Consider the following 144179-nt stretch of genomic DNA (forward strand, 5'->3'; position numbering starts at 1 on the left):
AGGGAGAGGGACGGAGAGACTTGATTTCACATCTGTATTCAAAGAGGGGACACTACTTGATAGGTTGAAAACCCATGCTTGAAACTTTCATTGATAAAACTACCAGTGAAACTTTACCCATAGGTCCATAGGACTCTGCCTTCGGTCAGAAGCGTTCCGAGCTTAAACTTTTGAAAGGGTGAAAATGCTCATTTTGCCGATTGTAACTTCAAACTTTACCGAATGATGATACTTTTGCCGAATGGGACTCCAAATTTCGCCGAGTGATGATAATTTTGACGAATCGTCAGAAAAAATGTACCAAACAAGGAGATTTTTTGAAAGTTCACAGTGACCTACCCTAATCTCCCATCGAGGTCCTTGTCTAGGGCCCCTCTAAAACTGTAGCCACGCAGAAAATTATTCCAAAATATTGCTTCAACTTGTTTTTTATAATGCTCGAAACCAAGAACGATTTTTAATGTTTATAGCAATTGGCATTTAACATCAAAACAGTCATTTTTGATATCAAGTAATTCTCTCTTAGTTTACGCCCTCAGAGTAAACTTGTTTACAGAATATGAAATAATAAAACAGGTGTGCAATTCCAAGTCTACAACTCATTATTCAATTGTTCTACTAAAGCACTAAAGGGGGATTTTACGCGTGAGTTTAGTCAACTGTCCAAAAATTCTTAAGCACGGAGCCCTGGGTATAATCACAATTATTATAGTGGGGCGTAAAATATTTATGTGTTGTAAAATTTCCAACGACGTGGCAATTTTTAAACATACCCTCTGCAGCGGAAGGCATTTAATTTCACAAAAGGAAAGCCCGGGGAAACATTTCAACTGCTATTACGGCTAGCTCCGCCTCCTGAAAAGTGAACGTGACACAAAGAAAATGCATCCAAGAAAAAGGACGCGCTTTAAACTGGGGTTTTACGCGAAAGGCATGTGAATCACCTGATTCAAAAAAGTTGCTTTTCCTAAAAGTTGCGGAGTGGGAAAATGTCGCCAAGTGTGTCTAGTGGTATAATTTGGCAATGGCACTCTCACGTCCTATAAAAGCAAGTACACTTCAGTTGTCAAAACATTATCCACATTTCTAAAATTCCATCTACCATGCTTATAAAGGAGTTGTCTTTGGACAGCTACAAGGGCCAAGCAAAATGCCCCTGCAGCCAAAGCAGTGAAGTCAAACTTACGAATTTTATTTCGGGAAGACAAACTTCAGATACTCTTCACAAACAATCGGTTGTGAGTATTATTATTATTTATATCGAAAATATTACTATCTTGCTATGTCCCAACCACTAAAAAATATTTTGTTAAAAATACTTTGGATTCTGAAACGAAATTTCATTAATACGAATGAAGTAAAACGTGTACCCTTGTGCAGTAAGGATAAACGATAAAATCAATGATAAAAAAGTTAAATTAACATCAAAAACTGCTGGTATAATCAAATTTATCATATTCTGGACATGAAAGAATCTGGCAAGAAACTTTGCATTATTCTCTTACTTCTATTTAGCAATAAGTTTCTAGTATAATATTTTTTAAATTTGATTTCGATATTTTGAAAACTGGTAATACTTACTCTATTTGGAATTTAATAATATAATTTTATTAAAAATAATTTTAAAATAAATCATCTTTAATCGAGCTTACCTTAATAACTAAGCAAATAAAACATGATTTTCAGCTGTTTGACAATTTCGTGTGCGTGTGTGTGTAATTAACAATATAATTTTACTTAACTTTACTCAACTTAAATCAGTGTGGAAATACGTAAGTGTGTTCTGTATTTATAATTTTACTGTACGGATTTAGGAAATATAATATAATTTTTTTCTTCTTCTTTCTTATTCTAAACACTATTATCTAAAAGTTTGGATCACATTACAAAGCATGAAATAAAACAAGTATATGACTTCCTGCTAAAACACTCAAAAATTGCAGTTAATTTTAATATTTAAAAATTTTTGAAATTAACAAAAGAAAGAACAGCATATTTACCGCTAATTTGCTCGAAATATTGCAAGTTTGTATGCTCGAGTTGAAAAAAAAAAAAAGAATAAGTGTAAAGAGAGGAGAAAAAAAAAAAAAAAAAACTTTTGAAAACGCTTTGAAACTGATGACTTGGCTTGAATCAAACAAAGCCTACATTATTTGAAAATTTATATAGTTTGAAAAGTTTTAAATGTCTAAACACAACTCTGTGCTTTCTTAAGTTCAGTCCTGAAATAAGATTGTTAACTTCATTAACAAAATTAATATTATAATTAGGGAAATGTGGGGCAAAGTGAAATGGTGAAATATATACTCCGCTTTTAGCGTCAGCTATCTGGTAATATTTTAACTACGTAGTAACACATGTAGTCTATTCCAGTCAAGAAAAAGTTTCCTTTGAAAATCAAAGAATATGGTAACAAAGGCAATTTTCAAAAATTGATACTCATATTGTAATGTTTTGTTGTAAGTCAAAAGCTAATTTTCTTCTTATTAAATGATAAAGTTCTTGTTATTAACGTTTTAATTATTAATTGATATCTACTAATATTCGGTGCAGTATTTATTTGTTTTATATTAAACTTATTTGTGTTTGAAATAATTTGGGCAGATATTCAAGAGCATGCGGGACAAAGTGAAATAGCTCATTTCAATTACTTATTCTATACTTTATTAAATTACTTGCGTATTTATTTATTAATTACTTTATTTACATTCCTTCATTTAATAATTCCCTTATTTATTCAGTCATTCGCTTATTTACTTATTCATTCACTATTTTTTTACTCATTATTATTTTCTCGCATATTAATTAATTAATTTTTTTATTTGCTTATTTTTTCCTTGTTTTTAAAATTTATTCATTCATTCTTTTATTTACTCATTCATTTGATCAAAAATGTCTCTAATAATCAAATAAAAAAGTATTTCATTCGAAACAATTTCATTTTTCACTTTGTCCCATGAAATAAAAAAAAAAGTAAAAAATGTCCACCTTTTTTCGGAAGTACAAAGTTACTGCCAAAAATAAAAATAAAAGGTTTCAGTGCAAGTTTTACTATAAAATATACTGTTCTTTCTTTATGAACCGCAAGTTTTAGAACAAAATTCCAACTTTTTCATATTGAAAAAAGAAAGTTCATTTTGCCCCACATTCCCCTACTATTATTTTCCATTGTTTTTGGCAACAGTTGAAAAGCGAAATCAACAGGTATTAGGACAGAGAAAGTAACTTAAGATATTGTTCTAAAATTCATAAATTTATTCTGTATTCATTTCATCATCATAACCAGATGTTAGTTGATATGACATTCAAAGAATAATTTTAATGATAGAATTTTGAAATTATAGTATAATTTTGTCAATTTTTGGTTTTTTATGCTGTTAAACGACACTTCATTCCACATTGGTGTTTGGAACTTTCTTTTTTCGAACTTAAAATAGCAAATATGGTTTTTAACGGTATAGCAACTTTATGTTCAGAATTGTTGTCTAGAAAGTTAATTTCTCCAATACAATCGAAAAAAAAAAAAACAAAGACTGAAATTTATATTCATTAGAAAGTCTGTTTTCATTTATTAAAAATTAATTTTACTCGACAAAATTTAGCATGTGGAGTTTCATTTTAAAGAAAAATGGTGGCCGAAGTTTACTTGGAGTAATTTAGAGACAAACTAATAATTCTACTCGGCTTTCGTGTTTAACAACGTGACGACATCTTGTTCGACATTGTTATTTATCGTTATAATTTATTTTATGTAATTAAAAAAGAAAAATAAAGTTAGTTGTCACTGATATTTAGCAATGTAACATGTTATTCAACATTGATATTACTCAATATAAACTTACTTCAACAAAGTTTAATAATTGTAAATACCTCAAATTTATAGCACTAAAAGTATTTTCTGTTGCGGCTTTAATTGAAACGACTTCAAGCGCAAAAAGAAAAAAAAAAGATATTAAGTGGAAACAGGTTTTTCAGTTGAGTATTCTGTTGCTTTTTAAAGACTGTAATTTGTGCAATAAAGACACTCAAACTGAACCATTTTCGTTCTGCAAGGCTATCATTTGAAGATAAAAGATTGTAAAACTCTTTTGTTCGTTTTAAAGCTCTGCTATTGCTTTTTAAAGTACATTAACTTGAAATACTACAAATGCTGTCGTGTCCATTCTTTGAATCATGTTAATTCACCGTTTATTTGTATCAAGGTGTAAAAATTATAGCTGGTAATGTTTTTTAAAAATGCAACCTTAAAAAAATAAATTTAAAATAGCTTTCCTATCGAAAAGAAATTGTGTTAAAAAGGAACTACTGGTACTTCCAATGATAATTTGTAAGTTTCTGAAAATTATCTATTGTTTTTCTTTATTTCAAGAATTGCTTTTATAGAAATGTCATTGCCTTTGTTCGGAAAAAAATTAAATTCTGGGTGTTTTGAATAGATGGAAATCGTTACAAAAAGTTTTGAGAGCACAAACTTGCATTAAAAAAAAAAAAAAAGAAAGAAAGAAAGAAAGAAAGGAAAAAAAAAACATTGTTTCTGTTATTACTTTGCTCGACAAAGGTGTTTATTTTGCTCAGATTCAGTTCTTTTGATAGATTTCCATCTGTCATAAAATACTATGTCCTAAAAGCAAGTCAAACATTTATTAGTGTGACATGACTATTATTTACTCATAAAAAATCAAAATTGCTCGTGTCGAAAAAAAAAAATAATGATACAAAACGAAAACAATAGCTATTGAAACTATTTATCTAACAAAATCAACTCTGTAATAGGAAACAACTAGCATAGCTGAAGAAACTCTTACTTTTTCTTGATCAATTATAGTAAAAACTAAGAAATAAATATTAATAAGATCCCTAAGCGTCAACGTATGTATTTAGCGACAAGCAAAATCGGTGTTTTAAGTCATAAACTATAAAAATATTTCAAAATTACACCAAAAATCAGCTGAAATTAGTGGTTTGAATAAAAATAGAAACAGTTATAAAAATGTTAATTTCAGGAATGATTTTGAAAAATTAAAGTATCTGGTAAACTTAACAGTAGATTTAATAACTGGTGTAGGTATTTTCTTTACTAATAATAAAGCTGAAAGTCTGGATCTCTGTCTAGATGTCAGGATGTCTGTGACGCGCGTAACGCCTAGACCGTTCGGCCGATTTTTATTAAATTTGACACACAATGAGTTTGTAGCAAGAGGGGTGTGCACCTCGAAGCGTTTTTTCGAAAATTCGATTTTGTTCTTTTTCTATTCTAATTTTAAGAACGTTTATCGAGCAAATTATGAATGTGTATATTACCATTCCATGGACGAGCAAATTACCATAACGTGGGAAAGCAAATTACCATTACATTGGCGAGCAAATTAACTTAGCATATTGGCGAGAAATTCATCATCCATTATTTGTAAATATACAGGCGATCCAAATGACCTTTTAATTTTCTACTAGGGGCAAAACCGTGTGGGTACCGCTAGTCTTCTTCACTTATCATAAAGCTGAAAGTCTGGATCTCTGTCTGGATGTCTAGACGTCTGTGATGTGCATAGCGCCTAGACCGTTCGGCCGATTTTCATGAAATTTGACACAGAATTAGTTTGTAGCATGGGAGTGTGCATTAGATGGGCCGATATAAGCCGATTTTTTTTTTTTTTCGAAATCCATTTTTGGATAGCGCGCCAAAGCTAGTTAGCAGTCACAAAAAATTTCTTGGATATTAAAAAATATCTAGTTGGCCCTATTTGACACTGAAAAGCCGAAAATAGAAGAGAAAAATAAATTTTTGTCAAAATTTTTTTTCAAAATAAATTCCAAATATTTTTCTGAAACGCAACGAAAATGTTATATAACGAGCCAGTTCGAGCCCATAAAATGTTTTATTGATTTTAATGAGCATTTAACCACACCTTTCTGACATCAAAAATTGGAGAAAAATTAAAAAATATTGGATTTCTTTAAGAATCAACGTGAAAATTATTTTTCAAAATTAATTCATAGACTCATTAATTAAATAGACTATTAATCATAGTAATTATTATCACGCAATAGTATCATACATTTTCTAGAATTACGTATAGAGAGAAAAAAAATTTTGAAAAAAAATCTACAAATTTGATTTATAATACCTCATGCACAATGGATATTATTTTTTCGAATAATATTGTCTCTTGCTATCAAATGATGAAAATTTTTTCGTAGCTGGAAGTTTGGTACGAATATATCCATCTCGTGAAGTTTCCCCACAAACGTTTATTGCAGTTTCGGTTATTAGTTTCACACAACGTTCCACAGCCTACCTGTGACAGGGAAATTTCTCGAAAGTTTACTCTGTAGACTGTTCTTTGCACATTTCATTCACGTCTTGGTCTTTCAGATGCATTGTAAGCGGGGGCTCTGTTACAACACAGTTTGCCCAATCAACTAAATCAGCATAATCAACCGCTTCAAATTTGTTTTTAAGACGCTTAAAAAATCGTACACCATCCGAGCACTTCGTCTTCTCATTTCTAGAGTTGAGAATACGCCTAACTGCTAATTCCCGAATATATTTTCTAGAGTCAAACAACATTGTCAACAGTAGCTGTTAGGAATGAGCGAAATATGCAGTATTTGAGAAAACTTTGAAAATTATCTGCTTAACGTTGTCTGGAAACTGCCTTGAATTTTCCAAAAATGTTGGGCACCACACTGGCAGTTTGGTTTCATTTTTATTTCAAACCACATTGGAGCATAAACTAGCATAACATACTTTACAAGCAGTGTAAGATTTTCTGACGGACTTGGAGTGCCTATATACAAGCGTAACAAACGGTTTGCAGTTGTCTGCCATCGTGCATGTCTGAGTTTGCCTGGTCTACTGTCATCCACGCTAGAAGGGCAACTACCATCTTTTACGGCAAGACAGATTCGATACAAATACTGTTGTTCAGTACTTAAATTTTGTATATCTTCCATATCCAAAGCCAGAAGATTGCAGTCAATTTTATCAAATTTGACCACTGGATTTTTTTTCAAAATCTCTGAGGAGCTGTCCGATAGCTCCAGAATATGAATGTGGCCCTTTGTGCAACCGTCCATTTCCAGAATAAGATGCCTCATTGGCAACTCATAAGTATGCAGCAGCACATATGTTCCTCTGTAAAAGTCTTTTGAAATATGTCTCAAGTAAACGAATTACTTCACCTTTCCATCCCGTATTTACATTTTTTCCGTCGCATCCAATAACAGATAAGTGGAGCAAGCTCATATTACACTTTTTTGCAAAGCCTATAATACCTTGCGAAATTTCTTTTGCACTTTCACCAGCTGTTAGCGATATATGACCGATGGACTTGCTACCTGGTTCTAGCAGTGCTACATGTGCTTTAGATGCTAGTTTTTGATCGCCAGATGTCTTTTGAAGGGTGTCATCTTAGCGGCCGTCAATTTGGTGAGTTTAAAGAACTTCAGAGGATAATCATTTTTTAATACTTAAGTGTTCTATTTGTCAAACATATCTAAAATAGTAGTAAAATAATCTCAGAACTAATAAAAGCAGATGAGCACCATTTATTAACCAGGAGAGAGAATTGGAACCGCAGATTAAAAAAAATTAGCATCTTGCATAACTATTTTTATTTGAGTTTGTGCATTTTTTAAAATTGGCGAACAAATATCGCATAAAACTGCGATTGAATTTTCCGTGTACATCCTAATTAGCAAATTACGTAACATTTCAGTATTAGTTCTTATTTTGAAACTACTTTTTAACGATTGTTGTTAGAAATATATTTTATTTTTCATTTTCTTCATGTTTCAGTCTTAAAGGGGCGCAGCTAAATATTCTACGAAATGTATAAAAGTCTTTGAGGGTAACAACTGATTCATTGTCTGATACTTCTACTGTTTTCTGAAAGTAGTTTCAAATTTATTCCTTTTTTGAAACCCCTCTCCCCCCCTTTTTTTTTGAAAAAAAAAAAAAAAAAAACTACATTTTTGCCCTTTTTTTTCAGATTTTCAAGGCCAAATAGGGCCGGCTAAATATTAAACAAATTTAACGAAATTTTTTGAGAGCGATAACAGACCAATATAGCAACTTTTCCACACTGTCCAAAAACAGATTTCCAAACAAAGTTTTTTTGGCCCACCCTAGTGTGTACCTCGAAGCGAATTTTCAAAAATTCGATTTTGTCCTTTTTTTAATTCCAGTTCTAAGAACATTTCACTGAGCAAATTATCATGGCCAAATTTTCATAACATGGTCGAGCAAATAATCATAACGTGGACGAGCAAGCTACCAGAACAGGGGCGAGCAAATTGGCGAGAAATTCATCATCCATTATATGTAAATATACAGGCGAACCAAATAACCTTTTAATTTTCTACTACTGGGAAAGCAGTGCGGTCTTCTTAAAGCTGCAGACTATATTCTGGAGGACAACAGCATTTCTGTTAAACAATGAATAGAAAATATGTCATGTACTTATGTGTATAGTCATATTAAAGGACACTTGATCTGGATCAATTCTCTTTGATTCATAAGGATCAAGTATCCCAAAGTATACTTTTCAAACATGTGTTAAAATTACAGCAAAAAGAAGCCACAAATTTTTACTTCTCACTATTGTAGGTACTCCATAAGTATTAAAATTGACTTCAAACTATACCATTTGATCTATTTCAGCCTTTGATTGAAATGTTGAATGTTGACTACTAAATTTAATCTTGAAAATTTTGGAGAAGAAGTTTTATTTGAAGTATAATATCTCAGCTGTAAAAATATGCATGAATGTTTGCATTTTACTCAATATAGTTTTGTAACACTATGAACTTCGTCATGTACGCAAAATCAATTAATGTGTAGTGTGTTTACTTCCAAGAGCTCCGAGGAGGGGGAGGCTGCTGAGTCCTCCATGTACTTAAGCAAGAACTTTTTTATTCCTCATAAATGTGCTTTCTTTTTGAATCAAAATATCGTTACTCCAGGGTTCGTACGGGTCATGGAAATCCTGGAAAGTCATATAAAGAAAATAAGCAAATTTCAGACCTGGAAAAGTCATGGAAAATTGAAATTTTCAGTCTAAGTCATGGAAATTTATTTTCAGTCATGGAAAAATGTTCTGGGAAAAAGTAACAATAGCTAAAAAGAGCATTAGAAATCTTGAGTGATTTAGTATTGCACCACGAAAGCTTATTTAAACTGGAAAATTGCACGATCTCAAAAAACACATTGCATCCAAGTTCGTTTCCATCACTCCTAAATCTTTATTTTAAAATTTATCAGAGTTTATCTCAATTTGTTGAAGGTTTTGGACAATCTTTAGTCTTGCGATAAAACACAGAAGAAGGGGAATTCTAATACTCAAAAACAGTAGTTTCCAATATACGGCCCGCAAAACTAATCCATGAGACCCACTGGTACGTTCATTGTCATTATTCAAACATGTTCTGGAATTTCTGAACCTATTAATTTATATGCATTTGAAAATGTACAAATAAGTAAACAAGTACATTTAAATCAAAAGATTTATTTACTATGAAATGTTTTTTTTATTTTTTTAAAAATAAATATCTGGTTTAGAAACATGAATTTACTAAAGAATGTGGATTTATTTTAAAGAACCTAAAAATTGTCAAGTTGACACTAAAAGGCAACTTTTGAAGCAAATTTATTGAAACTTAGTAATGATTCATTCAACCTTTTCCCCAATCATTATCATTCTGCCTGTTTATAAACAAATAGTCGACATTTAAACATCATTCACTGTAGTTTTACTTAACTTAAACTTATATGATGAAAACAGGTAAGAATTATTCAGTTTTTTAGGTTTACACCGATATTTTTTCAATCAGGTAGTGTGATTCACATAGAAGTTTTGCTAATGCTCATTTCCAAAAAAAAAAAAAAAAAAAGGCAAGTTTAATATTAAATAGTACTATTCTCTTCATGTAACAAGGTCATGAAAATTTTCATGAAGTCATGAAAAAGTCCTGGAAAAGTCATGGAATTTTTTCATCCAAATAGAGTATGAACCCTGTTACTCGTCCTTCAATCTCAATGATATTTAACCTTTTAGCTGGATAGCACCACGGACCTCGCAGGCCCCCGGGAGTCCGTGGACCACAGTTTAGGAAACTCTGGGTTGGAGAACCAAGCCTTCGGTCGAAGCCTTCTTTGATTAATAGGAAGGGTTCAATCTGAGGGTCAGGTGTCTGACCAAGAACCGAATAGTCTAGTGAATACGAGAGAGGAGTCTTGATTGAATAAAGAGCTATTTTCGCTATACATGATGCCTTAAATTCATCCTTTACCTCCAGTATGTCTTCACCAATAATTACTAAGGTCAAAAAATGAAAGGGCCTTGCACTTTTGAAGCACACAATTAGCTTTTGCCTAGCCTTTCAAAAGACTATTTGAATGCTAGCAGCCCTTTTCAATAGAATTAAATGCCTTTGCATCGGAAACAATCGTGCTGTCAAAGAACTGTTTAGCGTATTTTATCACTGTAGACGTAATGTTTCTCCTGTTTGCTGTTTTCGGGGACATTGAACATTTCTCTACAGCTCTATCTGCTTTCAAGGCTATACTTTATTTCAAAACATTGAAATATGTATATAATTTATGTGTTTTATGACGACTGCTTCAATTTTTTTTAAGTTGTACGTTAGAGCGGCAAACCCTTGGTTGCTTTTTATTTCATTGACACTAAGAGATATTTCCATGGGAAGAGTCTAGCAAAACTGTTTCACAGTCGACATTTTTTTCAAGATTTTTTAAAAACGAAAATAGCATATGTTACGTTATGAAAAGACGACTTAAAAAAAACATGTTTCATTATTTTTCTCAACTAATTTCGATTAGTTTTATTTTCAAACGATCAGTTATGACTTAAAAAACAGCTCAAATGTGGGGAACCTTACAGCAGAATATCTTCCCATAACAAAATATTGCCGACGTTTTATGAGATGTCACGACTCCCATGACCCCTTTCCTGTATCCTCTTCCGACCATAATATTTCAAAATCATGAGTTAATGCCTGCTAAGTGTTCTTAGATCATTTGCATTTGAAAGTTATACTCAGGTGATAATTTGCTTAGTTGTCAATATTGTCCTTATTCTAAAAATGAAAGCCTATCTTATGTCTCTTTTAAAAGCCAATAAAATGCTCGGAATCATCGTGTTGTGGGGCTCTTATGAGTGGTCAGTCAACAGTTCCAGGTGAAAGGTCGACTGAAGAAATATTAGAGGAAGCGTCTAAATTTCTGGAACAGTACATTGCATCTTCAAAGAGGTAAATATTTTTATCAACGTCTATTTTCTGTAATAACTAATTAAATGTTTTAGGTAATTTCTAACAAATAGCAAATTTATAGTTCTGCATCAGGTTTGTTTTGGGGGTAGGAAATGAAAAAGAAAAGTACACCCCCCCCACACACATACAAGTAAATGAATACCCAAACTAGTGGACAAAACAGCATTTTACAGTCGTTTCCCTTCTGGAACTGTGTAGAAAGAAGTTACTATTGTCAATTGAACTTAAAAAATGCTTAAAATCTTATTTTTTTTTTTCAAAACAAATATAAGTTGTTCTTTTACTGGTCGGTCTACTCTATATGAAGTAACTAGCAGCATAGGAGTATAAGGGCCAAAATTAAAAATTCGGAGATAATCAGTGTAAATGGTAGGAGAACCACTCCTCTGCTTTGGGGCAGGAGAATGTACTAGTAGTCCTGGTAGGTGCTGCTATACAGCATGATTTAGAATATTTTTTTAATAAAAGCCTACTGGGTTCTAAACTTTAAACGCGATTTTCTCAGAACATTAAAACATCCACTTTCATCCCTTTTTTTCTCACTGCCTCGTATGATATGTGAGAATTGCTTTCATAAAATCTTTGTAAAATGCCAGTTCTATCTTTTACAAGCTATGAAGTGCATGTACAGAATAGGGGTTAATTTGCGCTTGTCCACTTGTTTACCTTTCACTTTGGCGAAAACAAACGCACGAACTAGGAAAAAAAAGGAGATTGTTTTCGTTACCGCCACTTTGCTCCGTATTTTACTTTCTAATGGAGCTTTTAATGTTCTTTAATTAAGAAATACCAGCTGTATTGACCGGCGTTGTACGGGTACATCAAAAATGAAAGTTGTGTCAAGCGACGCATGTTAAACAATCAGAATAAAATATAAAAAAAAGAAAGAAAATTAATTTGAATTCTGAAATTTTGAATTCAAATTATGCTTTTCGCAATCACGAGTTGCGACAGGACCCTACTCATTGGTTACAACCCCTTTCGCTTGTTTCTAGAAACGGTTCCTGTCCCTGCTCTTGGGCGGTTACGTGTGTATAGTTGTGTATGTGTAGGCTTGTGTGTGTGCGTAGACCTGTGTGTATGAACGTTGGCGTATGTGTATGTGTATGGGCGTACGTGTGTGTAGGACATGGACGCCACCGACCAGGAGCAGCGGCTACCGGAAGGAGCCGCGCCTGCAAAGGACGGTGGGGCTGAAAAAGGAACCGGACATCAAGGACGGTCAAATGAAAACAATTAGCAATCCTGATTGCTCAATATATATATATATTAAGGAGGTCCTTATTTTTGAAGTTGCAGATATTTTACGCGACGCCCCCTCAATTTGTTCCATTATACAAATAAATGATCCCTGCAAAATTTTAAGTCAATCCATGAATATTAACACGTGCCCCTAGGGTCCCCTTTTTTGAGTTTCGAAGAAAAAATTGCGGATTTTCTCATTTTTATGTAAAAATAATTCTATCGTTCTGTATTTAAAGTAATTTTGAACCTCAATAGGTGCTGCTACTTCCAGACCGACCATTCTCTCACCTTCATTCTGTAAAATTTAACATGTTACAGAGGGTACATGTACACCAATGGCCTTGGGTCAAGCGTACCGCTCTTCTGCGCTTGTTCGAACCAAGTAGCAGGGGAACGTTTCTTTCCACCAAGATGGACACAAGGAACTCTATAGGCTATTAATGAATGGCCTAGGCCATTAATGAATGATCTTTGACAGCAACAAATTGCCTCCTCCAGGCTTTGGGGGTGTTGATTTACAAAATTCCCTGTGTATGTAATAGGTGTGGCAAATAGAGTTGCAAGGTTTCAATGCTATAAATATAAGTAATTGCAATTAAATTTTAATTCGCTGTTCTTTAGTTATAAGCATACCTAAATGCTGATACAATTTTTAATTTTTAAAATATAAATTTCGAAAAATCCTTGATTACTCCTAACATAAAAATATACTGTATTTTCCATAACTAAAATATAAATTAAAAAAAAATATCCAGATCAGAACAATGTAGAAATCTATCCTTTAAATTAATTTTCTTCTACTTCAGTACATAGTCCTTTATTATCATCAAATTCTTACGATTCACAAGATTTAGAAACCGAAATGGATATCTATCCTAAACTGTTGATCTCTTGTTTTCTACAGCTGGTTTACCTCAATGCAAAAAAGCTTGACAACTATTGATATCTGCTCGCCTTTTATCACTGTTAGACAAATGCCATATTAGGGATAAAGATGTTGTTCATTTATTTACACCCTAAATAGATGCAGTAAATTTGAATCCAAATGACCTAGTGATCAATGGTACATTCCTTAAGAGAGCAAGAGAAAATCTTCGAGAGGTAAAATTAAATTTCATGAATTTAAATTTGGATTTTGTAGTTATTCACTGGGATACAAAGCTACATCCAGATGTAACTGGAAAAAGAACGCCGACAGTATTACCGTGATAGCTTCAGGTCCTAATATTGAACAGCTACTCGGAATGCCATGGATATTTCTTCAGTTGCTAATGATATCTTATATGATAGCTCTTTATTACTAACTGTTCTAGCTGTAGTGTTTGATACAACGTTTTGCAATACCAATGAATTGTGCATGCACTTTTTTAGAGCAAAAACTGAGCGGTGATATATTACATTAGGATTGCCATCATCATGCACTTGAAATCGTACTGCAGAGTGTGTCCTTAAAGAAATTCTTGCCTTTCTTAGTTCTAGATCAGATATTCAATTAAGCGCTTAAAAATTTTGTGGAAAGATCTCCATCATTCAGAACGTATGACATTTCAATCAAGTACACATACCACTTAAATTCTAAAAGACGTAGTTGATGACATATTATTTATTGTTCGTAAAAAGCGGAATTGAGTAAGATTACAGATAATTCTCATAACTTGTAATAATATTTCCTGGTTAATTTCCTTCTACAAGGATATGTTTTCGGCAACTTGGAGCTTATCCCTGAGCCACATAGGTGGCAAAAGGAATTTCTGTTTGAAAATTTTTATATTAGGAAACAATTTAAATTGACCTTACATGAAAAGAAAGCCCTTCAATGCTGTTTTACAAAGCTGCTTTATAATTAAATGCTGTATGAAGATATGGTCTTTCGCAGCAACCCACTCGAGGCTCCTTTGAATTATATAATATGTCTGAAAAACTAGCAGCGTACAAAATGACGACAAACATGCAGCAGAAGCTGTGATTGGAAAATTCACAAATCACTTATGGTATTTAGGGGATAAACTAGTAGCTTTGTCCGTATTGGATAAAGGAATTAACTTTGACGATAGGAAAACACTAGTCCAAAAAATGCTTGGAAGACGTGTCTGATGACTGTTTAACAAATTTCAGATAACTGTAGATGATTTGGAATACTTTCTTGGTAAAGATCTTCCTCTTCATAGAATCAGTTACGAGTCAATAAAACTGTTCGATAAGTTAAATACTAAAAGATTTTTTTCTATTTGATCCTGATTCACGGCAAAATGAAGGAAACTCTTTAAAAGGAATAAAGATCGTTAAAATACTGAAAATTGTGAATGATACAGCTGAAAGAGGAGCACAATTAATCGAAGAATTTCGCAACTAATTTACTGAATATGAGTCACAAAAACAATTTATTTTACAGACCGTCCAAGACTGTCGGAAAAAATACACTGTAGAGATACATTGAGAAAAGCGGCGAACGATTAAGGAAAGTTTCTAAAGCATTATTTCATTCTTATTCAACGTAAAATCTTTAGATGATATAAAGTAATTATAAAGAGTAATTTTAGTGCTACCTCACTGTAAAAATATTTTTCAAACCTAGGAGAAACGATGTACTGAGTCTGAAGTAAAATTTCGAAGATTTGTGGGAAAATTATCAAAAGTGTTAAAGTTCAACGGCCTAGGGGCACGTGTTATTATTGACCGATCGAGTTCAAATTTTGCACACGTTACTTTTTATTATAGTGTCACAAAACTAGGGGGCGTCACTTGTTGAATTCCGAATTTTTTTCCCCACATAAATAAGGACCACCCTAATATATATATATATATATATCACATCTCGGAAACGTATCTAACGATTTGGATGAAATTTTGGCTTTAATTGTAATTTTGCAGTAGGGTCATTCCATGCCAAGTGATCCAAAATTTGGGAAATTTTTTCCCTCACCCTTTTGTATTTCTTTGAAATTTGGCTCATCGATTGTACCCTTCGAGGTAATCAAAAGTCCAAATTTTTATATTTTTATCTCTATTATTTTTTTATTTATGACACTTAGATTTTTCGAAAAACCCTCTTTTTTTCATGGATGTTTGAACATAAAATGGACGAAAACTCAGCACCAAATATAGATAGATAGATTTGGTAAAAAGCATTTTAAAGTACATTAGTTGCTGTTTAATTGGATATGCAACATGACTAATTTCAGAAAATTTTTAATTTTTAAAAAATGAAATTAAAATTCCAAATTTAAATTTCTCAGAAAAGGTATAATGAATTTTTTTTAAAAAATTCTCAAAAATTTGTGTTTATTTTTTCTTCATTTGTGCAAAGTTTCATGTTGGGATCTCAATGGGATCATATTTTTATGAATTTTTAAATAAAATTTGACTTATGAAATAATGACATTTTTCGGATTCTAACTAGTTAAATATGGGGTTTTCTTACTGGGGATGGTCTAGTAAGTAGTAATTGATCATGATTATGCTTGAAATGAGCTGACATGAATTTGCAGATTGGTAAGTCCCCCCCCCCCCACCACCACTTTTAATTTTTTTTTTCAAAACATTTCAAAAATTAAAATTAAATAAATAAATAAATAAAACAAAATAAATAGTAAACTTATTAAAAGTTGGTAAATAATCTTCTTTAAAGCAAAAAAAAGCCCCCCCCCCAGCACCACCACTTTTATTTTTTTTCAAAACTATTTTCAAAACGCAAAAAATAAATAAATTAATAAAATAAAACAAAATGAATAGAAAGCATATAAAAAGCTGGTAAATGTTCTTCTTTAAAGCAAGACCGAAGTACGTTCCCCCCCCCCCACCCACACATACGATTAACACTATAATAGTATCACGCCTCACCTGACGCTTTTTTTTTCGGACCAAGTGTTTCTTTTTCAATCCGAACTTCACAAAATTTACTTGATTAATTCACTATCTGATAAGGAAAGTTATGATTCATTTCATCCCCTACCCCTGAACCAACTGTCAATTTTTGAGGGAGGAAAGAAATAGTTTGCCCCAAGATCATAGCAAAATAGGAGTGTTTCCCCCCATTTTGTTTCATTCTTTTCACACTAAACTAAAAATCAATCTAAGTATCAGATCATATGTATCTCCGCATAAAACTGTCTTTCTACAACATTTGGAGTGCGGCGGCCTTCTTTTCTTTAATGCTAGTTTTCTTTTTAGTTTCAGTTCTAAAGGAGAGCAATGCAGCGAGATCTATTTTTGTATATATTTAAAGCAGTTATAGATCAAACAAATTTTGCTAGTTTGAGCATAACCTTCCATGTTGTTAAGCTTCATTCCTGATTGCTCTTCCCCCTCCCTTTCCCCCTCCCCCTATCGTCCCACTTTTCGAAAGAAAAAAAAAGCTGCAAATGAGTGGTTCTATTTGTCTGTTAAAGTTTTTCTGACTTTTAGTTTTTATGACCCCCCCCCCCCCATTTATAAGCCTTAGTCACTGCTGATGTTTAGCAGCGTGCATCCCAGTTTATTATGATTATAACTCTTACGTGCAGCTTTTTTTTTTTTTTTAATACAGTTTTGAAAAAAAAAAAGATAAAAGTGGTTGTGTGGCAGGGGGGGGGGGGGTACCAATCTACAAATTCATGTCAGCTCATTCCAAGCATAGTCATGATCAATTACTACTTACTAGACCATCCTTAGTAAGATAACCCTATATTTAACTAGTTAGAATCTGAAAAATGTCATTATTTCATAAGTCAAATTTTATTTAAAAACTCGTAAAAATATGATCCCATTGAGATCCCAACTTGAAACTTTGCACAAATAAAGATAAAATACACACAAATTTTTGAGATTTTTTTAAAAAAAATTCATTGAACTTTTTCTGAGAAATTTAAATTTAAAATTTAAATTTCATTTTTTAAAAATTAAAATTTTTTTGAAATTAGTCATGTTGCATATCTAATTAAACAGCAACTAATGTACTTTAAAATGCTTTTTACCAAATCTTTCTATCTATATTTGGTGCTGAGTTATCGTTCATTTTATGTTCAAACATCCATGAAAAAAAGAGGGTTTTTCGAAAAATCAAAGTGTCATAAATAAAAAAATAATAGAGATAAAAATCTAAAAATTTGGACTTTTGATTACCTCAAAGGGTACAACTGATGAGCCAAATTTCAAAGAAATACAAAAAGGTGAGGGAAAAAACTTTGGATCACTTGACATGGAATGACCCAGTAGTGTTTTTTCTGTAAAAAAAAAAAAAAAAAAAAAAAAAAAAAACCGCGATTGTTTACAAAAAAAAAAAAAAAACAGTTTTTTTAATCGAAAGTCTAATTAAGTTAAGCCTTGAAACAAACTGAATTGACACATAAGGCAGACGATTTGCAACCATAACAATGAAAATTTGTCCCTTCTCGCTTCAAAATTTTAAACTTGGTTAGGGTTGCCAGGCTTGGCTGATATTAGCCACTTTAGCTAATTTCAGTCACACTTGGTTAAAAAAAAAATTCAAAAGCATTATGTAAGTCGATGTAAGGCTTTTTAAATTTTTTTTATTTTTTTAAGCAAAACTATCGCTTGATCGTCTTATTTTATTTTATTTTTTTATTTTCTTTTTTACAGTTAAAATAATTTTATATGTTTTTTAAATCATGCATCTAAATTTTATTTCGAAACGAGCTGATGTGTGCATCACATGACTTCTTTTTACTCCAATTTAATGTCATTTCCCCATCATTGGCAATTTCAATGTGATTCAATTGTTTACTCTCTAAATATCACCAACAGTGGCCAAATTAGAATCAAAGTTAAAATTTAAAAAATCGCCAAATTTTTCACCAAGTTGGCGAAAAAACTTGGCGACCTAAAGACTGGCGATATATCGCCAAGTGTCCGACAAATTATAACACCACTTGAGTTTACATCGAAATTAACAATGATTTCCCCTCAAAAAGGGGCAAAAGACCCCCTTAGAAACATCCGAATGCAACCAAAATTGAAGGTGCACAACTAGGTCCCACTACGAGTCTACGTACCAAATTTCAACTTCCTAGGACATCCCGTTTTTGAGTTATGCGAGATACATACACACATACACACATACACACATACGCACATACATACGTGCATACAGACGTCACGAGAAAATTCGTTGTAATTAACTCGGGGGTCGTCAAAATGGATATTTCGGGTGTCTATAGGTTCCTAGGCATATATCCACGTGTGGTCGGTTCGAAAAAAGAACTCAATATTCATTCGGGGGTGAGAAAAATGGAAATTAAGGCAGATTTTTGAGTGAAAATTTTTTCGCGAATACAATACTTCCTTTTTTTTGTAAAAGGAAGTAAAAAACATATGTCCTGAGATTGTTTATATATTTTTAAGACTGCTGTTGTTATAATTTGTTGGAGTGGTTTGTGGATCATCAGTTTTTATGGATAGCATGCTGTATGTAACATGTTCTGGCGTAAAGTGACCAAGTACACTAAAAGTACTTATTCCAAGTGAAAATCTCCATTGGGATAAAATCGTGAATCGCAACATAGTATGGAAGGAAGTTATATGGGTTAAAAACCGATTTCACCATAATAAAATTGGCTCCAAGTTCAAAATCTTTTAATTAATGACAGGAAAATTGTATAGTAGTGGAAACAAAAATGTAACAGATAGTTTAAAGCAAAATGTTGATTTAATTGCGTTTAGAATCTTCTTTGTTTGTACTTTAGTGTTATAAGAAGGTCGCGGCGCATTTTCAATCCTAGCAATTTTTTTCATATTTACTGTCGCCATGTTTGGTCTTAGAAACTACTTTTTTTGGCAATACCGTGCATTAAATATGTATACGCAACCAGCTCAGAGCTTCTCTAGGTGCATGTGTCGTTTTTCGGAAGCATATCCAATTACTGGCGAGAACCTTAATATTTCGTTAACGTGATGCTTTTTAAGTACATTTGAAAAGGTATCGAACCTTAGAAAAACACGAGTTGACAAAAAATAATTATTTTAAAGCCGAGCGAGTCTCGGTTTCCAGGTACTATATATATTGTTACGATTTCGATTCAACTTCAAACTTTCTTTGAATGACGACACAGTTCTTGAGAAAACACAGGAGATTTGTTTACAACTATGTACAAGAAATATCGTTAGCAACTACTAAATTAACCATAGCAATTAGGCAAATATCAATTAACACCGTAAGCTCAACGGTCACACACGTATTTATATCGAAATACGCAAAAGCACAGCGCGAAGGCAAATACACACTTTCCAGCCCACGACTCAGACCAGTCTTACTTTGAACACGCGGCATGGCTATTTATAAACCTCGAAAGAGAGCTCTCAAATATTCCAGGTGGTTCCCGAAGTTTCCTTTTCTTTTTATTCATTCACAAATCTTATCATTCAGAAATAGAGGGACCATATACATACTTCATTCGAATGTAAGGGGCTTGTATAGTCATTACAAGAAACTATTTACAGGTTACGACGTTACTAAGACAATTAAATATATATATATATATATATATAAAACAAAAAATACAAATTAAGACAAATTTAAAACAGAAATTCAAAGAAATTGAAAAATCAACGACATTAAAAACTGAAAGAATAAATACAAAAGTGTACCATAATGCCAGCGGAAAGCTGCTAGAAACAAAAACAGTACAAACATATTCACACAAACAGTCAAAATACAAATGAAAAAAGCAAATGAAAAAAGCGAGAACATCAAAATGGAAAATGAAAAAAGTGAACCCAGGACCAACACTTTATCAAGGGGGGGATTGGTCCTAAAGTTCACAAGGCCCTTTCTGTCTAGCAAGAGGGAAGGTCCCACTTACTAACCTCCCCGAGAGCCTTAGAAGAGAAAGGAATCAGAGAACATACCTTAAGATAAATGTATATTCTCTGATTCCTTTCTCTTCTGAGGCTCTCGGGGAGGTTAGCAAGCTATTGGGACCTTCCCTCTTGCTAGACAGAAAGGGCCTTGTGAACTTTAGGACTAATTCCCCACCCACCCCTGATAAAGTGTTGGTCCTGGGTTCACCTTTTTCATTTTCCATTTTGATGTTCTCGCTTTTTTCATTTGTATTTTGACTGTTTGTGTGAATATATATATATATATATATATATATATATATATATATATATATATATATATATATAAAGAAAAAGCAATTTTATAACTAAAACTTTAAATTTTGACCTCGTGGAATTTTTTTTCAATTCCAAAAATTTAGTCATTGTTATCACTAAGCGTAAACTTCCCATTCCATTTAATGGATTTTCACCTCTTCCCTTAGGGGTGGGGCGAAAATCCCCCTACGTGAAGTCTTTAGCATCACAGGACCTCTGTGCCAAACATCCGATGACAACTGAACTTGTATAAGAAACACTCACACACACACACATACAGCCATTTATATATATATATATATATATATATATATATATATATATATATATATATATATATATATATATATTATATATATATATATATATATATATTGTTATTTAATGGAGCATCTTACGCTGTTTATTTTAGTTGACTGAATATTTTACATTTTAAAAGAAATTTTAATGCTATTTGATTGCTTTAAAAAAAAAATATAGAGACTGAGAAAAATGTTTTAATTGCGGATTGACAAAAAAAAGTCTTTTAGAAGGTCTGAGAAAACGGCAGAAACTTATGACAATCTGAATAGAGAATGGCGTCTGTCTTTAGATTTTATCCGGAAGTTATAACTTGTATCTACTGCAAGGCGGTGAAAAAAGAAAACTTAACACTTCATTACTTCTTTTTTACAGCTCAACTGCAGACGATTTCCATAACCGTATGAATCAAATTCAGCTGGAAGTGCGTACAACCGGTACCTATCAGTTGACATTCGAAGAACTTACGTTTGGTGCAAAACTCGCTTGGAGAAATGCTTCTCGTTGCATTGGAAGAATTCAGTGGAATAAACTGGAGGTTCAAGATTGCAGAAATGTTCAGTCTACCCGAGAAATGTACGAGGCTCTTTGTAAACACCTTCAGTATGCTACTAACAATGGCAATATCAGGTAATGAATTGGCACTGCTTAGTTTACAGCAATTATTGAGCATAAAATATTAAAAAATAATAAATAAGGAGGATACGCCATAGTCAAAAATCCTCTGCTTGGAAACGAAAACATTTATCTTCTTATTTCTTCCAACAGTTTTGACTTAGAAATGCTTAAATGTCAAATTTAAATTCAAGTAAGCAGACCATCTCAAAACTAACGCATGCGCAGAAAGGAAAGCGGGAATTGAATTTCTCAGTGTTTCTTTGTTGGGAAAAATATTTTTAGCTCCCAGTTTAAAGATTAACTGAGCGTATTTATAAAGTGCATTGGCTTCAGTTTGATTACAGTCCGTCCAGACTGTTTAAGCTCCCAAAGGTGCGAATAAGTTCGGGGATTACTCAGTTTTGCAAGAATTACAGCAGAGCAAAATAACGTACCATACTCACGAATGGTACAATATGTGCTTATTTTTGAGACATTCGTATTCTCAAATTAATTCGACATACTTAAATACACCGCCAGCTTAGTTATTCCATCAGAGGACTGCAGTTTCGTGGATGGAATAACTGAGCTGCCGGTGTATTGAAGTATTTCTGCTTAAACCCGGCGGTGACTTACTACTACAATTCGACATGTTCTCATTTTTGAAACAGTCCTATTCTCAGAAATGATATCGTCTGTGCTTATTTCTGAATAGAGAGGTATTTCAAAAATGAGAACATTGTAAATCGTTTTGAGAAGAGGGTAGGTATATTTCAAAAGTAAGAACCCTTGTTTTTCAATTCTAAGCCAAATTGTCTCGGAGCCATTTTGAGTAAGTAATGTTCCCCAAAATAAGCGATTTTGTCTCAATTTTAAGAAATCTGTTTTAACAGGGCAAATAAGAATAAGTAGACCAATAAGATCAACTTCAATTTGTCGATGTAGGACAGCAAAAACTCGCTAGATTCTGATTTTATCGTTATTAGGACTCCTAATTGATGATACTGCGTTATCAACGAGCCGTTTGTTATCAACCGGCAAATGTGTAGCAACAGTTGTTTCAAAACAGTCGTGTCGTAACTGCCTGATCTTATTTTACTGTAAATTTTGTTTCTTCATAGTTCACTATAGTTTTCAAGTGTAAAAAAGTTGTTAATTATCCTAAAAAGCCTTATTTGTGTAGTTGAGTACTGCAAAAAGAATAATTTCTCTGTGTACCGCCAATTTTTCTTGCGATTTGATAACATTAGAAAAGTAGAAGATTGAAGCCCAATAAGGTCATGATTGGCTTTATTAGGACTTTGGTGTCCTTACTTGGCACAGAAATGTCGAGTAGAGGATATGTGCACAAAATGCGCGCAGGAGTGACCAAAAAAACTTAAAATAACGACTTATCAGTGATCCGAAATAGACAATTCATCTTTCCCCTTTACATTGAAATAAATATATAATTTTTGATAATGCTTTTGAGTTTATCAAATGTGGTTTAACATGTTTTTGTATCTACAATAAGGAATTTTTCTTTTTTTTTTTAGTTTGGTATAATTGTTGGAATTTTTTCAGAGCTTGCCTTATTGGTAGGAACCGGTGTTCCTCATAAGATCAAATCGCCTTTCTTCGGCAAAATGGCTGAAAATCATACCTGAAACTTTGGTTTTCATATGTAATTATTTATTTCCTATTTTTTATGACTCATGTGAGATGTGTGAATGGGCAAAATTTAGAGTCAATAGAATTATAAATGAACATGATATTTGGCCCTGAGCCTTAGGTTGGCTTTATTTGGTGCACTTACCTTGAAGGAATAAAAATACTTTGTTGTTTTTTACCTTTTTTTTAGAAAATGATACTTAAAATCAGGAAAATACCCAAACATCTTGTTGTTCTGGCTGTATAGACTATAGAACATTGGAATGATTTTTACTAATAAAATGGAATGTATCTATCTGTTGTGTAATATCACTCTATGGATTTCACGATATTTGGCACAACATTGGCTCCACGGTAGGGTGGTTAAAAAAAAAAAAATCAGCTAGAGCCCAGGACACCCCCTATTTTTTTACACTTACTAATAGTATTATGCTGTAAAAGTTTTAGCTTCTTACTCAAATTGTAAGAGGGTGCTCAATGACTTCTTAATTTAACATTAGCCGTAGCATAGAAAATGCCAAAAATTTAGACAAATTTAATTTCCCCAGCTGTTTTTTTTTTTTTTTTTTTGTAAATGATTATTTTATTGCAATGTATATGCATATTATTAGTGTATATTATAATATGTAGCATTGTTTTTTCAGTAAATGTATTTTTTTAACCTCCCTCCCTATACGTTGGAAGTTTGGGGGAGGAGGGTTGAGCATCCTCTTTCAGTTGAAAGAGGAAGGTGTAAAAATACTGAGGGGTGTCCTGGTGTCCAGGAGAAACTTTTTTTACGTGTAATTTTGAACCACCCCTAGTGCACAGTGCACTTTGAAGTGTTTTCCTAACTCTGATTTGTTTCTTCTTTTATTCCAATTTTTAGCTAACTGTCCGAGTAAATTCTTAATGTGGAGAAGAATTTTTTTGTTCATTTTAAATTTCTACAGCATTTAAAAGCCAGGTATTTTCTACGTAAGATTGCATTTACCTGTGAATTCTAAGTTTATTAAAACAAGCTGATGCGCGCGTCACATGACTTCCTTTTACTCCAATTTAATGTCGTTTCCACATTACTGGCAATTTCAATGTAATTCAATAGTTTACTTTCTAAATATCGTCAACAGTGGCCAAATTGAAATCAAATTTAAAATTAAAAAAAAATCGCCAAATTTGTCACCAAGTTGGCGAAAAAACATGGCGACCAAAAGACTGCCGATATATCGCCAAGTGTCCGCCGAATGATAATACCACTTGAGTTTACATCGAAACTAAGAATGATTTCCCCCCCAAAAAGGGTCAAAGACCCCTTTAGAAACACCCGAATGCAACCAAAAGAGGAGTGCACAACTAGACCCCACTAGGAGTCCACGTACCAAATTTCAACTTTCTAGGACATGCCGTTCTTGAATTATGCGACATACATCCGCACATACGTACATACAAACGTCACGAGAAAACTCGTTGTAATTAACTCGGGAATCGTCAAAATGGATATTTCGCGTGTCCATACGTTCTGAGGCACTTGTCCACGTTTGGTCGAGTCGAAAAAAAAATCTCAATATTCATTCGGGGGTGAGTAAAATGGAAATTAAGGTCGATTTTTGAGTGAAAATTTTTTTCGCGAATACAATACTTTCTTTTTTGTAAAAGGAAGTAAAAAATAACAATGATAGTTATTAGCAAAAGTAAAACCCAAGGCTTAAATTACTCAATTCAAGGCTCACGTTACGAAATACTTCAAAAGATTTCATGCATAAAAAACAACTCTAAGCGTTTAAGGAACTCATCAAGGAGTTATTATTTTCTTTTTACTTCCTTTTACAAAAAGGAAGTATTGTATTCGCGAAGAAATTTTCACTCAAAATTCGGCCTTAATTTCCATTTTCCCCGAGTTAATGTTTAGTTTTTTTTTCAACCCGACCACACGCGGATAAGTGCCTTAGAACGTATAGAACCCGAAATATCCATTTTGATATTCCTCGAGTTAATTACAACGACTTTTCTCGTGACGTCCGTATGTGCGTATGTATGTCACATAACTCAAGAACGGTATGTCCTAGAAAGTTGAAATTCGGTACGTAGACTCCTAGTGGGATCTAGTTGTGCACAAAGGGGGTATTTTACACCTTTTTTTGGGGGAAATCAATGTTACTTTCAATACAAACCCAAGTGGTGTTATAATTTATGCGAACACTTGGCAATATATCGCCAAGCTTTTGGTCGCCAAGTTTTGTCACCAACGTGGCGACAAATTTGGAGATTTTTTTTAAAAATCTAGTTTTAATTTGGCCATAGTTGGTGATATTTAGAGAGTTAACTATTGAATCACATTAAAAGTGCCAATAATGTGGAAATAACTTTTAATTGGTGTAAAAAAAAGTCATGTGATGCACACATCAGCTCGTTTAGTTTTGAAAATATTATTACACTTTTCAACTTATCTTTTTTTTCCACTTTAGTGATATTTCTAACCTTGTTAAAGACATTTACTTTTTTACGATTCGAAAATATTTGATATTGTTCTTTTCCAGATCTATGATAACTGTTTTCCCTCAAAGTGTTCCAGGGAGGGAAGACTTTCGACTTTGGAATCCACAGTTGATTAATTTCGCTGGATATGTTCAACCAGATGGATCCGTTGTTGGAGATCCCGGAAGAGTACAGTTTACAAGAGTAAGTAACAAACTCATAAAGTACCGTAGAATGAGTGAAAATACTATTTTATCCAGGGCGTTCCGTTTTGAACTGCAAAACCTCTATTTTCGCAATCGTTAGTCTTAGATGCATACTTCCAATTGCAAAAATATGGAAAATCAGATGCAGAGTTAAGGTGTTGAAAGTTAGAAGCAAAAATAGAATGAGACAAAAAATAGAAAATTTAACTTTTCATACGGACCCTAGGTCCCCTTACATATTTAGGGAAATAATCTCCATTGAAAAATATTACTAATACAAAAATTTTGACATTAGTACGACCAATATTCATCGAGATATGAAACGCAGCGTTTTGTGACACACACCTCTTAACACTCGCCCTCAATAAAATTCTGGAAGAAAACTATTGCAGTTTGTTAACTGCTATATTTTTTCCATTTAATTTTAAAATTAAATGGGGTTTAAAATTATATGTGTGCATAGAGTGTAGTTTTTCAAATTGATTGCGGCTTTGTAGTGTGTTTTCGCGTAACATGGCATAACATTTGCATGTATCTTTGAATAGCGATGAAAAATATAAATATTTTACTTCGACAACCTGTCATTCTTCAGAAAGGGCGATAAGTTCTAATCTCATCTTCTTTTTGGTCCTACAAAAAACAAAAATGATGTTTCCAACCTTGTGTGAAGTGAACTCAAATATCTCCTTTAATTTCGGTCGCACAAATGTCAAATTTTTTGTGTTAGTAATATCTTTCAATGGAAATAATTTCCCTAAATATAAGTTAAGGGACCTAGGGCTTGCATAAAAAGTTAACTTTTGTATTTTTTGATTCATTTTTATTTAGCTTCGAACTTTCAATACCTTAACTCTGCATCTGATTTTGAACATTATTGCAATTGGAAGTATGCATCTAGGACTAACGGTTGTGAAAATAGAGGTTTTTGCAGGTTGAAACTGAACTCCCTGTATAGTTTATGCGGTTATATTCCTAAATATTCTATTTCACATAACTTCGCGAGAGTTTTTTCTGTTTGAAAAAGGTATTTTGAAGGAAACCCGATTTATGTTGCAAAAATGATGAAAATTAACATGATTAAGAAGTTGCAATGGCAATTGGAATTTCTATCGCAAATTTTCGCCAATAACGACTGATTTTCTTTTGTTCTTTCTTGGTGCTGAATATTTATAAATTATGAGATTATCCCGAAAATACACTCCTGTGTGTGAAAATTGCATCATCACGAAGGACTTACGCGAGTGAGCTGAAAATTGCAGGAAATGTAAGGTAGGGCATGTTAAGCAGATGATTAGAATTGCAGACCGGTAGAGCATGCGTATGCTGAGCAGCGCCCTCTGAACGGCGGATCGAACCGAGTATAAATAGACGGCTGTAGCGAGGCGTGTATGATTCTCGGTAGTTATATGCTAGAGTAAACGTTAACTGAATCTTTACTATGCCTTTTCGACGAAAGAAAGCGAAATTTAAGCAAGTTTCGAAGTTTGAACGGGGCAGAATCGTCGGCCTTCGTGAAGCTGGATTGTCTTATCGTGCAGTAGCCGCTCGTGTGCAGCGTAACAGCAGCACAATCATGCGTGTTTGGAAGCAGTGGATGGACGACGGTCGGACAGCTTGGAAATCCGGGAGTGGATCCCGAAATGTGACGTCAGTTCGCGATGACAGAAACCTGGTGCGTATGGCGCTGACGAACCGCACAGATTCTTCTAGAAAACTAGCAGCACAGTGGTTAACAGCTACAGGTGTTTCATTGTGTGCTTCATCAATTCGGAGACGTCTACTGCAGCGTGAGCTGCGCGCAAGGATTACTTTAATCAGGATTCCGCTCACGCAAAACCATCGCCGCCTGCGGCTACAATGGGCCAATGTGCATAGGAGCTGGCGTGCTGATTGGCAGCAGGTCGTCTTTTCTGACGAATCCCGTTCAATTTGTGGCACCATGATGGCCGAATTCGTGTCAGGCGCTATGCCGGCGAACGGCACATTCCGGAGTGCAATATTGAACGCCACAGTGAACCCGGAGTTATTGTCTGGGGTACCATAGCATATCATGGACGATCACAATTGTTACGAATTGTGGGCAATTTGAACAGTACTCGATACATAAACGAAGTTTTACAGCCCCAAGCTATTCCTTTCCTGCAAGGATTGCCAGGGGCTGTATTCCAGCAGAATAATGCCCGTCCACATGTCGCCAGGACTGTCAAATCTTACTGATTCGTAGCAGGTACAGCTTCTTCCTTGACCTGCATATTCCCCGGATATGTCACCGATTGAACATGTGCGTGATTTCGTTGGACGGCGTCTCGCTCGTGATCCTCGTCCTGTTGCTTCGACAGACGGAACTTTTGTTGCGCATACAAGCCATATGGAATACTCTTCCTCAGGCAGATATTCAAACTTTGTTCCGCTCCATGTCGAGTCATGTAGCATCTCGTATTGCGGCGCGTGGCGGCCACAAAAAATACTAATTTCTATCTCTTTTTATTGTTTGTTTGGTTTGAAAATGTAATCATTTATCTTTACCATTACCACTCAACTGTGTATTAAATTTCATTCAATTATGATGCTTCTTTCATGGTGTTGCAATTTTCACAAACAGGGTGTATCTTGTAAAAGGGAACTGCAAATTCTCTAATAATTGTGTTGCACTAAATGTATAATAAATTTGATAAAGCAGCCTCAGTGTTCTGCACTTTTAAATATTTATCGCATATATTTTCAAATCAAGTTGAATAAATTAACGAAAAATAATTATCTTTAAAACAAAACTCAATAATTCTACACAGCTTGCAACTATATCATACTTAGTAAATCAAAAATATGTGTTTACAGTTTGAAAAAAAAAGTGGCAAAAAAGGATGGACTTTGCAAGCAATACTTATCATTCAACAACTGAAGAAAAGAGATAAATACTGTACCAGAACTTTATGTGCAAAAAAATAAACTTTTAAGATACTTTCCCTCAAAAAATAAAATTAATCACGTGAGTGAAATTAATAATATATTGCATAAATGAAAAAAAAAATAATAAAGAGAAAATATAGAACAAATTTCTGTAAAACAAAATTTGATGCAATATCTGCCTATTTTAAAGCTATTGCAATCAAGCAACTATATAATATAACTTTAGCAAAATCTTTTGGAAAATATTTTACTGCTGTAGGTACCAAAATCTGTTGTATAACATCAGATCAGGTACTTCTAAAGCTTTAAATATGCATTCAATTTTAGGTATGTAACAGGTTAGGATGGAAAGGTAAAGGAGGCAGATTTGATCTACTTCCATGGGTTGTTTCAGCCCCAAATGAAGAGCCTAGATTTTACGAAATTCCCGAAGAGTTGGTTCTCATGGTTCAAATTGAGCATCCAAATTATTCCTGGTTTAAGGATCTCGAACTAAAGTGGTATGCTTTGCCAGCTGTGGCAGACATGATGTTGGATGTGGGAGGAATCGCTTTTACAGCTACCCCTTTCAATGGATGGTACATGGTAACAGAAATTGGAGCTAGGAATCTCTGTGACCCTCAAAGATACAACATCACAAAGGTTGGTACTTTTTTTTATAAGAAAGTAATGAAAACGATGGTAAATATTTTACTTCTTTTCATAAAGTTTATTAGTTTTCTAAATAACACATACAACATTTTGGAAATGTGGAATTTTACCAATGGGTCAAAATTATTTGCATGAAAACAGTTCATCAAAGAACAATTCCACAATTGGAAATAGCATGAACATTGATAGGTAGATAACCATCAAGGGTGATTAGTGTTGCATTACATTCTTCAAAACTTACAACAACAGTGACAAAGATAAATTATAACGTATTTGTAGGAATTCTCATGGTACATAAAACAGACCAAAAACTAAAAGCTTTTGATAGTTTTGATTTGCTTGCTTAGTTCTGTTAGTTTTAACTTGCATTAATGTTCCTCTTATCAGTATTCATCCGGCGGGCTCCGATTGTAGGCGTTGCTCTTGCTTCAGTGTAAAGTTTTCTCGGAGTCTCTGTAATCAACGCGAAGTTTAAATATTACATGCTAACATTGCATAAAAAGCCTAGATTACATGCTAGGTGGTTTGACAATAGTCACGAAAGGGATCCGGCAAGGTCGCTAATTTTTCCTCCAAATTACCACACATTTTAAGAGAACGACTTTTAAAATCAAGAAATCAGAAGTGGGAGGTTAGCATTAAATAGAGCTGCTGTTAACTTTGGTTCGTTCCAATAAAACGTGCTTTAAGTATTCACAAGAAAATAACTAATGCCAAAGTTGACTAAAACAGTGCCACCTACAAGATGAAAACTTTAAATTAGATGTGATTAAGAAGTAAAAGGGTTAAAATTAAGCTGAAGTATTAAGCAAAAAAAAAAAAAAAATCATTTTTATATGCAAAAGATAGAATTAAATATGAATACACGTGGTTCGCAGTTACACGAAACCTTTCTCTATGCAAAAACGTGAACCTTTAGAAACGTCTCATACAAAAGCTCACAACCCATTCGTAGAAAATGAGGCTTCTTCTAACTCCAAAACACGGCCATACGATTTGTAATGATATTTTGCATCTAGTTCTCAATTGGTTAAATAAGAAAGCGATTGTTTAATTTTTTCTCTAACTTTATGAGTGAAGTGTATTAATAATTTTTTCGCGTCATTTTTGTAGAAATTACGGTTCATTTAAATAAAAAAAATAATGATTATTCGGTTTGATTTATCTTTTAAAGCAATAAAATCTTTAAAAAAAATCGCAAAAGTATTATTCTAATATGTTTTGTTTCCTCAGGAGGTTGCTGAAAAAATGAACTTAGATACGGCATCACCGTTGTCTCTTTGGAAAGATACAGTAGTAGTGGAAGTCACTAAAGCAGTTCTTTACTCATTTCAGGTAAAGTTATTTTTTTTCGTACTAAATATTGTGTCGCGCAGGATACCCAATATTAGTTTTTCGTAGAATTTATGCTAATGCGTTCAGCATTCATTTTTTGTACAGTTAACGTTGATACCCTTAACATTTGAGGCAGTGAGAAGTAAAGGGATGTAAGTGGACATTTTCAAATTTTGAGTAAAACGTGTTTAAAGATAACATCCTAGGTAGGCTTTCATTGAAATTTTTTTTCTAAATCATACTGTATAGCAGCAACTACCAGGGCTACTAGTACCATCTCTTGCCCCAAGACAGAGGAGAAGTTCCCCTGCCATGTGTACTGGTTATCGTTAAATTTTAAATTTTCCCACTAACCTTCCTTTGCTTCTCACTGTCTCATTTATAATCATTGCATTATTTCTGAGCGTATGTTCATTTAAAATGTTTCCTGATTAACTTACAGCAGCATAATTTTACACGTTCGTATCATCTTGCTATATTGTGAAATTATATTCAAGTGAGCCGCCTACTTTGTTTAGTGGACAGAGGAGGTCAATGGGGTCAAATCTCGGCTCGGGCACGGGTGTACTTTCGCTCTCTGGTCCTTCCTTTGTATGAATGCGTTGTAATGCTGCGAATGATTGCCTACCCTATAAACGGGTACTTATGGCATGAATGTATTGTGGAAGTTGAACTTCCCACCAAATTACCGTACAGTTGAAAAAGTGAAGCGGTGTATTCCCAATTTCCAGTCTAGCTGGTTCAAGACAACAACAACAACAACATATTCAAGTGAAATTATTAATTTCAAAAAGTAGGTATACTACTTAGAAACATCTTCTAAGCAACCATCTTTTGCGTCATCATTTAAGAGAGGGGTCACTTCATTGAGGTCGAATAAAAAAATATCAAATTATAAAAATACGAAGAAAATTCATACTCAGCAGTATTAATTATCCCCCCCCCCCCCGTGAAATGAATATTATTTTTATTTTTATTTTGGAGCATTGAAATTGTAACTGCTATTTCAAGTTTCTGTAAACGTATTGCTCTCTTGGTATTTAATTGTAAACAATAAATGAAAATTTACCTGTTGGTTCTATTGGTTTTAATGGCGCAAGAACCTTAATAGGCTATTCTGTGCCAAACGAAAAATTGGAAGTTTTTCAAGAGTGAAAAAATGCCAAAAGTGTAATTGCACTTGAATTATTAGGGGCATCAAACTTCTGGAATTTAGAAAAGAACATTTACTGATTTCAAATCATCTTATTGGAATCATCACTAAAATCATCCATTTCAGACATCTAGCTGGAATAGTATGCCTGCAACTGCATCATTTAAAGTAATGTTTTTCATTTTCCTCCCCGATTTAGAAAAAGCAAGTAACAATTATGGATCATCACACTGCAGCTGAGACTTTTATGCAACATATGAAGACGGAACAGAAACTTCGTGGAGGTTGTCCGGCTGATTGGGTGTGGATTGTACCACCAATCAGTGGCAGCATTACGCCTGTCTTCCACCAAGAAATGATTTGTTATAATCTCAAGCCAAGCTATGAGTACCAAACTAAGGCGTGGACTACTTACAAGTGGCCTAAAAGGAGCGAAATGAAAGTAAAATACCCATTGAAGATTATCGCAAAGTGAGTTTTTTTCTCTAAACGTCTTCAGAGGTTATTTGGTTATTTTCGGAGCTAAAATGTCTGTTACACAGTGCTTCTCACCCGCCCCCTTTATTTCTACGTAGTATTATTTTTTTGAGGGAGGAAGGACACAATCTCTGTTGGTTATAAAATCGAATATTTTATAGCAGAAAAATATTGATATTATTTTACAGGGGAAAATACGGATAATGCCTAATCTTAACGTCACAGCTTAAAAATATTCCTTAAATAAAAGTATATTGAAGAAGCGTAGCTACTTTTATATTTTTAAAATAGAAACATAATTACGAACGTTTGATAAAATATCCACTGCGGCTACATCGAAAAAATGTCAATAACCAACGAGAGTTAAAAACATAAATTAGAATGCTTTGTCTCACATTTATTTTGTAACTTAAAAAACAAAATAATGCATAAGCTTTTTATTTACTAAGGAAATTGACACTTACATTAAAATTCTGAATAGTAAATTTTACTCAAATATTTTTAAGTTAAAGAAAACCATTCAAACTTTCAATAAGATGTCACTGTTTCACGTTTGTAATGACTCAAAGTACAGTTGGTTTAGAAAAAGATAAAACTATAGAGCAGAATATTCATTACTTTTTCTATTTTATCTCATGTTTACTTACAATTGGTATTGTATTCCTCTTACAGGGTGGTGCATTTGTGCTTGCAAATGATGTCGAAAGTTCGCGTTGGCAGAATCACAGCTACCATCCTTTATGGCACAGAAACGGGAAAATCAAAAACTTTTGCCAAGAGGATAGAGATGGTTTTACAATCTTCTTTTAATACCAGGGTAAATACATATTTCTTTACTGTAAAAAATACATGTCTCATACTTGAGAAAAATAAAACTTAATGTAATGTAATACTATTAGAAAACTATTTAATACAAGCACGTGCCTTGTAGTATACTTTAAAAAGGTATTTAAGTACAATAATCTAAGATTCTAAAAAATATATTGTTAATGGATAAATTAATATTGTAAAAGATTTTTGTCAAATCTTTGTTGGTATTTATGTGTGTGTATTTTAAAAATCATTTTCAAATTTAATTCTTTTCTTAAAATCTCACAATTTAAAATACGTTTTTTCTTTACATAAAACATTCGTTTTTTTTAATGAGATGATCGATAATTTATTTTAAAGCAGTACGTCTAAAATGGTAATATTGGGGGAAATAATTACCTTCATAAAAGTTACAGTATTCTTAAACAGTTAATGAAGACTCTTTATTATAACGAGTATTGTCTCTTGATCTTCTGCGGAAACATATTGGTATTATGTTGAATTCACTTTAATTGATCTAAAAATTTTGGTTTTGATTGTAATGAGTTACCTTTAGTGACCTTTCTGAAGCATACTTACTATTAACCTTTTAGTCTGATTGCAGCCAAAGCCAGTATTTCGACAGATTTGTGCTAGATGAGTTTATTTATGCGGTAGAAAGTCAAATTTGGTATTTAGATTATCTTGGGCTCAATGAGTTTCTTCATGTAATTTTTAGTATTTAGATTAAGATGTGCTCAATGAGTTGGTTTGTGTTGTATAAAATCAAATTTGATCTGTAGACAAATTTGTATCCAATGAATTCATTTACAGGGTGGAAAATCAAATTTGATATTAATACTGATTAGTACCCGATGAGTTTATTTATATTGTAAAAAATGAAATTTGGCAAACCTAAATTTTACAGGAGAAGTCATCAATTTTGTTGAAATTTGTCACAATGAGAAATGTCAACTCTATGTTGCTGTCAAAGCAGCTATTGCTTAAATGTTTGTTTCTATTGACACCTTATTTGTTACTGTATTGACACATTATTTGTGTTGGTAATCATATAATTAGCTGAATAATAAGAAGCGTTTGGATTTTTTTCTTTACGTGACGTATGTCAGGATCTCTTTCTAGCAAATGTTAAAACTTAAAAATATTACCAGTTTTATGAAATATATGAACTTCGTTATGAAAGTATTTCAGAAGCTATATAAACTTTAAAATATTGCTCTAGTAGGTTGTTAGTTGCATCAAAAATTTATTGTAAAAGAAATTAACAAATTCAAAGTAAATTTGTTTTATGCAAATTAATTTCAATTATGTTGAGAAAAGTCAAAATTTTTGACTACAAACCTCTCTAAAAAAGCGGTTTTTCGTTATTGTTCTTTTTTCCGGAGTGTAGAAAATGAAGAAAAAATATTGATTCATTTTTATTTTTTAGACCTTTTGTATGGAAGATTATAATTGCAATGATCTCTCTTCTGAAATTTTTCTGGTTGTGATCGCTAGTACTTTCGGAAACGGAGAACCACCAGAAAATGGCAAAGTAAGATGAGATATTTTTTGCCTGTGTGTAAGATTCAGGTTGGGATGTATATTACGTAAAGCCGTTTGAATATATAATTGAAATTTTGTTTTCAGTCTCATCAACTTTTTTCCCAATTATAGTAAAAGAAAATCGTCTTCATCGTCACATATCGAGCCTGTACTGCGGAAGAGAGTAAAGTTAAAATTTTCAATTAGTTACCCCTTGTCTCTCAACCTTTGTCTCGTTAATTTAAAAGGTGTTCACATTCTTTCTGAACAAGTCACCAGGAATATGCTATGCTATTTACATTTTTAACATGATATTGGTGCTTTTTAAATTCTCGTAAATGCTATTGCTTTTCTGTTAAACTTACATCAGTGAATGTGTAATATTATTTTCTTGGCTGCACTTTGTTATTTGAAGTTACTGCTAGTAAATTTATTTGGAAAATTGTGGGTCGTGCAATTTTTTATTTGGAAAAAAATATATTTTCAGTCTACTTTAGTTTTAAATTAAAACAAAAGAAAAAGAAAGATACAAACACTAAAAGTCTGAAATAAGGATTAGTGGTATTTCATAAAATATGTCTATAGATAAATAGAAATGAAAATTCAAGTAAAGTTATTGAAAGAAGAGTTATGAGATGGGTGATATGTGACGATCATTTTTTTCTTTGTGTGTCTGTTTCTCAAACCACGTAATAGCTTTTGAAGAAGCACTCAGGTTCAATCAGAACGTTTCATTATTCTAAAAATCTTGGATGGATAACCTCAGTTCTGTCTTCTATTTTTTAATTTAAATTTTTTATACAAGATTTTTTTCTGTGAACTCATTTTAGCTTATGGCATGTCAGAGAAACATGAAAACGGTTGAACGCTTTTTTTAGTTCTCTCCTACAGACTTGCTGTTTTTTATTATAGAAGTAAGGTAGCTTTCGCAATCCCGTAGCAATTTATTTTTTTTCCCTCAACGTTGTACAACGCTGGTTTCACTCCATAATGGTTTGTGCACAAAGGGCTTAAATCCTTACTTATAAAATGAGTGTTTGCCATTCTAATTGCAAGGTATAAAAAAAATTGTTTTGGATTATTATCTCCCAAGTTATTGTAGGAACAAGTACACAGGCCAACAAGCTTTGTCTCGCATTCATAAGTGAACAAATTTCTCTTATCTAAAATCATGCTCATTTTTTTTTATGTAAAATTTAGTTTTACCAGTTGAATATTTTGTTGAAACTTTTAAATGTGTGTTTGTAGGTTATTTTTTTCCCAAGAGAAGTAGGTTAGAGTTAAGAAATATAGGAGAAAAAATAAATTAAATATCGTTATTTAGCATAAGTGACACTGTACTGTATAATTTTGACTATTTATCTTGAAATCTGTTTATCTTGTGAGAGCATGAACGGTAAATTATTGCAACAGATTTTTTTAAAATTACTCCTTAGCTAAAAAGAAAAATCATCTTTTTGTGGAAAACTTCATGCTATATGCATTTTAGTGTAAGAAAACAATATTTACAGAATATAATTGTAGAGGGGCAATGGTAGAAAATATAGCCGGAAACTGCATTTTGTGATAAAATCATGAAACTTGGCATACATGTAGACAATGTACTAGCAAACATTTTTGGAAGAGGAGACATTTCAAAATACCCCTGCCCCAAAACCTCCCTGGCAGCCATTTTTGGTTAAAAATCCAAAACTACTTTTCTTTTTTATTTTTTGAAAAATACCCACTGCATCTTCTTTTGGGAATTCTATTATACTTACTAAAGCGTAAAAAAAAGTCATCAAAATGTCTTTAAACCTCCTAATTTTAAAATTAATTTTAAAAACTTGATTTTTTGAAATAAAACTTTAATTAAACAAAGTTCTTAACATTTCTTGAAGAGTCGTTTGAGAAATATTTTTTTAACGCATTTTGAAGCACTGTGTTACGGAAAATCAATTCACTTACAGTAAAACCCAGTAATCCGAAACCCAGAAACCCGAAACATCAGACAATCCGAACATATGTTTTAAAGCTTACTGATAAAATTAATTACAAAACTAAAAATAAAACTAGAAATTAAAAATAAAAAGCAAAGCTAGTAATTTTTCAAAACTTGAAACAAACATTTGTATTGTTGTTTAAGAATGAATACAACACTTTGATTTGTTAAAACGAAATCAATTTTCATTATCGGCGACAAAGAAAAAAAAAAAAACCTTAAAACACTTTGAAATGAAGTACGCAATTTTTTGGAAGTTTCACTCACATTCTGCAGTTTTACAAGTCATATGTGCACTTAAAATGAGGGGGGGGGGGGTTCACGGACAACCTCAAAATGCATTATTAAACGCTTTAAAACAAATTTCAAAATTTTTCTCATTAGATGATTTGAAGCGTTTGTTCTATGTTTTAAACGATGTAAGAGGAAGAAAGAATTAATTTCTGCAATAAGAAGTTTACTGCCATGTTAATAAAGCTAGCAATATTGTTACTATTAATAAAATTGGTATTTATCGAAATGTAACCAATGCTTCAAAAACTACAACTAAATTGCAATACAAATCTGAATCAGTGATAGTGCATACAATGATTATATAGAAGGTAATTTAAAACACTTGAATTTACAAGTAATTTACACAGATAAATAGATTTTCCATTGCACTATTTACACTTCCGTGAACAGATAAGTCCGCTCCCACAAGTTATTTGAGAGCAGTTTTTTTTTTACACTTGCATAATGTAAATTCGCTTCAAAAAGCACTTGAAACTTCGGGCAAACTCAAACAAATAAGAACGTGAAAAGTCAGTAATCCAACGTTATTAAGCACAAAACTTGCAAATGATTGCAGACACGTGTTTCGGTGTTACAAGGAACACCTTTTTCAATGCAAAGAAGTGTGAGCTTTTGGATGAAAAGTCATCCGAGAAAAGCTCATCCGAGATCTTTTCTCGGATGACTTTTCATCCAAAAGCTCACACTTCTTTGCATTGAAAAAGGTGTTCCTTGTAACACCGAAACACGTGTCTGCAATCATTTGCAAGTTTTGTGCTTAATAACGTTGGATTACTGACTTTTTAATTCTCAGCACAAAGGTATTTATTCTTTAAATAAGAACGTGCTTTTCATCAGTTACTGTAAAACTCCAATCATGAATTAAAGTTAAGGTTGAATTTTTAGACATACTGCCCCACTGATGTCCACCTTGATAAGCACTAAATAAGTTACCTTATGGCTTCAGCTGTGGTTGGTAAGTTAATCATTGATCAACGTTCGCTGGTGGAATTACATTTTCTAGCTTCATTTACGGACGGCAAGTTAGATCAGACGAGTAGTAGGAAATATTGATGAATCTCTAAGATGTTTGAATTTTTTTTATCAAGTATACATTTTTTTTAAAGGTTCCGATAAGTATGAAAATGCACCAATAACATCAGGACAGTTTTTCTTTCTTTTCCACATCGTCACTTTTCCCCGACCTGCGAAAAAAAAAAAAAAGAAGAAGTCGTGTTCATGAGAGTTCCACTGGGAATGAGTGAACTCTCCTGGAATAACTGATTTTTGCTAACCGAATTTGTACGCTAAGTCTTGGACTAGTAGGGTCTGGTGGGGTAAAGTGGTCATAAAATCGTAGGTTTTCAACTTAAGTGGATTATAAAAACAATAAATTCTTTAAACACTTCAACTTTTTTTTTTGTTATTTTACATTGTATTATTAAAGAACACGGTACATTGCATTTCAGGAAAAAAATATTGAATTTAAGTAGTTTTATAACACTTTCATTTCCCTTTGTATTTATGACCACTTTACCCCATGGGATGGGGGAAAGTGGTCATAGCATGGGATAAAGTGGTCATAGTTTAAAAAAACTGCAAAACCGTTACAAATAACCCTAATTTTTGTATATTTCGGTTATTTTTATAGTTACAAGTATATGTACGAGTATATACGGGTATACACGAGTCTACTATACGTGTCGTGTAGACATGAGTAAACATGTTCATATATGAATAGATACATGTATACATCAGATGCATGCACATGCCTACTCAAGTATATACGTGTATACACGAGTGTATACACGTATATACTCACGCATGTATACGTGATTATCTATAGGAGTGTATACGTGTCTACACGAGTATATGCGTATCACGTGTATATGCGAGTAAAGCGTAGAAAAGAACATCATATGCGTGTTTTGCGCTTGTATCTCGAGTATATGCGTGCATACCTGAGTATATACGTGTACAGTCGACGCATACGCGCATATAAAAGTGTACATACATACTTATACGAGTATACACGAGTTAATTCGTGGATATATCCAGTGCGTGTTTGTACGTGTCTATTCACGTAAATATATATGAAAGTACGAGTATATTCGTATGTTTACGTGTAAACACGATTCTATACCTGTTATACGTATATACGTGCATTTACGTGTATACACCAGTACATGTATCCACGTATATCCACGAGTATATCCGCTAATATACATGTATGCTTACAGAATGAATCCAAGATTTTTTGCAAAATCTAAGTGGTGTGAAAGGGGAGGATAAGAAGCAAAGAATCATAAGGAACTTATGGTCGCTGACGCGCTACATGCACAAAAGATCAGAAACTGACGTTAGCAAAACAGGTCACAAATTTGTTACACAAAGATGATTTCACCCGACATTTTAGTTTTTAAGACATATTTAGAGCAGTTGTTAAAAGTTACGGCCTGTAGTAGTTCTAATACACGCATCGCAACGAAGGTGCAGCGACTGATGAAAGTTTTTCAAAAGTCTCGTAATTGCAACAGAGTGATTGCGATGCATGTATTACAGCTGCCGCAAATTTCATCAATAACTTTAAAATTTTCTTAAAACCTAAAATGTTGTGTAAAATTGTCTCTGTGTAATAAATTTGTGACATGTTTTGCATCCATCAGTTTCTGGCTTTGCGTGCATGTAGCGCATCAGACTTGAGTTTGATTCTGGATGTTTCTTATGATTCTTGCTTCTTATCCTCCCGTCTAACACCTTTTAATAATTTGACCAAGAGTTTAGACTCACCCTGTATACATATATATCATATGCTTATATGCAAGTGTCTACTCGAGTACGTACGCGTATATACGTGTCTCCCTGAGTATATAATTGTTCGTATATATACGAGTATATAAGCGGGAATATATGTGTATAGTCGAATGTATATCTGTATAGATAAAAAATACTTGCAGATACCCAAATACGTGTTTATTGGTGCATTTATGTGAATACCTATATATACGTGCCTTACACGTGTATTTGCGTATACATACGCATATACTCGTATATTTAACCCTGTTTATTGTAAAAACAATACATATTAAGTGAAATTAATATTTAATTTACATCTGCCTTAAACTTAAAGATTTAGTGACTTTAGAAGAACAATATTCGTTAAGCCTAATATTATGACCACTTTACCCCATCTTACTTAAATTGTTCTAACAAATTATTCAAAATAGATTCAGCTAACTACTGATGAGTAAGAGTTCTTGAGACATGTAGGAAGCTTCCTGTGCAGTCAATCTGTTCATAATTCTAACAAACAAAATTTCCCAAGGAAGTTAAAAAAGGTGTTTAGATTTTAAGAATTTTCATATTTACACAAAATATTTTTTTTACCAAATAAAATTTTGCCAGTTGTAAAATTTTGTATTCAAAATATAGTTTATAAATGCACTACACTAAAATAAAATTTTCACATTTATTCGAACATTAATTTCCAAGCTATAGAGATTTATTTGAATTATGACCACTTTACCCCATTGACCACTTTCCCCCACCAGACCCTATAAGTCGAAAATGTTTTCCAGCCCCCATTTTTTATCCCCTTTTTGAACAGCTGATAGAAGTATGATATGCTTAAAATGACAGCTTCGTTCTCATCAGCTCTGACGAATATGCTCATGTGTCCTCTTTTTGCAGCTTGCAAAACATGTACGAGGATCATGAAATCAGCTTCCTCATGATTTTATGGCACTAGAGATGTCTTATTCAATGAAAATCACCATCACATCATTAAAAGCAAACACAAGATGATATAGCTGGTGCAATCATGGAAAACAACTCTGTCTTCTTATCTGCGTTTCGGAGGAAACTGAGCCAGTTCTTTGGAAGCAAAAACCATTTTCTCTAAAATGCATCTTTCTCTTGTTCCTTTTATATGCCTTACATCTGTATCCTGAAAATAATTCAGATACTCCACCCAAAAATTTCGGTCTTAGGTCGTTTTACGTGAACGATGAAAGAACCATCATAAACAATGGCGTCACAATGTACCTCCATTGCACTTATTTTAAAATTAGCATTCAGCATTTGCATTCATCATTTGAGAGACCAATAGCCCCACCGTCTCCTTTCACTACAGCATTGTTTTGCTTGTAAGCGTGGTCCGATCCAATTACAGAAAACACGTTCATTGTCTTTTTTACAACAAACGTTCTTTTTTCGAAGGTTTTGTGTACAGCGGGAAGGCTTGTGGGTTAAAGAAAAAGATTTTGTATAAAAACTGGTAATCATCCAGCGCAATTACTAAAGTACATAATATAGCAATAAAATTAAAAAAAAAAAAAAACACACGCACACACACACAAAGTTAACTTCTTTAAAGTTTTAGTAAAGATATTAAAGTTGGTTGAACGCTGTGATCTAATAAACTCTAACAATAAAAGCACAAGCTTTAATACGGTGCTACAAAACTTGAATATATTTATGGTGCTTTCTTTCTCGGATTTGCAATTCATACATAAGGTCGCTTGAGTGAGCCATAACTATTCCATTTCCTCTAGTTCCTGAATTACTTTCAAAGCGTTAAAATGTAGGTATGCTTTGTATAAAATGTGGTTTCAATGCTTTCACTTGCAAAATTATCTTTACCATTCAAAATTGTTGTAGTTTGCGTGTTTGTTTTTACTGAAACAGAAAGAGTTTGATAATTTTTAGTAGAAGAGTTCAATGCTAACTATATCTCTGCTGAAGATTTTTATGTTTAAACAAATAGTTTACTTTGAAATTGAAACATAATAACACTTAATGACTACATCTGTATTTGTATTTAATATTTAATTAATTACATACGTAAAGCGAAATATCTAACTTATATTTTCTTGATATCATTTTTAGACCTTTTTGCAGTATCTTAAGAAAATGAAAGAAAGTAGGGGGACGTTTCTGCAAAAACTCAAGCAAGTACTTTCATGACATTTTTAGTGGCTAAAATCGTTATTATTATTTTTAAAAAAGCCGAACTGATATTGTTGCATAACGTTTTTACCTTAATATATCAACACTTCTAGTAATCGAATACATCGTTTGCAATATTATATTTTTATGGCGTACTTTTTAGCTACTTGATCGTAAAAAATGAAAATAAATGAATTAATTAAAAGGTAGAAACATTAAAAGATAACTTATACTCCCTAAATATATACCAAAAGGGAAGAAAAATGAAAAATGTTTTTTGAAAATTTTTAAAAGTAAAATGTGACTGTAAAATAGCTCTATGAGGCTTGAGGCTTGCGAGTTATGTCTATATGTCTTCTAAAAAGTATTTCTATATAACGATAAACTTAACAAGTAAATACTTAGAAAAATGATCACTTTTTGCGAAAATGTACTTTTTTTGTAAGGAACAAATTAAAAAAGAGCCAATTGGTGGCGTGATGGTTAGGCGCTGGCCTGCTACTCCTGGGGACTCAGGTTCTGACTGGGTGGCCAGTCGGTGGATTTTCGAGATGCAGAAAATCTTCAGCGCCCATGTCGTATGCTTATGCGGCATGTAAAAGATCCCTTGGGTATTCATTTGGCTTAGAATAGCCATCAGCTAAATTAAATTCCTAATACAATTTCGCGTCAAATGAGAGCCCAGGTGCCTCCATCTGGTGGAAACTGGGCGTCAAAAACACTACTGTGTCATGCATCAGCGCCTTAATGGTGACACGCAAAAGACTGATGCATTGTTGGGGAGTACACTAGGTCTGGTTATGGCCCAGACGCCTTGAGGTGGGTCTCTTATACAACCCCATTGGAAAGAAAAAATAATTAAAAAAGAAATTTAATGTGTTCATTCATTAAAAAAAGAAAAGAACATTTGATATTATACCCTCTGAATAGCGTAAACGTTTCACGAAAATTTTCAATTTATTAAAAAGTTCCTGCTTTTTGTCCCTTAAAAGTTTTCAGTCGTCGGTAAGTGTTTTTTTTTCTTCAAAAATTCCAAAGCTCTGACTATTCCATTTTTTAAACGAATTTCTAAACTCCTGTTCTATCGATTGCTACGGAAATGAAGAAAAACGAATTTATTTATTGATTGTTTCTTTTTAAGATATGCAGTATTTGCTTTGGGCTCCAGTCAATATCCTAACTTTTGCAATTTTGGGAAGATTGTTGATGAACTGTTGTCCCGTTTAGGCGCAACTGCCGTTCAACCACTGACCAAAGGTGACGAACTTAGAGGTCAAGAACATGAATTCAATACTTGGGTGCCTGAAATTTACAAGGTAAATATGCATTCCATTAACATTTTCATGTTTACAGTTCCTTTACTGAAGCAAATGTTCTACAGCTGTTCTTAAAAAAAAATACTAAATTAAAGTTCTTCCTTGTATGAATGCAGTGTTCATTTTCAGAGTCAGTTTTGACCTTCTAATATTGTTAGGGGAAATGTTACAGAATTCCTCTCTATCCATAATGTCGTGAACTTAATTTCCCCCAAATTTTCGTAAATAAACTAGGACCGCTATCAGTCTGAAAAATACATCATTTTATTCAGAGAATACAGGTAGAATAAATAAAGTTCTCAAATATCCTTGAAAAGTGCTGAATGGTCATAAAATCTTTCACCGATTGAAAATTTTATAGTAGTGAAACTTATATGATTAGTCACATTCTTGTTCCAGTATATTGCAAAAGCATTTGCCATATATAGACTCAATTGAAAGATTACTTCAGTAGATTTAAGTTAAGTACCCTAGAGAACTCTAAAAATGTCAAAGCGGCATTCTAGTTGTAATAGCTGGCCCGTAATGTTTTTATATTTCTGCTATCAGTCCCTTAACCAAAGTCTGATCACCAAATAGGTTAAATATGCCTATGAGCTACATGCCCAGATTTTTTAGGGGACTCCGAAATGACTAAAATTGCTCAAGCTCTTGTCTATTATTTAAAAAAAAGAGAAAAAACTTTTGATTTGATCTTTTATTTACTTTGCCTTTTTTTCTGCTTGCTTAAGATAAGCAGAAATTGCTGGGCACGCAACAAATATTTTGAGCGAATAGTTGATGAAATCTTCGAAGCAAAATCCTCGAAGTTGGTATTCCTGGTTCCCGCGTGAATGTTTGTGTTCATAAGGATTGACCTCATAGGATCTCAAAATATTGACTGGCGTAGTATCCCCCATTATCTTAATTAGACTTTCACCTGCCATTTCTCCACCAGAACTTTTTCTTTTGAAGGTGCATTTAGTGTGGAGTAGATACCACACTTGTTGAAGGTATTGAAACTATCACTGTAAAAGATTAGGACCATAGAATACTACACCTAGTGTGAGAGTACAGACGTTAAAGAATGTGTAGTGAGAATTAAAATAACGTCTTGTCATAGAGGTGCTCACATTGAGATTTGCCTACTGTCTGACCATGGATTGTATGGAAAGACAAACATCCGTTTTACCGCCGGAAGTAGACGAATCTATATTTTTTTACCGATGTCAGCTTTTGCAGAAGCAGAGTCTCATTCAAATGAGCGGAATACGCGCATCAAATTTTTACTTTTCCCCCTTATTCACATAGATTTGTCTTATCTGAACGTTTGAAAATTCCATGCAACCCGTGGTTGGACAGTAGCAGTTTTATTAAAACTTTTAAAACGCCTATAAATTAATATCGAAACAATCATCTGTCTATCATATTGGCGTTTGCACAATAAATTCTTGTAATAAGTGAAAGACTTTATGATCTCCCTATATAACTCTTTGAAACCCAGTGGCTTAGTGGTAGCGCTTCGCGCTTTTACGTCGCTGACCCGGTTCCGATGCACTTGGGAACAAAACACTGTGGGTTCCGTATTCGGCTGATCTCATAACTATAACATCTGCCTTTGCTTTCCAGAGCCCCCGGTCATGAAAACTGAGATGGATACAGTAGGCCTTGAATCCCATGGGCTGTTTGCCCCACTAAGTTTGGTTTTAGTCTGTATAAGTGTTTTGAGAAGCACAAATCGGAAAAAACTAGCTAAAATCTATACTGTGAATGAATGTTAATAAATTAATTGTAAGCTAATACCAACAGTGTTTTCTGTATTTTAAGCTTATTTCTTTTAATAATTTGCTTTGCACAGAAATCTTGTAGAAGCTTTGAGCTTGAAGTTACTGACGACATGATGCCATCTATGATATATATGAATAACTGGAAAGCCGGTCACTTTCGGTTGACACCTCTAACAAATATTAAAGACTCTGATTTTCTTTCTGGTAAGTAAATAAAGTTCTAATATTGAGCATAAACTTTATAAATTGATAAGATGATTGAATGGGAGTGGGGGGGTTTCTGATATTTTATGATGTTAGGAGTCCCAATGCTTCAATGATTTTTACAAAAGTATTATGTACTACTCAAGTTAAAAAATGTTTTTTTTATTGTTCATTTTTTAAAATATTTTTATTTTCATTTTTTCAACTAATTCCAACTTGTTCTTACGTCTAAAAATGGTTGTTTAAAAGAACCATTATAAATAGTGCATCATGTTGATTAATTAGATAATATGTATAACGCACACTTTTACTAATAAAATTATCTTTTTATGCTACTTGTGCACTCAATTACTTTAACTGCTGTTATACAAACAATCATTCATACATACTGTAATTTAAAATTCACATTCTTTATTTTTATAGTATAGATTTTTGAAGAAGTATCAAATACATTTATCATTCTATTTTAACACTTAGTTTTCGTTAGAAAAGTTATAGATTTTCAATGCCTCTTCTTATTACATTGTTTTGAACAATCACAATACATTTTCTTTTATTTTCCTTTCTTGTTTTTTTCCCTTGCACTAATTGAAGTCAAGGTAATAAAGATAGAGTTGATTATAGAAAGAGACCTTTTGAATCGACATCTTCAGGATAATTGATCCTTCTGTATCAGACCAATTACTTCCAATTGAATGAAAAAATAAACATACAATCATGCCCTTTTGTGCAGTCATAAAAAAATGTTAACTGTACAAGGCGCAGCAATTGCATAAATTTCCACGTTTCAGTACGAAAAACACGTAAAATATAACAAGAGAATGTTCATTTTAATGAATGCTTTTTTAATATGTTGCTTTTTTTTGCTAACTTAACTGAACTATTATTTTACTTTCAGATTTGTCCCAACTTCATAACAGGAAACTATTTTCTGTGAAATTTCTTTCGAAAAGAAAATTGCAAGCATCTTATTCAGAGTAAGATATGTATTGCATTTTTTCATATCTTCATACTTTCCTGCCAAAAGAAAAAGAACATGAAATTAGTTATTGAAAATAGTAATGTGAAAAATTAATTTGGCAATTCTTCGTTCATTGATCATGATCAACAGATTATTTCACTAAAATCCTCGAGAATGATATATTACACATCCTTTATATATATATATATATATATATATATATATATATATGTGTGTGTGTGTGTGTGTGTGTGTGTGTGTGTGTGTGTGTGTGTGTGTGTGTGTATGTGTGTGTGTGTGTGTATGTGTGTGTGTGTGCTAGAAGGTATGAAGAAATTTTTCCCTGAAAAAAAATTAATTAAATTGTCTGACAAAAGCTTATTCCTATTTTTTTCTCGCAGTTATTTTATTGCATTCTTATATTTTTCTATAAAATTTCAGACGGCAGACATTTTTGATTTGTCTAAAAGCTACCAATGCTTCCTTCTTGAACTATGAGCCTGGAGACCACATAGCCATTTTCCCAAGAAATCCATCCATAATTGTAAATTCCATTTTGAAAAAGATAGACACCCAAGAACAACTTTCAAACGATACTTTTCAGCTGGAGTACTTGAAAGGTAAAAAAATCTTATGAAATTCAAAAATTCTAAATATCTATCGGCTTCTTGGTTTGCCAAATCGTAATTATATATATGTTCTTCATTTCAACAGAATTAATATGCAGGAATAAGGAAAATAGTCGACGTTTCTTTGCATTGAGATGCGAAGAAAGATAATTTTAAAAAGGTCATTTATAAATGTATAACTTCGAAAGATAAAGGGTTGCAATAATGTTTAGAACACCTAAAACTAATTTTGATTCTATGAGATTTACTTAAACATAAAAATATTTTTTTTTTTACATGGGACGAAAATTGTGTTTTTTTTTTTTTTTTTTTTTTTTTGAGAAATTGAACTTTTTTTTTTATGTGGTGCACAAAATCAAGATTAATATACTTGCTAGCACTCTCAAAACAATAAAAAAGTTCCGGACTAATAAGACATGCATTTTTTTGTTTGATTTATTCAAATTTATTGTCCAGTTGCGTATTGTAAACAAAATTGATTTTTAGCTGGTATTTTTGCAATAAATATTTTTGTAAACACAGGCAACGTCTACAGCTTATAAATCTCATAAATAACTGCATCGATTTGGTTTCTTGAAATTAATTTCCTTTTTCCTTTTCCAGACGACACTTGGCATCCATGTCAGAAACTTCCGATCGCCACTCTCAGTACTTGTCTTAGCAGGTATTTGGACATCACAACTCCTCCTTCGAGCGGCTTCCTTCGTCTTTTGAGTGAGCTAGCCGACAGTCCTTGGGACAAATACCGGCTCAAAAGACTGTCTGAGGTAACTTTTTTTCAATTAAAAGAAAAAGTGAAAAGATTAGAAAAATCCTACAAATAATTCCACTTACAGGGTTCAGCATTATTAAATTGCACAGAAAATGCTTTTATGCTCTAAAGCGAAGCCAAATTAATTGTGAAAATTTTTGTAATTTTCTGCGTGAAGTCGAAGAATTTGATTATCTTAGAACACTTTTAAGTCTTTATTTTTTCAACTCTAAAAATCCTTTTTTTTTTTTCTTTTTCTTTCTTTCTTTTTTTTTTTTTTTTGTGCGAAACCAACTTTTAAGAAAAACAATATTAACAACCGTGTCTCAAATTCGCTCTCCTTATTACCCAAGCATTATACAGCAAACTAAGCTTTGTAGATCATAATCCTCGTGTCACAAGGGTTCGAAAATATCATGATATTTTCGAAAATATCAAAAGTATTCTGATATTTTCAATCTCTTTAAATAGTAACTGTATCCCCAAATCACTCTTGTTTATTTTCTTATGCTATTATAATAATGCTAGAAAATCTCCCGTCAAGGTTTGACGGGAGGAAATTACTTCTACATTTGAAAGAATCAATACTTGTTTGGTGATACTATGATCGTTGAAAGTTTAACCCTAACTCCAGTGGATTAACTTTAAACCCCCGTAGATAGCGTTCATTGTGGACCACTTTTTTGTTTCTTCATTCTCCTAAAGGGACATTTTTACCAGTAAAACAGTTAAGTTACCGAATCCAGTTCAGCCTTGTCGAAATAAAGCATCTCCCTGCTTGTCAAACATTTGCAAAAAATATCATCAAATTATCATTCCGTGGCGCGAATTTCATTGTTGATGACGTCAGCGTTACTTGATAATTCGCTTTTATATATATGAGGATATAGACTTAAAATTAACTTTTCTCTCATTATTATACTAAATTTTACGTAAATATGTATGTACTTCACGCGGTGTTTATTAAGTTTCTGACGAAACCATAAGCTCAGCTGCTTTACTCATTTTTCTTTTGTTAACAACTTGTACAAAATATATAATTCAGAAATGCATTGTCAATGCATTTGTCAGGGTGCAGCCATTTTCCTTTCTTTTGACCAACTTTTAATTTTCAAGTAGGCATTTTAAATTTATATTAAAATGGCTGCATTAATAATACTTTTATAATTATAAAGTGAGATAAAAATATTAATTTATTGCATTAAATTAATAATATATATCATGTACATCCTGCATTTTGATAATTTTTACTAATAAATTTATATTAATACGATTAATACAGATACCTTTCGTATATTGCAAACATCGTAGTTTTAAAAATAACCATCCAAAGTATCAAAATATCGTAATATTTTCAAAATAAGTATCGGATATATGTCGCGATACATATCATGATATAAAATGACCGATATATATCGGCGAACCCTGCTTAAAAGCATATAAAAATTCCCTAAATGAAAAAAAAAAAAAAAACTGTATTATATATTTATGAGAGTTAGACCACAACAGCTAATTCTCTGTCATTTTCCCATTTTTTGCTTAATCGGCTGCCCATATTGACGCTCAAGCATCTGTTCATCACTTCTTTTTGTTCTAAATAAATTTGAGGGTTTGACGCATGTCTGCACTACAAAAATGATTCATAACCGTTCCTGGAAAATAATACTCAGCTGATGTGCCAATTTCTACCAGTAACATATCTTGCAAAAAACTAGGAACTTTTGCCGCTTAAAGTCAGTAACCTTTCTGAAATAGTCTTTGAAACTTTCTGAAGAGTTGGGAAATTTCCCTGTTGAAGTCAGTCATCTCTCACGAACTTTGTGGAAAAATGAAGTAGGATGAATGTGAATGATTCCTGTTTAACCAAGAAAACTCCAGAAGCATTAGAGCAACCATGGCCAAAGCTGAGAGAGAATTGCAAGTAAGGACCAAGCATATCTTTATGCTTCAGCTATCCAGTGACTTATCCGCTCTCACTGGAAGCTTAGTCGATCTGGACGGGCCGTAGTCGAACCTAAGCTGACACATTTAATAAACATGCTCATTCAATCTTTAAATTGGTAGCTAAAAATATTTTTCACAACAGTAAAAAATCTGTATTTGTGTAACTTGAAGCAATTCAGGAAACTTTTTTGCGAAGGTACTTTGAAAACCAGTGAAATCCTAACACGTTCCACCGAAATAACCAGTAACGTTTAGGAATTTCTTTACAGTATGTAAACTAAAATTATAGGTTTGCGTATGACAACCCTGTTTTTAACTGTCTCTAATGTTTAAATATTTTTTTAACTCGAAGCGATTAGTTAAGATCTAGACCAGAGATGGCCAACTTATTGAGATCCGCTTTATGTGCTGGAAAATGTATCAGGAACAAAGTATTTTAAAAATTAAAATTTAGTTCATCAAATAGCGCATAAAACATAACACGACAATCACTATACATAGCCAAAGAATTCAATCAATAAAAATTTTAAGCTTTTTCTCTTAGAAAGTCATACTCAAGAATATAAATTTAGAAAGACAATATTAAAATGCTTTCCATAAGAGAATTTTCGAAGCAAGAATTTTACTTGTTACATTTTTTGTTACTTTGTGATTTTGTTACTTCGATGCAAATGTTACTTTTCTGCGGTGAAGTCGTCCTGCCGTCAGATTAAAATAGATCAACTAGAAATAGGTTCGCGATAGATCTGGTGACCACTCCTTAGCTGGTATAGTCGATTCTATAATTGTATTCATCTTTTCATACTTAGGTTGCGGACGATTATGAAGAATGGATATCATTCCGATACCCACATCTTTTGGAGTTACTGGAGGAATTTCCATCCGTTCGACCTGATCCTACCCTATTGTTGTCAGAACTTCCCTTGTTGCAACCCCGATATTACAGCATTAGTTCTTCCAAGAAAGTCAACCCAGATGAAGTACACCTTACTGTCGCTCTTGTGACGTACAGAACTCAAGGTTAAAAAAAAAAAATTAATTTGAATTTTTGGCATCTTGAATTCAAATGATGTTTTTCGCAATCACGAGCGTGTGTGTTTGTGTAGGCGCATGTGTGTGGGTGCGTGGGTGCGTAAGTGTATGTATGCATGTGTGTGAGTGAGTGTTGTGTACGTGCGTGTGCGTGTAGGTGTTCGTGTGTGTGTGTGTAGGCGTTCGTGTGTGTGTGTGTGTAGGCGTTCGTGTGTGTGTGTGTGTGTGTGAAGGCGTTCGTGTGTGTGTGTGTGTGTGTAGGTGTTCGTGTGTGTGTGTGTAGGCGTTCGTGTGTGTGTGTGTGTAGGCGTTCGTGTGTGTGTGTGTGTGTGTGTGTAGGCGTTCGTGTGTGTGGGACATGGACGCCACCGCCCAGCAAAAGTGGATTTCGGGGGACAGTGCTCAGGACCAGCCGCGCCGCCGCCGGTGAACGGTGGTGCTGCAGGCCTGGTCCAAGCTGAAAAAGGCACGGACGCCAAAAACGTCAAATGAGAACAATAAGCAATCGTGATTGCTCAAAAAAAAGAAAAGAAAAGGAATGGGAAAACTTTTCATTTTTAAACTGAAATGTTCTAATCAAATATTCTCAAAAGAGAGCTTTATTCAAAGTCAATAACTTTAGTTTATTTTGCAATTTTACGTTGCTTGAATCGCTGCTTAGCAGAAGAAAATTTGTTATAAGCAAAACTAAATTAAATGGAAATTGTTTAGTGCAGTTTTGTTTTTAGTTAAATAGCACATTTGTGAGATTTAACTTTGCTATATCTGTACCTCAGAGTCAAAAGGACGTAAATAACATTATGATAATTTTACAGTAAAAAGGAAAAACTTTTTTCAGGGGCATGCAAAGGATAGAATGTACACTCTTTTAACCCTATTTAAAATTGAAAAAGATTGTTCTTCAAGAATTACATTCACATGGCTCGATGCGGAGTAGCCCTCTACATACAATGCACCAATAAACGGAAAATCACATTTTTTGGATTTACGTCAGTCTGGCTGCACATAGGTACTTCTTTATTTCTCAGCTATGAAAGAATTATCAGAAAGGGACAAGATTATACATTCGTATCTACAACATTGATATATAAAAGTGATTACATAATCAAAGCAAAATTATCATTTATTTCGAGAGACCCCAAATTAATAAAGGTTTTAATGCCCTATTGTACCACTTTTAGCTTCCAAAACGCGTTATTACGCGCTTTAGCGTAAATGCACGAGGCAATACAGACGAGTGTAGATGTCCCGTATAATGTCCTACATCATCCACAGTTTCTGGATCCATACTTCTAATCCGATCCAGCTCGTAGACTGTTCAACTTAAAGTCCCCTGTGAAAAATCAGAAAATACAGACCGTAAAATTGTGGTAATGTGGTGAAGGAAATTACATGACACATGTGCTGTGTACACCCAAGCATTTTCGTTGCTGAAAAATGATGACTGAGAGCCCTGTCATCAGGGCCGAATTTAGCTCCGTGCCGCCCCATGGCAAATATGAAATCTGCCGTTCCCTTTTTCCTAAAAGTAGCAAAATTTCCTTGTCTCAAAAAAAAAAAAAAAAAAAAAAAAAAAAAAAAAAAAAAAAAAAAAAAAAAAGAAGAAGAAGAAAAGAAAAGAAAAGAAAAAAAGGAAAAAGAAAAAGTGTGCCTGAAATTTAAACAGTCAAGCTTATGAAGAAATTATGACGTTTCACATTCAGGGGCGCCCCAACAGGAGGCCACAGTGATCTCCCCCCAAAAAAAATCCTTATTCTGCAAATTTTACTGACAATTCCGCAAATTTGGAGATAACATTGCAACATAGAGATTTTTTTTTTAAATTTTAAAATAGCTTTTAATGATGCCTAACGTTCCTTAATATCTATGTATATCCTGAATCTTTTATGAGCACTGAACTTTAATGCCTTGTGCATTAACAATGTTATCAGTTGTCATCTTTATTTATAACAGCATCTTTAACCTGTTTTTATCTACAAATCAACGATTTGAATAATTTCTTCTGTGTTATTACTTCCACTCGTGTTCTTAGCACTCCTCACTGTTTGATAGTATTTCATTAGCAAATTGTAACTGGATTATATTGTAAAGAGTCAAAAATTTTCGTTTTAAAAACTGGCCATTTGAAAAAAAATATATCACGTTAAAAAAGTTTTTGAAGACTCTTTTTCGTTCTTCGGTTTTTAATTTAGCATGCTTCCTTTATTAAAAATCGTTCAGCTTTTTTCACTCATCATTTTCATTTGCCTCCGAGACTTAATTTTATCAGAAAACAGTTTTTGAATATTAATAATGTAAAAGGAAAATAAACATCAATCACTTAAGATAAGAGAACTGAATAAACTTTAGTATAGCACTAAGAATCTTAGTTAAGCTACAATCTTCTTGTGACTTCTAGACAAACGCAACGACACTTTCGAAATCGACACCCGCTTATCGTCTTCACTTACTGTTTTACGTTGATCTATTACCATGATTGAAAATCATTTCATTTTTCATAAGATATGTGAAAGTAATCATTATTAAATTATAAGAGAAATTGTTTCTGTGGAAAACGAAAGAATGCGCTTATATTTTACTTTCAAGAATAAAAAATTAATTTAAAAAAAAAACGTATGTTTAAGGCAATTTGTCGCCCCTGAAAATTTTGCCGCCCTAGGCAGCTACCTACTCAGCCTACTGGGAAGTTGAGCCCTGCCTGTCGTGAGTGGTAACACATGTAACTGAAGGATGTCACGAACGTAACGCTCTTTTAAAGAAATAAATACTCAATCTCTCAAAAGTTGTAATTTATTTCTATGTTCTATATACATTACTTAATGACGTTTCTTACAGACAATAAAGGTCCAATTCATCATGGAGTTAGTTCTACATATCTAAGTGAAATTCCTGATGAAGAAATACCTTGCTTTATACGAAGGTAAGGCTTTCATTAAATGTTAATCTGTTCTTGACCCACGCATCGTTCGTACGATTACCAAATGACGGCAGAGTCTGATTTAGTACGATTATGAGTTTGATGGGGAGCACACTAAAATTGCTAATATTCTTTGTACATTTCTCTGTACCTTGAATTTATCTGTACCTGCAAGAATTTTTCCTTTTCTATATTCTAGGATGCTTAACGTTGGTGGGGAGTGGGGGTTGCACATTGTACTCTGGCTTTTTTGTTTTCATGATTGGGCGCTGGCGTTTTTATTCTTTTTTTTTTTTTCAAAACTTCTTTAGGTTTCTTTGATGGCAGTACAATTCAGAATAGTTCTGTTCAATCAAAATCTGTTTGATTTTAATTGAAGGTCTCGGGGTAAGACCGTGATGAATCACACTTTTGAAAAAATAAGTTTTTTGTTCTAAATGCTGCTTTGATAATTGAAATAAACATGACAATGGATTATGTAACTGTGAGATAAACGTATCTGGTTTTAGTACTGTAGAATATAGAATGTAGAATATCTATAAAAGATATTTGTAGAATTTTTCAAGAGTTGGAAATATGCCTACCGGAAAAAAAAAACTCCTGTGGCATATCACAATCTTCCCCAATCCCTTTGATTGAAACTTAAAGCCTGGTATTTTTTTATCTGTTTACCTCCCTCAATGAGATTTTATAATGCATTTTTTGCTTCATTCGGTAAAATTGCCTGGTGAATAAATGAAAACTATCGCACAAATAAGGAAAAGTTATTAATTTCCAATTCTTAGAAGTAGCATATTAGCTGCATACAGATTAAGAAAATTATGCCACATGGCACGATACATTTTTGTTTATTTGACAAATAATTTGCTGGATATAATCACCATCCCAATGTAGTCTAATCGTTAGGATCCTTGCGCTTTATAAAATGGGCTCCAGCAAGATAGTTACAGTAGTTGACCACATCTCCGGCGCCATGTAGCAATGTACAGTTTTTATAAAATTCCATGCTAAAGATTCAGGTGCTACGGAGAAAAATTAACTGTTCTGACTTTTGTGCCATTAATATGAAGCAGCCAAATCGTCTTCCGATCGTCCTAAATGCAATAAATCTTGTGTATTGTACGGAAACATTTGCTTCAATTCTGTATTTTTATTTTCAGTGCGCCATCATTTCATCTTCCAGAAGATCCTACAGTTCCACTGATTCTAATTGGTGCTGGAAGCGGCATTGCACCCTTTCGTAGTTTCTGGCAACAAAGAGACGCCATGAAGCGCTTTGAAGAAAAAACTATTGGGGCAATGTATCTGTTCTTCGGATGCCGCCATCAAGAATTCTATCAAATTTTTAAAGAAGAATTGGCATCAATGCAAAAGAAGGGCGTCATTGAACGAATATTTCCTGTATTTTCAAGAGATCCAAATCAAACAGAGGTGAAGTGAAACTTTTCTATTACTATATAGGCTGAAGGGATCAAAAGAACCCTATGTTTTTAAAATCAGAGGCAAGGGAAAGAAAAAAGATTGCAGTTTTTGTCGAGTAATTACCACTTGTTTTAAATATGAAAAGTAAGAACTGAATGGTTATATTCTAGCCTATTCAACACGGTACGGCTTTAATTAATATAATAACACAGCAAAATATCTTCTAAAAAGATAAAATGAAAAAAAATTAGGAGTTTTTTCTGGTCCTTTCTAATCTTTTCTGGAAGAAGAAGAAACACTTAGTTTGAGAGTTTTTACACCTATCAATTTAACCCAAGCGCGATGCATCAACTTGACACCCAAATAACGCGGTTACGTTAACTCACAAACGGTGTAAAAACAGCTGTGAATGTAAGCACTTCTCTTGGGCATAATCATGCCTCCTAGTCAAAGAACACCGCAGTGTCTTGCTTAATCTATATATATAAAAATAAATGTTTGTCTGTATGTCATCCATGAACTCAAACACTACCCGGCAGATTTGGCTGAAACTTTCTCCGTTTGTTATTTTTGGTACTGGGAATGTTTATAGACCAGTTCGAAAAAAATCCGATCGATAGTTCCTTTTTTATTCCAATTTAAGTCACAATCCATTGTATAAATACGAATAAAATTATCGGCTGCAGAAATTAATTCGCGTGAAAGATCTCATTGATAAGAAGTTAGCTGTTGCCATTTTTCTTGAGTTTGAACAAATAAATTCTTTCTTTATTGTTTTATGGCTTTTCATGCAACGGGGGGATTTAAAACTTTTTCTATTAGATATTTTTAGCGATTGATTGATCTTGCAAACTACGTGAGTACAAAATTTGAGTATAGTCATGGCTTCACTTGATACCTGGACCGATTATTATGAAAATTGCTATATATATATATATATATATATATATATATATATATATATATATATATATATATATATATATATATATATATATATATATATATATATATATATATATATATATATATATATATATATATATATATATATATATGTATGTATTTTCCACGAAGAAGGTGCATAATATGCTCATTGAAGCCACTCGCCACCAGGTGGCACTGCAGAGTAGCAACTTCTGCCCCGTTCAACCGATTGTCATGAAAATCAGTATAATGACGTATTTTTTTGCTTTCGTAGCAATGCGCGTCGGGTATAGCTAGTATGATATAAGAACTTAAGCATTTTATACGATAGTTGAAACAGCGGTGCCCACTCCCCTAAATATCATGAAAATCCCATGAAGAGCAAGCCCCCCCTCAAAAAAGAGAAAAATGCCCCTCAAAACAACCTTTCCCCTAAAAATTTCAATGGCGCAGTTTGCACCACGATAACCCCCTCCCCAGGTGAGCATCTCTGGTTGAAAACAAACCATAAAAACTTACGTTGGTGCGCAAAAACTATTTCTATCGAATTATTCTCGCAAAATCCAATCATGTACATAAAATCAGCCTTCCTCAAGGGACTCTCAGTGCTCGGCACATACGCACTTGAGAATTAAAGCTTGTGTATCAGCTTAAACCTGCATCAATTGAACCCGGTTTCTTTCGCTACTATTAAAGGAATCGGTGAACCAAAATAAATAAATAAATAAACAAACAAAAATAAATAAATAAATTAATAAAAATAAAGAAATAAAGAAATAAAATAAAATAAATAAATAAAACATTTCTCCTGTGGAGCATCTCCTTAATGCGTTTTGGTTGATTTTTGGCCAACAAAATAAGAAAGAAAAATGAAAGTAATACTTTTTTCCATTGTTTTCTTCATTTCAGAAATACGTACAGCACAGACTGGAAAAGGAGTCTAAATTGGTACTGGATGTACTACAAAAAGGAGGACACATCTATGTATGTGGGGATGCTGTTATGGCTGCTGATGTGAGAAAAACTATGGAACACATTTTGTCTGTCAGTGATCAGAATATTGATGCACTATCCGTAAGTATAGATCTTTTATAATCAAAGATTATTTATGTGCAGCATTACAGTGCTTATGAAAATTTCCGAATCAAATTGTATCACAGAGTGGTGGTTGAATACTTTCCTCTTGAACTAGCAGTTCAGCAACTTTAACTGATTGAAGTCTTGATCATCAAATAATGTAAGAAATTTAATGACACATAGGAACAAATCCAGTTTTTATTTGAGTACCCTATGCTGAATACCTCTTAACATATAGAGTCCGTCACTACATTGCACTCCAGGGACTCCGTACCTACCACTACATGTGTTTTAACCGGTTGGATATAACCCTGAAGATAGCTCTGTTTTTTGATCCAAGCTATTCCCGTTCCAGCTTCCCCGGATGTATTGATTTGCTGGAATAAAAATTTGGAGGACTTTGAGACCACGACATACTAAACGTGCCTCAGTCACCTCTAATGACCATGGAGGATCTTCCACCAGACTGGCATTGAAACCGGAACTCTGGTGACGATTCCGACGCCTTACCGATCGGGCCACCACGACCTTACATAGTTTGTTTGAAAAGTGAATACACACTTCAAGAAATAAAAAGTATTACTTATGTGTGCATTTTACATGTAAATACCGATCACACATGTTGTCCAACCTTCGGTTTGGCAAATAGTTACTTTAAATATTAAAAATCTTGACCGTTGGATGATAGACACATAACGGAACGACGAACGGTCGCCGCAACTACGTCATTCAATGCTTTAATGGAGATCGCTGCACATACCACTGTTATCTCCGCAGTCGAAGTATGTTGGTCGTGCCGCCAATTCTTAACATTTTGGAAATTTAAAGTGATTATGCGTTAAACTGAAGTTAGTACAGCATGTGTGGTCAATATTTAAATGTAAAATGAACACAAAAGTAATATTTCTTGATCTTTAAAGCATGTATACATTTTTCTGACGAACTCTTTTTTGGTTTTGTATTTAAAGTTCCTTCTAAATAAAAGAAAGTACATTTTCGCTGTGTTCGACTTAGGTAACGCATATTAGGATTATCTTCCTCATAGAGGCACACTCAGTAATTTTGTACATAAACTCCAAAAGCTGGATTTGAAAATCGGCGCTTTCGGCGAAGTACCGGTATCATTTATTAAGCATCTTTGCCATAAAATATGGTTAAAAAGTCAGTATTTTATAAACATAATACTCTTAGTGATGAATCCTAGAAATCAACTCCGGTTCATGATAAATCAAACTAAAAACATTTCTGTAATCAGTGTAAAGAAGGGATCAGCCATGCAGATACTATGCAGATGACCTATAAAACGTCATGGTAAAAAGTAGGGATCGGTGGAGATAATTACGTTGTTGAGAAACTGATCACAAAAGAACTTTGAACTGTTTTCTATTTTTAATTATTCAATTCTTTATTTATCGTCATTTATGTAAATTTTGATGTAAAGAAATTTATCTGGCAGGTGGCGCCAGATAAAATACCTTCTGTTGACAGGTAGTCGACTGCTTTTTCTGTTTCACTGGAAGCGCAACTCTGCGCGTTGTAGTGTGGATGGCAGACATCAATCAAGTCCGTATGTAAACGCATTGAGTTAGTTCTTGTACCTATGTGTTCAATCTCGCAGATAAAAAATGGTCAGAATGAGATCGAGGAGTCTCCCAACAACGTAAAAAAGCTGAAAAGGGCATTAATATCCATTTATTTGTTATCATGCAATTAAACTGAAATTAGCAGTTTGAATTCTTCAGTTTATAAAGCAATCGGATCAATTGCTTTATAAACTAAAATCATAGGAAATATAAATTAAAAATGCTATCCGATTTCCGCATTTTGTTCTTATTTGTTTTAAAAATATATTTGATTGCTTTTTTGTACTTTTTTAGGAAGTTGGTCGATATCATGAAGATATATTTGGTGTGCTGCACAGGAGATAATAGTTTTGAAACTCATAAATCAACTATTTTTATCTATTTCTATACGATATAATCTGAGCTTGAAGGAATGCTGAGCTTCTAAAGTTATTGTTAGTGCATTTGCTTTATTTCTCGAAATGCTGACTTTATTTTTAAAAATGAAATACTGTGATAAACCTACTTTTTTATGCATCAATACTTTTTTAATAAAAAATGTTTAGTAGTATTTTTATGAGTAAGATGCTTTTTAGTTTCATTTTTTAAAAACAAAACATTTTTATACAGTTATTTGTATAAATACATGAATATAAACAGGTGCGTTTTAATGTTATCTTCCATGCTGACATGAGCATGGCAATACTTTATATCAGTGAAACAGCATTAACTGTCCATAGAGAGACAAAAATCTACTCCTAAAAATCTGAATGTTACTTATCATATTTGGATCGTTTGAAAATGATTTGAAAAAAAAAATGTCATTGGGGGAGCGACAAGGATTCTGTTCAACGATTAGTATTAGCTATATCTTGTGTGATTGGCTACTCTCCAGTTTGATGTGCACTTTAGCCATCTTTGGTTAAAAGTTGTTAGTTGGCACATTTGCTTATGGAAAGGGGTTTACCAGTTTTTATAAACAAAATGGTTTTCAAAATCAATAACATTGTGTATGTCTTCAAGAACAATGCTACTACTCATTCATGTATACGAATTTTTAAATTTTCATGAATTTTCTTTAACAAAAACAGAACATTTTCTTTTCAACAATCGTAGTCATTCACGTATACAGCATATTGTTTCCATTCTTTTTAAGTTTTATGAGATTATTTTCTTCTTACACATTTTGCAGCGCAAATGCAGCCCCGAGAGGAGCTTGTCGCACATTTGCTTATGGATGGGGTTTACCAGTTGCACATTTGCTTATGGAAAGGGGTTTACCAGTTTTTATAAACAAAATGGTTTTCAAAATCAATAACATTGTGTATGTCTTCAAGAACAATGCTACTACTCATTCATACAACGTTTAACTGAACCTGAATTTTCTCCACGGTTATCAAAACTGGTGATTGACAAGCTCCTCTCGGGGCTGCATTTGCGCTGCAAAATGTGTAAGAAGAAAATAATCTCATAAAACTTAAAAAGAATGGAAACAATATGCTGTATACGTGAATGACTACGATTGTTGAAAAGAAAATGTTCTGTTTTTGTTAAAGAAAATTCATGAAAATTTAAAAATTCGTATACATGATTTAAATTTCTTAAAATTGGGTATCCTTGAGCCTTTCAGTTTTTGATTTTTGCCGAGAAATTCAAAGTAGACTGGTAATTCAGTATAGACCAAATAGCTCTCTATATATTTTGTTGCAGATATTTAAACATAAATTTCATATAGAGTAACGTTTCTTAAATTGTGTTGTGCGGAACCCCAGGGTTCCACGAAGCTCTCTCAGGAGTTCCACGGTACTTGTATGTTTTCATTTCACATCTTTGAAACTTGTCACTTTAAAAATCGATAAAAACGCTTTCCAAAAATTAAAAATAAATTTACTTTTACTTTCTTACACTAATCTGAGCTTTATTACACATCAGGGTTAGCCACTATAGGAATAATTTTATTTGTCACCTGAAATTGTGACTTTAAGATTCAACTTCGAAATTCTTCCAAGATCAGTCATAAAGCATCTCTTTCTCACTTTTAAACACTTCAATTTCGAAAAAATTCCGGAAGAAGCTACTGACTCCCTAATATCACCAAAGATAGTTTAAAAGTTACTTCAATATTGAAAAATTTATGGAAGGACATCTTAAATTTCCTTTCCTGCATCATTACCAAATATAGCCGAAAATTACGGTTTTTGGCGTAAATTTCAAATATTCTACTATTAATATTAGTTGTCGATTTGTTCTTAATGCCCTGATACAGATAACATACCATTTTGATACTAAATGCCGTTTCTATTAATATTATATGGCTTAGCCAAGAAACTACCATGCGGTTTTTTTCATTCTACATCTTTTATAAGCTAAAAAATAATTCTATTGTTTCCAAAACAGCTTCTTGGATAGAAATGACTCTTCTAGGCTACACATTATTTTAAAATGTTAATAGTTGATTCCCTCAAAGATGAATTAACAGACGAAACGCGGTATTAGGTTCTTCGATGAATTAAATGTATTCTGCCGCTCTGGCCTCTGACTCCTGAAGTACAGTTGACTCTTTTACCTGAACACCCAGATATTCTGAACACATTTTGATGGTCCCGGGAATCACTTATGCATTACTTCGGTCTCCCCCTATACTGAATACCCTCTTAAACTGAAGACTTTCGTTCGGTCCAGTGAGTGTTCAGAATAGAGAGAGTCTATTGTACTTCCTTAGCAAACAAAATACTTTTAATCAAATACGCTTTGTGTGTTTTGTGTTCTTTTTCATGACTGAAAGTTTTTTATTTATGTAAAAGAGAAGTCAATTAAAAAATTAAATGAAATAGTTGCATTAATTTATTCCTTTGGGAGGGGCCTGAACCCCTGGACTTCCCCTAAAATCTGCTACTGACTATTCAATATGGTATTTGCACAATTTGAAATTCTTGTTCGTTTTATAATTTTTTCATTTTCATTTTAGTATAATCTAGTGCGTTGACCAACATAAATGACTGCTTCTGCTCCTAGTTCAAATTAGAAAAATCAGGTCTCCACAAAGTTTAAAAATTGTAATATTTAGAATATACATAGTTTTCTTAGAAGCATACTGTATTTTTTGTTTTATACATGCTAATAATGCAACAACGATTTGTTGGTAAGTAAGAAAAAAGCACAAGATTTCAATACCAACGTTTTCAGATTCTTCATACATAACGAAATATGGTAAAACTACGATTTAGACAGAAGAACCCCCCTTTTTTTGACGAACATGTCGTAACCCCCCCTCACCAAGATACCGTTGTTTGTGGGTACACGTTTGGTGACCCTCCCCCCCTTAACCGGAGCCTGGATCCGCCCTTGGTTTTACCTCACTTAAAGCTGTCTCTTCAGAATCGCATTCCATAAACCTGAAGGTAAAATAGTGTCTCCTTATCGGCAACACCTGCTATTTCAAGGAATGAGTGGAACCCCAGAAGACAATAATAGTTTTTTTTACGAATGAATCTGAAATATGGCTGTTACAATTTACTCTTTTCGTCCGAAATGTAAATGCGTAGATTTCGAGATCATAGTAGCAGCGAACTCAAATTGTTTATTTGACTGCGGCACTAAAATTAAAATGTAAAAGATATCTAAGCATTGTTTAAAGTAGACGAAGTTAATTCCACATTGGTTCAACGTGCGTTGCTATTCATGAAGAACTTAACTTATAATAGGTTAAGATACAAATTTGTAAGCCAGGGATGCCATTTCAGAGTCCTAGTCCACAAACCAAAAAATAAATAGTCTTCTTCTGTGCCAGTCCTAACATAAAGAAATGAGTAGAGCCCCAGAAGGCAATAACTTAACAAATGCATCTCGCATGTGGCTTTCACAATTTTATGTTTCCATCCAACATTTAAATACACAAAGATTATGAGATCATGGTACAGTGTATTCAAACTGTTCTGTTTGACTCCAGCGCTGAAAATAAACTATAAAAGATATTAAGCATTAAAATCAATTTCTTCCACAACAAATCAACATTTGTATTCATTTCTGACGTACTCACAAGTGGTTAAAATACAAATTGTCGGTCAGGGATGTCGATTCAGAATCTTAATCCACAAACCTCGAAATAAAAGCCGGTCCTTCTCTGTATTCCCTGATATTTCATGGAATGAGGGAGGGGGGGGGGACCCCCAGATGGCAATACCAGTTTTTTAAAAAAATTAATCTGGCATGCGACTTTTGCAATTTTATGCTTCCTTCAGAATTTATTATATAAAGATTATGAGATTATGTTATTAGTGTATTCCAACTGTTCTGTTAGACTCTGGCGCTGAAGCTAAACTTTAAAATATATTTGAGCATTGTTTAAGTAAAACAAGTTTATTCCACATTGAATAAACATTTGTAGATATTTCTGACGAATTCAAAAGTGGTCAAGATACAAATTGTCAGTTAGACATGCCGTTTCAGGATTTTAGTGTACAAACCTGAAAATAAAATCCTGTCTCCTTCTCGGTTCCTGCTATTCCATGGAATGAAGGGGAACCCCCAGATGGCAATACCAATTTTTAACAAATGCATCTGGCATGCGGCTTCTGCGATTTTATACTTCCTTCAGAATTTAAATATATAAAGAATAAAAGATCATGGTACAAGTGTATTCCAACTGTTCTGTTACACTCCGGCGCTGAAGATAAACTATAAAAGATATTTAAGCATTGTTCAAGTAAAATAAGTTTATTCCACATCGACTCAATATGAGTAGCAATTTTTGAGGATCTCATAAGAGTAGTATAAGATACAAATTGCTAGGGATACGGTTTAAGGTTCGTAGTCCACAAACCTGAAAATAAAATCCTGTCTCCTTTTCGGTAGTCCCTGCTATTTCACGGAATGAGGGGGTACCCCAGAAGGCAATAACAGTTTTTTGTTCGACTGCTCGCGCGAACAGCCCTCCTCTAAATCATCGGAAGCAACTCTCTACTCCGGTTAGCTCACCGTTCCACAACAATGCCACCGAGGTACTGACTTCCCCCCTAATAAATAGATCGTCCCGATGCAGGGATGTAAATGAAGAGGCACCCGGCTGGAACTAATAAGCTCCAGAGGGGGGACAATACGAGTCTCTGTGGCGATGATGGACGCCAGTCATTAAAAGGTGGACCACGCGCTCTTCTCATTAAAGAATCGATAAGCTAATGTTTATGACGGCTTGGTGCTCGAAATATGAAATAATAAGCTCGTTTATAACTCCTCTGGTATTCGTTATTCCAAGCGATACTAATGCGTTTTGCAACTTGCCGGGAAAAGAACTGTAATCACATATCCCAGTGATTTATAACAAGAACAAAGTTTTTATTTTTTTTACTCCATCTTTTAACCATTCCGCGGAGTTTTTCTTGTTTTAATTTTTAAGAGAGCATTATCGTATCTCAGGTGAAACTTTATCAAGAAGTTTCCACGCCGAAACTTGCGAGAGAAAAAAATATCCGAACATTGGTACGTCAAGGGATTGCTTTCGGCGAGAAAGATAAAGATGTGCCAGCCCTCCTGGGTCAATTTAAGCTATCTTTATGCTTAGGAGGTTTTCTTTGGAATGAACCCTTTTTAAGACTGGAGATGGAAACCATTTTCTGCTACTAATGAATAAACTAACGCATTACTCAACTTAACGATTCGTGAAATTTTGACTGCTACTGAGTGATGATGGCGGAATTTTTCCTTTTCAGGCTGATTTAGTTTTGGATGAGTACGTGAAACGTTTGAGCAAATAACTTATAGCTGAATTAAAGTTGTTCAAATATTTGTAATCAATCAAAGAAATAGTTTGTCTCAATTATTGAAGATATCACTTAGTTAAACCAGAATATTTATAAAACTTGGAAGTAAATGAGTGTAAGTGCCAATATACAAATAATTGGCGATAGCTAGTGCAAATGGTAAAAGAAATTCGCGCCTGCTTTATAGCAAGAGACCGAAACAGTAGCCCTGAAAAATGCTGATTTGCATTATGATTAAGCATATAAAATGACTCTTACTTCGGATAAAGCAAAATGTATGAAAAAAATATATTACGAGATAACGAAACATGTAGTTTAATTTCTCCAAGAAACTTCTATCACATGATATAGAGAAGGTAAACTTTTTCGGCCATAATATTTTGAGGTCTCTTTTGAAGTTTTATGCGTTAAACAGTTCAAATAAAAACGGCTACTGACGTTCAGTAGAAGTTATAAGGGACACATTTTTTTTTCTAACCGTACAGAAAGATTAGTTTTTATAAAGGTAGAAAATAAATTTAGCAAACTTATACTGAGTGAAATAATTGACAATGTATAATTTTATTTGTATTTTTTTAAAATAAAAAGACTAAAGCAATTAAATTTTCCAAGAGAACATAGAAAATGCTTTACTGGTAAACAGCATGTTTTATTTTAAAACTCATTAATTCAATCACTATGAATTTCAAAAAAAAAAAAAAAAAAAAACTGATTTCACAATTTAAGCATTTTAACACACAACTATTATTGTTAAAATATTAATACTTTGCTACCAATTGATTACAACAAATTCTAATTTCAACTACGTGCAGAAAAAATGTTTGAATAACTGTCTCAAGCAGAAAAATAATTGATGCATACGGAAAGTAGCAATTACAATTGTGTGAGAAAATTTAAATTCTGGATTTAAGAACCAAAAATCTGCAATTTATGTTTAGAAAAGCACAAGAGTAAGAAGGGGGGAAAAACACCCTTTTTGAACTTATTAAGTCATACCAAAGTTTAAGAATATCATTTATCACATGCAATATAATCACAAATTGATGTTAAATGAAAGATGTGCCAACGTTTTGATGCGCAAAAATTACAAATTGCTGCACACACGTGTTTCAGTGGTAGAAGGAACACCTTTTTCAATACAAAAAAGTGTGAGCTTTTGAATGAAAACTAATTTGAGGAAAGATAAGTCATTCTGTCTTTCCTCAAATGACTCTTCATCCAAAATCTCACACTTCTTTACATTGAAAAAAAAAAAGGTGTTCCTTGGTCCACCGAAACACGTGTGTACAGCAATTTGCAATTTTTGTGCATCAAAATGTTGGTACTTCATTCATTTAATTTTTAAGCACAAACATATTTATTCGTTACCTAATTAATGTCATTCTTCTGCAACAAGACAACTGAAGTTCTTTTTCCATACTTTATGCAACAATCGGACGATCCCTCATTCTGCTTCATCTTCTGCTATTAGTCTGGTCCCCCTCACGATGGACATCGTTCGCTCCTTGATATAACACTTCAACCGCAAGAAACCCGAAAAGTCCCCCTTCGGATTAACTACCTGATGCTTTACGGCGATTGTTTTTTGCCCACGTTTTTTTATTTTCGCCTTTGTTCCGGAGATTTTACGTGAAGCGGGGATTCTTCCACGCATTGCTGGAACACGATAAGGCCGTCCCTGGAGTTGGAAAGGGACGCTGAGGAACTAGATAAGATTGTTATAAAAGTCTGATCCAGTTGAGAGAATTTAACTGAATTGCCGGAGAGGTATGCAAAGACGTAAGAACTGAAGTTTATGATTATTACAAGGATTCTGTTTCATTTTTTGTATGCTCCAATAGAGAGTGCGTATCTTTTTGAAACTTCATTTTCCCACAAGAGCAGGGGACAAAAAATTTATTTTAGTGCTTACGTTATGGAAAATGCAAGCTTAGATTTTTTTTTTTTTGACAAGGGATTTATAATTATATAGTTGCATAGTCTTATAAAAAGTTATTCTCATAGGGTTTATTAAACATGATTACACCTATCGCAAGAACATTAGGAGAAAGTTGATGTTAGTAATGTACAAATTTACGAGGCAACTTTTATTCACAATTTCTTCAACTAATTGAATCCACTCATATTTTTTAAATGTTAATGCAACTGTTGAAATAGAAAAAAAAAAAAAAAAAAACTTGCGGTTTACAACGTCGATACCTTTTAAGACATTTGGGGGGACAGCATGAAATAGTTAAGATCACTCATGTACATTTTCAGAAATGAACAAATTGGGTAAATTTGTTTGGAAAATTTCAGTATTAAAAGAAAGAACAATGGATTTTTTAATAAACCTTGATTTTTTTGACAGTAAATTTGTACCTTCAAAAATAAGTGTAAGTTTTTCACTTTTTTTTTCATGGGGCAAAGTGAAAAATAAAATATTTTCTTGTGAAATAATTTATATCTGATTGTTACAAATAGCTTTGACAAAATGAATGAGTAAATAAAAGAATGAATGAATAAATGAATGGATAACGAAGCAATAAACGAATCTATACATATAGTAAAATAAGATGTTTGTGTGTGTGTGCGGCGCTTAAACAAACGTAATGAACAATATCACTTTGCAATACCCACTTTGCTGCGTATGTGTTTGAATAAAGATTAGGGATAAAAGTAAATTTATTATTAAATAAATAAATACTGGACCGAATTATAGCAGGCCCCAATTAACATGTAAAATGTAACGAACAAAACTTTATCATTTTACTACAACAAAAATAATGTTTGATTTACCACAAAACATTACAATATGAGTACCAATTTTCATAATTTTTAGGACATAAAACAGGCAAAAAAGTTTATACTATGTCCCGACTGGAATAGACTATTAGGTCACTACATAGTTAAAATATTACTAGATAGTTAGAGCAAAAAAAAAAAGGAAATATTTCACTATTTAATCTCACATTCTGCTACTAATATTGACAAATAAATCTTTAAGCTTGTAGACAAAGGTTGCATGTCTGTCAACTCACCAGTCGATTGTAATAAAAATTCGAATTAGTCACACTATTAGAAAAATGTCAGCACGCCATCATTTTGCTTCCATTGTAAGCATTGATAAGAATGTGCCAATAATACGTTCCTTGTCTGGTTATTAGTATGATCCATACAACTTCCCAACACGGAACCACTGTCAACAGTGATTTAAGTTCTTCGAATCCCACAGGAGTATATTGAGTAATTAAGATAAGAAAGCATGCTTAATGGTGCGAGTAAAATGCATTTAATTGTTTGTGACTAAATTCTGATAAGTATTTTACTTCTTTTGTCCCTTGTAAATGATATACTCTTTTAACCCTTCATGGGAGATTTTCCTTTTATCTTAACTTCAAACGCAGATGTGGGTAGATTAGAATGAGTTCTGAAAATGAGCAGCAGAGTCCCTTAATGAGAGTAAGGTTTTACAGATTCTGGCTATTTAGGATAAACTATGCATAAAAGACGGCGTCACTTTTTGATATTTTTGCCAATACTAAGATCTGAAAACGTCAGTATAATATAATGTACAGTGAAAATGCAACAGCATTAATGAGTATGCAGAATGTGTGGAAAGCAGAGAAAACAGATAAAAATAGTGACTTAGGCACGAACAACAAGCGATTTTTATTTGGCAACATAACACAACTGAATAGTGCAGTGGGGGCAAGCATTGTGGACACTTTTTGAAATATTCCAACTTTATTTGCTCGTAGAAAATGTTGCGTTTCCCAAAATGGAAACTCGTACGGATCATTTAAAAGACAATTTGATGCAGAATCTAATACAAACAATCGAAATTCAGATATTTTCAAAGCCAAAAAGTTAAGCTGCTTGGTTCTAATTTGAGCCTTTAACCTTCTACAGAAGGCTTTCTTTTACAAAACAAATTTTAAAAATGACTTACTCCAACCCTGAGAACGATATCAGCTATGCTGGCAGTTATTAATTTTGAGAGAATAAGAAAAATAATTGGCTAGAAAGGTTTGATAGACAATACTAATGTGTTAGTTTATCAGCTTAAAGTACGTAGTTCAACTTTTTTCAAATTGCAAATATCTAAAGTTGTTTTTTGTGTTGAGTTTAATATTAAATCCTCCATTAAATAAAATATACAATTTTATATTTTGTAAAACGTGAAATTTTCTATAAGCGTACACAGTTATAACAATTTGCAAAAGTGTTCTCAATTTCGACCATCACTGTAGATGTCAGTTTTGCGTAGTCAGCAGATTTTAAGATCAACGGGGGTAGCAATCCAAGCATCAACAGGTGTAAGTTTTGGTTTTACGTAAGGTGACGTGGATTGTGTGTCATCAGAGATCACTGTCTGTTAGCAGTTTGTTACAGTTCGTTTGCATCATGTACCGGGATCAGGTTTAAGTCTAATCATGTCCGGAAAAAGTTCCTTTGGTGTAAGATCATAGAATATTGATATCAAAAAAGCACCTGAATGTCTTGTGCAGCATGTTGGCTGATGTAAGATGTGTTCAATGTGGCATTAATTTGCATGTAAAAAGCATAGAATAACACTCTGAAGTAAGCGTAGTGTCACCACAGTAACAGTACGTTATTCACAGATAGTAGGGGCTTTCAGAGTCAGTCCATTAAGGGGTGCTTTTGACTTGTCTCGAAGTCAGTGCCAGACATTGGTAACATTCATTTGTAGTTTGTAGTATGACTATGTGATCTGTCGCAACAAACTACTCCTACTGTATACTGCTGGGTAGATGACAGCCTTTTCAACAGTTGCAGGGGGCAGGGAGGTGGATGAATCAGTAACTGGTGGACTAAGAGATACTTCTTGGTACTCAACTAAGAAGTCTCAACAATAACACAGAACTTAAACTAGAATGGCTTGGCTGGTTTAAACCACTTGTCAGCAGTTGCATCTACGTTTGATTGCTGTTTTTAGCAGCATTGGCAGGACTGGAATGCGTCCCATTCTCTTCGTATTACCAATCTTCACGCAATAGTGGAAGTTTTTTCCATTTCAAAGTCAAAGATAATTTAGGAAGGGAAGGCCGATTTCAGGCCTTTGAACAAATAAAACAGAATGTTAAAATTATTAAACACTATAAATGTTAATGTGTTTTAGAAATGCAAGCATAATGTATATTTATCGGTGCAGAGGGAATGCATGTATTTCGTGGCTAAAACTTAGAAGCATTGTAAGGATATTACCAATAAAATATTACGTACTGTACACGCATTAAGAATCACTCACTCCACGAGCGAAACAGGTTAGCTATCTCAAAGTGTTCCAACAAGTTGGCGCCCCTTTATTAATCTATTAACTATTTTTTGAAAAATATAGTGTTAGTTTAAAAAAGTTTGTTTTATAGGAAACGTAAATATGAATAATGTGTTTGTTGGTTTCTCTTTGTTTTAAACTAGAGTAAACTTTATATAAAATATTGTATATGTATTATAAAAGTATTTTAAAATTATAAACTAAATTATTACTGTAAGCTCTGATTCTCTGAATATATTGCCCCTGTTGTTGGGTATTTGGTTTAAGGATCGTCCCTGTTGAAAGGCATTCCAGCTATAATCTTAAACAAAAATATTTAACTAAATGAAAAAAAAAAAGCAAGAACCCTTTCGAAAGAAAGAGAAAAAGAAATTTATAAAATAACATAGAAAACGACTTGAAAGAAAATGATTTATGAAAGAACTGTAATTGGTATTTAGATTTTAACATTCAGCACCAAAAGTACTAATGAGAGATGATTTTGGGGGGATTTGGAAACTTCATTCAATAAAAGTCTAACAGTACTTTATTCATTATTTATTCCCTTGCCACGAACGGGAGCTGAGAAATTAGCGAAGGATATTTGGCTGAGACTCCGGCTAGGGTTTGCAGCGCATAAAATGAAACAAAGAGAGTTTAACTGTCTGAGAAAACTACATTACGAATTAATAACATGGATTTTTTTTTTCTTTTCTTTATCTCTTCCGTCTTAGGGAAGCTAATAAAAGGTAGAAACTGAACGCCCGGCTGAGCTTACAACTTGAAGAAATTAAGTTAAGGGCTTTCCTAATTCGGGCGGTGCTCCCTTTTAATGCTAATCCCCCAGGTTTATCTGTGGGGAGGGTCGGCCAAGGGGTTGAAGAACAAATTGATGGACAGTGCGAGGGCGCGCGCGCCGATCGTAAAAAATGAATGGTATTCGGCGGAATTTCGCGAGTATCCATTTAAGCAAATTTCCAATTAAAAACTTGACTAATGAAAGCGAGTTTATTTCCTTGAGCATGCGGGGGAAAATCCAGGGGGTTTTAATCGTTCTTTGGAACGGCCCGAGAACGGGATTTGGGCGAAGAAAAGGACGCGAATAATTTACGAGGCTGGCTAATTACAAGTGAAAACAAAATCTTAAAAATGCATTCTTAGCTTCGCGAGGGGATAAAGTTGGCTTTTCTGTTTTAACCGGTAAAGCAAAGCGAATATTTATAAAGTGACGACAACCGGAGAAGTGCTCATCGATTCTGGAACATTCCGGGCATTCTTTCGATCGTAACAAAAGCCGGCGGAGGGGGGTCGGGGACATGATATCTCTTTAAATATTTTCATTCGATATTTTATAGTTTTAATTATACCTGGACGTTGATTATGTACATAAATATCCGGAGGAAAACGCTGTTTGTGTGGCGAAAGTTTGTTTCCCTTGATTACCGGCCCTAAAAGAAGCGGGATTTCGGGGCGCTAAGTCCCTCGTTCTACGCTTTTATTATCTGGCGTATGCTTTCTGGGGAGAAGCCTTTATAGCTGTGATAATATATTTTAACAGCGGGCGCCTCTCTCGGCAAAAGGCACAAACTCCGGTTCCCGGACTGTGGGTGAATAATTAGCGCCGGCAATTAACGAATGCAAAGTCAGAGACGCCGGTGCGAGAAACATAAAACATTTAATTAATATCGTAAAATCACATTTATAGCTCTGTTCGCCCAGAACGGTCGAAACTCGGGAAGAGGACCGCGGGTCACCCTGCCATCTATCGGAGGACATCGTCGTAAATTTACCCCCTCCACCTTTTCACACAATGGTTACGATTCGAGTTACAGCCTGCGAGAAGGGGGGGATGAAGGGTCGATTATTCATGGTCTCGTTCAACAGCTTGCATAAATCAAGCAGAAGTTTGTGGGTGTCCGCATAAAACAAAGGTAATGCTCGTCTTTTATTAGCGGAATGGCTATAACCGGGGAAAAGCGAAGGATTGCAGGAGAGAAAATTTTAAAACACGATCGTTTTCAGTTATGGCCGTGCGAAGGACCGAGTTCGAACAAAAATACGGTCGCAGTTAACGGCTTGCCAATTATTTATGTGTCGGTGATGTAGGGCTCTCCTAACTCGAAGTTTAAATCTTTGTTTCGAGGATAGATCACGGATGATAATTTTGCTGAAGCAGTTCTACAAGTAAAGAGAATCTTCATGAAGTTTTAGAAGATACTTTTTTTTCTTGTGAGGATGGAGTGATATTTTAAGCGGGGTTCCTCAGGGTTCAGTTTTAGGGCTCTCTTGTTTATTATTTTTATCAATGACATCAATGACAATATTTCTGGAAGCAAGAATTGTTTTGCTGATGATGTAAAAGTTATGGGGATTGTAGAAAATGAAGAACAGGTAAAACTGCTTGAAGAGGATTTAGATTATATTACTAAGTGGGTAGATAAGTGAGGTAGGGCAGTTAATGTAGGGAAATGTCAAGTGCTACACTTAGGTCATGAAAATAAGCGTACGAGTTATCGTTTACAGGTTTCAATCATTAGTCAATCAGAAAATGTTATTGATCTGAATATCTTAATAAATCAGGACTTCAAGTTTAGTCAACAGAGCAGCATTGCAAGTAACTAAGCCAACAGAATGCTTGGGTTTATCAACAGATCTATTTCAATTAATTCTAAGAAGGTTTTTCTGCCTTTATGTAGGAGTTTAGTAAGACTCCATTTGGAGTATGCTTTGCAGTTTTGGTCACCTTATCTGAAGAAAGATATTTGTGTATTGGAAAGGGTTCAAAGAAGGGTTACTAGACTAGTAAGGGGATTTTCAGATTTAGATTATACCAGACTTAATAGGCTTAATATGTATAGGCTGGAGCTAAGGAGGATCAGAGGGGACATGATTCATTTGTTTAAATTTATCAAAATGAATGATGTTAATGTCAGGCTAACCTGGAAATAAGGAAAAACTACTACTTTAGTAGGGTTGTGGGAGCTTGGAACAGCTTACCAAAAGAGGTGGTAATGAGCAAGGGGGTTGATAGTTTTAAGAGGGCCATTGATCTTCATTGGAGACTAATAAATTGACTAGGACCAGCCTAGCTGGGCCAAGAGCCTGTTGCTGGTCGTCACATTTGTATTTGTATTTGTTTATCTAAAATGATGCTTCTCTAATCTCAGATGGTGTTAAAGATTAAAAAGTAAAGTAACATTCAATATAATAAAGTTGTTGAGATTGAATCTACAAACCTTTTACTATTTGACCATTTTCATAAATTATATCATCTGGCAAAAGGTTCAAAGCATGACCGTTTAAAGAATATGAACTCTAACCCAGTAATCATTAAAACTGAGAGGTCCGCTATTCTTCCTTTGCAAATCAACGGCATTTGAAAGAAGGAAAATTGAGGGCAAAAGAGTGAATTCAATCCAGAAGGTTAGAATGTGAGTAGAGGGTATCTAAACATAAAGCAGAGTATCAGTTTGTACAACTTTATTTGTACACTGTAAAAACGATTTCGTTCCTGGAAAATAATGGGCAGCTGATGCGTCCATTTTCTGAGAGTAACATAACTTGCAAAAACCGGGAACGTTTTCTGCTAAGAGACAGAAACCTTCCTAAAATTATTCTTGAATTTTTATGAAGTATTTGGAAATATTCCCGGTTTAAGCCAGTCGGGAACCTTCAAAGGAAATTAGGTAGGTTTAACGTAATTGGTTACAACCTTCCTGATTTGCCAAGAGAACTCCACAAGCACCAATGCAACCATGGCCAAAACGATTGCAGAACCAAGTATCTCCCTTACTTGCAATTCTTGACTTGGAAAGCTGCAGCTATCCAGAGACTTATTAGCTCTCATTGGGAGCTTAGTCAATCTAAACGGGCCGTTGTAGAACTAAAGCCGATACACTTATTAAACAGTCTCAGTCGATCTTTAAACCGGTGGCTAAAAATATTTCTCACAACAGTGAAAAGTCTGCATGCGTGCAACTTGAAGCAATTAAGGAACCGTTTTCACAAAGGGGTACTTGATTTTTCCAGGAAGTGGGTAAAAACCGATGAAATCCCGAAATGTTCGACGGAAGTAATCACTAACGTTTCGGATTTTTTTACAATGTATATTTAAACAACACATAGACGCTGCCCAAGCGAGACATTGGACTAAAGTCATGGGATTCAGTACAAGATGAGTTTGTATCATGAAAGTGTTCACCAAAGCACTTTTCTTCGAAAAGGAGATAGGTTGCTTTTTTATTTCACTTAAAGCACTGCCCCAAAAGTAGCAGAAAAAAAATCGCATTAAAATTCTCATACAGTTCGAACGAGTGAACTTTTCCGTATAAGATGAAATTTTTCCGAAGCTTTCTTCTTAGTTAGAAAATGTAAACAATAAACAACAAAATAGAAACAGATAATTATATGCTAATAAATAATTTATCAAATACTAACAATTTGAAGAATATATAATAAGTGTTGTCTTTTGTATATAAGTTCTTTAGAATACGTTTCATAGTTTTTTTCTTTGGTATGATTAAACACATGTTGCTGCCTTTTTAGGAGCAGTATACCACTACTGAATACTAATAAATGTTACCTCTTGGGTGAAATAATAAATCCCAGCAAAACCGAGGTACGATGCGTAAAGAGTTACTTAAAACCCACGTATTGTATTAATGTACACACATATGAATAATTGATAGTGAATAGCACATAAATCGTACACCTTAAAAGCACTTAAATATATTTTTTGTAATTGCATCATGATCCTTGTCCTAAGTCAAAGGGTATCTTCTAATATCATGTCGGAACTCGTTTTTACCAGTGAAATGCAGAAACTATTGCGGCAGGGACTCAACGTGTTGTTCATAGTGTCGAGCAAAAATAATGAGCTACGCTGTCTCTATAGATATCCATAATTACAAGATTTTTGTGCACGAGATGATACCTCGGTTATGTCCCATAAGAGTTCAATGGATTGATGTGGGCCAAAACATGCAAGTCAAGTGTCTACAGTTGAAGCAAACCTAATCTGTAAGCATTACGGAGGCTAAGCGGGTCCTAATCGTGGCATTATAACGCTGCCAGGTTAGATTTTCTCCGACTATAGTCTGCCAAAACATTCACTGGAATTGCCCCGAATGTTTTTCAAACCAATAAAGGACAGTTGAGGCCTGGTTACGTATCACATTTTTATCCATGAAAATTTTATCGTTGTTTGAGTACACTGAAAAATTGAATGGCTGAAAGTGGTGTCCAAGTAGTCGAACATACTTATTTTTAGTCAATGATTGGTTCAATTGGAAAAGATGACCCATTCCATGGCAAGTAAAAAACAGAGCACACTATCACAAAGACGCATCAGATTACAGAAGTGCTTTGTTGACAACTTGTGTTCATTAATTCTTGGGCTCAACGTCATTCTCAAACCCAATCATTGACTCTTACCAACCGGAATCATGGCTCGCGAGACTAATAGTACGAGTTCCCACTAGGCTTGACTTACCCTCATCGAGTTTCCTAAAATTGTTACCGTAGATGAAGAGTAAAAGTTGTAAATAAAAAGTGAAAGTAAGAATTTCCACCTCATTCACGTTACCTATCAGGGTTGTCAGGGGTTGAAAGGTGCCTAAAAATGAGCAATTTACCCTCATCGAGTTTCCGAAAATCGTTTTCATAAATGAAGAGTAAAAGATGGAAATAAAATGCTAAACTAAGGTTGCCTACCTTTTTTCGGTCCATAAACAAGGTTGCCAGGGGATAAAAAGTGCCCTCAAAATGAGTAATTTACATTCATCGAGTTTCCAAAAATTGTTGTCATGAATAAAGAGTAAAAGCTGTAAAAAAAAAGTTAAAGTAAGGTTGCCTACCTGTAACTAATCAGGGTTCCAGGGGCTAAAAGGTGCCAAAAATGAGTAGTTTTCCTTCATCGAGTTTCCACATAAGTTATATAAAAAAGATCTAGGTAAAAATATTACAAAACCGATGGTATAGGGCTACCTTAGCAAAAGTGCTCCTGTCATAGGGTTGCCGTTGTTCGAAGTTTCAATATTGATCCATGTTTGAAAATGATATTTTACATTAATTACACAAAGTCCTATAGAAAAATAGATTCTGGATGTTCTAAATTTGGGGGGATGACTCAGAATAATAAACCGTACCTATATGTATTTTCCGTTGGCTAGACCTTTTTTAGAAAGTCTTTTTTTTGTTTTTAATCTTGTAAAATTCCTCACAAGCAAATCCGACAATATTTTTACAAGTTAATGTTATAAAGCTGTACCTCAGAGCCAGACCAACGTAAGTCACATAATCGCTACTTTACAAGAGATAAAAGAAACATTTGTCTGGCGCATGCAAAGGATAGGACCCGCGCTCTTTCAACAATGGTAAATAATTACAAAGGATTTTTTTTTTTAGAATTACGTTTTCATGGGTGGATGTGGACTGACATTCTACATACAATGTAGTAATAAACAGAAAAAAGCCATTTTTGGTCCTACGTCAGTCTGACTCTGATGTACAAAAATGGCAAAGTTCCTATTTTAAATAATCCTTTACAGTTTATAATTTTTAGACCTTTTTTGTCATTTGAACTCAAATTTATCTTTTACCGGGACGTGAAGTGAACCGACCGGAACACCGGGATTTTGTCTGAAAACCGGGACTGTCCTGTTCCAACCGGAGCATCTGACAAGCCTACACATAGAGGACTGCGTACAAAGTTCTTTGCCTCTGGACAAACACAGGAAAGATTTACAACACGAGAGATGGAAATCACATCGAGGGCACCGGTGAGAATCGTACCCACGACCTCCTACCTGTAACTCTATCCGAGTGTGAAAATGAAATTTTACATTAATAAGACGAAGTCTCAAATAGAAAAATAGATTATGGATGTTTTAGAAGCCCAAAAGTCTTCATATAAAATGCTTCAAGATGCTAAATGCCGCGCAAAAATGTTGTAAGCTGTGAAAGACCTAAAGATTCTCCTTTGACTTTTTGTAAATAATTTGAAAAAGCATTTGAATCCAAAACCTATTGCCACTCAAAAACAAAAGGCTGGAAAGTATTTATCTTGTCTGTGCTTATAAGGTAGAAATGAAAAGTTATAAATTGTTGCTAATACTGAAGCACTCTAGCATCATCTTGAGAAAGTTTAAGATTATTTAGTGATTAGTGGTACCCACACGGCTTTGCCCGTAATAGAAAATTAAAAGGTCTTTTGGTTCTCCTGTATATTTACAAATAATGTATGGTGAATTTTCTCCCCAATTGGCTTGTGCCCATGTTACGGTTCCACGTTATGATATTTTCGTAACTTACTCGTCCATCTTATGATAATTTTGTTCTTAAAACTGGAATAGAAAAAGAACCACATCGAATTTTCAAAAAATCGCTTCGAGGTACACACCCCTATGCTACAAACTAACTTTGTACCGAATTTCATGAAAATCGGCCGAACGGTCTAGGCGCTATGCGCGTCAGAGATCCGTAATAGAAAATTAAAAGGTCTTTTGGTTCTCCTGTATATGGATGTTTACCCATCCATACGTCCGGATCTCTCTCCTAATAGACAGAGAGAGAGCCGGACAGAGAGATTTCAGCTTTATTATTAGTAAAGATAAAGATAAAGATAAAGAAGGAAAGAATTTGGCTTGCCAGACGTCCCGGTTTGACCTGGACTGTCCTGGTTTTCAGACAAAATCCCCCACAAAGTGTCCCGCCCGGTTTACTTCACGTCCCGGAAAATGATGAATTTGATTACAGATGACCAAAAGGGCATAAAATTAATTTATTGTTATGGATTATTTGGGATAAATACTTTATTATTTGTAGCATTGACTAGTGATATTAATACCAAATTAGCTTGTGAGGATTTTTACATCCAGATTAAAAACCAAAAAAGACTAAAAAAGTGCTATGAAATGAAAAGTTTATCTAAATATTGTGAATTTTTTTATTTTCATTCAAAGTGTTTTTTCTAACTGAAATAAATTGCTAATATTTACATCTAAGGAGTGAAAAGTTCAAATTCTATCTGATTATGTCGTTTTATATTATCCCTGTTTTAGGTTCAGAATTATTAATCATTTATTTATAGCATCCTCATATAAATAATAGCCGATGATCGAGTAACCCACGTGTTTCAACAATGAAACTCGTGTCACAGCATAATAATTTGATAATATGTTTTAGTAATGTTTAACATGCAGCGAAAGGCTTTATTGTGACAAGGCTGAACTCAATTCGGTAACTGTTTTACTGGTAAGATAGTCATTTTAGAGGAATGTAGAAATGAAAAAGTGGTTGAAAATTAACTCTACCTACTGAAGTTTAGGGTTAATCCACTGGACCTAAGGTTAAAATTTCAAACATTAAAATATCACCAAAAAGGCGATTGCTTCGTTCAAATGTAGAAGAGTAGAAGCAATTTTCACCCGTCATACCTTGACGGGCGACTTTGTGATTGAGAATAAACTGCCTTGTAAATCACTCCAAAATTCAAACACAGATGTGTACCCTTTTAAATACTAGCGACACTGGGGGGGGGGGGGGTCCGGTGTCCCGGTCCCGGTTGAACATTTCAGAAATTTGGCAAGCCTATGTAAGGAGTACGTTATGTCCTAACAATGCTGAAATACTCTGAAAGTGTTTGCATTGCAATTTTAAAATACAGGGATTTAATTATTCATAACAGTGTCATGTAACGTCAGCTGGGAGGATTTCTTAAAAATATTTCATTCAGTTTTACGTAGTTTAATTATGTTTCGGTTTCGTTTCTTATCAACAAACTTTCATACTACATGTTATATTTATGCCGCACAAAATTACTCTTACTTGTAAATAATTCATTCGACATAGTTGTTTGCTCAAGGCATATCTCAAGAAATTTTAATTGAAAAACATTTTTCTCACCGATTAGTCAGCGAAATGTGGCAGATTATGAGTAATTGAGAAAGTGGTCTAGTATCGATTTCTGCCAATTAATCGGAGTATCCCTAGTTCAATCCTTATTACTTCAATAAATGCTTAGCTTTTCAAATTTCCAAAAGGCGTCTTAAACACTAACAAAAAAGACAGTTGTAATACAAGAAAGAAGATATATTTATTAAATTTAAAAGATTTTTGATAGGGAATATATCGATTTTTAGCTTCAAAAATATTGCAAATAGATTGCGAAAAGAAGCGGAACGTAATTAGCAATTCTTTTTCTTCTGTTTTTATTCAAGAAAACGATGCAGGATTTCTAAACACATCTTACAGTGCTTGGATTCATACCGAAAGATATCGTATGAATCCAAGCACTGTATATAGTATGAATCCAAGCCGTATGTGGATGAATTCAATGAATCTTTGGAATAATTAATGTAAAATATAATAAGTATGTAATTTAAGAATAATAATAAAGCATTATTTATTAATATAATAATTATATATATTAAAAAAACAATTTCTTCAATTTGATCAGCTAGTAGTTTAATTACTTAGACATTCGAGCATAACAATGTTTTTGCGATGAAAGGAAGAAAGAAAAGAAAAGACTGATTCTAGGTCGCGTGTTGCCAAGTTGAACTCGAATGGAAGAGGGAAAAAATTGTTTAATATGCGTTCAGTGGTACTCAACCTACGGCCCGCGATCCATATGTAGCCTACGAAACAAAATTGTCTGACAAGTTGTTTTGTTCAATGTTAAGAATCGAGACTCACGTTCTGGAACTTCCCAAAACAAGTGCAAAATCATCTTAGAAAATTCGGCAGCTAATCCTGCATGAACTTCTTTCCTGTATTATGGTTTCTTAGCTACAAGTGTCTAAGTCTGATGATTTTGGAGTCAGGGACATATACAGGAGTTTGTTTTTAGAAAGCAGAAAGAAACTATTTGTATATATATATATATATATATATATATATATATATATATAAAAAAAACAAGTAATGATGACAACAACTCTTTGTTAATAATTTCTTGCCATTTCCCATTTTGTCCATACATTTAAAAAAATTATATATATATATATATATATATATATATATATATATATATATATATATATATATATATATATATATATATATATATATATATATATATATATATGTTCTAGCCCGTTGGATTCAATTTAATATGTGTTGTGGTTCGATGATAGAAAAAGCTTCATTTCGTTATTTAAAAACCAAAACGCCGTCAATGTAATATTCAAAAATTGTTTGTTAGATCCAAATAGCATTTAACGGTTTAGAGCAGGGGGTATTCAACCTTTTACACTTTGGGGAACCCTTTGAAGTAGCCATTTTTCTTAAAAGAAATGTTTTCAACAATGAGCAGAAAAAATAGGATATCAAAGTTTCATCTTAATCAAATTCACAACATTATTATTTTATCCTAATATGGGAGAAGTGGATACAGTGAGATACAGCAATATATTTTTTAAGAAACTTTCAGTCTGGAAAAACTTTTGAAAAGCCAAGTCGACATACTGTGAACAATATCATTGAAAAAAGAATGCTTTCAAGTACCATAATAAGAAAAATAACTATGTCATCATAATTTAAACTCATTGAAGTAAAACATCTCCATTGTTTGTTGAAATGTTTTTAAACTGTTGCATAAACTTTACAGACTGGTGTTATAGATCTTACATTTGCCTATGAACTAAGATTCATTTTAGCAGTAAAATGATCTTAATAATTTTATTTGTCTGAAAATGGTAGCTATTAAGTTTATATTTTGCACTGAGGGAACAGTTAGGGACAATGAGGGACGGGAACAGTAAGAGCATTTAAGAATATAAATTCATTGCTTACAGCTTCCATGGCACTTTTTTATTAAAAGTGGAGAAATTATATGTTGAATTAAATTTAATTACAACTTCGAGTAATAATGAAATAAGTTTGAGAGCCCTGCATCAGCAAAATAAAGAGGCTCGAATGAAGTTATAACTTTTATAGATATATAATATCACATACAAATATAGACATTTCGTACTTATTCTATTAAATTTTTTTAATGTTTCATTGCGATATGTTAAATGTAATAATATTTATCTACATTTCCAAATTTCAACTTGCCTAGAAAAAAGGAAGTAAAATTAACTATTTTGGAGATTTTCTGAAATATATAGGATAGAAGCTGTCGTATTACTGATAGACAAAGGCTACCAGTGAAAGCATTCCATCTTTATCAAATGCTACATTACAAGATGGCACTTTAGCAGATTTACTAATACAGAATCATCTTAATTATTTTGTTTCAGTCCCAAACAAATGCTCGGTAGATGTCACTACTGTGTGCCATGTTGACATGAAATTTATCTTGCCAAAGGCAATACAAGCTCATACCAAAACCAAACGGCAACACTCATTCATATTTTTCCAAGTAAACTTAGATTACTTTAAAGTTCGCTAATTCAAAAAATCCCACTTACTGGGGATCAGTGGGACAAAATTAAATTTCGTTTTTATTTATTTTTTTGTTTGTGTGAATTGGTAGTTTTCTCTACATCTATTTTTATAACCCCTATTAAAATGACAAATATTTGAAAAATATTGATTTCTGTGTTTTTAATAGCAAAAAAGGTAATTGAATTTTTGTGTCTCACTTTACCCCAGTCTTCCCCTACTACTCTTAGACAACATTATTAATTTATCTTATAATAATATTATGAATGGCAATTTAATGTTTTTTTAGCTTTCTAAACTATGTTCCTTGCATAACATACAAATAGAATAATATTTTAAATTACAGCAAATTATTAAAATGAAAATGCTTTTAATTTCTTGGCTGTTACTTTTTTCATAGCAAAATATTTTACGCTTAGAAAAATTTTATTTCATTCGTAAAATATTTACTCATAGTTCCTTTTACAATAAAACCGTCTTTAAGAGTTCTATCTCATAGTCCACGCTTTGGTTAAATGATCACTTGTGGAACCTTTGTCAAAACTCCAGGAAGCAATAGGGAGCACACTTTGAACACCTCCGCTTTAGAGAATACTAAGATACTAGAAACTCGCCTATCAATGTATGACAAGTGATCGAAGCAATCTCCTGTTTGGTGATAATTTGATGCTTGAAATTTTAACCATAACTCCAGTGGATTAACCCTAAACTCCAGTAGATAGCGTTCATTGTTGGCCACTTTTTCCTTTCTTTAGTCTCCAAAAATTACTGTCTCAATAGTAAGTTACTGAATCCAGTTCAGCTTGGTCAAAACAAAGCACCTCCCTGCATATCAAACATTACCAAAACATATTATCAAATGATCATGCTGTTGCGCGAGTTTCTTGTTGGTGATGTCAGAGCATTACTTGATCAGTTAATTGGCTAGTATGTATATGAAGATTTACAATATGGGAAAGAATCATACCGTCTGAATATCGTTTAGGCTAGATTAAAATGAGGATTATTTATATTCTTTTTGCCATTGTATTTCCTTTAAATTTCTTCCTTGAAGTTCTTCAATTGATATTTTATGACATTCAATATTACATCAAAGGATTGCATGAAAATTAGTCATTTCCTAGCACTTTGCAGTTTTATTATGCGATTTATCTAACAAATTCTGTTTTGGGGCATGCCATGTGAACTATGAAGACTACAACTGTTACATAATTTAACTAAATACAATGTTTTATTATCTTTTATAAACGGGAAATATCTGTTAAAAAAATATGTAAAAGTGGCGCCTCGATCAAGTGTATGAAGACGTTAATCTTTAAATGGCAACTAGGCAATTCCACTGGTAACTGACTGACATTTTTAAAGCAAAACAATGCGTTTTTTGTTATATTCAAAGCAAAATATACGTTGCAAAAATTATATTTTCCCTCGGAATATTGTATTTTTAGACGGAATTTCAATGGTGTAATTAAATTCTCAAAAGACATTCTGGACGATTGAAAAAAATGTTAAAAGCATGGTAACTGACTGATATACTTCTTTTTTCAAATGCCAGTCAGTTACCATGTTTTAAATAAACATTTAAAAGTAATCCAAAACATGTTTCGGTAATTCAATTGTAACATCAAATTCAGCTTAAAAAATACAATATTCCAGGGCGAAAGATTGTTTGCACAACATATATTTTGCGTTGAATGTTGCAAAATACGTACTGCTTTGCTTCAAAAATATCAGTTAGTGGAATTGCCCAATTTCTAATTTTAAACTCAGCTGCAGATACTACGTTTGTGCTTAGCCATGGCAGTATATCAAGAAATAAAATTTAAACAAGGCATTAACTAGAAATTGTCCCTTTGACGCGAACAATGTAGTGAATGCTTCTAATTTCTGCATTTAGCAAAACTATTTAGCTGCACTATAGGAAATAGGTTTTTTTCCTTTCAGCTCATAATTGCGTTTTGATGATCCATTCAATTTACTGCTTTTTAAAGCAATAATATCAGGAGTAAGAATTTTCTCCTTTAAATAATTCCTCTCTATTTCAGTTTTAAAGTGTTACTCACAGATGGCAGCAGCTGCATTGGAAGCTCTTTGTTCTTCCGCAGGTTCTGCGATCAGGATTTTTCATAAAACCAAAGTTTGAGGTTATAAAATTATCAAGATCGAGGCAAGAAAATCCAAAATCTTGCAACCAATTTTTTTTATTTAATTTTTTTGAATGCTGCTGTTGCAGTTGGTTTGTTAAAACTTTCGAAAACTAATTATGAAAATGAAATCACCCATAATTATTTTTTCGGAGCAATTTCTTTTTCTATAAAGGGGGAAAAAACATCCTTAACACTACATGTACCTGCCATTAATGTTTGCAGGAAAAGTTCCTCTGGTACCGAGTTAAATTCGAAATAATCAAAAACGAAACACACAATGCATACACAGTGCATTGCATGAAGGGGAAACAATGCGACATGAGTTTAAAAAAATAAGTAAATATAGACAACCACACAGTAGGTAATGTATTAATAGATGGACATCTCTCGTTTTAAAACAATTCATTAACTTTGACCACTGCAAAATCATAATATTTCTTTTATTTTCAACACTTAATGGATTTGCACTCAATGGGTTTGATTAACTCAAAGTGAGGCTCAGGTCCGAGGTCCCGTAATAAACTTTGAGCCGAAACCCCCTTCTGGCAACTTAAATGTATAAATGTCACTTGGTATGTAAAATATCAGTTATTCAAATCAACGAAAAATAGTGATTAAATGCAGGGTGACAGGAAATACTTTGGATACGCATGATACATTATAATTTTAATGATAAAAATACGATTATTAGGACCAAACTTCAAAATAAATATGAGTACTTTATTTTGTCTACTAACACATTTACAAATTTTCAAAGTGGCTACCTTTAGCCTTAATACAGAACTTTAAACGTGTCACAAAAGTTTCGGCTATAGGCCGCAGCTCGCTTACTGACATTTTATCCCATTCCTTGCATGAGGATTGCTTTGGGGATGCCTAAGTTTTATAAGGTTTAGTGTACACCTTTGTCTCCAAGATGGGCCGAGCAGAATAATCCATTAGGTTCAAATCTGGGGAATGCAGTGGCCGTGCTTGAGTTCCTATGAAGTCCAGAAACTGTGTCTTGAATCAAGGGCGCCCATATGCAAAATTTTAAGGGAAAGGGGAGCTCAACAATTTCCCTTTGGTTTAACAGAATATTTTCCACATGGAAACCGATTTCAGTACAGATTAAAGATATTAAAATTTGACATTATTAATAACTTATTCATTAATAGCTGGAAAATAATTTTTGTACGCATTTTTGCACAGTACAGTAACTAGGGATTGGCAAGAGTGACTCTCGTCAGGAGCGCAGCACCCAGGGGGACGGCATTTCGACTGATTAGAAAAAAAAAGAGTTTTTTTTTTTCGTTATAGAATTTGAAAAATGCTTTGAATTTTTTTTTTACAAAACTCGCAAGAAGAAGAACTACAGGGGGAAGGGGGTATATATGTACATATACATAACATCTACTGAGAAAGAATATTGGGCATCATTGTAAACAATTCTAAAAGAAAAAATAAGAAAAGAAATTACAATGCTGCCTCCTATTTGTCGAATCAGTTAATCAAAATGCTCCAAAAAAAAAAAAAAAGTTTCTTTGGAGGTCACAATGACCTTCGATGACTTCTCATGTGGGCGATGATGGACCAGGGGGGGGGGGGCGCAGTTTCTTTAGTTAGCCAGAGGCGCTAGACCCCATAGTTACTGTTTTTGCAAAGAAAAAAAGCACTAAAAGCGAGGAAGTTCTCATTTCTAAAGGAGGGGGGCTTGGGCTCCCACTTACCCTCCTATATGGGCGGAATCCTGTTGGAAGATCCATTTTTTGTTTCCGAAGATCCTTTGCGATCAACGTAAGACTACATCTTCCAAAATGAGTTAGCAATATGTTTCTTGATCAATCTTTATCCCTTGATCAACAAAAACAAGTGGTATTTTCCCACTAAAGCATATCCCACTCCAAACTCACAGATTCGGGTCATTGACCCCGTAAAACTTTGGCATTCCCAAAGAAATCCTTACGCAAGGAATGGGATAAAATATCAGTAAGCGAGATGCGGTTCATAGCCGAAAATTTTGTGACACGTTTAAAGCTCTGTATTAAGGCTAAAAGTTATAGCCACTTCGAAAATTCGTAGATATATTGGACGAAATACTGTATTCATGTTCATTTTGAAGTTTGGTTGTAATGTTTTCATTAGCATTAAAATTACAGTGTGTCGTGTGTGTCAAAGTTATTTCTCGTCACCCTGTGAATGTTAAGTTAGCAATCAGGTAACACAAATAAAATCAAATAACAAAATAAATTAGGAATAATATTTAAATAAATTTACTGCAATCTTCCGCGCGGTGACCTAGCGTTGATCAAGGAAGTGGGTTTGGGGTTTCATGACTTCTCTTAACGCGATCAAAGATAATTTAATACGTATTGCGTTTTGGGAAAATGAATTTCTAAAAAATTGGATTAGAACCCACTACCCTATCCGTGGTAGAATATTACACTTATGAGTTCTCCCTCTTGCAATTTGTGCACTCATATTGTTAAAATTTCAACCTCTAAAACCAAAATGGGTCATTGCCAATGCAGTAGAGTAGCGGCTCCAGTAACAGACAAGCATCCAGTAACAGGCAATCATAAGTTTGGATTCAAATACAGTGAAACCTGTGTATAACGATACTGTCTATAACGATAACCTGTCTATAACAGTATTTTTTTTTTTTTTTGGCCCCAGCAAAATGTCAGCATGAATAATCAAACTGTCTATAACGATAAACTGTCTATTGCGATATTCTTTTAGGTCACAACAATATCGTTGTAGACAGGTTTTACTGTAATAAGCTTGGTAGGCGGGTAAAACTGATGTTGCTATGGGCCATGAATACATTGTAACCATCTAGTGTTATCAGAGTGAATTTTGTGTGCCATTTGGTATTTACAAGGCAGTGACGGAAGGTTCTGAACAGATGCCACGAGGTCAGCTCGTGTTTCATGTTCATTTAAATTTAATAAGGCTTTAGTGCTAAAAATAAAGAACTTTTGCACATTTTGAAGAGAAAAAGGGAATTTTATCCGTTACCCATCCTTTCCTCATCCTTTCTGTTACTGGGTATCATCAGATTTTTCGGTGTCTGTTTCTGGGGGTCGAACCTTTTTTTGAAATTGAGTAACCATTCGTCGAAGTTGAGTCACATGACTCGAGCTCTTTGCCCAAGCTTTTGCTTAGCCAATGGTTGGTTTTGCTCCCTCCATTTTAATTTCTGCTCTAAGGTGTGGTCCCTTCAATATTTTATTGCTCAATAAATCAATTCTACCCTTATAAATAAACTACCCTTATAATAAAATTCTACCCTTTCCAATGAAATATAATAATAATAAGTGTAAGTAATTTTTTGCCCCTTAAATAGGAAATAATAGAGAATTTACGCGAAATTTGAGCTTAAAAATTAATTACAAAAAAAAAAACTAATTTGAATTTAAAAAAATAAAACCCCAGGTGCACATCTCCGTGACTCGAAGTAATTTTGTACAAAATTTCAAGGCTGTAGGTGTTATGGAGTCTCCTGGACGCACGTCAGCCACAGACTTCCTTCCAGAATTTCTTTGAAACTTTACTTTTATTTACTATAAACATAAAACGGACAAGTTTTTTCTTCTTTTTTTTTTTTTTACTGGCTGAGGTATGAAAAAATGCTATTCACTCTTAATTTTACCTTGACCTTCTCATTTTTGCAATGGGAGAGAATTCCATATGCGACAGACTGTCGACGGTTCACCAGCTAAGGAATCGTTCTTCGAAAGAGAAACTAAGATTTACACTTCGGCGTGTAAAAACGACAACAGTGAAATTATTATGCATTCAATTTTTATTTAATCACTAGCCGCCTGCGGCGACCAGCTGGTCCGCCTTTTTACGCCAGGGGTGCCGCCTTCGGCGGCTGCTTAAATAAATTTCGTGGAGGTGTCAATCAATCTATATCTATCTACATCATTAATAATTTGAATAAAATATTTTCTAGATCTGTCTCCAGTTTCGTCGTTTGGAATATTTTTAAAGGAGGGGGAGGGGAGACACAAACGACGTACTCTTCATGCAAATTTGGTCGAAAAATAACAAAATGCACTTTCACTTTTATGTGAAAGCATTGTTTTTTCAAAGTCATGGTGTATGTGGGGGAGGGAGGGGGACATTGACATCCAATGTGCAAGCAGCCACCTACGGCGGCTGTTTGGCTAACTTGTCATTTACGTTTTTACTTCAAGTTTGCCGCCTTCGGCGGTTGTTAAAATAAATTCGGCACCAGTATTAATCAATCCATCTCTATCTTTTTTTTTGTGCCATTCACAATTTTAAGCCAAGATTGCCTCCTTCGGCGGCTATCTACCTTTACAATCTATCTCTACATTTTCTTATCCATCTCTATTTATTTTGACCTCCTCACCCATTTCCTAATAAATACAACGAACACTCAAAAAACCGCTTTTTTTTATTTAAGTAGAGCAAAAAAAAAAAAAAAAAGCTCAAATTCCCCGTAGTGTGCAAAAAGTAGCGTTTGACAAAGATAAAAAAAATCTCGCTGTTTTTATTGAATTAATGCGCACAACTATGAAATGTAACGTAATATAGATACAGCGAAAGGTCCAGCTTGGGGGGGGGGGGGGGATGGAAAAAGAAATAAATGCAATCTTTAAATAAAACAAAAAAAAAAAGGAAAGAAAAATAGCAAGCGCTGCCGAAAAAACACGTGATCATCACGTCAGAAAATGTAGAAGTAAGCTATATAGTAAAAAAAAAGATTAACATTGCTTGCGATTAAGATTCCATCGTAAATATCGAATCGAAACCCAAGTAGTGACGTCACAGGCATAAAAGATTGAAGAACGCTTTTTTCGACTGATGCGTGAAAGGACATGATGTGTTCAGCATTAAAAAAATTGTAAAAAAAAAAAACTATTGCGTATTTTTAAGAACTTTTTTCTTCTGAAGAGGCCGAAATGTTTTTACTATTACCAACTTAAATTTCAGAAATGAGGCTTTGATACTTCTCGCAGGATGATATTCGAAAGAAATAAAACCCAGAAAAACATGCAAATTAAAGGTTTTTTCAAAAATTCATAAAAAATACAAAAATTGCTCTATCTTCAAAATTTTTTTGTTCGTCATATTTAAAATTAAATTTTCGACACTATAGTACCAAAAATATTTGTCTGGCGCGATTGGTTCGGGGTCTGTGAGGTTAAAAGTACTAAAAAGTGCTAAAAATCATATAAAACATTAAATAACGTTTTTTCTAATTAAAATATCAAAAATCGAAGCCCGAGGTGCACAACTTCAGCAAAAACTACACCTGTATACCAAATTTCATCTTTCTAGCCCTTACCGTTTTCCCGAGATGCGCGCCACACACACACACACACACAAACATCTTATTTTATTATATGTATAGATTACAGAAGATGTGTGGGCCATTTGGACATATTTAGAATGAAATTCATAAAATCAGGAAATTGTTTCTTGATTAATTTCTAGGTGTACGGAAATTTTCAGTCTATCTAGTTTAAATTAGCAAGAGTTACAGGAGACTATCTCATTTCGCAGTAACAAACCAACCAGACGCTTACAATATTAATTCCTTTGTGCAAAGTTTCTTTTAGGTGTCAGACTTTGTCAGGGTTTGTTACGAACCAGTTCGATTGTAGTTTATTAACTAACATGGGTTTCAGGAAAATCTCTCAATTCTCAGTAACAACCAACCAGATGCTTGCATTATTAATTCCCTTGCACAAAACTTCTTTTAGGTGTCAGTCTGCATCAAGGTTTATTATAAACGAGATCTATTGTAGTTTATTTATAATTATCAAGGGTTTCAGAAAAATATCTCATTTCTCAGGAACAACCAACCAGACGCTTGCATTATTAATTTCCTTGAGCAAAGTTTCTTTTAGGGATCAGACTGCGTCAGGGTTTGTTGTAGGCGAGTTCGATTGTAGTTTATTTAATTAACAAGGGTTTCAGAAAATACCTCATTCCGCAGTAACAACTAACCAGAAGCATACATTATTAATTCCCTTGTGCAAAGTTTCTTTTAGGTATTAGACTGCGTCAGGGTTTGTTATAAGCCAGTTCGATTGTAGTTTATTTAATTAACAAAGGTTTCAGAAGAATCTCTCATTTCTCAATAACAACCAACTAAACACTTACATTATTAATTCCCATGCGCAAAGATTTTTGTAGCTGTCAGTTTGCGTCAGGGTTTGTTATAGGCGAGATTCATTGTAGTTTATTAAATTAACAAGAATTTCAGAAAAATATCTCATTTATCAGTAACAACCAACCAGACGCTTGCATTATTAATCTCCTTGTGAAAAGTTTCTTTTAGGTAACAGTCTGCGATCTTTTCTCCAACGGGTAGATAGTAAAACCTCAGCATAAATCAACCGACGCTCAAAAATCATAAAATAAATGCAAAGTACAAATGGATTGGCATATCAACATCTTTAACAGCTTCTATAAACAATAGCAACGTCTTTTTAAACCCGACTTGGCAACATTGGCCTCACTCCCTTCGTGCTAATATATAATTGAAAACAATAAAAGTCTTCTATTTGTGGGGGACGAATGAAATAAATAGAGAATATTCTTTCACTAATCTAATCCAGACGCTTACATCTATAATTCCCTTGAGAAAAGTTTCTTTACTGACAGTTTGCGTCAGGGTTTTGTTATAAGCGAATTCGATTGTAGTTCATTTGATTAATAAGGGTTTCAGAAAATATCTCATTCTTCAGCAGCAACTAACCAAAAGCTTACATTATAAATTCCCTTGTGCAAAGTTTATTTTAGGTAGGGCTCGTTGTAAGCGAATTCGATAGTAGTTTATTTAATTAACCAGGGTTTCAGAAAAATATATCATTTCTCAGTAACAACCAACCAGATGCTTGCATTGTTAATCCCCTTGTGCAAAGTTTCTTTTAGGTAACAGTCTGCGATCCGTTTGCCAACGGGAGGATAGTAAAACCTCAGCATAAATCAACCGACACCCAGAAACCATAAAATAAATGCAAAGTACAAATGGATCGGCCCATCAACACCTTTAACAGCTTCGGAAAACAATAGCAACGTCTTTTTAAACCCGACTTGGCGACATTGGCCTCACTCCCTCCGTGCTAATATATAATTGAAAACAATAAAAGCCTTCTATTTGTGGGGGACGAATGCAATAAATAGGGAATACTTTCACCGCATCGGAAATGGGTGGCACATTAAAACGGCACTTTTAACGGCTGAAGAAAGGGGCGAATGGAAAAGAAGCATTGGGAAATATTTCGCATCGTAAAGAGACAATGTTAATGGAAAAGGTAAAGAGAGTGGCGCGAAGGGATAGCTTTTATGGACGGGTTTTTGAAAAGCGGGGTTTGTTCTCAGTGTCACAGTGAGATAGACAAAGGTCTGTTCTTCAGCAAGTTGGTTTACTGGGGTCCTTTATTGGAGGGGCTTGTGAGTAATGAAGTTCTCTTATTTACTGGCGGGCGAGAAGCTAAGAGCAAAAATTGTTGGTTTGCAGTGATATTTCAGAAAAATTCAAGTATTTATTTATTTGAAAATGCCGTACCCTACAGAAAAAAAATGCATTTGCGGTAGCAATTGAAATAAACACAGTAACACAGCTGGAACCATCGAAACGAATGGGGTTGATTCCAAAATTTTAAAAGTATTTTTTTTTTTTTTTTGAAAGAGCGTGCTTAAAAACATAGGATTTGAGCATTTTTTCTGTAGTTTGATAAACTTTAATATTTTTAACAATTATTTTAATCGGTACGCAGATTCAATTTCCTTTTTTACACTTCTGCACATGACATCACAGGTGACGAAATGCCATTCACTGATGCCATTAGCGCAGAGCACAATAGTCAATTTGCATCTTTACTCAGATGTACTGGCAACGATATGGTTCATAGCAAGCGTGAGCGCAATATTTAATTCGCTTCTGAATTATCATAAGCTAGAAATGCCGTAGAACGCAAGCGTCAGCATTCCAGTGGAGTACGCTCCAAAGTGCATCACTTGTGACGTCATAAAGACCACGCCTTGTTTAAAAAATCGGCCTTTCAAAAATTAATTAAAAATTAAACGTTTTGAAAATAAAAGATTTTCCTCGCTCCCTGTTACTCTTTTTGATCATTCTATCAACTTCAAAGACTAAAAGTATGTAGTAGTTTTGACTAATGGAATCAATCCCATTGAAATAAAAGCAGAAAAACAGATGGAGTCATCAAAAAACATTGTACATTAAAAAAGTTAAACACATCTATGCTTAAATTTCTGCATAGACATATTGAAAACGTCTAAGTCTCAACAATAGTCATTAAGAAGTTTGCAAAAATTAATCAGACAAACCGACGTTAATCAGTCAAATTGATTATTTCAATTAATGGGCAGATTTTTGGCTCAAGTACCAATCTTTGCTGCAGTTTGATCGGCAGCAATATCACTATACAACAGTCATAAACATTTCACATATTGGCATTTTCGTTTTTTCGTTGCCTTGTAGTTCTATTTCTTGCTGAAATTTCATGAGCTGCATACTAGTTTTTTTTTTTTTTTTTTTGCAGCTACAAACAAGTATATAATTTGAAATAATGCGCAAAATGTGACTGTACTTTTATAGTGTAATTAAAAATATGGCTATAGTGTAATTTAAAATGTTTCTCTCATAGTAGTTAGTAATACTTCCGGTTTTTCTACTGATACGTATCGCACCCGAAGGCAAATATAGTTTTGTTTTTTCCCCCACATCGCCATATGAATTCCGATCGCAATATGATTACCAGTAAAATATTATAGTACAAACTTCCTGCAAATAATTCTTATCACGAATCAATAGTAGGCCAGTATATGTATGTACAGACACATTTTTAACGCGTCAACGAGCATATTTCACGCAATGAAACTTAGAAATAACCCTCAAATATACAGTCAAGACTATTTTTGCATTTTGTATTACAAATAAAACTTTACCATCATAAAAAAGGGGGATGGGGAAGCTATTCAAATGTTTAATATTCCGCTTGAATGTTTGGCTAGTTTTTTTTTTTTAAATTACAAAATGTTAAACATTAAAAAATCTAAATGTTAGAAGTCAAAACGTTACAGATCTCACGCGTAATGTTAAACATTTAAACTTTATGTACTTTTTCCCAAAAGCGATTTGATGGTAGAAACTTTTCACGGTGTTGTTGAGTCTACCGAATAAAATTTTTTAAAGCAATTCTATTTATTTCATAATTTGTTAAATTCTAATAATCACTTTTTAAAAGAAAAAAAATGGACTGTTTTTTGAACATAAAAACAGCTTTTGAGGAAAAAAGTAAACCCAAAAGCTAAATATACCTGACATGAACTTTAAACAGCTGTTAATCATTTAATATTTGAATAAATTACTTGATTTTTTTTTTTGCATTTTTATCTTTACATTCTGTTTAATACTATCTGTGAAACAAATTTTAGGTTTGGCATTGACAACACTAACATGTAGGGACTAGGAGATAGAGAGCGGCTCATTTCTCCAACCCTGGATTCTCATCTCTAAGAAGAGGGTTTTTATTTCTAATTTTCGAAAACATATATAATCTCTTATTAATCATTTCAAATGCTTATATTATGTTTTATTATTGTTCGGAAAACATTTTAAAAAGAAGTTTGTTTGATATTTCATCGTGTTTTTACATGAAATATTAATTTCAAAAATATAGGTCCGGAATATTGGACGTATCATAATCTTTTAATTTTTCACCTACAAACTTGAAATTTTGTGTATAAAATACTTTTTAGTGTAGTGTGCACCAAATATAAATATTTTTGGTTAAGTATTTCATAATACCGACTGAAGGGGTTAAGTATAATTATGAAAATATAAATAAAATGTGGTGGAAAACGTTTTACAATGAAGTTTGTTTGATATATCATCGTGCTTTTATATGAAATATTATTTTCAAAAATATATGTCCGGAATATTGGACGTATAATAATCTTTTAATTCTTCACCCACAAACTTGAAATTTTGTGTATAAGATACTTTTTATTATGGTATAGTGTGTTGTGAGTACCAAATATAAACATTTTTGGTTAAGTATTTCATAATTCCGACTGAATGGGTTAAGTATAATTATGAAAATATAAATAAAATGTGGTGAAAATTTCTTTTATAAGTAGCAATGTACATATTCTGGTAGTATATTGTGGCTCAATTAAAGTTCTGGAAGTCTTGAATTTTTTTCAAACACGTAAAGTGTCGGACCTCTTAAATTTTGAAAGAGGCCAAATTGTTGGAGCACGTCTAGCTGGAGCAAGTGTAACTCAAACATCTCAACTTTCTTTCGTTTCTAGAGGTACAGTATCTGAAGTCATGACAGCATACACACAGCATGGTAAGACAAGCTCGGCAAAGCAAAATAGTGGATGGGAAAAGAAACTCAGTGAAAGAAACCGACGGGTATTGAAGCGGATTGTAGTGTCTAAAAAACGAACATTAGCAGCAAAAGTGACCACAGTACTCAATCACAATCTGGATTCACCAGTATAAGGGATTGTAGTCAGAAGGCATACCTTTATTAACAGAACATTTACGGCAGAGTAGGGATTCCCAACATCACACTCGTATCAGTGTTTCCATTATTTTGATAACTACCTGTACATTTTATTGCTTTTCTGCCCAATTAATATTTAAATTGAATTAATTTAATCTACATAAAAACATGAATTTGGTGTTGCTTTCAAGCTCTTGATTTTAATATTTTGAATAGATAAAAACTGAAAAATGATTTCTTTAATGATTTTAGGGCAATAACTCCCACTAATTTTTTTATATAATTGACCACTATTATAGTCCTCAGTTTTCATATATTTCACTTCTCTACATAAATTTCACTCTAAAAATTTCAATGAGCATTTTCTTTCCTTGAAAATAACCCAAGCGATATCTCTGGACACAACTAATTAAGTGATATTACATGATGAAACCTACCCGTTATGACATTCACTCAATTGTTATTCAACTGCAAAATAGACACGTTTCACTGTTTCCTAGCAATATCTTTCGTTAGCCAAAATAGTATATAAAGAAGAAAACTTCATAGCACTTTTCCAATTTAAAGTTTCCTCAAAATGATTAAATCATTCCTGTGAATTTTAGTGGTTTAACTATTTCCTTCCTTTTGCAACTATGCTCAGGGGAAAAAGGCAATGATCGTCTAAGTCGGATTGATGTCTCGATCATAATAATGATACGTAAATTTTATTACCACTGTGGACGTTTGGCTGAGAATAGGACGGGGGCATTTATGTGTAGAGTAGGAGGGGAGACATTCAGTTAATAAGGGGTGTGCTATAAATTAAAACGAAAGTGCAAAATTTTGAACTTACTTTTTTCTTTCCTTAATTGCAGCACTTAGAAGCAAATGAGTGTATGGGTAAATTTTTGAAATTTTTAAATAATTAACACAAATGTTATGAGAAACCATCCTTTATTTTTGGCTAGAGTTTGTAAGAGTATCCCAGGAATTTTTTATTATGCAATATGATTTCCAAAAAAAAAAAAAAAAAAAATATTTTCATTGAAAAACTACCAAAACGATTTCAACTTTGTACACGTCTTACTCAAAACATTAGCAGACCTCCTTACATGACTTAGCTGCTCACAGACCTAATTTATAAAATAGTTAACTATTAATGACTATATTTATAAGTTCTTCTGTAACAGTAACACAGTATTGTTTTCAGGTTCAACTTCATCATTCGTAAGCTTTTTGTTTTCACTATTTGTTCCAAAAAAAAAAAAAAAAATGGTTGCTGAACTTGATAAGTTTGTGCGAGAGTACTTGCATAGACATTTTTTGTACAGTCCATTGTTGACCTTAGAGTTCTTTCGCTTTTGAATTAGTTAAGCTAAAAGAAAAAAAAGAACTGATCAAAACTCACTCTTCTTCTAGTAAGATTGGAGTCAAACTGATGGTCATCTGAACGAAGTTTAAACCTTTTTCCAGCTTTAGTGAAAAAGAATTTCTTTTGAAGCAGAGGGTTTTCTGTACTGATTTAAAACACTTGATGAGTAGACTTCCCCCCCCCCCTGCTTTACACATATGAGATTCTCCCAACCATAGTAAATTAAGCAAATTTTTATTTTTAAAAAAGTACATTAAGTGTAATGTTCCAAAGATGAAGTAACGCTTTCTGATGACTGCTTTAGCGCTCCAAACCAGTTCTTTGCACAATGTTCAACACACGAACTACAGGCTTGACTAAGCCAGTGAGGGAACAGATTATATGCTACAATATGCTATGCTACAATATGACTCTCATAAGATAAAGTCTGACCTTGACAATGCTTATTTCTATTTTGGGGAGCTCATGGAAGAGCGGTTATTGGAACTGATTTTAGTTACTATACCTTCCCATCACTTACAACTACGAAGTTCATTCTAGTCAACTCAAGGCCAACAATTCTTTCGTACTTCAGTCAGTTTTCCAAAAAGAAGAAAACATTGTTAACGTCATACTTCGATTCATTGGAGCCGTGCTATATGTCTTTTTCATTCAGCATCTGTTTCAAAACGAAAATGAACTTTATCATCTAAGGCTCTGAGTCCCTCGTATGTAATGAGCCTAAGAAATTAGGTAGCATAAGTTTGATTTCCCACAAGTAAAAAAAAAATGTTATCTTAAGTGCAACATCTTGAAAAGAGTACCGGAAACTTAGTGATGATCAAGCGCGGATCTAGGAGAGTCATGGAGGTCCGAACCCGCCTACGTTGCGCTACCAGAAATAAACTAAACCTGCTTTTTTGGGAATTATGTTTCGAGGAAATCATTAAAACCTCCTACTTAGACACAAAACTTTCCCTTTGACCTCCCCTTTCCGATAATGATCCCATCCGAAACTAGAAGATGAATCTACCCTTGGTGATGATGTTGGAGGGAGACATTGTGTATACAAAATGGATGATTCACGACTTAGCGCAACTTTTGCGTGCTCTCCAGTTTTTTTCTTTTTAAGCTGTCACGAATTGTTTTTTATTCTCGCTTGACCGTAGTTGATGTTGATCTGATTTTTGAACCAGCGCGTTTGCTAACTCCACTGTTTACCGGCCTCCACAAGCAGGACCCCTCCTAGGAGGTGGCGTCTATGCCCTACACACACACTTACCTACACTTATACGCACATACACACATGCTTACACACATACACTCTGCCATTCCTACACACATACATTTACACTCATGCGTACACACAAACTTATACTCACGCCTTAAACACACACAAACACGCTTAAACACACACACATTTCTATACACACATGCCTACACACATACTCACACACGTCTGCATACACACGCACACACATACGCCTGCACCGACACACACGTCCGCACACGCACCCACACACTTGCCTACATAGACACACCCACTCGTGATTGTTAAAAACAAAACTTGATGTCAAAAATTAATTTTTTTTTTAAAAACAGTCTTCATCAGCAATCGACGTATCTCGCTAGTTACTTTCAAAATGGAATACAACTTAAGAATAATTCTCCATAATTTTGACATCGGGCCCCGCGGCTGGGTGATAACTGTCGATGTAATCCGAAAGGCCTTGTTGATTCCGTTAAGATTGTGTTAAATTAAACTTGCGCAATAAAACACGACACGCAAACGCCTCAGACGCAATTACACACGTTTTTACGAGTGCGCTCCTATCCCTTATCTGCAGACGAATTAAACAGGCACCTTCCGATTGCAATAAACCGTTAGCATGACGTGGAGGGAGTAGAGTCGTAATGAACCTCCCCCGTTGTGAACGATTGTCTTTTGTGTTATGGCTGTAATGGAAAGGAAGCTGCAAGTATATTTTCATGCTTAATGTTGGCATGAACATTATTCTTTAAGAGTTTGCTTGGAACTTAGTAATTCTGAATCCATTTAAAAATGTAGCGTTTAATAGAAAGTAGGCTGTTTTAAGCTTGATTGAAAACCTTGTTGATTTCATTAAGAGTGTTTTTAATTAATTAATTAAATAGCTAAAATGCTTTCGTAAATTGAAGTGCAAAAATAATGCATTAATGTACTTCGTCTAAATTATTATGAATCCAATGCATTTGTAGACCTTAATTCCATTAAAAAGAGCTTCAAGTCGCTTGCCCTATCTAGTGGTCAGAGGAGTCTGACAGCGATGGAGTGATCCTGGGCTCGATTCTTGTTGGGCTGTGAATAGTTGCCTACCTCATATACGGGTCCCTATGGCATGTGTGTACTGTGGAAGTCGGACTTCACACCAAATTAGGGTACAGTTGGAAAAGTGAAGCAGATCACCTCAACTTGACAAAATCGTTGCCTAAGCGGATGCAACGCTGTTTGCATCCCATCAAGCTACGGCAAAAGCTGTTGCGTGCAAGTCTCGCACGCATGCGCTTTTCGGACAATTGCCCGTCTATATTAGAGGACCTCGTTGCCCATAGAACCGATTTCTGTTTGCGTATCTAGTTATTAAAAAGTTAACAGATCAAATACTATGGTGATAACGCTCTCAAGACATACATCTGTTTTAAAAGGCATTTTAGACAAAGAATCTCATAACAGTTTTAAAAAACCTTGAACTTTAAATTATGGTAAGACCAGGGTAGAAAGTTTATCATACTTCTCCCTCGTAGACAGTAAAAAGACAGTTTCACTGAAGTTAACGAAGAATTCTTTCAGTTTTTGATTTGTTCCTTTTAACTGTTAAGCACCCAGCATAGACTTCTGCTTTCGAAAACAAGTAAGTTATACTGTGCTTCTTAAGTTTGGTTTAATTTAAGTGCAAACATTCAAAACAACAATTCAGTTAAGTATGCTAAGAAAAACCCAATTTTAGTTACGATCTCTCAGCTTAAGCACTTAAAATTTTATTGAGAAAATGAAAATAAGCTTTTTTAATAGAATATTTAAGTTGTTTTCCTAGGGCTTTTTTATTCACTAATATACTATAGAAAAAGTCGAGGTATTACGCTCAAAATAAGCAGAAAGGTTTTTAAAAAAACTTTATTTACGAAAAATGAAAGATAACAGCTCATGCCTCTCATTATGAAGGTCCAGATGCGTGTAAAATCTATCTTGACTAAGAACTACAAAATAAATATTTATTGCAAAAATAAATTTAAAAAAAAAATGCAACTTTTGGGCATATTACCTTGAACGTCAGTCAATTCACCCCACTCTATAAGATTAAAGATCCTACTTTAGGTAATAACACCAAACTTGTTGTAATAAGCAAAGAGTATTTTCAATTAACTAAATTAATGCAAATCATAATGTGAACAACGAAATGAAGAATCAAAATCAGTTTTCTTCTAGTAAAATAAAAATGTTGGAAATTAAAAATATAAAAGGTTTTAAACTGCGTTAAATAGTTTCACGCTTACCTTTTGCTTTGCTAAAAAGCTATATTTGCTATAAAACTCTAAAATATCGCTGAAAATGACTGTACTGTATGCATAAACATCTTTACACACACATGCTCTTTAGTGGAGGAGCAAACTGTCAAATTTTAGCTCCCGTGCGATTTTTGTGATACAATTATGAGAGTTAGTTTTTCCGAAAGGTATTGGTACGAGGAAAGCGAGTTTGAATGTTGCCAAAATTCGAAAATGGTTCAGGGGGGCAAAGGGGTCGGCTATAACTGCGTTGGGGGCCAAGTGGTTTTCCGTTCAACTTTTATGATAGAATTATGGGAGTTGATTTTTCCTAAAGGTATCGGTACGAAAAAAACGAATCTGGATGTTACCAACCCCGAAAATGGTTCAGGGAGGCACGGGGGCGGTTAAAGCTTAGCTCGGGGGCAAGTGATTTTCCGTTCAACTTTTATGATAGAATTATGGGAGTTGATTTTTCTTAAAGGTTTCGGTGCGAGGAAAACGAATTCGGATGTTGCCAACCCCGAAAATGGTTCAGGGGGGCAGGGGGTGGTTATAACTTCGCTCGGGGGCAAGTGGTTTTCTGTTCAACTATTGTGATACAGTTATAGAGTTAATTTTTCTGAAAGATATTGGCACGAGGAAAACGAATTTGGACGTTACTACCCCCATAAATGCTGCAGGGGGGGGGGATATAGCCGCAAACATAAAACAGTTATATATTCAACATTTCTCGGTTTACAACAAGTTTTCTAAGCTGAAAATGCTTAAATCCACTAATAACAACATAATAATGCATAAAAATCCGAAAGAAATTGCAGACACGTGCTTCAAAGCTATTAAGAGTTCATTTTTCAATGTAAAAGATGTTAGTTATAAAGTTGATAAGGGGTTCCTGGTCAGACAGCCCATCATTTAGGCAAAAAATGGAGTGGGGTGCTCCCCTCTCTCCCCTCTGATTTGAAAAAAATGTGCAAATTTGGCGATTTTAGAACTGGTAAAATGTTCATGCAAGAAAAGTAAATGCTCAACACTTTTATGCAAATGCAGACGGAGCGGATTTCCGTGCACGGACATGTGAGAATGTTTAGATCTGGACGATGTGTTTTATTTGTGTTATACTGTTTTTTCTGGAAAGGAGATTGCAGTTTCGATGAATCTAACAGTGAAAACGAGCTTTAATTTTTGACTTATTGCTCAAAATTCTTGATAGCAATATTCTGAAACGGTTTAGCATGTAAAAAACTTATTTTAATGGTTAGTTTAAATGTATATTTTCTTTCAATCATTGTTAACTAAGTGCCTATGTGTTGATATTTGCCAATACAATTCCACATTCTGGTTTTTATTTAACTGTTTTGGTAGCACATGGTTGCAACGGAAAATATGCAGTTTTTCTGGTTTTTTTTTACAATTTATGATGTTGGCATATTAAAAAAAAAGTAACAGTTTCAATAAATGTTTTGTTTAGTTCAAAAATACTTTTTATACTCTGAAGCCGAAAGAAACACCTCTACAAAGAAAAGAACAATATTACGTATCCCATAAGCAACTTATAGGTTTATTTTTCATTATATTATCATTTGGATGAATATAGATTAAATGTACAATTTCGCTTATTTTCGTAACTTATAAAATTAGGTACTTTATTCCAGGTCACTCACAACTGAAAGGCTTCAGGTTAAATATCAATGATTTATATTATTGCAACACATTCGTAATTGCATATAAGCATCCTTTAGGAGTGCTTTAAGCTATGAAAAATTGTTGCGGGCGCATAAATTATGAAGAAACTGCTTGTTTAGAGAAACAAATAATCTTTCAATTAAATCTCCTCTACCCCCCTCCCCATTGAAAAACAATAACTATTTATATGTACAAAAAAATAAATGTTCAATGTCAGGGGGAAAATTGCCCCCTCCCCAAAACCCTGACCCACAAATGACGGACCTGAGTTATGGTTACATATTTAATAAGGATGAGGGAATATATTGGGAAATAAGACAAAATTCACAAATGCGAATTTGCATTTTTTTAATCGGAGGGTAAATAGCCCCCCCCCCTATTTTTTTCTTAAATGATGGACTTGGTTACCAGGATCCCTTATCAATGGAAAGATCGTCCTTAGACGGATGAATTTTCATTCATAAACTTACATCTTTTACTATGAAAAAGGAGCTCTTAATAGCTCCGAGACTCGTGTCTCCAAATTAATTCGGATGTTTATGCGTTATAATAATGTTATTAGTGGATTTAAGCATTTTAAGTTTTGAAAACTTTTTGTAAACCAAGAAATGTTGAATACATCACTGTTTCATGTTTGGAGTTATAACCCCCCTGCCCCCCCGCAGCATTTTGGGGTAGCAACATCCAAATTCGTTTTCCTCGTGCCAATAAGAAAAACTAACTCCCATAATTGTATCACAAAAATTGAACAGAAAACCACTAGTCCCACAGCGAAGTTATGATCCCTCCCCTCCTCTGCCCCCTGCAGCATTTTGGGGGGTAGCAACATCCAAATTCGTTTTCCTCGTGCCAATAACCTTTAGAAAAACTAACTCCCATAATTATATCAGGAAAATTGAACGGAAACAGCTTGCTCCCCAACGCAGTTATAAGAAGCCTCCCCTGCCCCCCTGCACCTTTTTCGGGGTTGGTAACATCCAAACTCGCTTTCCTCGTGCCAATACCTTTCAGAAAACCTAACTCCCATAATTGTATCACAAAAATTGAACGGAAAACCACTTGCCCCCCAGCACAGTTATAACCGCCCCTGCCCCCCTACACCATTTTCGGGGTTGACAACATCAAAATTCGTTTTCCTCGTGCCAATACCTTTCAGAAACACTTACTCTCATAATTGTATCACAAAAATTGCACGGGAAACCATTTTCCTCCCAGACTACTTGAAAAAGTCGACATAGGCGCACTCTGCTGCTAAAATCGTGAAATACAGTCACTAGCGGTTTAACGGGCGGGCTTGATACCTCGTCTTACTATCTTGATCGGCTTGATACCTATCGATATTTTCCATGAGAAATTAAAAAAGTTAATGTTCCATTGGAGTTTGTGCATACAACCGACATATTCCTAAAACATTTCGCTTTATTTTGTAATGTTTAAGAACAACAGCTAAATTACTTGACCTTTGCAAAATAGAATTTCTATTGAGTCTTTTGAAAAAAAAAAGGTAGCTACAAAAATTTTTTTTCGTTTTAATTTACTCAACTCTTTGCGAAAGAAAGAAAAAGGAAAAAAAATATTCTTTCCACTTTAAGTTTTCAGTGAATAAAAAATGCTTAATTTATTTTTTAAAGAAAAAAAAAGGAACACCCTGAGTATTTTAGTAAATAAATATTAATTATCGTGAGTTCAAAATAAACTTTCAAAAGACATTTCATTTATTGAAGCCAAAGAACGTCTTCGAAATAAAAGCTCCATTCTCCTTTCAAAACTTCAAACTCCTATTTGGTTTCCTATTTATAAAAACGCGCTGACTTGAAGAGCAAATAGAGTCACAGTGACATGTCAGAAAAACTCCGCTATCTGGAAAACAGACTCGAAAGAAAAATGGATGAAAGAAGAAACACTCGCCTACGTTTCAAGAGTCAATTTAATAACGGGACCCGTGTTTCAAGACGCGTAATTTGATAAATAAATAACACCGAAAAAGCGTTCCTTTTACAAAGATACACACGGAAAGAGCAAAACGGGAATAAATATAAACGATTTCCCTGGAAAGGGACAATTTGTTCATATTTATTCCAGAAAGAAGGAGCGTGTCAACACTGGTTGGGAAATCTGTTTCTTCTTATTCTCTTCTTTTGCCGAATGACAGGATTGAGCGTAATAATTGCCAGCACTCTTTTGCGGGCTGAAAGTGCATAAAGAAACAAAGGACGAGGACTTTTCAGATGTGTCAAAACAAGTCATAACAAATGATACAGAAGTCGTTTCGGTTTTAATTCTGTTCTGCGTATAAAAGGGGGAGTGACAAGTCTCTGCGAAGAAGATAAGAATTATTTTTTAACCCATTAGAGGAATTGAAATGGTAAAAGGGGCATTATTAAAAATTGAGGAAATTGAAGTCGCAGCTTGAAGTGAAATGCGTGACAGGTTGAATAGATTGTGAATAAAAGAAAGGAAATGATATTTTGCCTTCAATTAAGATTTTATTGTTTCTTTGTGGATAAATATTAACGACACTTTTCGTGTTTTAACTTATTAAGAAATTTTGAAATGGATGCTACTTTTAAGCGTTAGTGTTTTATGTGATGTAGTTGATATGTTCTTTTGATGTTGTGATCTTAAAATGTAAGGGGAAGTTTTCTTCAGGAAAATGATATTGCTCTCAAGAGTTATTGTACTTCGACAAAAATGGGATGATTTATTGTTATTGAACTATAAGTTATTTTTAAAAATAATTGTTCAAGTTGAGTTTTATTGCAGTTGCTTTCGATTGTCTTTCATAACATTGGAAAAAAGAACATTTGAGACGAACTGATTAAAGCTTTAGTTTATTAAAAACTAGAAGTTCGGCCGTGAAGATATGACGGGTGAATATTTTTTCTACATTTGAACGAAGCAATAGTCTGTTTAGTGCTACTTTGATAGTTCAAACGTTAACCTCAGACTCCAGTGGATTAACCCAAAACTCCAGTAGATAGCGTTAATTGTTGATTAAATTTTTGTTCCTTCATTCCCCTGAAATGACACAGTCTTATCAGTAAAACAGTGAAGTCACCAGACCCAGTTCAGCGTTGTCATAATAAAACCTTTCCCTACATTTTAAACATTACCAAAACATATTATTAAATCATCATGTCGTGGCGCGAGTTACATTGTTGATGACGCCAGGAGCGTTACTCGATCATTCGTTATTATATATATATATATATATATATATATATTCGATATTATATATATATATATATATATATATATATATATATATATATATATATATATATATATATATATATATATATATATTTATTTCATTTTGATTTATCGTAAATAAAAAACTCTGTAGTTGGGTTAAAACTAACCTGACAGCGTTGTAAAAGTTACGCGGATCCTAATCGCAACAGTGTGACACGACATTGCCCAGTTAATGTTATTAGTGTGTAAAACTATCCTCATATATATATATATATATATATATATATATATATATATATATATATATATATATATATATATATATATATATATATATATATATATATATATATATATATACACACATATAACTACAAAAAAATGGGGACATATTTTTTTAAAAACGTCAGCGGATTTTAATTGCAATAGTCATTTGCTAAAATAACATTAATGAGCTTGTTGCAAAATTAAAGCAACGAATAACATGAACTTACTATAGTTGTAAAGATCCTAACTTGGCAATGTCGTGTCACACTATTGCGATTAGGATCCGCGTAACTTTCACAACGCTGTCAGGTTAGTTTTAACCCAACTACAGAGTTTTTTATTTACTATAAATTATAATGAAAAAAAAAATCGTTTCCATTTTTGACAAGATATTCATTCATAAAACTTTGTGAAGCTAAAACAGTTATAAAAGCAATATTTTTCTGCTAAATTATTTTAGGTCAGCGCTTCGGAATTGGAGTCTTAGCAGAATTAGCTCTCTGGCTACATGAGTCCGCCAGTATTATTTAACTTGATTTTCAAAACTCATGTCGTTCTTATAGACAAGATTTGGGAAAACTCATATAGTAGTTTTCCCAAACTGAACTTAACTTAATTCAAACTGAACTGAAAGCAAACCACCCGTGTTCTTTAAGTTCAGTTTGCAGGTGGATCGTTCGATATTAAATTTAATAGCGTAAGTGATCTAATTGATCATGATCAGCCCACAAACTGCATTATCCTTTTTTTTTTTTACAATTTATTAAAGTATGAAGTTGCGTTATTCAACGTCCACTTCAAAAATCCAAGTTAATTTTTTTCTATGGTGTAATACCTATTTTAAAGCAATTATGATAGTAATTTCACTTTTTAAAAAAATTCATAGTTAAGTTTTGCTTGCATATTTAAAACATCACTGAAGCTTAATGTCAAATTTTCTGTGTCTGTTATGATTTTTTTTTCAATTTGTTAACTTACCCCATACTGCTTTCAAACTTACGCCGTGTAGGGGCAAGTGTGCGAACTCTGCAAAGGTTCACACTTTTTACTGGTGTAAGCTATATGTTTAATAACATCGTTCAAATATTTCGGCCACAAACTTCCCCCAATATTTCACTTGCTTTACATTCCCCGATTTCTTTTCTTTTTTTTTTGCATAATGAGCTTTTATTTCTTAGTGATTGTCTTTTTAGTTTATATATTTTTTTTGTTCTTGCACATTTTGATACTCTTTTCTAGTTTTTCCAGTTAACAATCAGTTACCAATTCGCTTCATTTGATGCAATTTTTGCATTTTGCCAATTTAGATAATATTTCTAATCCTGCCTATTTAACTGCCTTGAGTTATCATTTATACTGATACATTTACGTTTCAACTAAATCCAGTTTCTTTATCCATATCTTGATATTTGCCCATGATAGTAGCTTCTTTTCTGAAATATTTTCAGTGATTTTGACATTCCTAATTTCACTTTACAGCTTTTAATATAGCGTCTAAAGACGCATTATATTTATATTTACCCCATGATAGTAATTTTTTTCTGAAATATTTTCGGTGATTATGACACCATTCTTAATGTCACTTTGGAGCTTTTAATATAGTGTCTAAAGATGCATTATATTTATATTTACCCCATGATAGTAATTTTTTTCTGAAATAATTTCGGTGATTATGACACCATTCTTAATGTCACTTTACAGCTTTTAATAAAGTAGCTAAAGGCACATTATTTAGGCTACAATTTTTGCTTGAAAAACCATTAGCAACATTAGATAATAAATCAACGAAGAAGCGAAACTTAGTAAACATTTCATCAAACACACAATACTTATGCATCAACTCAATTTCCCTGATGCCTTTTACCACTTATATCAGCACTTTTATTTATCACTCTGTCATGCAGAATTAAAACAAAACGGAATGCCACTCTAGCTCCAGGTAGAAAAGTTTCTTAACAACTTTATCTCTTTCAGTCGAAGCAAAATCATTTTAGCATTGAAAAGAGTGCTTCTGGAAAAGGTGTTAAAAGATTCCATTGGCGACCAAACTTTTTCTTTCCCAAAGTCGGTAAATAAATAAAGCATACGTTAGGAACAAAGACTGATGGAAATAGCTCGAGTAATATTCTTAAACTCTCCCACAAACGTAATAAGATTTTTGCGCTGCGAAAGTAATTTTTTTCAAACAAAATTCCACCGAGGTTGAGGGAGCTGCAGCGCCGTGTCTTTAGCCTAATATTTTCTTGAAGAGTTGGGTTATTTGACTAGATTTAGAACGGCCAGTACTCATGAAGTTCGAAAGAAACCTGTTACCTTCACTCCGCGCTTTTAACTCTCGTTGCGTCCCTTTAAAAACTCCATTCTGTTTTAAAAATTAAATTACAATGAAGTTTGGTTGGAAAAAGGAATGGAGGGTGGAATAAGAAAAAGTCCCCCGTTCCTCGGATTTAATTCCTTAAAAGTTTTACTCGCTGCGTAAACATCGACTGTATTAAAGCGGATTTGAGTTCCACTGCAAGCAGTACTAGTAATTGGGGTTGCAAATTTAATCGAAAGAAAATTTTGGAATGATTTAATTCACATTTTTCGAACTGAAAAGGATTTTGTAAACAGCTCTTAGGGTTTTTCTATTGTTTAGAGAAAAGGTTTCGAAATGGAAGGTGAAAAGAATTTACTGCAGTTAAAACTTGTTGCGCTTGGCAATAAAATAAACCGGGAAGATTAAGTTGAACAAGATTAAGGTCTTGAAAAAGTTATAACCGATGCAGTTTGGGAACATTTGTGGCTTTTTAAATTCTTATAGCCAATGTAGTTATTTCATTTAAAAACTTGTTTTAGTAGTTTTTATTAACTTTTCGAACACTAATTTGAATAAAAAATTAATAAATAATAACTGCCGTTGTCCTCCTTCCTCAAATACTTTTGAGGGAATAGTTGAATTCAAAAAAAAAAAAAAAAAAAACCCTAAAGTGTTTTAGGCAGTATACCTTGTTTAAGAGTGTTTAATTAGTTTTATTCAAACAATTTTTCTATTAATTTAAAATATTTTTAAAATCTTACCAATAGTCTACTCTGTACCAGGAGATTTGAATTTTATATTATCCATGATATAATATTTGGATTCAGTTTGAATAAACTTTTTCGAAAAGAGTTTTTGACAAAATATATACCGGAAATATATTTTTTCCAAGTAAACTTTGGGAATATATTCTCAAAGATTCCGAAAATGTGAACATTAAAGGATGCGAGAGAATTATAATCTTTGCTGTATGAAAGAATACTAGCCCTAAAAATTTTGTTTCATCAAAAGTAGAAATATTACATTGATTCTGAACAGTTTCAGTTCTTTGTTTAAAGAAACATAAAAAGTTGAAATATATTGCGCTTTAAAGTTGACGAAGGTTAGAGTTATTAAATGATTTGAAAATTGGGAAGCGCTTTATTTTTTCTTTAAACGAAAAGGCTGCAAACGGTTTTATTTTAAATGTAATTTCAAAAACGACTCAAATTTTTAACATGTTTTTTTCAAATGACGATTACTAAAAAGTATATTGTATGTTCTAGAATTCGCAATTTAAATGAACTGTTGGATGCTCTGCAGTCTCCGGATAATTATGGCTAATGGTTGCTGAATGGAAATGTTTTATACCTCTTTGACTAATTTTTTAAACCACAGCAGAATCATTCAAGTTCTAGAATCGCGAATATCTTAAAATTAGGAGAATCTGTAAAGTTTTGGAAAAATACAATATTTGATTAGTCATACTATTTCTTTTAATTCCTTCAGATTTAAATTTCATCTTGAATCGTTTTCATTGTCATTTAGTTTTATAATTATTATAATTTATTTCTTCAACTTTTGTACGCATTAAATATTGAAGTAAAAAAAAATACTTGGATTCTATATATTTTAAAATGTACTGATTCCTGACGCTTAGCTGTTTGGAGGAATAAATTTTATATGTATTTTTAATTAACTAAAATAAAAATTTACGCTAAAGAAATACTTAGATTTTAGGAAAATAATTCAACTGATTGAAACGTATTTTTAAAAGCTAAAATTACTTGAACCTAAAATACAAATACAAATGTGACGAGCAGCAACAGGCTCTTGGCCCAGCTAGGCTGATCTTTGTCAATTTATTAGTCCCCAATGAAGATCAATGGCCCTCTTAAAGCTACCCACCCCCTCATTACTACCTCTTCCGGTAAGCTGTTCCAAGTACCCACAACCCTACTAAAGTAGTACTTTTCCCTTATTTCTAGGTTAGCCTGAGATAAATAAAAGATAAGGACGTCTAATTGCACAAAATTTTTTGACACGTGTTTTGGCGGAACAAGGAACGCTTTTTTCTATTAAAAAAGCTAGCTTATCGATTAAAAGATATCCGACAAAGACTAATCATTCACATGCTTACTCTTTTTTTTGGATTGAAAAAGGCGTTACTTGTATCAGCGAAACACGTGTCTGCAGTAATCTGCAATTTTGTGAAATTAGACGTAGTTATTTCTCATTTACTTCTCAATCACAAAGGTATTTTTTCAACTCTTATATTAACTTATTTAACAAATTCAACTTCGAAAAAAATTTGGGCGACGAAAGAATTATAAATGTTAGCACGAGAAAGTAAGCTTGTTTAGTTTTGGACGATTTTCTTGCGCTTATTTATTTTGCTACTTATTTTGAAGTATTTAAGAAACCTTTGATTATGTAAGAAGAATTAAAAGTAATTTTTCAAGAATTCTTTTGTTTAATTCTTAGCTGACACATTAGATTACTGTACGAATTTTCCAATTTTAAAAATTTCTTTTACGCAGCGATTTTTTCATTTTGGTGAGAGAGTTGTATTTTTTCAGATACTTTCAGTCAACCTGTGAACTCATTGTTCAACTTATAAAAATATGGCTTTGTATAAGGTAGAAAAACTTATGAAATACTAAAATCTTACTAAAAGAACGTGTGAGTAAACTTTCTGCTTACAAAGCAAGACGTGATAAACCCTAGTTGTTTGTTTCTCCTCAAGTAGACTAGAAGAATAACAAAAGTTGTTTTACATTGTTTAACAATAGGGACGACAGAATGAGTTGTTTTTTTTTTCTTTTTTAAGAACAAACCAAATATGTTGTGCATAAATGTATGCATATTAAATCCAAAACTCTTTATTAGAATAAAAAAGTCTTAATAACATTATGAGAAACTCTGATTTATAGTTTAGACATGGAAATGAATCATAAAGAGAGCAGTTGTCTTTACATAAGTGATAAAGTGTGTTACCAAAACTTAATTTAAATATTCTTATTAAACAAGGTGTACTTAGTACATTTTTTACATGAAATTTTAATTTCGAGCCATGTAAAGCACTGAAAAACCACTCGCTGGCTATTTCACCGAAAAATGGCTGTAGTAGGGTTGTCCATAAGTAGTAGAATAATTATTTCAAAAAATTAAGTATATGCATTTTTGAAATCGAAAAAAAAAAAGTTTTTAAACAACTATTAACATTTGAATGATAATTGGTCATAATGTGTGATTTTAAGTTGAACAAAATAAGTAACGCTTTAAAGTAAGTTGAAGATTTAATCATCTATAAAGTTATCACATCCAGAGATTGCCGCTTTGTCCTTCTTATGGATTCATCAGTCTGGAATTAAGGATGAAACTGCGGTCTCTGGTTGCGATAACTGGGATGTTGGCATATTGCAGGTAGTTCTGCATTAGTCGTAACTTAAGTGGGCCCTCGTAACATTTTGAAAAAAAAAATAAACAGTTTAGAGTTTTGAAATTTTTTGCTCTGATTCAACATCTAACAAATAAGCAAAATCATATCATAAATATTTTAAAATAATTTTTTTTATTTAAATTTAGTTTTTTTATTTTTTTAATGGAGTCGCTTTAAATGCTAAATCTATAAATATTCTTGGTCAATTTTGAAATTGTTTTTTTATAAATCCAAACACAAATAAATACGCTTTAATGTTTATTCGACAATTAAAAAAAATTATTCAATTAGAAATAAAAAATATATGAATGAAAATTTAAAAAAATTCTAAGATTTTTTTTTTCAAAAAATAACATCTTTTGGAGCAAATATATATTTTTTAAATTTGTCGAATAAAAATTCAAGTAAACTGTTTGAATAACATATGCTCCAAATTTCATTACTTTATATCTATCAATTCTTGACTTATAAGAGTTTGAATACAAAGAATCGGGAAATCTTCATTATGGAGAAAAACGCGTTTTAAGTTTTTTAAAGTTAAGAATAACATTAATAAAATGCAAGCAACAAAAATAATTATATCTCTCGTTCTAACTAATATAGAAACAAGAATCAAACGGCATTTTAAGCAGAAAAAACGGATTTTTTTAATGATGAAAAAGAAAAAAATGAAAAAAGCAAAATTTGACGATTTTTGTCTTTTGAACCCCTTTAAGGGTGGTAATTTACTGCTTAACTCCTTTCTATCCAATGAAATATTTAAATTTGAAATTTATAAGCTCAGAAGGATTAAAGAGTTCATCCGAAGAAAATTGCAAGCTGTATGACTTCACTATGCATAAAAATGCTGCCTTTAAATGTTTTAGCTTAATAAACAACCCCTGTTGAAAAATACACTACAAAAGAAAAAAAAAATCTACGTCTGTATATTTCATGCAACAAACAGTTCTTAGACTATCGTGCTAAATTATTGAATTTCGTATACACACTCTTTTTTTTTCTGAGTTTTAAGTTAATGGAAGCCATCAAATCGTGAAAATGTTACAAAAGAAGACATCCCATTTAGGAACAAATGAATTGAACGAAATGTTACGAAAACACCTATTCAGAATCGAAACTACATTATAGATATGAAAAGAAGTGAAAAAGAAATTGTTTCATAAAATGTCAAGAATCTGTAGTATTAGAGGATTTTATGTCGTTAGGCGAAAAATTGTCTGTTCTATCAATAAAATGTATTTTACGATCTGGTTTTCAATCTGGTTCTTTGTTTGCTGAACTTTTATGCAGCAATTTTGTTTCGTCCATTGCCATTAAAAATATTTTTGCAACTTTTTAGTGTTTTGCTTCTAGTTTTTTAATTTTCAAGCATCTTTTTTTAACGATAAATTTAATTATTCTGTATTATTTAGTTGCGTTTGGTTTTTTGATAACGTGGCGTAGTTTTCCAATATGCCAAACAATGAAATTGAAGAATTTTTAGGTTATTTTATTATCACGTGCTCAGTAAAACATCTTTTTGCCATTAGTTTAGTTATAGATGATTAAACTGTTGTGATTAATGAGATTAATCAGTATCTTATCATTAGTTAGTGCCGTGCTAAAAACACATTCAAGAGTCTTAGATGGAATTATATGTTTCAGTTAAAAAAAAAAGTTTTCCATATAATAACATTGAAAATGTTGACTAAATCCATTTGCGCTTTAATATGCAAAATTTAAACGTTATTAATATTTTATGTTGAATAAAATAAATTTCAAAAATATCATATATGTGTCACAGAATATTAAAATAGCAATTCATATTGCAAACTATATTATTAAAATGCCAGTAATTCATGCAAATAGTATGAAGAAGCAAAAAGCCATGACGACAAAATTAGTCTAAGTTATTATTTTTTGAAAAAAATTTAAAGCATTTCGCCTTAATGGAGTTTAATGGTTTGGTAAGACCAATAATAGGACATAACAAGGGCAAAACAATTATTTCAATATGTTGTTCGCGCAAGGAGTTACGACAGTTTGAATATGAGTGAAATGCGACATTTTCCCCATTTCAGTCTAATGTAACTAAAAGCACATTAAACTTGCCTCAGTTAATTATGCAATTTTTTAAAGGTACATATACTTACCTTTCAAGCGATAGTACTTTTCCGTGGCAATGGAAAGGTGGAATCTGTTTTTATGATCTCAAACATGCTAAAAAAACGTGAAAAATGCTACATTTGTGACCTTCATTGACCTTGAGGCAACAATTTGCTACAAATTTAGCACTCATTTTGTAAAGTTTGAACCTTTTATCCTTCATACATAACATGAAACCCTGGCAACAATTATGACTCATAGCAATTTCCATGACTTAAAAGTCCGCTCAATTTTCGCTGCCGTGCGTTGACTTGCCGTGAAGGGGTCCATAAAAACTGAACAACTCAACTTCAGAACAAAAAAAATCTAGATTTGGGCTTTTAACAAAATAATTAATAACTGGTAATTTTTTGGAGAAAATCTGAGACGGTATGAATCACCTCATAATGCTAGACGTGAGTTTCTCAGATTCCTGCTCTTAAAGAGCAAAAAAAAAAAAAAAGATTTTAACGGTATTTTAATTAGTGTTTATATTCTCAGAGTATTTTAGTCTCTTTTTATGAGCACGGTCAAGGAAGTAAGGTTTTTAAAAAATGATACTGAATTTGAAACCTAGAAAAGATGGACAGTTAAGTGTTGAAAAGAGGAAAAGAAAAAGTGAAAACATTTTTTAACTAACTCAAATGTACTGTAAGTTTTATAAACCTCCTAAAACAAATCTGATTTGCATCGATTTTTTTGGGAAATGTTGAATTTTTGATTTTTTTTTGCAAGAATTGATTTTAAAACCTTTCAGAAATTACTCATTGCAGTGAACTTCTGGTAGAATTGTCATTCCTAATTCCAATTATGTGTTATTATTTGCATAACTTATTGAAACGGTAAATACGTATTTTAGTGGTATTTTTTATTACTGTTTATAATGTCAAAGCACTTTGTATTCTTTTCATGTGTATAGTTAAGAAATAAAAGTTTTAAAAGCTGAATTTGAAAGCTGGAAAAGATGAACCATTTAGAGTTAAAAAAAGTAGGAAAAAAAGTTTAAAAAACAGAAACAAAAACAGAAACAAACAAATAAAAATAACGAATTCAAGTGAATTGTAAGTTTTATAAACCTTCCAAAAAAATCTCTGATTTGCATCGTCTGAAATATATCTATAGGAAATACCTAGTTACAAATGCGTGTTTTTTTTTTTTTTAATGAACATTCCAGAAATTTATAGTGCTGACACTAGAGCCTTTGTTTTAAATTCACTTAATGACAGAATCTCCTTTTTTGTAGAAACATCATTTGACAAGTTAAAAATAAAATCTTAAAAATAAGGCAGTGTTAATTTAGGGATTACAAATGTTTACCAGTTTTTGTGCGGGATTAACAAGGCCATTGTGACTGCGTTTGAGCACTAAACGAGAGAATTTTACTCGCATATAAAAACAAACTAAAGACCGTTTTTATCAAAACAAAAAAAGTAGGCAATGAATCTCAAAACATAAACGAGGATAAAATATACCTCCTTAACTAATTATGTGTAAACGCGAATGGGTATTTTATCTATTACTTCCAGCTTTTGGAATTCATTTAGCAGACGGTGGTTTCCCATACTGGATTACAACGAGGAACATACACTCCATAAAACTCCTGTGCAGCCATTTAGACAGATTACATAGCGAAAAAAATCCCTAGAGGGAAAAAACTGGAAAAAAAGACAATGCACATTCGGAATTTTTCCCCCTTCTCTGTTGAGGTTAAATCCCAGAATGAGGAGAGCCATCTGCACCATTCTTGTCGCCTAAGAGGGAAGCAGAGCTATATATTAATTAATCATGCATTCGCAAACACTGCGAGATAAAAAAGCGATGTTAAAAAATACCGTTGAAAGGAAAAGATAGCGTTAAGAAAAAGAAGTGTGGGGGGTGCGTGCAAGATTCTGATATTCCCTTTTGTAACTAGATTCACTCAATTAGAGATTGTCGTTTTAAACCTTGCACAGCTTGTTCTTCGTCTTCAGATCAATGACTCATAATTAATTAATGATATTTTTTCGTCGTTTCGAAGTATAAAGTCTTTTATTTTTTTTAATTCCCCTTTTCTGTTGGTGTGATTTTAATTTTCTCTGTGCTCGCTGATAAGTATCGGGGAAAAAGGAGGGAGTTTATGGGTGTAGAAGATGAAACAAAAGAGCAGAGTAAGTGAAAACAAAGGGACATTAAAAGGCGGCACCTAGCTGGGTTTGACACCCGCAATCTCAGATAATAACTGTAATAGAAGAAGAGGAAGAAAAAATAAGTTGTCTCGATTCTGATGAAGAAAAAAACGAGTGGCGGAGAAAAAAGGAAAAGCATTAATGCGAAGGTCTGATTTTTGGTTGAAAGAAAGTAAAAGGATCCGCAAGTTGTCGCCAGGGTGAGTAAGTGTATTAAAAATGCATGCGCAAGTGTCAAAAGACCAAAGAATTAATTTTTTTGCTAAATTACAATGGATTTTTCTTTTTAGCCAGACCATTGTTTTACGCAGTTGAAAGGAAAAAAAACTTTTTTTTCTTTCGACTGAGTAAGTAAACTGAAAAAAAAATCTATTGTGAATTTCTAGTATTATTTATTAGTCACTTTCACAACAGTTCGAGATGTAAATTTTTTACTCTATAATAAATTTTGATATACAATGCTTTAAAAATTAATAAAAAGTAGACAGCAGAGGAGTAATACTGCTTGAAACAAATATATTATTTTTACAACTTAAAATTCACCGAAACACATTTTTGACAGTCTAACATAATGATAAATAATTTCAGCGTCTCACGTTAATTAAAGGGATACACTTTGAGCAATTTAGTTACATAAAGAGGAAAATGTTTGAGCAAGTGGGGGATTTGCCCCATACAATGGGCAGTCTACTCTGGGGTAATCCCATCATAAACTAAATTTACTGAATGTTAGTATTCCGAATGAAAAAAAAAATACAATACAAAAGTAACCAGTTTTAAAGCTTTGTCGAGGACAATTGCTGATCTTTTAACTGTTAACAAACGAAGGAATATAACATGTATTTTAAATATAGAATTTAAAAAAAAAAACCGTATCAATTGATTATTTGTATCGAAAGAAAAATCGTTTGCAGCTCCTTCTTTTCGGTTGAAAATAAATCTTATCGAGTTTATTTAATAAACCTCCGAATCAATCAGTTTCATATCAATAAGTCTACGTCTACGAAGAAATGTATTTCATTCGCGAGGTACGCTTGCACATGCAGTAAAATCACCGCGATTTGAATTTACTTCTCTTTGAATTGTAATCCATCCTCTACTGTAAAAAAAAAATCAGGAAACGTTTCTGAGTATATCGTGCAGCTGTGGTTCATGAAAGTTTCAAAAACGTTTCTGAGTATTTCGGAATCCTCTTTCTGTAATGTCCAGAAACGTGTCTGAGTGTTTCGGAATCCTCTTTCTGTAATTGTCAGAAACGTTTCTGAGTATTTCGGAATCCTCTTTCCGTAATTTCCAGAAATGTTTCTGAGTATTCTGTGCAGCTGTGGTTCATGAAAGTTTCGAACACGTTTCCGAGTATTTCGGAATTCTACAACAATTTTCAAAAACGTTTCCGAGAATTTCGGAATCCTTTTTCCGTGATTTTTTCTAAAATATAATTCTTTATTATAGTATTGCATACCATATCAGTTTCAATTCTTTCATATCTAAGAGCAATAATACAAGCAATTTTAGAATCATTCGTGGATTTTTTTTTTTTTTTTTTGAATTTCTAATGACAAATAGCATGGTTAACAGCATAACATATGCACAGTTATAAATTTTTGAAAAATTATGAAATAATCTAGTAGTTTCATTCCTAATCACAAAATCGTCGGGGAATTAGAGGGGGGGGGGGTACCTTCTGAAAAGTGGGGATTGTTTGTTAAACAATCTTAAACTTCAGTTTTTCTCTCAATATTTTCAACTATATTATATAACTATCAACATATTGTATTTTTAATGCAGAACTTAAAACATATCTTGTATCAAACTTGATAGCTTTTATCTTCGGATAAAATTTGACAGGACTTACCTACCCTTCGCGTTCCGGAATTCGTTCACCTCAAGTCAATTTATCTGATGAACAAAGTGTACCGAAAAGTACCAACAGAGAAATTGATGAATTTAAATATGACACCAAGTCCCCCTGCTGGAACCATTCGGGTTGATTCTTCTGTTCTTGCCCTTTTCCAGCTCATCACAAATATAAATACTTATTCAAAATAAGTTACTGATTTTATTTTTACAGTGTGCGCAAAATGCAATAGATATTTTATTTATTAAAACATTGAACTCTATTACATGATTATTCCATTTCATATATACGAGAATCCCCCCCCCCACCATAAGAGTGATGGTGCACCCATAAAATGCTATAAAGCGCCCTCCGCTTAAAAAAACAACCCCCTGAAAATGTCAATGGCACAGTCTGCTGGTGAACGCCCCTCGTCTTCTCCCCATATGTACATTGTATATTAATAACATAGTTTTTTAAAAAATGATCACTTTAAAAACAATGACATGAAATAATATTACTTTTTATTTTGGCATGTAAATGCAGCTATTCCATTTTTGCCACTGACTCATTCCTCCTGACTGTCCTACATTAAACTAGTATGCATGCAGTAGGTACTGTCCTGAAGAAGACAAATTATAGGGACTTGTTTCTTAATTTAGCCGAGGTAAAAAAAACCCCTACTTTTAATTTTAGGTTTACGCTCTTGTTTATTGCATATAGTTTAGCATATGGTGCGTTTGGCCCAATGTAATGCATATATTGTAGAGCTTAAACACTATCTTTAGTAAGTAGTTTAATATCTTTTGGTCTTTTGACCATATTTATCGAATCTTCCACGGCTGATGAGCTCCGAATTCAACTTTTCAACTTTATTCTAATAATTGCTACTTTTAATTTTCTTTTCTCATTGCTATTCATTGCTTGTGTATTTCATATATGTACAAAAATATATTATTGAGAAATAATTCTTGTTTGTTATATTTGCAGCTTCTTTCCCTTAAGGGCAGGTACATTGCAACTAAAATAAATCGTACTAATGAAGCTCTGCTGAGATAAATAATATTTCATGTATATAATATAAATTATAAATCAAAGTATCATATAAATTATAAGTCAAATACTTTAATATGGTGTAAAAATACAAAATTATTTATTTTATTAAGTCTTTATTTTTTTTGCTTTTGGTAAAATTGAGGCTCGTAAAACGAAAAAAATGAAGACACTTTTAAATACATATATGAATCTATTTGTTAAAGAAATTAATACACATTTAACTAATTTGAACCGCTTCGCTAATGCAAATATTTAAAGAGATATCGTCATTTAGATAATACTGAAGCACTATATTCCTAATTACAAGAGATAGTTTTTAATTTACTTCATACAATCTAGCTACACTGTTTACAAGAGAATGAAAACATGTAAACTTAAAGACGAATTATCAAACTTGACAATTTGCATATTATAACATTTAATTCAAAATGCTTGATACATAAATGTTCAGCCAAATATTAACAGAAATTGACACATAAAAACAAAGTACACAATAACACTTATTTAAAGTTTTTATAATCTTCAATTCATAAATTTTACACAATAAATCTAGACACACTTGCACTTTAAATATGTGTTCCATGTAATGTAAAATATTTTTAAACTGCAATAGTTCACAACGAAAAAATGATACTGAGGAAAATAGTTTTTTTTAACGAGATTTATATGAACTAAATTACTTTAAAGTAATAGAGTTGCAAAGCGACTTACCTATTCGTCGGTGGTGGTCTTTTGCAGGCTTTGGTCACCAAAAAGATGATTTTTATGGCAGAATAAAATTCTGCCTACAAAAATTACCCATTTGGTAGAAAGAAGAAAAGTATGCAAGAAAAAAGTAAATTACCTACACAAGTTATGCGACGCAACGAATTTACATGGCGTCCTCTCGGCCAGTTATTTGGTTTTTAATTTCGGTTTGTATTCCTTCCACAAGCATGCGTCGAGAAGTTGCACTTCGTACTTAAAAATAAGTGACATAACTTCAAATTCAATCTCATGACGATACATTAGCAAGAAAATATAAGACTTTAAAATTATCTTCAGTGAATTCATGCGAGGAACAAAACTTCTACTAATGGCCTTTCTCTGAGACAAAAAAAAAAAAAAAAATACCGATTTTTTTCTTGCGCAATAAGATTCTTTGTTTTCATTGCGTGCTTTCACGAATTTCAGTTTGGATTTTGGTGCTGGACTATAAAATTGCCGTGTGAGCTGCGCAGGCGTCGACTCTTACTTTCTTGTTAAACGGGAAAGGTATTTGATAAGAGCAGAAAACTGCTGAGGGCGTAGGAATCTGTTTATTACGGAAAGCTTTTTTGTATATTCAGAGAGGTTTCCAAGATTTTTTACAGTGTACGCTTTGGTTTAGCGAGAAATATATTTAGACTGCAAAACACAATTTTTCCCCATTGAAGTTAAAGAAAGGAGAAGGGGAAAAAAAAAAAAAACAGAATGTACGTTTTTCCCAAGGTATTGGTGGCAAAGAATAGTTTTGCTTCGTAAATGTTTTTTTTTTTATCAGTTAAAAAAATTTTGGTTTGTCCCAATAGAGCTAATTAGTATTAAACATTTTAGAATTGTTAAAAGAATACTATTAAAATGATAAACAATTAAATACCTTTACGCGACAAAGTAATATTCAGAAAAAAAATTTTAAAGCACAAATTTGCCAAAAAAAAGCAGTCATTTGTTTTGGGGTTTCAAGAAACTCATTTTTTCTTACCCTCAAAATAGTAAAAATATGTAACCTTTTCGCAACAAAGTTTGCTCAAAGTAAATCAAAATATAATATTAATATTTGCATGACATTTAAATAAATCCGCAGGCGCTAATATTTTCTGGATTATTCAAAATTGAACGAAAAACTATAAAACTGGAAAAAAAAATAAATAAATAAAGAAGTTTATTTTCGTACTAAAAAGACAGACATATTTATGGGTATCAGTAACGGACGTAATAAGGCAAATTTTACGGTGATGGTCCAGTACCTCTGAGAGTCACGGGAAACCTCAACGGCAAAAGACATTCCAAGTGAATTCTTACCAAAGCAGTAATGCTCTGACTGGATTTTGCTGTTTTGTCAATCACACGGCTTCCCCCGCATTGAAGAAGTAAGTCTTTTAAATACATACAAACACATACAGTGGGGCAAAAACGCCAAAAAGCGCTTATAAATGGTTTTTTTTCTCGACCAATTGTACATTAACAAATTTGTGCACAGGCCTTCCTCTTAGGCAATTAGAACTGGAATTGTAGAGCCCTTCGTCCACTACAAAGCTAAAGGGAACCTTTAGACGATAAAGAACCATGAGTGAAGGGGATTTAAATAAATTGCTTTTAAGCAGTCTATATATATTTTTCTTATTAAAGGCGGGTATATGTAATTTCTTTCGGGTCCAACTATAGTAATAGGACGAAAAAATGAATGATCGAATTCTCAAACCGAAAATCGGATTTGATCAGCGCCAAAAACTTGGGAATTCAAGGTCATTTTTTTTTCAAAACACTCTACAAAAATATCCTCTTATGTCCTCTTTGAATTAATATTAATAAATCATCAATGGTCTGTAGAAAGACCCTGAAAAGGAACTAGCTGCATAAACCTACGAACTTTTAACCCTGATCCGAAACAAAGCGAAAAAAACTCCCTATTAACATGCCTATGTAAACAAACAAGCGAGAGAGGTTTAGAAACACTTTTACGCGCTTTTTGGCGTTTTCCCGCCACTGTACGACAGCTCGATCAAGAGATCCAGAGTTAGCATCTTCACACTTATTTGGAATTATCTGTCTGGACTATCCATGCTCTCTCATTGAACATGAGATTATATCTTCACACCGATTGATAAAATTTAATTTAGCACGGCAGTGAAAGTCCACAAGTATTGTTAGGTTCATTTTATATAGTGAAGGTAAAAGACTGCATAATTATTCAAACTTTTACCTTAATCGGGTGTGGTAAATCAGGCGGTCAGTGCATGATTGTAGTTCCAACTTATCCGCGGCTGGAAATGGTAACTTACTGCTTATTAAAAAGTAAATCCTCGTTCGCAAATTATTTGCAAGTTCAGGCCTCTTGTGACATTGTCTCTTTGAGTTACATTTGCAAACAATTCAGAAGCGTTCCTGGAAAATAATAGACAGCTAATGAGCCCAACTTTTGCCTGTACCACATCTTGCAAAAAAAAAAAAAAGAAAAAAAATTCCGCCAAAAGTCTGTAAATTTCCTGAAATCATCATGGAATCTTTCTGAAGAATTCAGAAATGTCCCAGTAAAAGCCAGTCATGTGTCTGGAAATTCAGATGAAACTTAGGTAAATAACAAATAATAGCTTAGCACCTTCCTGATTTACCAAAGCAGTTACAACCAAAGCTAAGACAGAATCGCTAGTAAATACCAAGCATATCTCTTGCCTGCACGTCTTGCAAAGCTACCTGAATCCAGAGACTTACATTTGGTTTTCATTGGGAGCTTAACAAATCTGAACGGCGCGTAACCAAACTAAAGTCGAAACCCCTAATAAATACGCTCTGATAATCTCAAAACTGATGGCAAAAAATATTTTTCACGACAGTAAGAAGCCTGCATTCGTGTAACTTATAGCAATTTAGGAAACTTTTTAATCAAGGTTCTTGGCTTTCGCAAGAAACTGACGGACAGCTGTAAAATCATAGAACGTTTCCCGGTACTAATCTGCGACACTGCGGAATTTTCTTACAGTTTAGCACAAATGGCATTCTATATTTATCATTTACTGTTCTTAAAACTTTTATTAATAAAGCAAAAATACTCATTGTAACGAACAAGTCGCTACCTTTTATTCCAGAACTTGATATTTGTAGAACGAAAAGCTCCAAGATTAATCCTGAGTCAACATTTCAGAGCTATTCGTCGTCCAGTCACATGTCCAGAAGAAATAAAGTGCATCATATCTCATCGCAGACACAAAACGGCTTTTCTCTTTGACCCCCCCCCCCCACTTGTTCCATTCTCGCACAGGCTTAACTCCCCCTCCACGAGACTCGCAAAGGGTAGGGAGGGTTAGAAAAATAGCGGCAAAGGACCCAATAATTTAGAGTTATGGTTGTCCGGGAATTATGAAGTCGATGGATATAAATAATCGCTTAAGATGGAAGTGCCGATTTTTAGAAGACACTTGACAGTTGGTAGCTTTCCTGTTTCTATTCCAAAGAGATGAATGGTCTATTCGAGTGAGAAGACTTTTTTATTGAAAAAATGGGTTTCGCACGTATTTGAGGTTTGTTATGGGAAATAATGTTGGTAATGCTTTAATATGACAACTCCTATACTGACGAAAGTTAAACAGTAAAAAAATGAATTATGTGCTTAAAACAGACACATACATTCTTTTCTTACCATAAAAAAACAGGCACTTGTTCTAACAGAATCAGTTTAAATTCTCTTAGTTCATAAAAAAATTAAATGTCTTCTCAAAAAGAATCCCAAGATTTCTTCAATTTTAATATCCCGAACCCCGTCGTCATTATCAAACCTTTTTCACAGCTTAAAAAAATTGAAATACGTTTCTCATGTTAAAATTATTTAAGTAAAAGCTTAGTTGCACTGCTCCGTCTGTTGCAGGCAGTAGTGGTCTGATTGGTAAAGTGTCACACTCGTTACGTGACTGGAGTGTCCCGTGTTCGATTCCAGCCAGTCGATCCTCCGTGTTCAATAATGGTGACCGGGGAGCTTTAAATATTCCGCTGCGCCGAAGTCCTCCAATTTTCTATACCAAATCAATACTTCAGTAAGTTACCGCTCATTAGCCAGGGCTAAGGCAGAAATACATGAAATTAACCGCCAGCTCAGTCAGTTCCAGCCGAGGACTGCAGTTTCGTGCTTATTAGCACTCATCAGCTCGGCATAGGAGTGACTGAGCTCGAGGTGGAAAATCTCTTAAAGAAGCCATGAGTGCCAAACAAACTGGTAGCTAATACAGAATTAGCACTGACCAGACTTAGGTTAACACTGAACAATGTGAGAAACATGATCTACAATAAATTATTACAATAACAGTAGTACTACTTTGAACAAAAATATAAATTTTTTTAAATGTTTAAAAACTTCTAATTTTTGTTTCATAGCATCAAATTACTTTCATAACTCATTTTATTGCATAATAGAATTACACTAGAGATTTCAACAACTTCGAATCAGCATTCAAGAGTAGTCTTAAACACAATTTTTGAAAAATACAATTAGCTGTGTAAAGTGTAGCCCGTAAAACAGAAAGCAGAATACAGATTTTTTTAGAATTGCCATTATAATACTGAATCACGCCTCCTACAGTTTCATTAGAAGTTAAATAAACTAAAAATATGAAAGAACGAAAGGTTAATCAACATGGCTCAGTTACACTAAATGAACGCACGGGGTTACACATAAATTTAAATGCTTTATGTTTCTTACTGGCCCAATCGCTTTTTAGGATATACGTACAATTACTTGCGTACAGTGTTGCCAGTAAAACGAAAAGTAGAATACTGAATTTTCAAAATCTCCATTGCAAAGCTGATTTGCGACTTCTATAGAGTTTTATTAGAAGTTAAATAAACTACTAATAGGCACGGGTAAAAATTGAACCAGCATAGTTCATAGTTTCCCAAAATGACTGCTCTGATCAAACATATCTTTCCGTGCTTAATGTTTCTTCTAAGAGCAGTACAACGGGCATAAACATTTTTAGAATATACATTTAGTTGCGTACAGTGTTGAAAACAAAACAAAAAGTTGAATATTGTTTTTGAAAATTGCCATTATGGTGCTAAATTGAGCCTTTTACAGTTTCATTAGAAATTAAACCAACTAATAATATAAAAGGGGGAAAAGTTAACCAGCATGGCTCACTTACCCTAAATGACTGTAATCAAACATATACAGTGGTGGCCAAATTATTTGACTAAGACTGTTTTAAAAGCAAATTCTTTATTGATTACATAACTATAGACACATTAATGAACAGTGAAATAATTATCTAATATTTAGTATGCATTCCCTTGTTATTGATGAGCATTTTAAGTCTTTTTGGCATACTTTTCACAAGGTTTACACCATTTCTTAACTTTTTAAAGAAGGAGATTGAAATTGTTTATACTCACTATTATATATACTCACATACACATACTCACTAATTACCTAAAACTAACCTTAAATATAACAGAACACACTAATAAAAAGAACTAGTGAACTGTTTAAGCTGATTGAGGTTATGTTCCTGGTAGCTAGATAAACAAAGAACATAACAAACAGACAGTGCTGCCACCTGCAAACATTAAATTATGCTAAAATAACGTAATAATCGGTGTATGTACTGTAGTTTAACAGTAAAATAAATAGTATTTTAGTACAAATAGTGTACAAAAAAAAACTCTTTAGTCTAATATTTGGCCTGTATTTCCGTCCTTTATGTTTCTTCTTAAAGCAGTACAACATGCCCATTCTTTCTCAAGAATCACGAGGAAGGAGCAATCGGAAATTGTGATGGATGATCAGTTGACTTTTATTGGAATAGAGTACCAATAACTGTTATTTCTCTCCTTGCGTTATGCACTAATTCGCTTTTTATGAGATCTCGCTTTTGTGCTTCTGTAAGCTATAGTCAGTGGAAAAGAAAGAAATTAAAATACTTTGAATTTGTATTCGCGTATATTCCTAGAACATTGTGATTGTAAAAATTACAAAATTAGATTAAGTAATTGTAATTATTTTGGTGGATCGAGTGCAACTTATAGATACTTAGGGCGCGTTTACACTGATATAAAGAGAGAGAGAAATAATCTTTCAAAAAAAAAAATTACCTCAATATTCCAGGAACTTAAACGCAGGTAACTTAAAATGTATTCTTACCTGGAATTCAGACTTACTCCTCCTCAAAAGATAAATCACTGCATACAAAGCCAACCAACCGACTGAAGTAATCTCTTCAAATTCAGTCATCTGCTCAACAGATAAATGTTTCACAATTCAGTCACGCCGTTTCTTTCTTTCTTTTTTTTTTAAATAAAATTAATTTCATTTTTAGGGGTTGGTCTATACTACGGGCACTGCCGACTATTGACTCACCTACTTTGCTTCCGTTGATTCATTGCTAAAAGTTAAAAGTTCATGAGACTAATACAACCCAACTAGTACTAAGTAATATTGTGACACTGCGAATAATAGAAATATGAAGTTTATGAAGTACTTTTTAATATGATATATAGGGTGTCCAAAAAGACCTTGACACATTTTAAAAATTCATAGAAAAGCTACAAGTTGTCGTGTAAATATGTGTTTTCTGCCGTAATACTTCAAGGGTTCAAGACTCTTTTTATGACATCGTAAAAAAAGAGAAATAATAGAGGTAAAAAATTAAACACTGTAAAGTAAACACACCAGTAGTGGCCAGTGCTTAGTAGTGCTTCAGTTGTGGCCATTTCATTATTTGAAAAAATAGAATTCTAGGTTTCCCAATGGATTCAAACGTGAAGGAGGTAATACAAGTACCTGCTGCACATTGATGCACTTTTGAATCCATTAGGAGATCTGGAATCCTATTTTTCAAATATAAACCTTGAAGTGGCTACTACTGAAGTGTTTGCCTTCATTATAAGTAATTGCTATATCGCACAGTAAGAAAAGCAAACGCCAAGTAATATGTTTAATCATTTTATTAAACAGAAAGCATCCCTTTCATTACTAGAGTTCAATTTGTGCACCGAATGTTGTTCGAACCACATTTAAACGGTACTCAAGTTCATCCCGTACCCACAAACGGTGCATACTACACACATTAATCTCTGGTATTGAAAGGTATTGCTTTCTGTTTAATAATAGAATGACTTAGCACCTTATATAAGGTAATGAGAAGAAAAGGAATTTAAGTGGGCATTTTCAAGTTTTGAGTAAAACGCATTAAAAAATAAATTGAAAAGTTTTTTAAAATCATGATGCATAACAGCACCTACCAGGACTACTAGTACCATTTCTATCCCCAAGACTGAGGAGATTTTCACGTATTGCACCGGTCAGTCATTTGCACCGGTTATCTTCAAATTTTTAATTTTTCCTCTTACATCCCTTTGTTTCTCGCTGCCTCATATGACGTTTGTTTGTTTTTTTTACTGACGATAACAAACTCATGTTTTTTGCTGATGATACAGCAATTACTTATAATTATACTTTTTCTCCCCCCCCCCCTTTTTGGCGATGTCGTTAAAAATGCTTGAACTTGTGAAGTATTCTGATGCAAACCTAGAGCCAGATTAAGGCATGGACACACGGGGCACAGGCCCAGGGCACCAAGATTTAAGGGGCGCCAAATCAGTCGCAAACGTATTGAAAATTTGCTGTTATTTCATGCTTTTAGTCAATTAAAATGTAAACGTTAACAGTTTTTTTTTCTTTCCAATGGGGCTGTATAAGAGATCCACCTCAAGAGGCGTCTGAGCCATAACCAGACCTAGTGCGCTCCCCAACAATGCATCAGTCTTTCGTGTGTCACCATTAAGGCGGTGATGCATGACACAGTAGTGTTTTTGACGCCCAGTTTCCACCAGATGGAGGCGCCTGGGCTCTCATTTGATTCGAAATTGCACTGGGAATTTAATTTAGCCGATGGATATTCTAAGCCAAACGAATACCTAAGGGATCTTTTACATGCCGCATAATCATACGACATGGGCGCTGAAGATTTTCTGCATCTCGAAAATCCACCGACTGGCCACCCAGGTCAGAACCTGAGTCTCCAGGCGTAGAAGCCCAGTGCCTAACCATCACGTCATCAGTCAGTTTTACGTTAAAAGTACAAACTCTTTTTTTTTCTTCTCAAACTTTTATAGTCGCTCCGGCACTAAATTGTCATGGGAATAGTTGAAATTAAACTATTTTTTAATCAAATTTTTAAAATGTATTATCTTTGTAAAGTTTGTCTTTACAATTTCAACTACCTCATTTAATTTTGTCTAAAAATTTAAATGTCTTTGAAGCAATAGAGTAATAATTATGATAATGAATAATCATAAAATTGAAAAAATAAGTGCAAAGTATCAAAACTTCACTTTTCCTATATATATTAAAAAATTAATATGACAGCAAAATATGTAGTCAAAGATTTTTTTTCTTGTTCATATCTAAAAAATTTAAAGTTTGAGAGACATATTTTTAAATAATGGATAAATTAACGTACGTTTTACTGTATTATAATATAATATCTCATGAAATATAGCCCATTTGCAGCAACGCACAAAACAAGCATCAAATACCTTATAGACATACTATATATATATATATATATATATATATATATATATATATATATATATATATATATATATATATATATATATATATATATATATAGTAAGGGATAGAGGAGGAGAGGAGGGGGGCAATTACAGTCTGGCCGTAATCTTAAAAAGTACATTCATGCAACTTGTTGCTTCGCTATGAATTTTTGAAATGTGTCAAAGAATTTGATGACACTCTGTATATAAAATTATGTGTACATACAGTGTGAGTCATTTTTGACACAACAACTCATTAGAAACAAAAAAATAACAAAAACAAAACCTATTAAAAACAAAAATAACCACATTTATTAGAGCTTCTTGGTTAAAGTATTAAATTATATAATGCTCAGCTTGTTTTTGTAGTATAAATATGAAATAAATAAAAAAGGAGGAATATTCAATGGGGAAAAACTATAGAAACCATTTAATTGTGAAATAAAATGCCTCAAAAATACTAAAAGACAATTTTTTTTAGAAGCTATTTTATTAGTCATGCTTTCGATTGTTTCATTTCAGATTGAAAGCAGCTTTCTCCCTTTAACCCTTATCCTCATAAATACCAATCTCCCACCGTCATTAATTTTAAATCTAACCAATAATACCAAAGCAGAGTCTACACATCAAACAATATTGAAAAATATCCGGTATCGTTTCAAGTATTCAAAAGACCTTTTAGCTCAGAAATCAATATCTCAGTAGTTGCAAGACAATTAGCACCAGGAATATACCCTGCATTCACTAAGATAACGCAATGATGACTGATGATGATATCGATATAGATAAGCAAATTTTGTCATCGAAAATTACTGAATACAGTGTATTCTATTGATTTCTGTGAAAGGTGCAGGGTGTTCATAGAGGTGACCTTTATCATTATGCTGCATGCTCTGAAGCGGGTTTTTTTAAAGTTTCCTACCATGAATTTGATTGTAATCCATCAAAACAAATTTTTATGAATATCAGGTCATATTATAGTTCATTTGTTTATAATAGTTACACCATTGTGACATTGCAATTAGTATTACCTACAAGTACTCGAAAATGCTAAAGAAGAAACTAAAACTTGGTTTTATAGGTAAATACCATTCTGACTGAAGGGACATTTAGATTTTTTTTTTTTGAATATAGTAGTTGTAATGCATTAAAAATCGAAATTTTTAATCAATATTGTTCGCTGTGTATAAATTTTCAAAAACCATAAAAGATTGGGGGAAATCCTTTTTGTCCAGTAAAATTTCTGTTCGAAGATTTGTCTTCAAAAAACAAGGAGTTCAAAATATACTTCAACTATTACGGTAAAAAATTGCATCGAAGATCATTTTTCGTTCACTTCTACTTTCATTTTAAAATTAGCATTCGTTACAACTTTTTTTCCCACGGCTGTTGGCTGAAAGTTTTTAATTATTTAATTAAAAAATATTTTCCCACCCGAATCTGTACTAAAACCACGATAAGTGTTCGTTTCTTTTATATTTAAAGTAATTGAAACGTGTACTAAAAAATAAATTATTTTTAAATAAAAAAAACCGCCTTCAAAAAACACTCAGGAACTAAAAAGCAAAAAATAATTGGTCACATTTGCACAAGATTTCCTACCCAAACCCATAAATCAAATTTATTTTACAATTCCAGTAGAGAAATCAACTAAACTAAAATTCAAATTATAAAATAAACACTGATTTTAATTACTATACAACAAATGATTTTAATACCTAACTAATTATATACGATCTCTTAATTTTTAATCACCTTTTGAAGTCGGTGTCTTAAATTCATTTGTTTTCTTTCTTGTACGTGCAATGTTTAAAATCCTTGTTTGAATACTGCTTGTATTAGAGATACCTGATATGTGTTTGTCAGAAATAATGTATTTTATCCATAACATGTCATTATTCGCGGCGATCAATGGTCAACGATTTTTGTATCGTACACACCAATACGTCGTTAAAGATATTGTTTTTAAATTTATGAAGTATCAGGAACAAAAAACGATGAAAAATACATTTTTGAATAAAGTAATTACTATTGTCTCATAAAATAAATTTTAAAACGAAGTTACCAAGAAGCACAAGAATTAAGGTATTTAGGTACTTTTATCAAGTATCAAAAGTAAAAAAGGCAAATCATTTGGGGTCGACCGAGAATATTATTTCACTTCCAGAATGTTTTGTTTTCATCTTCATGTTCGTATTTTGCAGACAGTAATACGAGTAGTTTTATAAATGTAATTTTAAACCATACTTTTACAACTAAAAATCAAAATGGATTTACGCTGCATTGAAAGGTTATGTACATTAAACATTACACACTCATGTTGGGCCGAGCTGGCCTGATTGGTATGGCGTCGGACTTGTGACCGGGGGGTTCCTGGCTCGACCTGGCGATCGAAGATCCACCGTTCTTCATTAAGGGTGACGGAACTTCATTAAGACGTTAAATATGCTCTTGGTCACAAATTCCTCCAAGTGAAACGATACCTCTCACTACTATTTCATTTTTCTTAAGGCATAAGAACATGTCTATCAGTAATACATAAAATAAACATATCCTTAAACCAAGGCCACCCATAATAGTGTTCTGCCAGTTATTACAGGAGTACAAATCACTATGGATATTTTTATGTAATTAATTTCTAGAAACGTATTACATTTTATTTTGATATAATAAAATCCAGATTGATGATCAAAAAATTTTCATGTTATAGTTACTGTTTATGAATCGCTGTATATTTTTTTCAAAGCTAATAAACCTTTCAGAACTGTAATTTTAAAAACTTTTTAACTTTAATTCTAAAGATCACTTTTAACCAAATGCCAGTCTTCTACTAACCCGAAAATAAAAACCCATTTTATGCTGGTAAAGTTTTTTTCTTTAATTTCTCTGTCAATCACGCTCGTAAAATATCCTATCTTAGTGTGAATAGAAAAGCAAATGATATTGTCATAATGGATTTAAGTGGCATTTATTTTCGAGAAACAAAAAGAAAAACATCAAACGATTTTTTCCATCACCTTCTATACCGAAACCAAGTTACCTGCCAAGCCTTTCGACACGATAGAAATAAAAATGAAAAATGATTATTCGATGAATGGCGGGACAAAACTCGAGTTTTTACATAGCCAATGCCATCCCCCTCCCTCGGTTTAGTATCGATATATATTAAGCAGGAGCTTAATCGATAGTCCAGTTTCGTGCCTGAGCGTTATTAATAAAGGTGGAGACAACGTTAGAAGAAACTGAATAAAGAGCGGTTTTGAATGCATTTGTTTCTGCACCTTCACTTTAACCGTCTCTCTTATTGAAAATATCTGGAAGAATAAAAAATGGCTCAAAACCGCCGTGAAAGACAGTGCTTAATTCTCGATTTAATTAAGAGAATTGGAAAGCTGCATCGTGGTGGGGTTAAAAAATATGGATGGGATATAATATAAAACAAATACTTTCCAATGCGTAATGAAAAATATTTCGGGGCGGATTTAATGAAATCTGGAATCTTTCTCACTGGATGGTGGCACGGAGTTTTTAATGAGCGACTATCGGTTCTGGTGCACTAGAGCCATATATTCAGCCATTTTGATGAAAAAATGAATACGCAGCTTGGGAATAAATATAGCTTTTTAATGAATTGTAACGAAGATGTGGTTCGATATTAAAAATTTATTTCCGATAAATTTTTATTTTGTAGATACGAACTTAATAAATGGAATAAACTAGAAGTGATGTAATATTTCTCAAAAGCATTTTTACTAAGTTAAATAACCGATAACGGTAATTTTTCACTTCGAATTATTTATAAATTCAGCATTTAAACAAGTAAATATATTTTTGATAATTTGTAAAAATGGCAAAGAGATAAACATATTAAATGAAAAATTGATTATAAAATAGTAGATGATTTAACAATTTTAAATGAATTTCGTTCAGCATATTTCATTATGTCAAACGATGTTTGGAAATATCCAAATAGCAGCGTTTATGAAGTTCAATAATTGTAACGTGCGCTTTTGATTTATTTTGAACGTTTGCAATGAAGCTAATTGCAAGAACTTAACTTAAAAACTCGTTGTGAATGATTCAATATAAATAAATAATGATACGGTTCATTAATGCTGAATAAGATATATGTTGTGAAAGGTACTCTCTTATATAGCAACGTTTCAACAATAAGTAAAATGTTTTATTCAAATTTCCGATTGATTCACTAAGACATATTATCTCAATTTATTTGCATACATAACCTAACAAATAGCAAAAACTTAATTTTTATTAACATGTTTGATTTTTATATGCATATTTATATTTTTATTTTGGTCTTGTGATGCTTCAATTTTCACGTGAATTTTTGTAAGAGTAGAAATGCAGATTAAATTTCGATAATGTACCCTAACAGAAGTTTTTATTTTAAATTCTTCTAAAGCAACTATTCTCAAATAATCTTATAATTCAGAACCTTGATTTTCAACATGACTGAAAGAAAAGCTAGATTAAAAAAAAGACAAGCTCAAAACAAGTATTTGTTAATCAAGAGCATTAAATAAATGTTAAAAAAAAAAAAAAAAAAAAAAAAACTTGATCAGAAACGTAGCTGATCATAACGTTTTGTAATTAATAATAACATACGCAAATGCATTTTAGAGGTAAATACTTTTACCATCAAAATCAAGATTTAAACGCATTTTATGAAGGAAAACATTTCGAATTACTCCATTCATAGTTTTCGTGGTTTCCTGTAACACTGAAAATTAGAAAATAATCTGCACCTTTTCAGTTTTATTTAAGTTGCACATCGGTTCAAGAGATCATCTATTTTTTCTGTGATTAATAACCCATCCACGATGATTATTACTGTGACTTATTTACAGAAAATGTATTTGAAAATTCTACTTTCATAAAAATCCCAATGCAATTGTCACTTTTTTTAAGAGTCATTCTAGAATTTTGGGTAAAACTTTAAAAAATAATACTATACGTCTAAACAAGCAACTTTTTCTCCAAGTTTGTGAGGGGATTTGCATTACGCGCATAATGAAATAACGCACTAAGAAATAATATAATGTGCCGCAATAGTTTTCGTCATTGCACACAACGTAAGCAGTAAACTACGAGGCAGCGTGTAATTCAGCACGTGATGCGAATCCCCCCACACACAGGGAGAAAAAATTGCTTGTTTGGACGTATATTAACTGTTTTTTTTTTTTTTTTTTTAAGTTTTACATAAGAGTTAAAAATATCATTGTATATTTGAACGACGCACAGCTGAAAATACATAAAAACCAAAACCATATTTTCCTTTACTGTCGTGGGAAGTTAAAGCGCAGTGACTGAAAATGTGCACATTTTATTCACTTTCATTTTCATTTTTTGTCACTTTTGCTTTGTTTTACAAGCTCGCTTATTTGGTACCCGCTCAAAACAAAGAACGAAAAAAATGTCTTAATATTTCCCTATTTCCCTCAAAACCTCATTTCTTCATATAGGGGATGAGTGTGGGGGGGAGACAGTGAGGCACTTAAACTCAATGACATTTTTTGTCATTAAAAACTCAGAAACTAAAATCAAACGTTACAATATTTTTCACTGCAAACGGTATTATAAAAGCGGATCTAGAAGAAACTACGAAATCACACAAACGAGAAAATAAATAAAAATGAACTACAATAATGTTTCTCTGTTCCCCTCGTAAGTGGGAACAGGGAGACACATGTTTTTTGAGTTAGTGAACTATGAAATGACCGAAATTTGCCTTGAAAAATATGAAAGATTGTTGTCTTTTGGTTTTGGTATGAGCTATTGCCTCCGACAAGGTACATTTCATGTTGTTGTTACACATAGTGGTGACTTTTTCCACATATTTTCTTGGGACTGAGATAGAATTATTTAGATCGTTCTGGATTAGTAAACTGACTTCAAGTGCCATCTTGTCACGTTGCATTAGATGAGGATGAAATGCTTTCCATGTACATTTCTTTCTTGTCTGTTCCAAAAAAAACCCCGTTAAAATAACTTACCTGACTTCCTGTTTTCTAGTCACGTTGAAATTTTGAAATGTGAAAATATATTATTACGGTTGGCGTATTGCAATTAAACAATAAAAAAAAGAATTTAAATAGAATAAATACGAAATGAGACAGTGGCAATAAAAGTCATAATTCCATTCAAGCATAATTACTATTTGGTTGATGCAGGGCAAACTTATTTTATTATTATTTGCAGGAACAGGAAAGTTGTAAATAAATTTAATACAATGTACAATTTCACCACTTTTAATATAAAAGTGCGATGGAAGCAGTGAGCAACGAATTAATGATGTTTCACTCTTCCTTCATTGCAAAATATAAAAGCAATGGTTGCCATTTTCAGACAAAGAAAATTAACATCACCCTACTGTTAAAATGAACGTCAGTTAATAGGCTAATGTAAGATTAATTGCATTAGTCTGTAAAGTTTATCTAACAGTTTAGAAACAGTGCAACAAGCAATGGGGATATTTCACTTCGATGGGTTCAAACTATGATGACATAGTTATTTTTCTCAGATGATACTTGAAAGCAAACATTTTTCCATAATATTGTTTACGGTATTTCAAATTGAACTTTCAAAAGTTTTTCACAGTATGTTGACCTGCATTTTTAAAAGTTTTACCAGGTTGTAAATGTCCAAACAAAAAAAATATTGCTGTCGTCTCACTTTTCTCCCTGTCTCATTGTACCCACTGCTCCCCTACTGCGCTTTACCTTCCCACGGTGGTTTGCTTCACTTATAGACATTTAAAGAAGCTAGTTAGTACATTTTTAATTTTCTGACTATGTAAAGCTGTGACATACTTAAGAAAAAGCAGGAAAGAAAAATGTTGAATAACCGTAAAAATTATAGTTTTTAAAAAATAAAACAATATATTGCAGGAAATAATGCTAGAGACAGTAGTATACTTATGTTTTAAAAAATTACACATCTTTCACAAATAACTTAATCTATTGGACTTAAAAACACCTATTTTCAAATATTACTTGCATCAGAAGAAATGTTCTTTTACGGCATCCTTTCATCCCTTCAAAAAGAGAAGGGCGCGAAAAAACATTTGCATGTTTATTGCGTTCCCAGCAAATGGATGGTTTTTCCAGAGGGAAGGGTTCATTTGAAAAAGGACTTGTCTATACCCAGCAAGTTTTTTCCCTTACGTGTCTCTCTCTCATTTCTTCCCATTCTTTTCACACACCCTCCCCGTCCCCACATTTTGATCTATTGTTATTCTTAAAAAGGCAACCGAGTATCACGTTATGAAGATCGTCCTGCTTGTTGAATGCATTATTCTTATCAAACTCCCACCCCTTCTTCCATATTCGTTCTATTCTTGAACCCCTTTTCTTCCTATCTATTTCCCCCCTTTTTTTGTGTTTATGGGCTATTTAGACAATTCGCAACAGTGGTAAGCAAGGAGTTAGTTTTTGTTCAAGTGGAAGGGTGGATCGTATGTTTTGTGATTCTATTCCCTCCCTTGGCGTCATTTATCATGTGGTATTCTAGCAAAAGACACAGATATAGGAGTTTTATGCTTTCTGCGCCTTTCTCTCTTTTTCTCTGAATTATTTTTTCTTTCGTTTTCTCTACCCGGGTGTTCTGACGTAATGACAATTCTATAACCCTTTTTGTCCGTTATGTATGCTGTATGGGTAGCGTTGGACGATGATGATGGGGAAAATATCGGGGAAATTCGAATAATGGAAAGATGAAATCCTCCCCTTCGCAGTCTTTCTCAATGGTTGGATTTTACATTTGTTCTCATGTTGCGGAAGAGAACGCAAACTTCTTGGAATTGATCTTTGAATGGGTGTCATATTTCTGAATTGATTATGACATGAACTCCAAGTGTTTTCCGTTTTTATAAAGAACACCACCGTAAAGTATCTTTGTGAACAAAAATGATCCTTCGAGCGTTGCATTCATTTCAAATTTTTGAGTAACAATGGAAATGAGTTAGAATATTTGTTTTCTGGTAAAATTAAATTTTCATTGAAGTATATATTTTTGAAATGAAACTTATTATGCGAGGGCTTTGAAATTTTGATTCGCGACCATTTTGTGTGACGGAAGTGACACAGGTGTTTTTTAATTGTTGCCAAAAACAATGAAAAATAGTAGCAATTATAAAGTTTAAATACTTCCGCTTTTAAATTGTTTCCAAAAACAAATTGAAAAATAGTAGAAATTAATCTGTTAGTTTTGTTTGTAAATTCTTTAAATTAATTTTAAGGCTGAACCTAAGCAAGCATATATTTGAAAATTGATTATTTTAAACTTTTCAAATAATTCGGGTTTCTAGGATTTTAGGAAATACTTTCTAAAATTTGAGACCATTGAGCTACCTCTAAATATTTTAGTACATTGTTTAAACTTCTCGTTTATCATTTTTACAGTAAATGGAACCAATTACTGAGTGATAAACCCATTTTGATCCTTTCTGATGTTTGTGTATATGTATGTGAATAAGGGAAGAACACACACACACACACACATATTCCTAGACTAGAAAGTCGTCCGTCATGGTATGACGGGTGAAAATTTGCTTCTTTGTACATTTGAACGCAGCGATTACCTGTTTGGTGATATTTTGGTAGTTTAAGTTAAATTTGGTGGTTTAACCCTAGCTCCAGTGTATTAAACATTAACTCCAGTAGATAGCGGTCATTGTTGACCATTTTTATGTTTCTTTACTCCCCTAAAATGATAGTCTTACCAGTAAAACAGTTCGGTTACCAGATCGAGTTCTGCCTTGTCACGATAAAGCATTTTCCTGCATGTTAAACCATAGACTAATAATTCGCAGCTCCAATAAACTATAGGAAAGGCTGCAGCCACTGTCTAATGGCGGATGAAAAAGGTAGAAAAAACAAATGCTGTAACCTATAACTTACTTTAAAGATTAGTGAATGACAGTAATTTATCATAGTGTTTGTAGGAAGCTTTATTTTCTACTGTTCTGAAATTACATTACACTATAAACTATCTGAAGCGTGTAATTTACCTCCCCCCCATAAAAAACACGTGGAATGGAATGTTTTACCTTTTTCGGTAGTATTGTAAATCACAGCAAGGCAGCGTATTCGAGCTCTGGACATACGAATAAGAGTAGACCGAGTTTACCTACTCTTGGTGATGAAGAAAATTGGTTCACAGATATATCAAGTGACTGGTGTTTTGGTGGCTTGGGGAAAAACTTTGGCAGCATAGTTGCTAGATGGCGGCATTATCTATAGTTTGGCATTCGACACGTATTTTAAGATGGAATCGATTTTCATTAGTTTTTTCCCCTTCCAGGTGCAGAGGTTGAACTGCTTTTTTTTTTAACTTATCAATTATTTTGACATTAGTCATTAGTTTTAGATAACAGTTTCAGTAACTTTTATTTCATTTGGAACTAATCATTTTAAGAGTAATGTTATGTGTTGGCTAAGAGTATTCGCCGCAAGCAAGTTGAAACAAATTACCGTTTATATTATGCTGAAACAATTACTGCTTATACGACAATTCTTGCAAAATTGAAAGAAATGAGGGGATACTAGTTTTCTAATAAATGGCGAAAACATATCCGATTTCAAAAATTTGCTGCCAACGGAAGTTATCCGCCGTAAGCTAAACTAGATAGTAGTAAATTTAGAAATCCGCCACTATAGTAAACTAAGCACTGAATTATTTTCCCATTTTACTTTCTTAAAATCAATATGATAAAAATAAGTTGTTTTCTCAAAACGAATTTGGTATTTCAAACTCTCTAAATAGCGTCAAAGCATTATTAAACGGATTTCACCACAAATTAATAGAATGACAATCTCGGAAATTTTAAAATTTCAGCATAGAAATATGAATTTTTTTCAGACAGTATGATTACATAAAAGAGAAAACTAAAAATCAAAATTGTTTTCAGTTTAAAAAGGGGATCTTTCAAATTGGCGGGAAAATTTGTCACCAATATTTAGACTAACATTCTAACACTTAAAAACCTTCTCAAAATATATTTCACTTCTCTGAGGATAAAAATACTTGCAGAAACTAGCAAAATAGTGTATAATTTTATTTCTACGTGTTTCACTGATTTAAATTAATATGTAATAGAAATAGTTATAAACTTCATAGCGAAACACGGCTCGAAAAAAAAAGTCATGAAATTAAGTAAAATTTAATATTAAAAATACTGCATACTTGTGAAATGTTACAGCTAATCCTTTTACATATTTTTATCTGCAAGGAAATGCACAGCAATAGTGAACCATTTTTCTTGCACTTGGGTGTTTGGAATAAGAAATTAAACTTAGCGCTTGGCAAACATTATTTCTTATATGGAAGACGTCGTCCGCTACGTCCGCCGTTGCCATAATACACACCAGTCACATGGTTTGGTTTGTGAGCAGCAAAAGGGTTGCCATAGCTCGGTCCACTCTTATTATTAGCCTGCATGTTAAACGTAATATATGTTTATACATATGATGTTACAAAACATTTATTCAAATTATCATGCCGTAGCGCGTGTTTCATTTTTGAAACACGCGAGTTACTTTATCATCGGCTATTATTTATATGAGGATGAGGATGTCAACATGACTCAATAGTTTCCGCTCTCAATAGCAAAGGGAGGGAGCGCAAATGACATTTATACTGTTTAGATTGACTGCAGTGCCTAAAAAGTGATGATAGAATTCGTATAAAAATCTTAACCCTATTTCGATTATTTTGTCCATCTACTTATGTATGCCTCGGGAAGACAAGGTGAGAAATAAAACATGGTTTTTAAGTTATGGAAATGCATATGGTTCCCATCAAATGTTTTAGTTTGCTTGTGTTGTTAATGTGGAGCGCCAGGTTTTTGTCTCATTTCAAGTATTTCCCTTTTTTAAATTCAAGCTACATTATACGATATTCGAATCAACTACACTCCCCTTCCCCCATTCTTTTTTAAATGCCACATTTTAATTTTTATGAAAAATTGGCATTGATATATCAGCATTTTGATCTATTCATACCATTAAAGCTTTGCTTTTCGGTCTCTAGCTTTTAAAAGGCTCTGATGCAAACAAATTGATTAGTCGTTTCGTAAATAAATAGTTTTTATGTAACTTAAGTTTCTTTTTTTTTTCTAGTTTTCTAGGATATCTAGCTTTACTGATCAAATCCTTAATACTGTTTTCATCAAGGTGCTCTAATGAATGAGTGCTTCAATTTAAATAAAGAGAACAGAAATAACAAGTCGGTGAAAAAACCCGACAGATTGGCTTAACAAAGCAAAATGAAAATTAATGGAAGTGCTATTCCTTTAATGTGTTACTTCTTCTTACGGACGGACAAGCTGGATGACTCCAGGTTTTCCTTCGAACACGCGTGCCTTTTAAAAGGGGTCTCAAATAGTCATCAATCATTCCACCAGGGGTGGGTAAGGGGTAGACGAGGGAGTTGCGTGGAAGGAACAAGAGCAGAATTAACACCTTTTACTGTTCTCTGTTCATCCCGGAGTTTTAAGAGCAAGCTGTCATTCTATTCCTTAATAACGGTCGCCATCGGTTGTATATCCGTATCGTGATTAAATCCGGCTCTCGTCAGAGGTTAAGAGCGTCTTTCCCGCCTTTTTTGACAGCGAATCTCCGGTGCCGTTCTAAAGACTTTCCAGAACGTGTAATTTTCGGAGGGAATTGTTGGGTGAAGTTGTCTGAATGGACTTAAGGACATATTGTTCGCAAGTGGATGTGTTTGGAGGTCTCAGTGCCCCCACAATAGGGTAGGATTTGGAAAGTAGGAACAAAAGCATGGAAACAATGACTTTTTAAATATGTTGCAGAATGTCTAAGAGCTTTTATAAGTGATTTAACGAAGATTATGTGCGATCATCAATTATGTATATTGCAATCAGTACCTACTGAGATTTAGGCAAATGGCATGAATTTCGTTACTTACTGGAATTTAAGCAAATGGAATGAATTTCGCTGAGCAGTTTTCAGTTTCAAAGGTGTGCACCAAGCATATGCACAGTAAAAAAATTCCGAAACGTTACTTAATATTTCGTGTTACGTTCCGGGATTTCAATGGTTTTTTTCCACTTCCTTTACAAATCGAGTATTATCGTCAAAACGTTTCCTGAATTGCTACACGTTGCACGAATGAAGACTTTTCACTGATGTGAGAAATATTTTTAACTCCCAGTTTAAAGATTAACTTAGCGTATTTATAAAATGTATCGACTTCTGTTTGATTAGATTAGACTGATTAAGCTCCCAAAGGGAGCGAATAATTCCATGAACTACGTGGCTTAGATAGAATTGCAGGCGAGTAAAATTCTTGATACTTACTTGTGCAATTCTGTCTTAGCTTTGGTCATGTTTGCAATACTGCTCTTGGAACTTCCTTGAAGAATCAAGAAGGTGTCAAGCTTTTGTATTAGACCTTCTTAAGTTTACTCTAATTTTCCAGAGACACGACTGGTTTTAAACGAGAATATTTCTGAATTTTTCAAGAGGCTTCCAGGATAATTTCAGGAAGGTTACTCAGTTTTATCGGAAAACGTTCCTGGCTTTTGCAAGATATGTTACTGGCAGAAGTTGGACACATCAGCTGCCCATTATTTTCCAGGAAAATTTATGAATCGTTTTTACAGTGCGAATAAAAGTATACAAAAATATATTTTTCATTGTGATACTGCACTAGCATAACACGTCATTTTAACTTTCTTGCACAAAGTAAATATGGTATTGTGGAAGCAAACATTTTCCCCATCTATATTTCCATCTAAATTTCTACTTTAATCTCACCTAATCATCTTTGACTAGTCGATTTGCTCAGGTGTGGCCAATTGACAGTTTTGCAGATTAACTGAGTAACATATTCAAGTCAAAGTAAACTAGACAGAGAGAGAGAGAGAGAGAGAGAGAAAACAAATTTCAGATGAATACGTAAGTGTTTTAGTAAATAATTGAATGAGTAAATAATAGGAACTTTTTCACTTTGCTCCGTATTCATGAAAAACATTAAAAATATAAATATACTTAATATTAACTGAATAAAAACTGCACCGAATATTCGAAGATCCCAATTAACATTTTAAAATGTTAATAACAAGAAAAAATTACTAGTTAAGTGTCGCTAAAAGTGGAGAAAATATTTCACCATCTCACTTTACCCCGCTATTTCATTATGTCCCACATTCCCTATCTCAATTGACCCTCCCCTTTCCCCCATAAACATTGCTGATATCCAACAGTGAAATTCAAACAATACATCGATAGCAATTAGCAGCAAAATAAATCAATTTTTGATCAGTGCGCGAGTTTTTTTAAACATCCAGACACTTTTTTCACCTCGCTTTTCTGAAGCACATTACTTATTCCACGTGGTCATTATTTTCGATGGCATCGGGAGCATTGCACATACATTCCTCGAAAACTATTTTGATTCTCTTCACAAAATGATACTTCTTCTTTTTCGAAGAAAAAAAAAGCAAGCTGAAAATTTTTTCACTTATCAATCATCACACATACTTACTGTTATTGTTCTTTTCTGTTCAAGAGGAATCGCTCAATAAATTAATTTTAATTGAACACTTTCGCAAAAGTATTTCAAAATGATCATATGTGTCTCAATCAAAGAAACATAACCCAACGCTGACTTCCAACGGCGCATTTCGAACAACATAATGTCGAGAGCAATTAATAGCAGAGTAAATCAGTTTTTCATCGATGCGCGAGTTCTTTTAAATATTCAGATACTTTCTTCACTAAGTAAAGATATGAAACTTTTCTCCAGCGCATTACTTATTTCGCGTGGTCATCATTTTCGATGGCATCGGGAGCATTGCACATAAATTCCTCGAAAACTACTTCGATTCTCCTCTCAAAATGATACTTCTTGGAGCGAAAGAAAAGAAACAAACGAACCAAACAATAAAAAAAGATGAGATTAATAACTGAATGAAAGTTTTTGAGGCGTAAGGCGCCATTTTCAGCTTTCTCTCCCCCCACCCTTTGCTCCCCTCGCCAGCTCATTTGTATTGGGGCCAAAACAATGGAAAGTGCGAATCAGCAAGAAACCGAAAAAAAGCTAAACAAACAATAAAAAAGTTATTTCTCGTGATGCTGAATATTTAATGGGGACGGGGTGTTTTTCTTGATTAGGCTTCGCGTCTGCAAACGCGCCCAGCTCCGTCATTAATTCAGATAAATGTTATTTTATAGCTCTCGGGCGTTAATTGAAAACGAGTAAATCACGCGAGTTGACAGCGGTAATTGTGGAAACAAATGCAGAAAGGGGGTGAAGCGGCTCGATGACTGTATTTTACGCGACTTTGAGTTTGTTAAAGTGCTTTTTTTTCTTCTCTTCAGTTTGGCTTTTTCCTTTTCTATCTTGCGGTAGCTAATCGCAATATACTCTTAAGAAAACTAAAAGGGAGATGAGGAAGGGAAGGCAAATAAAAAAACGGAATTCAATTATTTTGTCGATTGTAGCGCTCTATGGAGTCGAACTTTTTCCAGGGGAATGGCTGTTTGGCGGGTAATTTTCCGAGTAAGTAATGCATCTTCTGCGTCGTTTAGCCAAGGATATGCGTCTTAACACCCGTCGAATTCGAGAGAAAAAGAAAGCAGCGAGTCTTTTCGACCCAATTAATTGAGGTTACTTTTTGAAACAACTTTTGCGTGTCTGTCATTGGGAAGGGGGGTGACACCAATGCTATTAAGTTGGAGAAGAGCTATCGAATAAAATAGAAATCCCACTCTTGCGTGACGCAAAAACTTTAATGAATATGCGCCATCAGAAAATGTGATCCCCTTTAATACGCGTACGATTGTGAATGGGATGAAGTGTAATTTATTTAAAAAACCGTTGGGCTTTGTGACTAGTTATGAGCTTCTTCGATCCAGTCGAATAAACTGAAGGTTATTTTGAGTGCATAAATACAGGTAGCAGAAAATGTTGCCTTTTTTTTTCGATTTCATGTTAAAAATGAATGATAGTTATTTGGAAAAGCATTTGTACTAAAATTATTAAATAAAATGTTGTTAGGCTTCTTTTTTCATGGAGTTTTAATTTTCATTGATTGCTAACTTAAGTCAGTTGATTGCTTCCCTAGCTCGCACTTTATGTGCATGTAATTTGAAATACAAATAGTGAAAAAACGGATGATAACATTTTTGTCAGTGGCATGGAAATATTTATGTGCTACGATAAATTAAGAATTTGGATTTAAACAGCCTTTTATTTGAAAAGCTTATTTTTCATTTGGCTGGAAAAGGTTGGACAATATGAACCATAGAAAATGTTGTGACATAAATAACAGACAATTTTTTAAAGGGATGATTCCCCTAAGTTGCATTGTCCCAGGTTGCGTGTACCCCCTTGCGTAGATTTTTTTTTTCTTTTCAAGTGGCGCATTACTCAAGATTGGCATTATTCTTTCATTTATTGGTGGATTGTCATTACCATTTGAGTATTTTGATGCCCAGCTTCACACCAGATGGAGAAAAACGGAACTCTTACAGTGTGAATTTGCACTAGGAATTCAATTTTGCCTAAAGTATTCAAAATGCGCCACGTAGTGTAATTTTGTCGGATATTTTATATTGTTGATGCATTTCCAAACGATTTTAAATCACGTTTGAAATATAAACGATTTGAAGCTGGGACAAAAATATTCCCCTTCTTGTTCAAAAATAAAATAATTTGAACTTTTTATAAATTACTAATGAATTTATACAGAATTAAATATGGAATTATTTCTTTAAAAAAAGTTGGTTAATTATTAAAAGTGACTTTTTAAAAAATGTTTTGAAAGTGTCGTAGAGGGTTTATGCTATTTTCATGAGAACTACCCATACGCAGAAATCTGCTAATTATGGCACTTATTGCCTTGCTGCATAATTTATTATTCTTTAAAATATAATGTATTTTATAGAACTGTTAAGTTATATTAAGCTCTGCAAACAAGCTTTTCATCTAGTTTAAAAAATCCTTCTCTCTCTTTTTTTTTAAATGTATGTTTTTATTTTTAAAAAAGTGAAACACATGCGACGAACTTTAAAAAAAAAAATGTTTTAAAATAAATTTTTATTTCTAGTTACTCAAGTAAAACTATTAAAAAACTTTAATTCCTTTCTTTAACAAACATTTTACTGATGATAGATGAATTTCAGATACCTTTTTGCTGTTCGTTTTTACATCATTAAGATCGATTGAAAAAAAAGGGGCAAGACCAAAAAAAAAAAAGAGCATCAAGATTAATTCATTTTTTTCAATCAATAGAATAAAAATAAAAGAGATTAGATACGAAAGTGATCGTGTTTGAGACGAGCAATAACAGCTGAAAAATTCACACGATGCCTTGAAAAGGAAAACGCAGAGATTACAAGCCTTTAAAAAATTACTTTATTAAATGTATTTTTTCACTTATCGATAAAAAGAGAAAGTTGCTGCGAATTTAAATCCTTTTTGCTGCTTGAATATTTCTTCGATCTGTTAGCTCAGGTGGGAGCCTAGCTTTTATCTTCTTCACTCCATATGCAAGTCGAAAGTTTTTTTCCTCTCTCTCTCTATTTCAAACACTACATCTGCATAGAGAGATATTTTTAGATGGAAAAGGCATCGAGGTACATACGTTATTCATCCTTATAACTCAGGAATTTGTCAGTTAATCTGGAGAAAAAGACAGGGACTAGAGAAAAAGGCGAACCTAATGCCTTCCAGGTTTTAACAAATCCCTCACATGGAGAATAGCAATCAATAGCGGAGTTATCAGGCATTGGGACTACATCTCTCCGCCTGTTCCGCTCTAAGTCATTAATCATTCCTCCGCCGGGGAGTGCTTTGCCTTTTTTTTTCGAGCCTACAAGATGGCCGAGGAGTTCTAGAAGGTATTCAACTCCCCTCCTGGACTTAATTGGACACAGTCGAAGGAAATTAAAACAGTATCAGATAATTAGCATTGTCTATTCATCGGTACTGCTTGCTCTTTTCTAGGTTCTCTTTTTTTTTCGCTCTACCTGTCTAGGATTTGTTTCCACTGGCCAGAAACGATGGTTAGAAAAATATTTCCAATTAAGTTCCGGTGAAGATTCACCCCCTTGATTATGTTTTTCGCTTTTGTTGGGAAATCAGTTTCGTATTTCATTGCTTTACTTCCGCAGGATTGCTAAGATTTCTCAAACCATCAATCTTGTCGAAACTTTTGAAACTATGTAACGAAAGAAATTTTAGAAATTAGCGTTGCTTATCAAGCTTCGTCCAGTTATTAAAAAATAAAAATGATTTTTTCTTAAGTGTTAGACTTTTTAAAAAATGTTTTTCCTCAGAAATATTTTTTCTTCTAGCTCTGAACAAGAAAAAAATCTGATTGCTGTGCTTCAAATAAGTTCGCTTTCTTATTTTCTGAAATGTCAACATTTATAAGCACAAAATGTAAATAAATAAAGGAAAATGATTAAGAAGAAGAAAGAAGCAAACCGTCAGAGCTTGATAAACCTTTTTTTGTACTGTATAAATCAGATTTTTGCAACTGCTTTTAATCTTTTAAAGATTTTTTTTTTTTTTTTTTTTTTTTTTGCCTCGGTTCTTAACCATTATTTAAGTTTTGAGGCATAATTTTTCCCATAAAAAATATCTTTTTTTCCCTTTGCAGCATAAATGCATAGTTCTTCAAATTTTTTTGTACTATTCAAACGAACAAAAGTGAGCAATTAATCCATTTACGGTATCTACACAAAAAAAAAAATAATTCGAAAGTTTCTTGGAAAATAACGGGCTGCAATGTGCCTAATTTCTGCAATTAGCACATTTGGCAAAAAACTGGAAAGTTTCCCGCTAAAAGTCAGTAACCTTCCTGAATTTTACCAGGAATCTGTAGAATTCTGAATTTTTAACCATTAAAAAATAATCATGTTTCTGGAAAAAAAAAAAAAAAAACAGGAACTTTTAGTGAAAACCTATATAAGCTATTGTTCCAAGCTATTACTATTTCTATAGTAATATGTGTTCATAGTAACACCTTGGCACCTTCCTAGTCTGCCAAGAAACTTCCTGAAATAAATATGGCCGAAGCTAAGGAGGATTTGCAAGGAAGTACCAAACGGATTATTTGCTGGTAATTCCTTCAATGCTGCAATATCCAGAGACTGGTATTTCACCCTTGTTTGGGGCTCAGCCCATCTGAGAAGGCCACATTTGAACTGAAAGCGAAACACCTAACAAAGAAGCAGAATATATATTCAAACTGGTAGCTAAAAATGTTTCTAACAGCAGTGTGAAAGCTGCATTTATGAAACTTCTAGCAATTTAGGAAATCTTTTCCGAACAATAATTGTTTTTCACATGGAACTGGTAAAAACCCACGAAATCCCAGAAAGTAGCACGGAAGTAATCAGCGACGTTCTCAACTTTTTTGCAGTGTATTAGTACTGTGAGTAAAATGTGAAGAATTTGGGAAGGTTTTCTTTGTCCCTTTTTCACATTTGTTTGCAGAATCAATGTTTTACGCATGTGTGGTTGAATGTTAATG

General features: G+C 33.2%; 1 protein-coding gene across 1 annotated transcript; it reads left to right on the plus strand.

Annotated features, from left to right (window-relative positions):
* The first annotated feature begins 1103 nt into the window (after nt 1-1103).
* LOC129226862 (nitric oxide synthase, inducible-like) lies at nt 1104-58927 on the plus strand. The gene is made up of 20 exons (XM_054861492.1): nt 1104-1238; nt 11135-11271; nt 21304-21558; nt 25692-25833; nt 29070-29384; nt 30627-30728; nt 32081-32352; nt 33031-33175; nt 34598-34702; nt 41834-41895; nt 43035-43209; nt 45047-45179; nt 46078-46156; nt 46582-46760; nt 47373-47536; nt 50274-50484; nt 53332-53416; nt 54574-54844; nt 56672-56836; nt 58717-58927. The coding sequence occupies exons 1-20, from the start codon at nt 1104-1106 to the stop codon at nt 58765-58767; spliced, it is 3183 nt and encodes a 1060-aa protein (XP_054717467.1). The 3' UTR covers nt 58768-58927.
* Nucleotides 58928-144179: the final 85252 nt, after the last annotated feature.

Source organism: Uloborus diversus, chromosome 7, assembly GCF_026930045.1.
Source record: "Uloborus diversus isolate 005 chromosome 7, Udiv.v.3.1, whole genome shotgun sequence".
NCBI classification, from domain to species: domain Eukaryota; kingdom Metazoa; phylum Arthropoda; class Arachnida; order Araneae; family Uloboridae; genus Uloborus; species Uloborus diversus.

What these genes read in the sequence shown, in the direction of transcription:
- LOC129226862 (XM_054861492.1), top strand. Translation starts at nt 1,104, where the DNA reads ATGCTTATAAAGGAGTTGTCTTTGGACAGCTACAAGGGCCAAGCAAAA. An exon ending in AACCACCAGAAAATGGCAAA is followed by an intron (nt 34,703 to 41,833) that starts GTAAGATGAGAT and finishes TATCATTTTTAG; the next exon opens with ACCTTTTTGCAGTATCTTAA. An exon ending in TTGCAAGCATCTTATTCAGA is followed by an intron (nt 46,157 to 46,581) that starts GTAAGATATGTA and finishes ATAAAATTTCAG; the next exon opens with ACGGCAGACATTTTTGATTT.